The sequence below is a fragment of the Pistacia vera genome, unplaced genomic scaffold (genome assembly GCF_008641045.1).
Source record: "Pistacia vera cultivar Batoury unplaced genomic scaffold, PisVer_v2 Contig73, whole genome shotgun sequence".
In the NCBI taxonomy this organism is placed as follows: Eukaryota; Viridiplantae; Streptophyta; class Magnoliopsida; order Sapindales; family Anacardiaceae; genus Pistacia; species Pistacia vera.
In genome coordinates this window covers 1,047,569-1,163,793 of record NW_022196590.1, presented here as the reverse complement: position 1 = coordinate 1,163,793, position 116,225 = coordinate 1,047,569, and the positions used below count along the sequence as shown (strand labels likewise).

At 36.3% G+C, this 116,225-nt stretch overlaps 11 protein-coding genes across 13 annotated transcripts; 5 read left to right on the top strand and 6 right to left on the bottom strand.

The window, feature by feature from the left end:
- Positions 1-17,125: 17,125 nt before the first annotated feature.
- On the bottom strand, positions 17,126-18,794 carry LOC116115054 (CASP-like protein F16). Its single transcript, XM_031401186.1, has 3 exons — positions 18,441-18,794; positions 17,991-18,108; positions 17,126-17,404 (listed from the first exon to the last, which is right to left on the bottom strand). Exons 1-3 carry the CDS (start codon positions 18,665-18,667, stop codon positions 17,126-17,128), a joined length of 624 nt encoding a protein of 207 aa, XP_031257046.1. The 5' UTR covers positions 18,668-18,794.
- An 8,351-nt stretch (positions 18,795-27,145) lies between these two features.
- LOC116115052 (peptide methionine sulfoxide reductase B1, chloroplastic-like) lies at positions 27,146-29,317 on the bottom strand. The gene is made up of 6 exons (XM_031401185.1): positions 29,128-29,317; positions 28,978-28,988; positions 28,843-28,946; positions 27,848-27,913; positions 27,559-27,756; positions 27,146-27,473 (listed from the first exon to the last, which is right to left on the bottom strand). Exons 1-6 carry the CDS (start codon positions 29,315-29,317, stop codon positions 27,446-27,448), a joined length of 597 nt encoding a protein of 198 aa, XP_031257045.1. The 3' UTR covers positions 27,146-27,445.
- Positions 29,318-35,818: 6,501 nt separating this feature from the next.
- On the bottom strand, positions 35,819-37,781 carry LOC116115067 (GDSL lipase-like). Of its 3 annotated transcripts, none has more exons than XM_031401197.1 (5): positions 37,384-37,781; positions 37,171-37,292; positions 36,645-36,869; positions 36,260-36,515; positions 35,819-36,171 (listed from the first exon to the last, which is right to left on the bottom strand). In XM_031401197.1, the coding sequence occupies exons 1-5, from the start codon at positions 37,634-37,636 to the stop codon at positions 35,882-35,884; spliced, it is 1,146 nt and encodes a 381-aa protein (XP_031257057.1). In that variant the 5' UTR covers positions 37,637-37,781; the 3' UTR covers positions 35,819-35,881. The 3 variants fall into 3 exon arrangements, with proteins under 3 accessions (XP_031257057.1, XP_031257058.1, XP_031257059.1); XM_031401198.1 differs by having other exon boundaries at positions 36,654-36,869; XM_031401199.1 differs by lacking the exon at positions 36,645-36,869.
- Positions 37,782-38,754: 973 nt separating this feature from the next.
- Positions 38,755-41,841, bottom strand: LOC116115002 (GDSL lipase-like). The gene is made up of 5 exons (XM_031401140.1): positions 41,378-41,841; positions 41,178-41,299; positions 40,841-41,065; positions 40,314-40,569; positions 38,755-39,055 (listed from the first exon to the last, which is right to left on the bottom strand). The coding sequence occupies exons 1-5, from the start codon at positions 41,643-41,645 to the stop codon at positions 38,769-38,771; spliced, it is 1,158 nt and encodes a 385-aa protein (XP_031257000.1). The 5' UTR covers positions 41,646-41,841; the 3' UTR covers positions 38,755-38,768.
- Positions 41,842-46,838: 4,997 nt separating this feature from the next.
- On the top strand, positions 46,839-51,326 carry LOC116115017 (apoptotic chromatin condensation inducer in the nucleus-like). Its single transcript, XM_031401159.1, has 6 exons — positions 46,839-47,058; positions 47,846-49,148; positions 49,830-50,030; positions 50,123-50,274; positions 50,401-50,864; positions 50,950-51,326. Exons 2-6 carry the CDS (start codon positions 47,876-47,878, stop codon positions 51,269-51,271), a joined length of 2,412 nt encoding a protein of 803 aa, XP_031257019.1. The 5' UTR covers positions 46,839-47,058; positions 47,846-47,875; the 3' UTR covers positions 51,272-51,326.
- A 3,809-nt stretch (positions 51,327-55,135) lies between these two features.
- On the top strand, positions 55,136-56,922 carry LOC116115027 (60S ribosomal protein L30-like). The gene is made up of 5 exons (XM_031401168.1): positions 55,136-55,322; positions 55,413-55,518; positions 55,629-55,730; positions 56,322-56,390; positions 56,489-56,922. Exons 1-5 carry the CDS (start codon positions 55,302-55,304, stop codon positions 56,527-56,529), a joined length of 339 nt encoding a protein of 112 aa, XP_031257028.1. The 5' UTR covers positions 55,136-55,301; the 3' UTR covers positions 56,530-56,922.
- Positions 56,923-61,523: 4,601 nt separating this feature from the next.
- Positions 61,524-64,743, top strand: LOC116115026 (vesicle transport protein GOT1-like). Its single transcript, XM_031401167.1, has 6 exons — positions 61,524-61,603; positions 62,303-62,394; positions 62,509-62,589; positions 62,707-62,804; positions 62,886-62,967; positions 64,413-64,743. Exons 1-6 carry the CDS (start codon positions 61,573-61,575, stop codon positions 64,449-64,451), a joined length of 423 nt encoding a protein of 140 aa, XP_031257027.1. The 5' UTR covers positions 61,524-61,572; the 3' UTR covers positions 64,452-64,743.
- A 2,789-nt stretch (positions 64,744-67,532) lies between these two features.
- Positions 67,533-68,524, top strand: LOC116115004. Its single transcript, XM_031401141.1, has 2 exons — positions 67,533-67,841; positions 67,912-68,524. Exons 1-2 carry the CDS (start codon positions 67,650-67,652, stop codon positions 68,125-68,127), a joined length of 408 nt encoding a protein of 135 aa, XP_031257001.1. The 5' UTR covers positions 67,533-67,649; the 3' UTR covers positions 68,128-68,524.
- Positions 68,525-78,320: 9,796 nt separating this feature from the next.
- Positions 78,321-83,113, top strand: LOC116115065 (regulation of nuclear pre-mRNA domain-containing protein 1B). Its single transcript, XM_031401196.1, has 7 exons — positions 78,321-78,884; positions 79,742-79,989; positions 80,450-80,614; positions 81,021-81,177; positions 81,333-81,475; positions 81,593-81,628; positions 82,219-83,113. The coding sequence occupies exons 1-7, from the start codon at positions 78,809-78,811 to the stop codon at positions 82,972-82,974; spliced, it is 1,581 nt and encodes a 526-aa protein (XP_031257056.1). The 5' UTR covers positions 78,321-78,808; the 3' UTR covers positions 82,975-83,113.
- A 219-nt stretch (positions 83,114-83,332) lies between these two features.
- Positions 83,333-84,770, bottom strand: LOC116115076 (short-chain dehydrogenase RED1-like). Its single transcript, XM_031401216.1, has 3 exons — positions 84,431-84,770; positions 83,834-83,993; positions 83,333-83,707 (listed from the first exon to the last, which is right to left on the bottom strand). Exons 1-3 carry the CDS (start codon positions 84,768-84,770, stop codon positions 83,371-83,373), a joined length of 837 nt encoding a protein of 278 aa, XP_031257076.1. The 3' UTR covers positions 83,333-83,370.
- A 3,138-nt stretch (positions 84,771-87,908) lies between these two features.
- Positions 87,909-89,224, bottom strand: LOC116115073 (short-chain dehydrogenase RED1-like). Its single transcript, XM_031401208.1, has 3 exons — positions 88,871-89,224; positions 88,515-88,674; positions 87,909-88,356 (listed from the first exon to the last, which is right to left on the bottom strand). The coding sequence occupies exons 1-3, from the start codon at positions 89,208-89,210 to the stop codon at positions 88,020-88,022; spliced, it is 837 nt and encodes a 278-aa protein (XP_031257068.1). The 5' UTR covers positions 89,211-89,224; the 3' UTR covers positions 87,909-88,019.
- Positions 89,225-116,225: the final 27,001 nt, after the last annotated feature.

Sequence of the window (116,225 nt, the reverse complement as noted above, 5' to 3'; positions counted from 1 at the left end):
TATTTATATCATACAGATTCATGCTTTTGTCATATCAATAATGTTTTATTTACAACTGAGTCATACAAACAGATAAAAATTATGTAAAATTTATATAAAATAAATACTTTATCCTTTATTTTTTATCTATTTGTATGACTCAATTGTACATCTTAATTATAAACATAATATTGCTCTTTGTCATATTAATGCAAAATAATTTTCAACTTTCAAAAAAGCTAAAGGTACTTTGAAAATTATGGAGAAGATAATGTATTTTATTTAATAATTTATTTCACCATTGACGAGAGATACCTAGTGGGTAGATATAATATAATGAATGAATCAATACAGAGTCTGAATGAATAAAATAAAATCTTGTAGTTAATCAATGTTTATACAAATATAATAAGTTTTTATTGTGTCTACTTTCAAGTTTCAACTCATCCAATATTTTTTTTTCCTTAAACTATAGCCATGAGCAGCAGATTTTGACATAAAATGCACTCTTAACACGAATGACGGAAGAGATAAGGCCATAAGTTATAAAAGAATCATCCATGTCGTCTTCTAGACAAATTTTAACACATCAACATACCATTTGCACTTCTCCATCAATCCTAAACGACTTTTTCCCACCCAAGTTTTGCCTTAATGACTTTCCCACCCAAACAGTTTCGAAATACCACTTTCTTACACAAAGTTAATATTCTTTTACTATCTAAAGCCAATTCTAGCCGATTACGACAGCAAAAATTCTCTTCGTCACCACCATTTGAACATCCAGTCTCCTCTCTACAAAACCCCTCTCACTCGGACACTTGATTTCTCATCAATTGCTGGCCACTGTAAAGTTAGTGTTTTCTATTCTTAGTTGATTTCTAGCTGATTCCAACGATAAATATTCAATCGATCACTACCATTCGATTCATCGACCTCCATTCTACAAAACCCCTTACCCTAACTCTTGGTAACTCGCTGAACGCCGACTGAAAAAGTGAAGTGTATTGTAGGTATAAACTTTGGGTGAAAAAATTGTATTTTGAAACTTTTTGGTAGGAAAGTGTTATTAAGGCAAACCTAGGGTGGGAAAATAGCTTACTCTCCAATTAAATAGTTTTTTTTTTTTTTTTTTTTTTCAAACTCTAATTGGTATAACCATAAATCTAAAACACCCTAAATCCTAAATATCAAGTTTTAAATCGTAATTTAAAGTTACAAGACAATTACCTACCTTTGGGTCCATCTCATGGAACAAAGTCGAATGCAAGCACCCTCTTTACAAAATACTCAAACTTTGATTTCACTCCATCTCCCTTCTTTGGAGATTCACGGGTTTTCCGATTCAAGCCCAAATTCTGCTCCTTTTACTTATAATTAGTGCCGACAAGTATTACTTTTCAAAATGTTGCTCCAAAATGATGAAAAATGGGCAATTTAGCTTCGTTTCCGATTTCATTGTCTCATAATGGACTGAGTTTATGAACACAATGGTGATGGCGTTCAAGTAAGAATGAAGGCAAAATGTCTACAAATTACAAAGGAATTATTTCTCAATTTTAGTATCAAAATAAAGTTATATAAGTAGTTTTCTCAATTATTAATTACTTTCGCAATTTGAATAATGGATAAATAACACTTACCTCTCTAAAATTAATGGAACAAAAGGCAAAATAGATACTTCATATCATGCCTATCATTAGTAATTATAAAATAGAAATGTAATATACAATGAAAAAAATATTATATTTAAAATTTCTATGATGTATTTGATATTTGAAATACATAATATATATATATATATCCTAATGACACAAGAAAATTGTATTGATAAAAATTAAAATTACTTATTTAATGGAAAAATGTTGAAAATCTAATATTGAATTCTTGATTCCAATTATTTCATCAACAATTCACCAAGCAAAAGCCTAACATCTTATCAATTTGAAAGTGACATAATCCTGTAATTAGCTAGATATATATGTGACACCACAATTGATGGAATTTACGTGACGATTTCTTCTTGTTGTTTACGTTGTTTTTATGATTATGATTATATAATTAATCCTACAAGAAAAAATATTTTTTTATCTTTTAGAAGAAAAACCAAAGTTCAAAAAATAAAATACATAAAAGAAAAAAAGAACCCATTGCAGAAAATTGAAGCGATGGTGAATGGTGATTGTTGAAAGAAATCATCACGATGGCTAATGAAATTGCAGCTTTAAATTACTTGAGCCAAAAAAAAAAAAAAAAAAACAGAAAGGCTTTCTTAATTTGGAACCTTGGAGAGAGTCTAGTCCTTTTGATGCAAGCAATGACGAACTAATCAACCACATAGAAAATCAAGTTAAATTGTTTAATGATCAGTAACTTTGGCTAGAAATATTCTGGTACGCAATATTTGTGATTCGGAAAAGACAACATTTCCAGCTGTCAATATTGCCATCCATCTTCTTTCATACTTGAGCAAAGTTATGATATATCTTGAAATTTCAAGATTTTATTAGAAATAATTTGTATTTTCTGAAAGGATAATATTATAACGATATGATAAAGAATTTGTATACTTTTTGAAGATTACAAAGTTACCATCTTTTAATTAATTAGTACAGTATATATGAATACATCAATAACGATTTGATAAGAAGACTAGCATTAAACTTTTAAAAGTTACAGGGAAGATTAATTTATTTTATTTAATAATTTATTTCACCATAGAGGATAGAATTAATTATTATTAAGTCTTATAAAATGCATATACTTAATGCTAGTGACGGAGGAGATAAGAACCTAAATTATATAAGAATCCTTCATAATCTAATTTATTATTATTATCACAGTTTTGACCTAACCAATGAAAATGAAATCACAACTTTGTTTCTTTCTGGCTAAAAGTTTTTATTATGCCTTAAAAATAAGGGCTAATGTATGCTTACATCAGCGAGCATCAATCAGAATTCAAGAAGGTTTTCCACCATCCAAAATCTGACATATTGCCCCAAGACAGAGAGAATACGGCTATCATCAACTCAGCATGCTCAAGTTTTGTCTGTGAATGAATGAGGTCCGCATACCTGTCCAAGCCCCATATAACTTAAAGATATTTCCTAAGTTATCAGTCAATGGGACGCAAGAAAGAACTTGCACGACATCTACCCACTGGCAGACATGTAATCATTACCTTGAACTCAGCAGCTATAAATAGAGGACTCCCCATCACAAAATCATGATCTCTGATTTTCATAAAAACAAATAGCAAAGACAACTTACGGGAAAGAGACTAGCTTAATATTCTCTCTGAATACCAAGCTCTTGTAATTCTGCTCGCAGTTCGCGACCTCTGTAACTTGGCTTATAACCAAGAACACTTATATAAAAGAAAACAATGGATGTAGGAATCACTTTAAGCATCCGAACCACTATAAAATTCTCACTATCTCATTTATTATTTAGTCTTTACATGCTGCTGTGACCTTATCCAAACTCTCAAATTAATCATGTGTAACTTCTAAGACCTGCTTAGCATTTTGCACGTGTGAAGTTGTTGCTATCAAAATTAAGCATCAATAGTTTAGCGCTAAAAGGAGGGCTCATTTCACATAAGCTCTTCATCCGGTATTTTCAACTGATCAATAAGTTCTATCTGCAAATTCGTGGCTCGTGGTCTTGAAACCGAACGTGCTAGCACTAACAACGAGAACCCCCCGCGTTCAGGAGATTACTCCTCCCAAAGTAACTTTGCCTCCATAAAGTACTGCGGTGGGCAACCCCTCGACTTCTTAGCCAGATCCAACTGTGATGGATTATTTGGAAAGGTTCAACAGCACCCTCCAAACGATGGACCAAAGGCTAGATAGTTTGGACCAAGCCATGCCGCCAAACTCTGATAAGGCAGTACTACCTCTAAAAATTCTTATAGGTCACGCTAAAGTGTAGAAACGAGCAAAAGTTCATACCATGTGGACTACAACACGTAAGGACAAGGGAAAGCAAATGGCTGAGCATGGGCCGAAAGGCTCTAAAGGGCCAATGAATACTTGTCGCGAGCCAAGGAGAAAACCAGTGGCTTTGCAACTTAGCAGTATGTCGCATTATGAACCATCCCACGCCACATCGTAAGGGCACCCCCACAAGAGTGCTCAGCAGGGAGATTCCCACCATCGCTGAAATGATGGTCTCGACCATCACTGTGGGGGAAGTACCCATCGTCAGCGGGTCGGTTTTGACCACCACGGAGGTAAGGAGAACTCTCCAAGCCATTCAACGCCTTCACAAGGCTCTAGCCAACATGTGTCAAGGCCTGTTGAAGGCTTCGGCCAAGGCAGGAAAGGTTCTGATCTATGGTCCTTCCTCAATCGTAATCATAAGGAGCGTACCTACATTGAGGAAAGTGATCCCTAGAGGGCTCCACTTCCTCAAATAAAGGAGTTACATCAAACTCTGGATCAACTTAGAGCTCAACAGAATGAGCAGAGGTAGGTCGCTGAGGCGTCTCCCTTTTCTATTATAATTTTGACTGCTTCTCTCCCGTCAAGATTTAGAATGCTCGGCATGAGAGCATTCAATGAGAATTCTAATCCTATGAGTTTAACGACCTCATGGAGCTTCACCAGGTTTCCAACTTGGTGAAATATTGCTGCTTAGCAACAACTCTGATTGCCCACGCCAAACATTGGTTCATATCGCTTCCGACAGGGTCAATCAACTTGTGGCAGCAAATGAGTTCATTATTTTTGAGACACTTCCAAGCCAATTGTAAGTTCTCAATGCCGTTAAGCTACCTCAGCAACATACAGCAGGAGAAGAATGAGTCTCTAGTCCTAAATTGACAGATTTCACAAGAACTGAATAAGGTGACTAATACACCAGAGGATTCAATTCGAACTCTAATAATTACTGGAGTTTGCACGCAAATTAACCTATTAAAAAAACTGCAATATGAGGATGATATTTCCCTCACTCTCTTCTACAATCTCACAAAAAAAATATCTGAGGATAGAAAATTCAGTGGCTGTTTTAAATCACCACAACCGTGGACCTTCGACTAGCGTTCCCAATCGGAAGGAGGAAAATCGAGGAGAGAGTAGTAGAAGATCTGATAGCAAATGGGCTAATGACGATCAGAGAAAGGGAAAAAATAGTTATTTGAGTCCAAGAAATTATATGCCCAAGTTCCTCGTCGCGACGGAGATCTGTTTACTCCACTCAATGCATCAGTTTCAATTATTCTAGATAAATCAGAAGAAGTTAATCTGCTCAGAGAGCTAGAGCTTATAAAGAAACTCGCATCTAAAAGGAATGGCAAGAAATTCTGATGTTACCATGGGATAATGGGCACCATACCAATAAATGTTGAGCTCTTAAGCAAACAATTGAAGACCTCATTTAAAAGGGGCACTTCAAGGAGTATGTTGATGGTTTAACTCTTACTAGGAAGAATGATCAAGAGGGCGATGGGAAGAGGCGTCAAGGTCGCAAAGGTCTTTATCTAGTAGGGATTATGTTTGGGGGATCTCATATAGTTGGAAACTCTAGGGATGCACAAGAAAAGTATGCTCGAGAGGCTAGGCATGAGCCCATGAATGTTCTAAGTTTGGCATCGTGACCTAACAATGTGCATAGAGAAAAAGAGATTAAATTCTCTGAGAAAGACGAGGTACGACTGCATCACCCTTATGAGGATGCACTAGTCATCGCGGTTGAGATAAGAAGGTGCGAAGTTCACAGAATGTTAGTGGACAATGGCAGCGCCGTGAATATCCTATTTTAGCAACCTTTTGAGGAAATGAAACTAGAAGAGATAGACCTGAAGCCTATCTCTATTCCTCTATATGGGTTTATAAGGGACCATTTAATTCCTCGAGGAATGATTTCCCTTCTGGTCACTTTGGAAGATACCCACGAAGTGACCAAGGTGACAAACTTTATGGTGGTAGATTGTCCATTAACTTTTAATGGCATCCTTGGACAATCTCTACTAAGGAATTTCAAGGTTGTCACCTCAATCTACCATTTGAAGATAAAGTTTCCCACTCCGATAGTGTGTGGCGAAGTTAGGGGATCTTAGTGTGAATCTCACGACTGTTATAACAGGGTAGTGTAGATGGCATGGAAAGGAAAAGGGAAACCTACGGGTGTTCTCGAACAAGCAATGACGATCAATAGAATCGAACCATAGCCTGGTCTAGTGGAAGACAGTATCGACCCTCGTGTTCAAGAAGAGTATTCCCACAATGGGCCAGTTGAGACTTTATCTGAGGTTTCTGTCGATGAGAATGAGCCGACTCATGTGTTGAGAATTGGAAGCAATCTTAGCCCTCAACTCGCAACTGATTTGACGAGCTTCCTCAGACAGAACATAGATGTTTTTGCATAGACTCATGTGACATGGCCGGGATCATCTCAGATGCTATATGTCATGCACTCAACATCAATAGTGAAGTCGCACCAGTTCATCAGAAGAGAAGAGCTATGGACCTAGAACGCTATGCGACTTTTAAGGTTGAGGTGGATAAGCTCCTCTCAGTCGGGTTCATTCGGGAAGCTCATTACTCTAGTTGGGTTGTCAATCCCTGTTTTGGTGAAAAAGCCCAATGATAAGTGGCAAACTTGCGTTGATTTCACGGATCTCAACAAAACCTTCCCAAAGGACAGTTTCCCTATTTTGAGAATAGATCAGCTCGTTGATGCCACTTCCGGGCACGAGTTGTTGAGCTTTATGAATGCCTATTCGGGATATAATCAGATTCCGATGTTCATGTTTGACAAGAAGAATACCTAAAGAGTTATACCCTTTGGTCTGAAAAATGCTAGGGTGAACTACCAACGTTTGGTTAACCGTATGTCTTTCGAGTAGATTAGAAAATCAATGGAGGTCTATGTTGATGACATGCTGGTCAAGTCGCATGTCACTTTAGATCATATAGCCAACCTTGCAGAAATGTTCAATACATTCCAAAGATACATAATGAAGCTTAATCCTCTTAAGTATTCGTTCAAAGTATCCTTAGGAAAATTCCTGGGGTATATGGTTAACCATTGGAGAATTAAAGTCAACCCTGAGAAGATCCAAGCTCTCTTCTAAATATGAAAAGTCCCCCCAATCCCAAACAAGTTTAAAGCTTGAATGGAAGAATAGTAGCTCTCAGTCGCTTCATATCAAGGGCAACAAATTGTTGTTTGTCATTCTTTAATATACTCAAATCCAGAAAGAGATTTGAATGGACTCTAGAGTGTGAACAAGCCTTCTAGTGCATAAAAGAGCATCTTGGAAAACCACCTCTTCTGTCCAAGCCTCTTCCCAAGGAAATTTTGTTTCTTTACCTATCTGTCTCTTAGTATACAATCAGTGCAGCTCTCATTCAGGAAAAGAGTAGAATTCAATGGCTAGTATATTACACGAGCAAACGGTTACTAGATGCCGAATCAAGGTATCCAAAGATGGAACGATTAGCCTTTGCCTTGCTGATCGCTTCTAGGAAGCTACAATCTTACTTCCATGCCCATACCATTCATGTATTAACAAATTATCCCCTCAGGCAGGTCTTCTAAAAGCCAGAAGCCTCGGGTAAATTGCTCCAATAGGCCATGGACCTAAATAAGTTTGATATGCATTATAGACCAAAAAAAGCTATCAAAGGGCAAGTTGTAGCTAACTTTATATCAGAGTTTTCTTATCAGCCAGATTAAGAACTAGAACAACCAGCTAGTAGGGTCATCCAAGAAACTGTTTGAAACTTGTCAACATGGAGTCTCCACGTTGATGGGTTTTCTAACAGAAAAAGAGCTAGAGTTGGTCTTCTGCTCATTAGTCCTGAGGGAACTCGCATTTATGGAGCCTTTAGGTTCGGATTCAAAGCCACAAATAATATGGCTGAGTATGAAATGCTATTTGCTGATTTGCGATTAGCAAGAGAGATAAGATTAGATATGATCGACATCAATAGCGACTCCCAGCTAGTAGTAAATCAGATTTTAGGAGAATATCAAACCAAAGATGAGAATATGATTAGTTACTTGAAGAAAGCTAAGGCCACACTTGAGCCCTTCAAGCACTACACGATCAGGCAAATCCCAAGATAGCAATTCTATCGCAGATGCTTTGGTAAAAATGCTTCATCACTGGACTCCGATGTGCCGGATAATATCCTAGTCAGATATATTGAAGTTCCCATCATTAACTCACCCGACCAAATAGTGGCTATAACTGAATCTGTGTCTTAGATGACTCCAATCACCCAATATCTCAAAGAATGGGTTCTTCCTAACAGCAAGACTCCTACAGACTAGAGCTGCTCATTACACTCTAATCGGAGATCAGCTGTATAAGCGATGGTTCAGCATTCCCTTCCTTCGATGTGTGATAGATGAAGAAGCAGACTAAATTATGAGAGAGATACATGAAATGATCTATGGTAATCTCACTGTTGCACAATCACTCGCCAATAAGATTATCCGCCAATGATATTATTAGCCCTTACTTCATGAAGACACCTACAACTTTGTGAAGAAGTGTGATAAGTGCCAAAGATTCGCGAACATTCCGCGAGCTCCTTCCCACTAATTGACAACGCTGACCAGTCCTTGGCCATTCGCTATGTAGGGAATTGATCTCATCGGTCCTATGCCAACCGATAAAGGTGACATCAAATATGTTGTGGTTGCAATGGATTATTTCACTAAGTGGGTCAAAGTAGAACCTTTGGCCGCGATCACCATAAAAAAACTCAAAGACTTTGTCTTCAAGAATATAGTGTGTCGTTATGGAATTCCTCATACACTCATCTCAGATAATGGGAAACAGTTCGACAATAAGGATTTCAAGCAGTTTTGCGAAGAGCTAGGGATTCATAAAAAATCTGCTTCAGTAGCAAGACTGCAAGATAATGGTCAAGTTGAAGCTATCAACAAAACCATTAAACACACTTTAAAGGCCAAGCTTGGCATAGCAAAAGGGAATTAGGCTGACGATCTCCCGGAAGTTCTATGGGCATATAGAACAACTCCGAGGACATCTACTTCAGAAACACCTTTCTCGTTAGCATATAACTACGAGGCAATGGTCCCAATTGAAGTAGGAACTGGTTCACTTCGAAGAGAATTCTACAATGAATCAGACAATGAAGCAATATGCATGCAAGTCTGGACTTAGTTGAAGAACACTACAACAAAGCTCGGTTAAGGACAGCTTCCTACCAGTAGCAAGCAAAAAGATTCCTCGACTCCAAAGTCAGGAGAAGATAATTTCAAGTTGGCGACCTAGTTTTCAAAGAAGTCCTTCTTGGTACAAAAGAACCAAGCGTAGGGGTATTGGACCTAACTTGGAAGGTCCATATCACGTTGCTAAGGTGATACGACATGGGACGTATCAGCTCAAAAGGCTTAAGCTTCTGAAGTGTCGCGAGCTTGGAATGTTGAACATTTGCGTCCTTATTATTAGTAATTCCAAACTCTTGTATAGCTTATGCGATCTATTTTACTTGTAAATATCGTGAATAAGATTATCCATATTCTTCTTCAAGAATTACTTGTATCATAATCTCAAGTTTTAATAATCTTATTATTTACAATGTTTTACAAGTTTTACGATCATAAAGGTTGTACTTGTTTTGTGAACTACTTAAGCTATAAAAGTGCTATCACAAGTGGTTAAAAAGTCTATTTATATATTATCAATATATGTACATGGACGACGAGTGAGCTACAAAAGAAAGCGAGAAGAAACAAAAAAAAAAAAAAAAGACTTTTCGAGAACAGGCGAAAGAGAGGTTGATCATTTGTCTTGAACTTCAAGATCCCTAACTTCGGTTACTATGACCTCAGGGTTGGTCGCTTGATCCCTAGGGTTCTCTATTTCTTATTGATCTTCCTCTTGGGCGGATTCCCGATCTTCCTGTTCGTCAGCAAATTGCATTGATACAAGCGTTATATGATACTCCTTAAGGAGGTTGGAGATATCTAAGTTTGGATTGTTTGGTCACAAGTTGTGAATGACTTGTAGTGCCCAACGGCTAACTTTCCTTTCCACCTCGCTATTTAGTTGCTTCATCTACTATGTCAGCGAAGTGATCTACCCATGAGCCATCTCGAGCTCTGTGTCTTTCGCTTTTATTTCCTTTTCTGTGTTTTCCCATAGCTCAGTTCAAGCCTTCTATATCACCTTCTCGCGATCTAAGCTCTCTTGTAGCTCCTTCTCTCTTTGATGAAGCTCTTGCTCTCACAAGTTCAAATCTCTAGTGAGCTTCGCTATTGTTATCTGGAGCTCTTTGGTATGGTCATTCTTTTGTTGAAGCTCGTACTCTCGGAACTCTACTGTTCGTTGAGCAGAAACCTTTTCTGCCAGATATGTGCTCACCTGAACTTGTGCGTCGCTTACGGCTTTGTTTGAAGTCGCAAGGGCTTGCTTCAGTTTGGTAATCTCCTCCTTCATTTCATGAAGTTTTTTGTCGAAGTTTATCTTCATCTTGTTGTGAGCAATGTTCAGGGCGAGCAGAGACTATAAAAGAAAGGGATAAAAAGTTAGTTTTTTTTTATAAAAACTAAGGAACTCGACCAGCACAAAAGAGTTCACAAAGAGAAATGTTTGTTTTACCTGGCTTTGCATTTGAAGCGCAATGGGTGTCAGGTCAAAATGTTGGGAGGCTAAGTACCTCTCGAAGGTCAATGCCAGTTGTCACTCTAGTAGAGTGAAGACCACCGGCCTTGGATGGTCTAGCATCTATCCCAGAAGCTCTAGCATAGATTGATCTTGACCTTCTATGGCAGGGACCTCTTTAGTTTGTTCTTCACTAGCTTCCTCTTGAATGTTCGAACTTTCCTTCGACTGTGAAGTCTGCAGGGCACCCTTTGAGGCAACCTTCAAAGTAGGAAGTTGGGTAGGCTACAGCCCATCTGATAATATTTTGAAGTCATCTGACTCAACTCAGATACTTCAGCTGTTATTATCTTCCTCTTCCTCGAAGCCACGATTTTTTTCCTCATTCGGCGAGCAGCAGCAGCAGGCTGGGAAGCTTCTTCATGTAACTCCATAGTGTGTTGCCTTTTGGCACCAGCTTGAGTCCCTGTTACAAGGACATTGCTTGAGGTGGGTCCAGCTGGTGCGTCTGGATTCAGCCTTGGGAAAGTGATTCCCCTAGACTTCTTTGATGTCTTTGATTTCTTCGATTGCATGGCTGCTGCATGGCATACGAACATGATCAGCAAAAAGAGTAACTTTGTAAAAGACTTGGGTGTTTTCTGGTCAAGAAATACTTATGAGTTGAATGGTCTAAGTATGCTTTAGAGGGGAAGAATCTGTACTTCTAAAGATTCTCGATTGTCATGAGCAGCTTTGCGTCACGACCTCGTTCAGGAAGTCGACCAAATGCTTGGATGCGGCTGCGATCAGTCAACAGCTGCAATCTAGTCGTTTTGTTTATCTACAAAGAAAAGAATTTGTTAACTTATTATCTGATAAAGAATTAAGTTTAAAGGATGAACAACCTGGAAATTGAAGGAAAGAACCTACTCGATTCCTAAAATTTATAGATACCGTCATACTTAAAGAAAAAATATTTGGTATCATACCTCCCCCCGCCCGGTTGCTGGGGTAGCCAAATATTCCTCCCTCGATCGTTGATTTTTTGGAGAGCTAGTACAAGTTCTTATCTTTACTTTTCTTCAAGATATAGGTGCAAGCTCCAACGTCGTTGGTTCCCCGAGTTCGTGCTCGCGTAATGATATATACATAGCGACATCTATCATATATGCGTTCGGCATCAACTGGAATGGTGCGACCTTGAAGTAGTTGAGAATCGACCTAATGTAGGGGTAGAAGGGTATCCTCACTCCGCATTTGAAAATGGCTTTAGAGATCGCAGCCATTCCCTCGGAAGGCTCATAGGCAGTGTATGACCTCTTTTGGAACACTTCCACATCAATTGCATACTTCTCTAGCGCATCTTTGATTTCTTTCACTATGATAAAACCACCTTCCCAAGACCTACCGACGTGCCCAGTGGATGCAAACTCCCTTCGCCAGCTGTTCTCATCTCAGGGATCTCTGTTGCCCTTAGAGTCTGTAAAGGTACAATGTTTAAGGGAGACTCAAACCCTGAAAAATCTACCTCATATGATGACTCAGAGGAGTAAAAGAACCCTGTGTTTTTTGCCATATCCGTCAAGCTTCTAAAACCCTAAAAACTCTTAAAATGATCCTCTAAGACTCTTTACCCTAAGTTTTGAGCCTTCAAGTGTTTCTTTCGAACACTACCCAGAAATGCTCTCTTCCTAAGCCTACCAGACACCCATGACCACCATGACTGTAAAAAAGAAGTTTTTTTGCAGGAATGGAAAAAAAAGAAAAAGGAAGAAATTTCTTTACCTCCTGGTTGCTTGGAATGGGTGCTCCATCATAGCATTGGGTTCACATGAACTGGTGGAGGAAGAACAGATTTTTGGAGTTGAAATACGTTATTTTCTCTCTGAAGAATTTGAGTTTTCTGAAAACTTAAGACAAAGTTAGGGTTTTATAGGATAGAAGACGACGCTACAACTCTTTTTATAAGTGACGTTTGGGCGGGAACGTGTTCTCAACCATAGATTCCGACCACATGTCATCAATCTATGCGAAGAGTAGCCCCCACGCTTTGTAAAAATCAATCGATAGTTCTCTTTATTGAAAATGTCAATCACCGGTGTAATTATCTCCTCCACATTAAATGCACCTTCATCCACATTTAATGCACCAAAAGGGAATGTCGTTTCAGCATAGGTTGCATTTAATGCTCATGGCTGACACTTATTGCACGCAGAGGCATGTCTGTCAGATAAAGTTTACTTTATTGACTGAGCCAGCTGTCAAGTGCAACAAATAACATCTAAAGAGGTCATTCAAAAAATACATTTATTCAACATGTCGAACTCAAACACCAAACAAGATGATTTAAAATTTTCATCAGCGAAATATTCTAAGTGTTTTCAGGTCGTGAATGACAGTTAGAGTTCAAAACACATCTTAGTGACTCAAGACAAGATCAAACTCAAGTTGGTAAATCTCAATAAATGATCACATCAGGTCGCTTGTGTTACTTTCAAGACATAGCTCACGACCTGCATTCAGCTCGCAAGTCAAGTCAAGTCAAGATAGCACTCCAAACGTCAGATCAAACAAACAACTTCAGGTTGTCTACAACGATGTGATTGCACTCAACTTTTAGCTTGAGCAAGCATTTCTAAAGACAAGTCAGGTCGCGGCATAATCATAAAGTTCTTGAAATCCAATTCCTTGAATCTCAAGAACCAGGGAGCTTTTGTTATGCCTAAAAAATCAGGGCTGATGTACACTTACATCAGCGAGCACCAATCAGAGTTCAGGAAGGCTTTGTGTCATCTAGAATCTTCCACATCACCCTAAGACAAAGAGAATATGGCTGTCATCAACTCAGTAGGCTCAAGTTTTGTTTGTAAATGAATGAGGTCCACACACCTATCCAAGCCCCATATAATTTAAGGATATTTTCTAAGTTATCAACCAATGGGATGCAAGGAAGGACTTGCAAGACACCTACCCACTCACAGACATGTAATCATTACTTTAAACTCAGCGGCTATAAATAGAGGACTCCCCCTCACAAAATCGGGATCTTTGATTTTCAAAAAAACAAATAGCAAAGACAACCTACAGGAAAGACACTGGCTTGATATTCTCTCTAAATACCAAGCTCTTATAATTCTGCTCGCAGTTCACAACCTCTTGTAACTTGGCTTATAACCAAGAACACTTATATAAAAGAAAACAATAGATGTAGGAATCGCTTTAAGCATCCAAACCACTATAAAATTTTCGTTGTCTCATTTATTATTTAGTATTTGCATGCTACTATGACCTTATCCAAACTCTCAAATTAATCATGTGTAACTTCTAAGAACCGCTTAGCACTTTGCACGTACGACAAAATCAAGCATCAACGGTTTTCAACTAAAAAACTGTGAACCTTTCTCCCAAATATGTATTTTGGTTAAAAAATTTTGAAGTCCGCTCTTTGTCCAATTAGTTCTGTTAAATATTATAGAAGGTAAATAAACTGATCATAGAGATTTTTAATAACACAAAGTAACATATCCATTGTCCATATATGGTTGGATACTTTAAGTTAAATTATTGATTACCATTTATTTTTGTTTTTCCAACGGTGATAAGAGATGATAAATTGTTATTTAGTACACCTATCTTTTTTAACTTTTTTTTTTATCGCCGTTGGATCAATAAAAATGAGTGTCAAAATATTTAAGTTAAAATTTAAGTGACAATATCTTTACCCAATATATATATATCATCTTGTATTTTTTTGTTTGGGGAGGCCGCAGTGTCATCTTTGGCAAACAATGGGTTTTAGAGTGTAAAAAAATTAATTTAGAAAGTTGCACAAATGGTGGTTAAAGTGTCAGGTTCAGTGAATAGGTGGCCAAAAACCACCTCTAAGTGGTCAAGTAGTTCGATAAGGACTCTTAGGTGTATTACTTACTCAAGAGGTCATGAGTTCGAATCTCTCATCAGCACTGTTTTAAAATCGAACCGGACCGGCCGGTCCAACCGGTTGGACCGGGAACCGGTCACGTGTCTGGTTCAAGTCAACCCCAAAACCGTTATAATACATTGAGCCGCTTTAAACCGTTTGAAAACCGGATAATTTCAGTGAACTGCCAGTCCAATTGGACCTGCAGATAAACCGGTCCAAATTTTAAAAATCCCTAATACGCGACGCAACCCTTTCTCATCTTCTTCTCTTTCAGTCTTTCTCAATTTCTTACGAAAATTTCTCAGTCTTTCTTAGTCTCTTTCAGTCTACGCGCAAAAAACTTAGAAAAATTTTGAATGAAATCGCGAAAATCTGAAAAATATCACAAATCAAAACTCAATCTTGCTGAAATCGTAACCATCCCATGCTGAAATCACAACCATTCGTTGCTGAAATCGATCGCAACTCCAGTCTCTGAAATCACGATGATGCATTCCTCCCTTGCCAAAAATCGACGCTGTTTATTTGGGTGTTGCTATTTGGTGCTGTTGCTGTTTAGGTGAAGTGATGTATGGAGATTATTTTTGGCATGGAATTGTTTCCGACTTTGTTTGGTGCTGTTGCTATTTGGGTGGAAGTGATGTATGGGAAGTATATATTACAATCTTAGTACTTTCAAATTACCTTTACAATCTTAGTCAATCCTGGAGCTGTTCTTAAGGTACTTAATGCTGATAAGAAATAAGAGGTACTAGAATTATGTGCATAGTTCTTTTTAGTAATTTCAAAGATTCTGTTCTGTTTTTGAAATGAAAATAGGTGGTGGAAAATCCAATTATTGCAGTTCAGTCAACAGAGGGAGCAGCACAGTCTGCAATTCAGTACTTTGAGAACATGAGGAACTTCCTTGTGGCTGTTAAGAATATTCAACTCTTGACTTTTGAAGCATCTGATTTGGAAAAGGTTTAATTTCTTTCTTAAAAAATATATGTTGTTCAACATTCATGACGATGCCTTTGAATCATTAATTCATACAAACTTATCCACATAATTACAATTGCATCTTGACTTGTTATGAAGTGCTAGTATCCATAACATTTGTGTTAATAACAAGTTATTATAGTAAATGCCCAATGCAAAATTGTATCTTCATCAAAGCCTATGTTATTGTCCATCGAATTTACTTCCGTGTCAGGCAAGAGGGTTTCCTTCAAATAATATGTTGCAGGCTTGACTAGGAGTTCATAAGTGTCTAAATTTTGGGTTATACTAGAAAAAGTACTCAAACTTGAAGTATCCAGGTAACTTATGAATCTTGTTACAATTGATGTCCCTAAGCAACATGGAATTTATTGAAACTTCGGTCCTTATAACTTGGCATGTGAGGCAAATTAATGTTATCTGAAATAAGCATATTCTGAAATGGGGAGTTTTCTTAATTTCTGATCATTCTTTTATGCATGTTCTGGTTACTTGTGGTTCTATGTGCTCAATATGTTGTTACTGGAAAATTGAGTTTGATAGACTTGGTAATGTAGGGAGGCTCACAAAGTAAAGTTGTGGATTGCATTCAACCGATGGTTCAGAAGGCTGGTTTTAATTATTTAAGTAACTTAGTATCTATTTAAATTAAATTACAAGTTTTAACTTATGATTTCTACTTTTACTGAAATTTGAGTAGATGATGATGATGGTGATGAATTTTAATGCTAGTGTGTGAAGCTCAATCAACATGGAGACGTATCAAAGAAAAAACACTTGCATCAAATATTTTGTTGTTAATTATTATGTATTTTGTCATTTAATATGTAAATACAACATCATATTTGGATTTGGACTTTGAATTGTTGTTAAATACTTAAATTATGTTGGGATTGTTGTTGAATTTGAACTTTGAATCATGTTGGATAGTAATTAATTTGTTATTGTCTTATTAAAAAATAGAAATCTAAAAAAAAAAAACAAAATTTTTAAAAATATGCTAACATCATCATGATGTGTGATGACGTCACCGATCCAACGACCATCAGAGCGAGTTGCCCTCCGATTCGATTTTTAAAACAATGCTCATCGATTTCTAATAGGGGAAACCACTAGAGCTCTTACTTGTTCGATAGTTTCAAGATGTCAGGGGATTAGTTGAAATGCGCATAAACTAACCGAATATCCGAGGTGGCCAAAAGGTTAAAAAGTTAATATTTAAGAGTAAAAATGATATATTTTTATATAAAATTTTTAAAAAATTGTTGGACCCAGGGTGGCACATAGCCCCACAATGACGCTCTAGTTGAGAAGTTAAATTAATTTAGATTGGAAGTTAAATTTTGACAATGAAGAAAATAATTAAGGATAATTATTCGCATATTGTCAAGTTCAATATAAACAAAGAACTTGACAATTAGATAGTTTCCAATTATGTTCATAGAGTACAAATAGCTAGCAAATCGGACGCACATTTGACACCAAATATATATATAAATACATGAAAGTAGCTGGGGAAAGCATGTAAAAACACAGAGAAATTAAACACATATATGGAGAACTAGTGGGATTAAATTAAACACATTGCAGAAAGTTCACATCTGAGCTGTTATTTTATAGATAGTATTTATGGGTGCCTGAAACTGAGGGAATGGATGATGAGATCAGATATGGAAAACAGCAGGGATTTCAATCCCTTTGGTGGTTGGATAGGTGACGGGAGCATCATATTTGCTGAAGAGTTTGTAAGAGGAGACGAGTGAAAGCACTGCATAACAAGCAACTGCAACAAATGTGATGATTACTGATGCTGTGGCTTTGTGGCAGAATCCGGCGAATGTGCCGCAAGCGGCACTCCAGGTGATGGCTAAATCTCCCTTTTGTTCCAGGTACAGCACCTCGGCTGCCACCGCTCCGGCAGCCAAAATCAAGTAAGTCAGCACCTGAGCCCATATGCATAATTTGGTTAGGAGACTAAATCTTGATTGGGATAACAAATGTACCAAAAGTCGTTGTAATTGTTTGCTGATTTCTTTTTGTTTGATTTGTATTTGATTCTTTAGAATTCTTTTCTTTCTTTTTATTTTCTCTGCTTCGTGGCTCCTAGAAGACTCACTTTTTATTCGATTTTAAGGGTGTTTGATTGGGAGAATATCACGTAATTCAAGAGTTATGTCATCTTATTTTATTGATATTATCATATTTGGTTATCAAATAATATAAGATTCCGATAATCTTATGATAATCTGAATACCACTATTTCCTTAAGTATTCTAAGATTATCTGATACTCTTAATTTTGACATAAACTCCCCTAACAAATAAATTTTTTGAACATTATTAGTATTACTCTTGTTCTTAGAAAAGCTGACGGCTAGTGCACGTGACGCATACTACTGTATTGACATCAATTTGACTCAAGTTTATGATTCTTTCTTAACACCGATCTGACTCAAGTTTACAAACAAAATAACATGACAGAATAAGGACTGTAGAAACTACCGCAACACCTTGACATAACAGTAATTACCTGGTCAAGGAAGAAGAAAGTCCAGGCTTGAGACATGGTGAAGCGGCGAGGCATGGCTGCGATAATAGCTGAAAGAAGAGAATAACCAGCACAAATCCCATTGGCGTGCACTAAATACCTGCATCATCGCTAAACATTATTTGATACAATTATATATTTTCTTGATTAAAATAAAACTTTCCAAATGAATAATAAGTTTTCTGTTCAGCCTCTTCTAATAAATTTTATTTATATATGCATAAAATGCATATTCTAAGTTTTATGTTTTTAAATTACAAAATTTATAAAGTTTACGATGTATTGATACAGCTTCAATTTTCAATTTCAACCTTCTTCATCTAATATACAGAATTTTAAATTTGAAACAACAAATAAAAATATCAAAATTTAAATTAATGCATAAGCATAAATAAAAAGCAAGTAAAATTCAAAATAAATCTAAATATAAACCTGAAAGCTCCAAGGTCGGAATAGGAAAGAGAGCCGAAGTCATTAGTCTCAGAATTTTTTAGCATGACCACCAGGGCCGCAACACATAAAGCCATTGGCACCAATCTTGCCAAGGGCTCCGCCGTCCGCACCGCCGGCATATCGTCTTCATCCCTGGATCCCTGCAGCATCGGCAGTGGAGATTGGCCAATAGGGGCGCCATTGTTTCCCTTCTCTATCTTCTCCATCGTAATCTTCAAATTCAACTGAAAATATTGTATAAAATCACTCTAAACGAATAATCTTTTGGTGAAAATGCAATAAGAAGAAGTAGAGAAACTTGCTAGCTGAAGGTACTTGAAGAAGAAGAAGAGTGATGTAACATATTAATGGAGTTTAGGTGAGGTAGGTGGTGAAGCATTGAATGCCATTCATGGCGAATTACACTTTCCAAGCCACTACCCACTTCGTCACTCTATTAATTCCAACTCTTCATTATTAGCTTATTATGACATGTCATGTGTCTTATTAAAAAATTTATCTTTAATAGGAAAAAATTTATTTTCTAGGGAAAATTTTGGGATGTCCTTCGAATTCTAAAATTCGTGCTAAATACATAAATGATCGTTCACTGAATGTCCACCGTATTGAATAGGGAACTCATGTTTGGTAACAAATATAATTCATGGGCATCACTACAGTGGCAGCTGAGATCTTATCTTTACTAGTCATATCATATTAAATGTTTGTACTTTAATGGATGTGATTATTTATTTAATATAATTATTTTTTATTACATTGAAACATTTTTACAATTCTTTACGGAAGAATAACTTTTATATAATCTTAGAAAATTTTAGTTCCAAAAATTATAGTTGATAGTTATTACCAAGAATAAGTTCTACATTATAGTAAGTTATAATTTTCTAATTTCTATCTTAAAAAAATTATCTTCACATATATATATATATATTACATTAAAAGTTTAAGATGAAATAAAATTTTTACTTAAAGTTGTTTGGAACAATGATTTATATTTTAGAGTTATTACTATATCTTTTAACTTACAAATATGTAATAACTTGTTAGCATGGACACCTTCTTATTGAAACCAAAATATTTTTAGCTTCTCAAACATGTTTAGAGCTTATTGACATAAAACTTTTTGTATTCCCATACTATTATCCTCAAGATTATTTCATTTCTCTTCTTGTCTAATTGTAATAATGACTACTAAAAAAATGAACTAAAATCGTAATACATACTATTAAAACGTGAATTATTAAATAAGAAATCAAAACAATAATTTTTGTAACTATATATCCATTAAGTTATAACCTCCTTATAGTAATAAATTAGTTTGATTTCATCACTATAACTATAAAGATGTTTTACTGTATAATAAGTTGTCCTATGAGTTGAGATATAACAAGCATTGTATACTTGTATTTAGAGGTGGGCAGGGACCGGTCCGAAGCAGGCTCAAGCCTGGGCCCGTTTGGGACTGGTCCCAAATGGGACTAGTCACTCATGGGCCTGGGATCGGTCCCAGGCCCATGAGAAAAATTAGGACCCAGACCAGGCCTTAAGCCTGGTAGGGACTGGTCCCATGGGCCCAGGGCCAATCCTAGGACCAGTCCCATGGGGCTTGGATAACTTCTTTTTTCCCCCTTAATTTTTTTTATATTTTGGGGGTAAAATGAAATTTTATGGAGGATTTTTAGTATTTTTTTTTAGAGGTAAAATTTATAAATTTTATAAATTTTTTAAACCTCGAAGATTTTTTTTTTTATAAATTTTGTAAAATTTTATTTTAGCCCTCTTAATTTATATCTATTTTCAAATTAACAGAGGGTTTTATGTAATTTGGTAGGGGATTATATTGAAAAAATACAAATTTTTTTGGGCCCAGTGGAGGGCCCGGGCCCTCCTCAGTAGGCCTGGTCCCGTTTTAGGACCAGGCCTCCTAGGTCCGGTCCTCTTGAGGACCGGTCCTAGGACTGGGTTTTGGAGATGGGCTTTTGGGCCCAGTCCCAAATGCCCAGCTCTACTTGTATTCCAACTTTGTAAATATAAACACTCTATTGACCACTTAAATTGACATCTAAAATTGAGATGTAATATTGGAGAATAATAGTTACAAGAATAGATTGTAGTTACAGTATGTTACAGTTAACTTAGTTTAGTTTGTTACAATAAGCTAAAGTAGTTACATTGGCTATAATTAATTAGTTGCCTTTAATCATGGTTAGTTACTGAAGTTAGTTGTACTATTTAGTTAAAAGGACTTCGATCCTTTACCTGTAAAGTGTGACTGATAATGAAATAATACAGCTTTAACTTTCTCTTCCTTTACTCCTCTGTTCTTTGTCCTGTAACATGATATCAGAGCAATAGCTTCCAATTTTCTCTTTCTTGACCAATTAAAGCTTTCGAGCTTCATTATCAGTTCATTTGAAATCTATCTTCAAATTTCCCTTTTTCTTTTAGCTTGAAATCGTCAGTTTGTGAGTTGATCTTTAACAATGGGAAGTTCAAACAGAGAACTAGTAGTGACTGTAATTGATTCCAATTCACCTTTATATATTCATCCATCAGATACGCTAAGTTCTGTATTAGTGACAAAACAACTAATTGGTAAAGAAAATTATGGTATATGGCGCTGAGCGATGACTGCTTCTCTACGAGCTAAGAACAAGTCAAGGTTTGTTGATAGAACATCTGAAAAGCCTTTGTTTGATTCTACTTTGAATGCTCAACGAGAGAGGTGTAATTCCTTGGTATTAGCTTGGATTTTCAATACGGTATCAAAAGAGATTTTCAATGGAATCGTTTACTCTACCAATGTTTATCAAGTATGGCAAGATTTACCAGAACATTATCATAAGGTGAATGGAACAAGAGTCTATGGGATTCATCAAGAGATAGCTAATCTTACTCAAGGAACATCTACAATAGCGATTTATTACAACAAACTAAAATCACTTTGGGATGAGCTGACTTCTCTGGTTATTTTACCACCTCCAAATAGTGCATCCGTTAGGGCTTATCTTGATCATCTAAATCAATAGAAGTTACTACAATTTCTAATGGGACTAAATGATTCGTACTTCATGGTGCGTAGTCAAATTCTCTTGATGTCTCCATTACCTTTTGCAAAACAAGCCTATCTAGTGGTGAATCAAGATGAGAGTCAAAATGTATTATCTAGAATCAGCACCAATACAGAGGTTACTATAGCCCTTTATGCACAAAATTCTCAAAGAACTCAGAATCAAAGTTCAAAATATAAGGGAAAAAGACCATATTTTGAGTGTAATATTGTCACCTGCTTGGGCATAAAAGGGAGACTTGTTACAAACTACATGGTTACCTTGCTGATTTTAAAGGGAAGAACAATGTAAAGAATAAAGTCTTAGCTCACCAATTTGTCCTCAGAAACTTCAACTCCAAATGCATCTCTTGGAAAAGTCTTATCAGTAGAACAATATCTTTAGCTTCTGCAATTATTGGGGAAGGAGAATGTTACACCACTAACTAATCTTGCAGGTAACATCACTTCCTTATTTTGATGCCATGATGAAATTGATGATTGGATTATAGATTCAAGTGTTACTGATCATATGACCAGTAAATTTTCTAGTTTAGAATCTCCTGTTATTATTAATTCACCCATTAATTCATCTGTAGGACTTCCTAATGGCACCAAAACTTCCATTAAGCATACTAGTTCTATCAAATTGGATAATAATATTCATCTACAAAATGTTTTACATTTGCTGGATTTTTAATATAACCTACTTTCAATGTCAAAAAGTTCCAACAATTGCTCCATCACTTTCTATCCTGATTAAGCATGCTAGTTCTATCAAATTGGATAATAATATTCATCTACAAAATGTTTTACATTTGCTGGATTTTTAATATAACCTACTTTCAATGTCAAAAAGTTCCAACAATTGCTCCATCACTTTCTATCCTGATTAAGCATGCTAGTTCTATCAAATTGGATAATAATATTCATCTACAAAATGTTTTACATTTGCTGGATTTTTAATATAACCTACTTTCAATGTCAAAAAGTTCCAACAATTGCTCCATCACTTTCTATCCTGATTTTTGCTTAATCTAGGATCTCTGGAGTAGAAAGTTGAAGGGGATTGGTAGAAAAAGCCAGGGCTTTTATTACTTTGTACCTTTTTCGAAAATGAATTCCAATGTATCAGATCTTGATATGATAAATAGTACAGTTTGTAATAAAGATTGTTTCAATCTAGTTGTAAACTCTGTTTCAAAGTTGAATAAAAAGTCTGATTTTCTTTCTGTAGCTTCTTCATCATCTAGTAATCCTAAAATTTGGCACCAAAGGTTGGGACATGTACGTAGTTCAGTGTTGAAACTCATGGTAAAAAATCTACCTATTTTAAATCCACGTCATTGTAAAGTTTGTCCATTAGCCAAATAAACTAGAGTTCCATTTCCCTTGAGTAATTCTACCACTAGTCATATTTTTGACAATTTGCATATTGATGTTTGGGGCCCACATAAGATACCAACTCATGACAATGCTAGATTTTTTCTTACCATTGTAGATGACTTTTCCAAGATTACTTGATTATTTCTCATACAATTCAAATCGGATGCATTTCAAACAATTAAACAATTCTTGTTAATGGTCCATAATCAGTTTCATATCACTCCCAAATGCATTAGAATAGACAACGGTTTAGAGTTTTTTTTTTTTTTTTATATATATCAAAACTGTCATGATTTACTAACTAGTTAGGGCATTATTCATCAAAGCTTTTGTGCCTATTCTCCTCATCAAAATAGTATTGTTGAGAGAAAGCATAGACATATCTTAGAAGTAGCAACAGCCCTAAAGTTTCAATCTAATGACGCAATTTGTAGGGATATTATGTACAAGCTGCAATTTACCTAACCAATAGGTTTCCACCTGTAGTCCTGCAAGGTATTTCTCCCTATGAAAATTTTTTTGGCAAAGCACCTACATTAGGTCATCTTAGAGTTTTTGGCTCTTTGGCTTATTCTACTATTCTCTCTTCAAAAGACAAATTTTCTCCTAGATCTACAACTTGTTTTTTTATAGGTTATTCTTTAACAAAAAATAAAAGGTATTTGTTGTATGATTTGCAATCACATATTGTTCAGGTTACCAGGGGTGTTATCTTTTATGAACATATATTTCCATTTACCTGGCCTAAATCCTCTCAAAACATGTTTTCATCTGAATCCTTTATGGATTTAGAACCATTTTCTGATCCTACATTCTCTACATCTCCTTACACTCAAGATAGAGAAATACAAACTATTCAAATTGCAGAACCAGGTATTGCTTCACCATCACTTGATCAGTCTATTACTACATCATCATCACCTTATAATCTACTTTTTGGACCCCTCAGAAAATCTACTAGGGTCTCTAAGCCTCCAATCTAGACATCTGATTTCATATGTCCTACCATTGCACAAAAACCAATAGCCATTGTTGTTAAATATCCTATCTCTGATTTTTTATCCTATAATCATCTACCATCTAGATATCAAGCTTGCCTCTCCAAAATTTCTTCTCTTGCTGAACCTATTAGCTTTCACCAAGCCTCTAAAGATCCATATTGGGTTGAAGCCATGAATAAAAAGATTCAAGCCTTAGAAAATACTGCTACATAGTCCTTGGTTACTTTGCTTCCTAGTAAGATTCCTATAGGCTATAAATGGGTGTATAAATTTAAGTATAGAGCTGATGGTTCCTTAGAAAAATACAAGGCACGTTTAGTTGCCAAAGGGTATACTCAACAGGTTGGGATAAGACTATGAAGAAACTTTCTCACTAGTTGTCAAAATGGTTATTGTTAGGACCATTTTAACCCTAGCTTCCATGAATAATTGGCCTCTCTACCATATGGATGTAGACAATGCATTTTTACAAGGAGATTTGCATGAAGAGATTTATATGAATCTGCCACAAGGGTTTGTCAAACAGCCTGGAAAAAATTTGGTATGTAAACTCCATAAATCTCTATATGGGTTAAAACAGACTTCTAAAGCTTGGAATTCTAAACTCACCTGGTCATCACTTCTCTCTAAAGATTTTCATTAGTCCAAGTCAGATTACGCTCTTTTCATTAGAGAAATGGCTCTCAAGTGGTGATGTTACTTGTATATGTGCATGATATAGTCTTAACAAGCATTCATTTGGACTTAATTAATCACACCAAGCAATTGCTTCACTCACATTTTAAGATTAAAAACTTGGGATTATTGAGGTATTTTTTGGGCATTGAAGTGGCCAAGTCTAATAAAGGTATTAGTATCTCTCAAAGAAAATATGCTTTTGAATTGATCTCTGAAACAAGTTTATCTACTTCAAAGCCCATTGTAATTCCTTTGGTTCAACATCTCAGATCAATTATTTCCCATTGCTGATGAAACTCCCTTGCTTGACCCAACTGTTTTCCAAAAACTTTTAGGGAAGCTTATGTATCTTTGCATGACCAGACCAGATTTGAGTTATTCTATGAATCTTCTAAGTCAATTCATGCATAATCCCAAACAATTGCACTTGAATGCTGCAATATTGAAAATTGTCAAATATGTGAAATCTACTCCAAGTATGGGATTAGTTTTTCCATCTACTAACTCTATGCAGTTACAAGCATATAGTGATTTAGATTGGGCCTCTTGTCTCATGACCAAAAAAAATTGTTACTAGTTACTGTGTTTTTCCAGGAAATTCTCTTCTGTCCTGGAAATCAAAACAACAAGTTATAGTCTCCAAGTCATCTTCTAAGGCAGAATATAAGGCTATGGCCTCAACTGTTTGTGAAATAATTTGGCTTGTTCAACTGCTCTCTGGTCTTAGTTTTCATAATTTGGCTCCTGTCACTCTATATTGTGACAATCAATCAGCTAACCATATTGCTTCCAATCCAATGTCCCATGAGCGCACTAAACCTATTGATATTCATTATCATTTGGTTCGAGAGAAACTAAAGGATGATTGACGAAAGCACTTGGCAGTAGAACTCATCATCATCTGTTGTGCAAGTTGGGAGTTCTAGATCTCTATTACTCACCAATTTGAGGGAGGGTATTGGAGAATAATAGTTACAGTAACAGATTGTAGTTACAGTATGTTGCAGTTAACTTAGCTTAGTTTGTTACAGTAAGCTAAAGCAGTTACATTGACTATAGTTAATTAGCTGTCTTTAATCATGTTTAGTTACTAAAGTTAGTTATACTATTTAGTTAAAAGGACTTCGATCATTTACTTGTAAAGCATGACTGATAATGAAATAATACAGCTTTAAGTTTCTCTTCCTTTACTCGTCTGTTCTTTGTCCTCTAACATGTAATATTCAATTTTTTTTCTATGTTTAGATGGATGACAATTTTTTTTTCAAAAGAATAAATAAATTGAGGTTGCAACATATCTTAGGAAAATCATTTATTTATTTATTTGTAAGTGATTCTATGGAGTAAATTTTCTATTTTTATTGAGTTGTCCTATTTTATCATTAAACCTAGTGATGGCAATGGGTCGGGCCGGGACCGGGGTACCCCTTGGCCCAGGCCCAAGCCTGACCTCATAACAAATGCCCAAGCCCGGCCCGAGCCCATCATGAGTATCACAAGTAAAGCCCAAGCTCGACCCGACGGACTTTTTGTAACTCAGGGTCGGCCCAAGCCCGCCCATTTTTATAATATGAATTTTTAAATATTAATAAATTTCATTTTTTTTAATTCTATAAACAATTTTTAAATATTAATTTATTTTTGAATACTCACCAAATATATCAATAGCTTTCCACAAAGTGCATCTATCCATTCATGTAGGGTTTGAGAAAAATTAGTATATATCTGTAGGATAATCTTGTAATTAAATATATAGTATAAGGGTAATTTAGTATAATGAATACTAAAATTGTCGGGCTGGACTGGGCCTGAAGACATACCCAGACCCGACCCAGACCTGACCCAGACCTAAGCCCAAGCCCGCGAACATCAGGTAAAACCCGACCTTTTCGGGCCGGGCTGGGTACCCGAAAATATCGAGCCCATTGCCATCTCTAATTAAACCCCACTTTTTATTAAAAATGTACCCTAAAGACACATGTTAACAGTAGTAAGAGACAAAATATTTGGAATATTATGCATTAAAAATTGTGTTTTTACTGTTATTTTGTACATAAAAATATGTTGAAATAAATAAATATTCCTTATTAAAATAAGGGTAAATTGTAATATATAATAAATTCATAAACTTGATGAGGGAAGGTTGTTTATTCCATGGAGAAGCAGGCATATATTCATAAAAAAAGGGTTTGCGATTTTCAATTGAATGGTTTTGGCATATATTTACGAAGGCAAGTTTGTGGTTTCAATTGGATGATTTGAGGGAAGGGAGTTTGCAACTTTGTGAGTTATTTACAGAGACGTAGGCCAAGGGAGAGACAGAATGAGAAGTTGCTGATGAAGACATGAACCAAGATTTTATGGCAGTTGAGATATGGAGTCCAAGAAAAAAAGATTTTGAGCTCGCCTACTTGGGATATTATATTCCACAAGTTTTGTCGCTACCAAAGTCGTAGTATCTAAAGAACAAATATGATGTACTAGATCAATGCAATATCAGCACAAAAAAGAATGGCAAAATCCTCATTAGCTGTTTCACAGGGACATAATTCATCGGAATAGTACATAAATTTTCTGTATACACAACTTGAACGGAGTATATATTCATTTATTGCATAAACACTACGTAATTAAAATATCAGTTTTCTTTCGTATACGGCTGCATATTAACTGGATTCATAGTGATGTGATCACTTAGACCAGTTACATGAAACTTGAACCAGCACACACATTCTCTTTTGAGAATTATCAAGAAAAATAAACAAACGAGCAGTAACTATACACAGAACATGCATGTTCATCTACAAAATACCTCGGTTGACTAGGACACAAGACGAAATCTTTCTGGTATTCATGCTTGATAGTGTTTCCTACTTCGGTTTCAGTTTTAGGGCAGCACTGCAAAATTAGAGAATACAAGATAATAATTATAAAGATAAATATATGGCAGGTAAAAGGGCCTGACTTGGTAGAAAGTATTTACCTGTTGATACAATAGCGCTTTCCAGTGGGAGGTGGACCATCATCGAAGATATGGCCGAGATGAGCATCACAGACAGCACAGAGAACTTCCTGGCGAGGCATGAAAATAATTGATAGGTCTAACTTTGACTTCACATTAGTTCCTAATGGCTGGTAATAAGATGGCCAACCAGTACCACTGTCAAATTTGGTTGATGATCTAGAAGAAGCATGAAAGTTGATCAGGGTTATCAAAACCTGTCCAATACAGATTTCTCACAAAGCCGCCGAATAAAAGAAAGAATACTTACTCAAATAAAGGCGTATCACAACATATGCAATGGTAAGTTCCAGGGGTTTTGGTGTTCCAATATTCACTGAACATGAAGAAAAAGAATATCAGGTTACATACATCAATTGATGAATACAACCACTTGAGGTACTACAGAAGAAAAAACTGCAAAACCTGGTCCAACTTATTGTAATCGATTAGTTAAAATATTGGTTAATCGAATTCTGAAACATCAAAAAAAAAAAAATCATTGGCTTATCAAATTATCAATCGAGCCTTGAAAAAGATTCAACAAAAGGCAGAAAAAAATTCACTATCTGTTTAACATCAATCAATACGTGGAGTAACTCCCGATATCGCAGTAAAAGCAAGATGTGTTGGCAGATCAACTCATCAAGTTCTCATTGAAATAGGATCCGCACAAGGAAAGCACTTGCTGTTCGTTGAGTATGCTCTTGACTGGCCCTTTGCCCAAAGTTACAATTACAGGTCCTTGCTGAATGCGAAAGAATTTGGGAGCAAAAGAAAGTTTGGTAAAATTTAATTCTATAGTTTGATCCAATCCTAAGCACAGGCATTTTCCAAGGAAAAAACAATCAAGAATCGGCAACTGACCCACAGTGCTACCGAAAAACACGGGCAAATTAGCCAGCCTACAACAGTGCCATGATAAATCCGGAGCAAGGAAAAAAAGGGAATTAATAAAGAACGGCAGCACTGCCATGATAAAAGAAGATGTAAGGCAATTAAGCTCCAACTGATATACATGTCCAATTTCAAAGTTGTAATTTCATGTTTGTCAGGATTCTCCATATTTTTATCTAAATGGCGAATTCATAATCAAGACAAGCAGCGTCGACAATATATGAGGAAGCCATGAAAACTCTGAAAAGAAATGAAACAACTGAGGTCTCATAGCATCAAATGAGCAGATAATTTAGCAGAATAGAGAAAACTGACTACACAGGGAAGCTATGAAGTCTAATTTAAAACATGAATTACAAAATTTCATACCCAGTAAAAGCTCTCTCAGTCCCCTTCTGCCGCGTTATGTAAAACTGCTCCTCTGTAAGCCGCTTTTTCCATTCGCCATCACTCAAAGAAGCATAATCAACCCTCCTCGCCATCACTCAAAGAAGCATAATCAACCCTCCCAGCCTCTGCACGATAATTAAAAAAAAAAAAAAAGTCAATGTCCTTACTAAATGAAATCAAATTGACCAATTGGGTTACTACCGAAACACGAATTTAAGAGAAAATTAAACGAAAAAGAAAATTGACATATTTATAGAAAAAGACCTTGAAGGTTGTCCGGTTTCTGGGAAGAAGAACTAGAAGAAGCACCCATGGCGTGCAGTGAGAAGGAAAGTGTTCTGGGTTTTTTGGGAACAAGAAATTTAGTTTTGAAGAGGAAATGGAATTGGGTTTTGGGAGTAATGTAAGTAGTTGTTGTTCTTGTTGGTAAGCTTAAACTATGAGATAGCGCCATCGAAAATTGCTGCTTTCGAGTTTCGAACTGAAACGAAACTTCTCTTGCCTTGTCGCCACTAAAAAAATAAAATAAAAATTGACACGTGGCTGAATCTGGTGGAGAATGGAGGAAGAGGATGTGTGTTGCCCCGTACACCACATTTCTTCTCATGAATAAATTCTCCCAAAAAAAAAAAAAAAATATTTCTTTTTTTCATTTAGAATACAATGAGTTTGAATATTTATTTCATTTTTTCATTCATTTTTTGTTATTTCATTCTATATAAAAATTTTTGTAAGATTTATTCGTAAATATAATATTATTATTAAAATAAATTTACATTAATTTTAAAATTACCTTTAATCATGGATTTTATATGAATTATCAAAATTAATAGGATTAAATGTTTGTGTTGTGGAAAAAAAAAACGATTTTGACGAAATTATTTCATTTTGAAATGAAAAAAAAAAAAAATCATTATCATAATACTTTATTCTTTGAAATTGTGTTGGTATATCGTTTGAACCCTTTGTAAGTAAAAAATTGATTGACTTCAGAAAATCTAGAGTATACTACAAAACTACTTTTAGGGAAAATATATGTAGGTATTATTGTCAAATTATGTAAAATAAATAATTAATGGGGTTGAAAAGACATTTAGCGATGGAGGCTATGTCTATGTGTGGCTCATAAGATTGTTATTTGTTTAAAAAATTAAGGCCTCATCACTAAAGTGTTTATATTCACAAATAAGGGAAATTTTAATTATCTAAATAATAATATTATTTTCGTCTCAAAATTTATCATAATTCTTATATATTAGGTATTAACATGTAAATAGAGTGATGATTAGCATTACTCTTATCTAAATTGTAATTAAGTGAAGTGGAAGTATGTTGTCTAACAATAATGCTATATATCCTAGAAATTATTCCCAAATTCTTATTCCAAGTGATATTGATATATTAATGATAGAATAATTGTAAATAAGATGACATATTATTTGGGGTTTTATTCTCCATGCCCCTAAGACATCAGCAAATTTTATGGAGACCCAGCTTATTCGCAAAGTATAAAATAACCACTTACAGTTAAAATAGAGTTAAAAAAGTTAATGAAAGTCAACTAATGGGAGGGTATTTTAATCATTTACTATAATAAATGTCTAATATCCTGAATAAGGGTATTCTTGTCTTTTGATGAAATAAAAAACCCTAAGGGTGCGTTTGGTTTAGGAAATATTGCATTATTGAGAATGTTGTATTAATAGAAAGATATATTAGCTTAAAAATTACTGTGAATGTTTAAGAAAATATATTTTATTAGGTTGAAATAAATTGGTGGATATGTTATATAGATTATTAAATTGTCGTCCTCTTTAAATATTAATATGGCTCCGTTTGATATACTCTTCCAAATATTATTCTACGTTTTCCTAATAAAGTTAAATAGTAAAATTGGCTTATTCTCAAAATATTATTCAATTTCTTTTAAACCCCCCTAAATTTGTTAATTTAACTAAACACCCTCAAATTTTTTTTAGAAATTGCAAAAACACCCCAGCAACCCACATTTACCAGATTCTAGCCACCACTACCAGAAGCTAGCCAGAATCTGGTATAATGGCGCACTACCGACTGAATGTGGTCGGTAGTGCACTGATCTAGCCTTTTCCGGTCAAATCTATAGCCAAAGATTTGGCCGTCAATGGCCAAATCTTTGGTCGTAGCTAGTCATCAACGACGGCCAAGATATGATCGTTGTTGACCATCAACAACGGCCGTATCTTTCGCCATCGTTGACAACCAAATGCGACCAGATCTGGCTGTCAATGACCAAATCTAGCTGTAGATTTGGTCGAAAAAGGCCATATCGGCGCACGACCGGCAAGATCTAGTCGGTCATGAGCCGATACAGCGACTCCAGGCACCCTCATGCGGTGGTAGTCGGTTGTCCATATTTAATAGGTGGGTTGGGGGTGTTTTTGTTAACTTTTAATATTTTATTACAGGGATGTTTAGTAAATAAACAAACATAGGAGGTATTTTTGCTAATTTCCAAATCCTACATCGTAATACCCATCCAATTTAATTTTTTTAAAAATATTATTCTGAAAAGTATCAGAATAATGAACCAAACGGACCCATAATATTATTTTTTGAATAGTTTCTTTTATCCCCTACATTTGAAATTTTGCTAAAACACCCCAGCCATATAAAACTTTAATTTATAACAAAATCACCGCCACCCACCCCAAGTCATTGTCGACAGCTAGCCACCACCATTGGCAATCGCTGTAATGCTGCATAATTGACCAGATCTTTGGCCATTTCACAGCCAGATTTGTGTCTGTTTCATGGCCACATATTTGGTTGTAACGATCCATGGCCGGAAACAGCCTTATTAGTGCACGACTGGCCATATCCGGTTGATCGTGCATCGTTCTGGTGACTTCTGGCGGCGGTCAGCAGTCCTTTTGGGTGGTTGGGGTTGGCTATGGTCTTGGGTAATTTGGTTGAAGTACAAGGGTATTTTTGTCTTAAAAATCCTGAGTATGAGGTTAAAATTGTCCATAATTATTTTTGTAAATTGTTTAGATAAGAAGGGCGTTATTGTCCTAAAATTTTATTTATAAGGGGTAAATTGTAACAAAATTAAGATTACCAAGTAATCTTAAAATATATAAGAAAATAAAGGTAATCATATTACCTTCTGGTAGAGTTTGGTTCAGGGTGATATAAGATTAATCCTGTAATCTTTGTTTAATTTTCAAGATTCCCTCATTTGGTTGTCAAGTAATAAAATATTACGTAATCTTTTATTGTAAATAGTGTTTACTGTTGGTAATATTGGGGGTAATCAGATTACCCTTCCCAAGGGGTGTTATTATAAGATTATCAAGGTAATCTTAATTTTGACTTTATTTTGCCCTTAATAATTTATCATTTCAGACATATTTGCCCTCATATGTCTACCAAATAACAATTACCCAAAACCCCTACATTTGAGAATTTAGCTAAAATACCCCCGCCACAAAAAAGTTTAAAAGTTAACAAAATACCCCCAACCATCAAAGACCACCGCCGGCCGCTAGCCACCACCATTGGCCGCCAGTGAAATTCGTCATATCGGCACAAGACCGTTAGGATCTTGTCGGTCGTGTGTTAATAAGGACGTTTCCGGCCATGGATTTGTTATTCATGGCCGAAAACGACCAGATCTTTGGCCATGAAATGGCCATATTAATGGCCAGATCTAGCCGTGAAACAACCATATTCACAGCCAGATCTGGCCAGATTAGGCCTTATCGGCGTACGACTAGCAGATCCGGCTGGTCATGCGCCATTACGGCAGCTTCCGGTTAAAGGTGGAAAAGTAACCCGCCCGGCCCGGCCCGCGGCGGGTTACATGCTTTGGTGGGCTGGGCTTAACCCGCCCGCCAACAAAGGCGGGCCGGGTTAGGCCCGCCAATTTAGGGAGAGTGGCTGGCCCAGCCCGGCCCGCCAGCCCTAACCCGCCGGGTTAGGCACGGTCCGGGCCGGGTTAGCCCGATTTTCTTTTTTTTTTTGTGTTTTTTTATTTTTTTTGTTTTTTTAATTTAACTTTTCAAATAAATAATTATAAATATAATTGTTTTTAGTTAACTTTTCAAATATCAATAATTCAATTCAATTCAATTTTTTNTAGCCCGATAAAAGCCCAAAAAAGTAACTATATAAAGCAATATGACAAAGCCCAACTGCCCAAGAAAACTCTTACAAACAAGTCTGGAAATGAGCCCGACAGACGCCTGTTGGCATTCCAGCCTTCCTTCGACCTATCCGAAAGAGAACCAATACTTATTCATCGTGAATATCATAATAGGGCGAACCGCCCCATGGATATCTTTCCTTCAGAGCAAACATATTCGAATTAGGCTCGGCTACTTATTATCTCTTTTGTCGGAGATGTTCAAATCGAAAACGCTTTAATAATTATACAAACTATTAGAAACCTCCTTTTGTTTTATCCTTTTATATTACTTTTAAAAAAGTATGTTCTTTTTTCGGATTATTCTCTCTCGCGCATCTGTGAATGCCCAATTAAAAGAAATGTTCTTGAGTACAATCCCCATTTTTCGCCACTCACATCATCCATTTTTTTATAAAAACACAAGTACACATCTAACATGATGCCCTTTAAAAAAGTTCAAAAAAACAACCAACTTCTATCTCTACCTTTCCCACTTAATCACAGGAATAACATTACTTCCATGAAAATGAAAAAAGAAAAAGAAAAAGAAAAACTTTTGATTTAACATTGAAAAGTAAAATATTATGGTTTTTTGGGAGATTTTTTTGAAAGAATTTAGTGTTAAAAGGTATATGAAATGCAAAAATATATTTAGCATATAAAAAAGAAAAAAAAATTGTGTTAATTCAAATTGGGTTGAAAATTCACCTTTTTGGAAAAATGATGAACAAATTTGAGCAAAATTGAATAAACTCGAGTCGTTCAAGTCCATTTACTTGAGTCTAATCGCTCTAACATTGCACGCTTGTACAATATAAAAAGACCCACTCAAACAAGATTAATATCCTTATACTTCACTTGAACAACTAGACTCGAGCAACTGGATTTGAATGACTCGAGCTTTTGCTGATTTTCTGATTCAAGTGTTAAAAAGTGAGTTTTATTTTTCTTTTTCCCTTGTATATGCAATATTTCACTTATATTAAAAACACATACAAACATGATATCACTCTAAATACATACAAATGTAATACAAAAAACATTAAGGAGAAGAAAAAAAAAAAAAAAAAAAGAGGAGAAAGGAAGAAATAAAATGAAGTGATTTAAAGGAGAAGGGCAAAATCATTTAGAATTTGCATCATCAAAGGTCTTACAGTCTTACTTACAAAGACAATTAGAGATGAGTTATTTTTTTAATTTGATTCTTAACATAGGGTCATCTTAAATAATTATTTCTTAAATTTGCCCGAATTCATTGTATTGGTAAGGGGGTTTCTAATAGTTTCTGATAGTTGCTGGGTCATCTTGTGGTTAGCAATATATTAGGNTTTTTGGAGGCAAGTTGCAGCTCAAGTTTACTCAAGTTTATTTTGTTAAATCTGCGGTGGTTGTGGAGCAGATATCTTGCCATTTAAATGCAGATTTTGTGTCTTGTTTAGTTGAGACTAAGACTTGGTTAGGTGCTTGGTTTCTGCTAAAGTTAATTTGTAGTAAGTTTATTATATTGCAGTAGGTAATACAGTGCAAAATGTTTTGTATAAATGACTCTGTTTCATGAATGAAAATGTCAGACTGGAAAGTGCCTTTTTGCCGTCTCCTCTCATTGTGAAAACCTTTCATTCTTTATTTGAACTTCTCTTTCATAAACCAACAAAGTTTTCTGAAAAAAGTTAAAAAAAAGTTGAATTGGGCGGGTATTACGATGTAGAATTTATAAATTAATAAAATACCCCCTATATTTGTTTATTTACAAAACACCCCCTATAATAAAATCTTAAAAGTTAACAAAAACACCCCCAACCCAATGTCAAATACGGACAGCCGGCCACCACCGTCGGAGGGTGGCCGGGTTCACCGTATTGGCGCATGACCGGCTGGATCTTGCTGGTCATGCGCCGATATGGCCTTTGCCGGCCAGATCCATAGTGGATCTGGCCGTCAACGGCCAGATCTGGCCGTATTTTCTCGTCAACGACGACCAACAAATGTTGATGGTCAACGACGACGTTTGTTGGCCGTCGTTATAAACTATTACGGCCAAAGATCTAGCCGTCAACGGCCAGATCTTTGGCCTTAGATCTGGCCTTTTTCGGCCAGATCCACCGTGGATCTGACCGGAAAAGGCTAGATCGGTGCACTACCGGCCAGATTCAGCCGGTAGTGTGCCATCCTAATAGATTCCGGCCATTTTTGGCAGTGGTGGCCGGAATCTGGTAAATATGAATTATTGGGGTGTTTTTATAATTTTTAAAAATATATTTAGGGGTATTTAATTAAATTATCAAATTTAAGGGGTTTAAAAAAAGTTGAATAATATTGAGAGTAGTATTCCCAAAAATCAAAGTTTTTGGGTATTTTACTGTTTAACTTTTTTGGGAATACTAAAAGTAGTATTCTAAGAATTGAACCAAACGAAGCCTTATTCATTTGGTTGATTATTTGATTATTTTTAGAATATTATTTTGAAAAAAAAGTAAAATTGGGTTATCAAGAAAGGTAATTATATAATATTTTATGAGATGAATAAAGTAAAATAGGATTTTGAAAATATTGAAACAGATATATTTTTGAATTTTTAGTATATAATAGTAGAACAAGATAGAGATATAATATTGAAACAAACGCCCATATAAGATATACAAAACTAACGTGATAAGCATATAATCTATTTTTATTTATAATTTAAACCCAAAAACATCTTTTAATAATGAAAATGATAATACTAAGGACACAAATAAATATAAATTTTTATTATATAAATGAACATTATTTATTAGAAAACAAAAAATTTCTTCAACTAGAATGGAAAGTCTTATTATAAGATAAATTCATCTGGAAATGAAGATGAATTTATTCATCATTTGTTGCACCGCCATCATCATCTTCTTCTCTAAATTTCTTAATCTCGGAAGGCTGGAGTTCAAGTTCAAGTAGTTGCTTCATATTAACTGGTGCAGTAACATTCATTCCCCCCTCCCAAAATAATTCAGCCAACCTAGAGTTAGCCTTATCTGTAAGATGCGCACCATCAAAATACACATACTCATTAGGGTTTCTGCATAATTCATAATCTCCAATTCCGCAATCGCTTGCATGATATGTCCCACTGCCGCAACAAGCAATGTCTGCTTCTTTAAAACCTTCAAAAACGAAGTTAAATTCATCAGTTAAGTTATTCAATCTTCAGTACGAACGTCCTGAAATTGAAAATGAAGGTGAAAACTTTACCATATTTCAAGGGATTAAATTGTAGATTCATAAGTGTGGTGAAGTAGTCAAAGATTATAAAATTGAATCCAGGTAATTGGATCTCTAATTCTTTAGCGGCAGTAACCAGGGCTTGGTTGTGTTGTCTTGCCAGCGCTTGAGTATCTTTCCAACATTCAGTTTTTGTAAGGTTCTTCAATTGTTTTAAGAGTGGGGTGCAACCAAGGGGTGCAACATTTTGAAATGCAAATTTCCTTCCTCCAAGTGCATATATTTCCTTTTAAACCAAAAAAAAAAAGAAAAAAAAAAAAGAAAAAAAAAAAGAAAACCTCTCAATACAAATTGCTGAAGTATATAAATTACTTGCATTAAATAGTTATTGATCAGAAACTAATATTATAATTACTTTTATCACATTTAAAATGTTTCCGATCACCACTTGTACATAATTTTCCATCTCTGATTCAGTAGCATTAGGATATTGAACGTCAAATGCTTCGTAATCAACACCTCCAATGCTAGATAGATAGACTGCATTCATTAGTATCTGCTCGGCTTCTGAATCCCCAAGCTGTTGTTTCAACAAGCTCACCACCTCCTTGAAATTTCTCAACTGCGCTTCAAGGCTAATCTGGCCACATCCAGAGCATATCAAGCAATTTAAGGGCGAACTTTCTCAACGCATTTCTTTAAACAAAGACTACGACCCTTTCTTTCTTTTTCTTTTTTATTTTTTTCGTATGGTAAATATTTCTCAAAACATGGGGTGTGAATCAAACCCATATTTGAATTGAAATTGGGATACTGCTGCAAGTTCTTCTCTTCTCAATCAGATAGATTCATATCGGAAAGAAGTTGACAATAAGTTCTTTCAAAATTGAGAAGAGTCCATAAATTTAAACCCAGGAATAAGTATTATTTATATTACATACCGCGGTTGGATCGTTATCGGCAATAGCAGAAGCTCCCCCACTTGCAAAGTTGGCTCCATTAATGAATTCATGTTGTCCAGGTGCTAAATATGGTTTCCAATAAGGTAAGTGTGCATACTTGGCTGCAAATTTGTCACATTTATGTTATTCACAAAGTTTTGAGAAAAAGAATATTATACCGCTGAATACTGTTATGGAAATTTTTAATCTTACCAATGAAATCAGGGATCAAACGCCCGTCAGAAAATCTTCCGGTTGGAAACCTGAAGAAGGTCTCTCCATAAGGAGGGTAATTTGCCTTGTGTGTAATACTGCTATTGATGAAGTTATTGTTTCCTGGATCATACAGAGAGTCCCCGAAGACGAAGAGGGCGGCATGTCTTCTAGACTGCAGGGAAGTTGTTGTAGCAAAAATTGCAGCAAAGACTACTAATGAGACACCATAGATGAAGCTTAAACTTGTCATTGCTAAGCAACATCTACTAATTTCAGCTGGGTATCTGTTTCACCTACTTCTTATATTCTGTTCTAATGGCTCACATAATGGGTGGCCTTCAAATATCATCTTTAACAATGGCCTCTCCATCACTACTTTCTGCTATCAATTATTGTTATCAATTATTGAAAAAAGTGAAAATTGAACAAAGTTCTCACCACATTTATATTTTTTTTCAAAATTTTTATGGTTTTTTAACAATTTAATTTCTTAAATAATTGTATTTATATTTAAGTAATTATTTATATATTTAGTCCTAAGTTCACAGCAAACACCTGAGAGTGTGGAGCGTATTTGGTTTGCAGTATTGCACTGTACCAATTGATGAACAGCGGTGTTTTAAGTTTTAGTCAAGGAATTGTTGCAGATTTAGAAGAATGGGACTACATTACTACTTTACTCTGCACTATTTAATAAAAAAAAATATTCTTTTTTTTTTTAAACAAATATCAGTAAATATTAATTAATATAATATTTAAAACTTTAAATAAGTGAAGTATGGTCAGGTGGACTCATTGACTGGGAGTCAACGGCGTTGTTGCCAGGATCCATGACGTTATTGATAGCGATGAGTGCGGTAACGGTGGCGGTGCTTTCGGATAAATCGACCAACGATCTATCCAATAGTGCAAATGAGAAGTCCTCCAACGAAGTCGTTTCACTGGGAAAGGATGAACTATATTCTACCAATCTTTTCCAGCATTTTTCGGCAAAACAATTTTGTCGAAAGACTCCTCGTTAGTTCCGTTGGGTAGATCAACAGTCGATCTACCCAATGATGACGGCGATGTCACCCACATTTAGTATTTTTCATGCTTATAGTGAAGTGTCAATGGTGGGTTATATTTGTCCCACATGGGCTGGATCCACCATCAAAGTTGTATTTGTCGCTTTGGGCAATTGAACTTGAGTTCTATGCAAAACTGACTCATTCATCCTTTATTATCGTCATTATAATGTTGAAAATTCTGACAAGACGATCATGGAATTTTAAAATTAACCAGCAAATAATTACTAAATGAAATATATATTTTATAAAGGTGAATAAATCTTCAAATGAAGCTAAGATGAAACATATAAATGCGGATTCTATTCTATGGATTTATTCATCAGCTAATGCGCCATTGTCATATTCTGAAGCATTTTTAATCTGGATCTCAGCATCAAGCTCAAGTTCAAATAATTGCTTCATATTGAAAGGTGATGAAATGTTGGTTCCTCCGTTCCATAATTGCTCAACCACCTGAGAGTTAACATACTCTGTAAGATGCTCACCGTCCCAATACATATAGGTAGAAGGATCAGAGCATAGATCATAATCACTGATTCCACAGTCAGAGCCCCGATATGTCCCGGTGCCACAACATGCGGATTCCACCACCTTCAACCCTTCAAAACAAATCCCGCCAAAGATAAAAATTTAGAAATAAATTAAAATACTAAATAAGAGGATTTTCTTATTATATCATATCCTCATAATGAGATTCAAACTTTATTTTCCAATCCATATTACAGATGATTTTGACAAATTAATAAATTACGTGAATATTTTTAAAGAATCGATTATCAAAATAATAAAGTGGTTTCTATATAGATATGTTAATAAAATTGGTATAAAATTATAATGAAATATATTTATCATTATATTAAAAAATAATTTTAATATTTATGTTTTTTCTTTTTTCTTTTTTTGTGACCGGAGGTGTCCAAACCAATTACGCGCATCTCAATTAATCTCTTAAGACCTAAAACTAACAGTTGGGTAAAGCTTTAATGACTATCCCTATTATCGTACGAGAAGAGACACGAACTTATGATTTGAGTAATAATTATGTTGGATGCGTTTGTTTCATTATTTCACCACTATCTTGTCCCTATTACAAATACAAATACGCATTTGTTTCCCTATTTCCAAAATCATATCCTAAATTAAAAAGTTAATTTTAAACCCCATAGGTTTGTTAATTGACAAAAACAACCCAACAAAAAAATTTATAAATTAACAAAAACACCCCTATCCATCCATAGTTGCCAGAGTTCAGCAACCACCGTCGATAGTGGCCGGAATCTGTCACAACGGTGCACTACTGACTGAAACTGGCCAGTAATGCACCGATCTGGCCGTTTCCGACCAAATTCACCATGGATTTGGCAAGAAAAGACCAGATCTAGCCATTGTTGTTGTCCGTCAACGATGACCAAGAGTTAGTCATCGCTTACGGCCAAATCTGGCCATAGATCTAGCATTTTCCTACCACATCCGTGATGGATCTAGTCAGAAAAGGCCAAATCGGTGCACAACTGGCCAGATCTGACAGGTCGTGTGTTGTAACGCCAGATTGGGACTAGATTCTGATGGTGGTGGCCGAAATCTGGCAATTATAGATGGGGGGTGTTTTTGTCATTTTACAAAAAATTTATATATTAGGGTATTTGGTGAAATTAGCAAATCAAATGGTTTTTTTAATTAATTTTTAAACTCGTAATAATCACCCAACTCTACCTACTAATAATATTCAAAAATACTACTCAAATAACCAAACAATCGCATCCGTTTTTATCACTAGTTAGAGTTGTCCCGATTCACAAAATTTTTGGTTCAAACATTACCAATATGTAGTAAAATTCGATCGGAATTAGAACTCACCATATTTGGATGGATTATAAGTCATATCAAAAAGTAAGTTGTAGTAATCAAAAATGGAGTATTTGAATCCTGGTAATTGGGTTTCTAGTTGCCTTGTGGCATTGGCAAGGGCATTGTTGAGAAGCAAAGCCAGTTCTGAAATGTCTTGATAGCATTCATCTTCGTTGAGACCGTATGATTGCTTGGTTTCTGGTTGGCAATCCATGAACGCAATGTTTTGGAAGGCAAACTTTCTTCCTCCTGCTTTATGTATTTCCTGAAAAAGAAAAGAAAAATAGTAAACGTTTGGTGAAAACCACAATAAATGAAAAGACAACTACAATAATTATCTCTAAATTTGAATTGAATCGATAAAAATATTCTTTTAAATGTCATATCTACTATGTTGGGAGGTTTTTTACACATATTAGACGAGCTTAACTATAACTTGTTAGAAGTTTATTTGTAATTTAGAAGGTTGCTATGGCGTGCATATATGTGATTGGGTTCCATAATTCAGATTAAGGAGAGACAACTATATTAATTACCTTGAAAACCTCTGTAATGTTTCCAATCACCAAGTTTGTATATTCTTGCTTTTGTGATTGTGTAGCATTTGGTTTTGTAAATTCGAACAGCCAGCAATCGTTGCCTCCAGAACTAAACAAATATACTGCATTTTTGAGTAACTTCTTCGCCTTTGTTTCACCTAGTTGCTGCTTCAATGAACTGGAAACATTCTTGAAATATCTTAACTGCATATGAAGGTTAATCTGACCAAAAAAGGAAAAAAATCAAACCAATCAATTCTCTTGACACGAACCAAAACTGTACAGACGTCTGCAGAAAATAATTATGACTATTGGTATTAATATTAATACATACTGTATTCGGGTCACTTTCAGTAAGAACGCAAGATCCCGCACTGGCAAAATTGGCTCCATTAACGAACTCATGATGTCCAGGTGCTAAATACGGCTTCCAGTAAGGCAAGTTTGCATGCTTGGCTGCGAAAAATGCAATCGAATCAAGCTTTTTTATATAAAATGTGTTACCGTTAACAATAAATAAACAAACTTAATTACCAACAAAATCAGGGATCAAACGGCCATCCGAAAATCTTCCAGTTGGAAACTTGAAGAAGGTCTCCCCATAAGGTGGAAAATTCGCCTTGTAAACAATACTGATATTCAGGAAGTCATTGTTTCCAGGATCGTACACAGAGTCCCCAAACACAAAAAGGGCAGTGTGATTGTTGGACTCGGCGTGGCAGCAGCTTGTTGTGGCGAAAAATAACAAGAGTGAGACGACACAATTATAAAGAAACCCTAAACTTTGCATGGCTGAAACCATATTTCTTTTCAAATGTTTTGTGCACCGATTTTGCCTCTGGTTTCACCTAATTTATATATGCTGAGAGTGTGTTCATCAATGGCAGGGCCTGGCGTACTGAACTTTCAAATCGTTTTTATTATACGTTGACAGAAAGATTTTGATGCAACTATGGCGAAGCTACAATATTAATCCCTTTAATGGCGGGTCGTCAATCTTACTTCTGACCATTAATGATATACATTAAAATATTACAACAAAATAATATTAAAAGGAGGGCCGGCTCAAAACATGAATTGTGGAAATTAATAAAACTTAAAACATGTTTGAAAACCCTTGATTCATTGAGGATCATGATCTTCTTGAGTTGATGCCTGACTGGATGATCTAAGCTACCAGGCAAGTATGGCACCTGCATTGCTGGATGATCTAAGCTGCCAGGCAAGTATGGCACCTGCATTACTGGATGATAAGCTGCCAGGCAAGTAAGTAAAGCCACTCTTCTTCACAACAAAACCTAACCAGTCGGTCAACTCAGGGATGGGAGGAGTTTTAATCCCCGTCCCCAGGGATGGAGCGGGGGTGGGGATTGCACTTCCCCCACACCGTGTGTGTATATATATAAATATATATACTAATACCCCTATATATTTCATCTAATTACACAATTATCCTATCTATATACACCCATATTTTTTTAATTTCCCTCAACCTAAACAATTGAACAAAAAAGAACTCTAACCCTTAAGTCTTAGACTTATCACCATTCACATTTGCCCTTAGCCGAGTTCATATTGCCATTCGTCGACACCGATTTGATCTCTCCGATCTAGCAAAACTTCAAACAAAGGTAAAATTAACTAGGCAGTGACGGACCTCCAACATTCCCCATGGGGGGAGGATGAAGAATTCCTATCATCCCCGTAACGATATATAAGATAGATTTACCAAAACTAAGAATTTAACATATATATAATTGATTGAATGATTTGAAAAGTGATTGACTCTAACTCAAGATCTTTAAACTCAGATACCATGAAATTATTGAATTAAATTGATCCAAATAATGTATTACATTAACCACGGTGGGTTGCCTCTATAGTATGAGACGCAATGGAGATTTTTGGGATGTGCTAGACATATTGGGTTCGAGTCCCCATCTGGACACCCGCGTCCTATCTGAGGGGCTATGGTGGTGGGGTTTTGCAGTTTTCCCTGAGGATTAGGCAGGTTCAGCTTGCAAGTGGACCCAGATATCTTGGTTAACAAAAAAATAATTAATAATAATAATAACGTATAACATTATTGAATTAAATTGATCTAAATTAAATTGAGAATCATAATATGAAGGAGGCCCAATGAGAGGAAAGCTGGAAAATAAACATATTGGGTCTATAGTAAAGCCCAGTCTACAAAGTGAGAAGTGCAAACATTGAAAGACCCTTTATCTTTTTTTCGCATTTGATGGTCAAGCAGATCCTGAATGTCATTACAGCCTGAAAATGGCGACTTTATATCTCCTACTAATCATTTGAACTTCCAATAAGCTTCAATTATTCAATGATTCTAGGACCATATTATATATATATATAGCCAACTTCGAATCATTCCATACCATAAAGATAACACTAACTTTATATTTCTTATAAAATCTCAAATGATGTTTCCATTATATATATATAGGCACCCCTCAAAAGCAAGCACATACTTTGAACTAATCTATATACATATAATTGCAAAACCCATGTGCAAAGTCTGCTTTCCCAGTTGCTCCACCACCCCTGCACTCATGAATTATATCATAGAAAAAAAAAAAAAAACACCTCTGAAACCTAGAAAAAAGTTGCAGGAAGCCATGGAACATCTTCTTGCAATCATTTCTTCATTTCATTTCCAATAATTTTTACCCACTAAAAGACATACCCTTTTTAGCTCACTTGAGGCTTTACTTTTATGAAAGGCTATATATGGGCACAAATTTGGAAGCCATCCCATGGCTCTCTTTTTTTACTAGACTAGACGTGTTCTTGGAATCCACTATCTTTTTGAATCAAGACACTTGTAAAAGTAAGTCCTAGAGATTACCCAGGCTCTGTTGCCAGCAGAAATCAAGCATGTTTTTGTGTAACATATATGGATAGATTGATAGATAAATATATAGAAGTTTTGTTTGCTAAAGAAAGTATATGGGAAAAATGACATTTTCATCCCTAAGGTTAAGCGGACATCATTGGGATCCAGTAAAATTTTTTAGTAACACTATAACTGTGACGGAAAAAAGTAGCAATAATAAAATAGTATACAGAAAATTCAATAATATTGGGAAAATGTTACTATCTATAATCTCTTTTCACAAACTTCTTCTCACAACCCTGACGTGACAGCTCGTAATGAATCCCACATAAGTCCCACCTGATAAATTACGATTAACAAATTACGATCTTCCACGTCAGGATTGTGAGAGAAAATTTGTGAGATGAGGTTGTAGGTGTAATATTACTCATAATACTAATGTAAAATATAAAAAAGTAAAAAATCTGTCATTCTATGTTACCATCAACCACACAAACATAAAACCACCAAAAATTATATTAGGAATCTCATCAAACCCTATATTATATTACAAATTTTAAAATTTTAAAAATTTTATCTGTATTAAAGGACTCAAATACCCTTATACCATTTTAATATGAGGTAAGTCAGTCAATCAGGAGTAGTTAGAGATCACAATGTTATTAGAAAAATTCTATTGGATCAAGTGGGAGCAAAGCCAAACCTTAGGGATGAAATTGTTATTGTGTCAATGTAAATGAAGACCAATTCTTGAAAATTGGCCCACGCACATGGAGTTACATTATTGAGCTTGTGCATGCCTTAATGAACATGACCACTTTTATGTAATGAGATTTTTTTTTTTAATTATTAATTATTTTTAGTTTTCATTTAAAATCATTTAATTTTGTCTCATTTATTTATTTGTGGCATAATGCCTCCTCTCAGGTTTCCCCATTTATCATTTCATTCTTCACTAGCTGTACAAGATTCCCTTCCTCTTGTTTTCCCTTTGCCATGAAAAACCATTCATCCTTTTACCATAATTGAACATTCCCATCATCAATGTCACTCTTACCATAATTTATTTTCAGAGAATTGATGTTCGGAGAAGGAACGAATCTTTTATAGAAGTGACGTATAGTATAACCAAAATGTTAGATGTTGAGATTTGCATCAACGAAAAATACATAGCAGTTTGTATAAAACCCGTGATCTTGATGCCGGATCGATGAATGTATGAGAAATTGAACAATGACACAAGGAAATGATTCGGATGCTAACTGCAAATCCTACTTCTACTATTATTGTATTGTTTTCAGTGTTTTTCTCTATGCACAAGCACAACTTACAAATTGTTAATTAAAAATCAGATCCTTAATTTGAATGAAAAGTAAGTTTATATATTGTTATAATGACAAACTTATAAATAACATTAATCTAAAATAATGATATGTGACGTGAATTCATGCTTTAAGAATTGATAGCACAACATAATCGATCATGGTACGAGAGTATGTCACACGCATTGCATATCATAATTAGTTGATCGTAGGCACATCATGGCAAGGAATTTTTTTTTTTTTTTAACGTGGAGATGAAGATAAAATATTCCTTAAAGCTAAAAGTCAAGGGGAATTGGTTAATTTCTATGTGATAATTATCCTTATATATAGTTTGTTTGATTATAGTAGTGTACTATATTCATCATTACTAACTTATAAATCAAGCCATTGTTGATGTTGATATTTGCATCAATGAAAAATACATATCAGTTTGTATAAAACTCGTGATTTTGATGTTGGACCGATGAACGTATGAAAAATTGAATAATATCACAAGAAAATAATTTTTAAATTGATTCGGATACTAAATTTAAATCTTACGTCTACTATTATTGTATTGTTTTTTGTGTTTTTTCTATATACAAACATGACTCACAAAGTGTTAATTAAAAATCAGATTCTTAATCAGAATAAAAAACAAGTTTATATATTATTACAATAACAAATTTATAAAATAAATTAACCTAAAATAAAACACGTGACATGAATTCATGATTTAGGAATTTACCGCTTAATACAATTGATCATGATACGAGTACGTCATAATTATTAATCGTACAGGACTTTTTTTTTTTTTTTTTTTTTTAACGTGGAGACGAAGAAAAATTATTCCTTAGAACTAAAAGTCATGGGGAATTGGTTGATTTTAGCCTTATATATAGTTTGTTTGATTATAGTAGTGTACAATATTCATCATTACTAACTTATAAATCAAGCTGCAATGGACGGGCGTCCTCTAAATCAGGACGCCTGTCCATAGTAAATGGACCCCGTCCATATAATATGGACGGGGGACCATATGAGTGAACGGTCGTCCATATGTTATGGACGGCCGTTCATTAGATCAAATTTAATAACGCCAAAACACGTTGGATGATTTGGATGGTTGAGTCAGCACACACGTCAGCCGGTACAAAATTTCGGTGTAAAAACACCGGTGTCTGTAGCATTGCTGAACAAAATACTTGTTTGTTTAATTATTTGGGAAATACTATTCTATTTTTTTAATTACTTTTAGACCCCTTAAGTTTATTAACTTAATTAAACACCCATAGAAAAAAAAGTTTAAAAATTAATAAAAACAACCCCACCCACCCATAATTGCCAGATTCCGGCAACCACCATCAGTGGTGGCCGGAATCTGTTACAACAGCCTAAAAACGACTAGAAATGGCCGTTTATTTATCGATCTGGCCTTTTCGACCAGATCCGCAGTGGATCTGACCGTCAACGACGACCATAGAAATGGCCGTCGTTGACGGTCAACGACTGGTAGATCTGGCCTTTTGCTGCCGTCAACGACCAGATCTGGCCAAAAAAAGCCAGATCGACACACCATCGGCCAGATTCGACCAGTCTGAGTCGTAACGGCAGATTCCGACCAGATTCCGACGGTGGTGTTCGAAATCTTGCACTGTGGTGGTGGGGGTGTTTTTGTCATTTTACAAATTGGATGTTTTGTAATTATTAATAAAGCCAAAGATATTTTCGTCCACATTGTCTACTGTTTTGGGGCAAAATTGAACAGAAATTTGGATTACCGAAGTAATATTTTAATACCACCCTCCCCCTAGGTAATATTATTCTCGGNTCTTGAAGCAGAATTCTGGGGCCTCGAGTGTCGATTTAGCTAGCGAAGCTGTGAATAGTTGTTTCATTTAGGAGTGTTTTTATCTGGGTTAGAGTAGATTAAGGTTTTGTTGTTGATGTGCTGTTTTGTTTTGAGTTCTCTAATGGTTGGTTTTGTGTTGTGAAAATTAGGGTTTCACATCTCTCTTTTTTCGTCATTTCAGGCTGCGAAGTAATCTCTTATTTCTGTGAGTTTTCGTTCTCTTTCTGTTGTTTCTTTTATGGGTTTTTTCTTAATTTTTGTGGGTTTTTAATTGCATTGTGAAATTAGGGTTTTTTGGTTTGCCCAGCATTGTTAAATTTTAGGGTTTTGCTGTAGTGAGGACTCTTTTGAAGTTATGTTTGTGAACTTAGCAAGCGGAGATTGTAATTTTGTGGGTTTGTGTTTATGCATTGTAAAGTTAGGGTTTTGTTTTGTTTTTCCCAGCATTGTTGAATTTGGGGTTTTGTTGGTTTCATTAAGTCTGCTATAGTGAGGCTTATTTTGAAATTAATTTAAAGAATTAGTGTAATTTGTTGAATGTTAGTGCATTAACAAAATGTTTCCGGTAGCAACCAGATTAGGGGTTTAGTTTTAAGAGGTGAGACATTTTCGGGTAGGTTTCTAGTCCTCAAGGCCACTTACCTGGCGAAATGCCATGATTTTAGTGGTTGTAGCAGGCACTTCTTTCGAACTTGAGTTTGCTGAGTGTGATTTCAGATCATGAAATGTTTGCATATGTTTTCAGTAACAAGCTGGTTTATGGTTTTCTATATTTGCTTATTATATGTTTGGATATATTTTAGCATTCTCTGTGGGGTAGTTAAGAGCTTTTGTTGTGAGTTGCTGACTTTATCTCCATACCTTTGTTATAAGTTTCTCTGCTTCATCTTTGTATTTTCCTTTCCTTTTCTTTTGTTATGTGTTGTATATTTCTGTTTTGAAATAATATCTTTCAGTGGCTGATTGCTTGTGCAATGTAATGTGTTAATCAGAGTTGAGAAGGTGATTTTTAGTTGGAAAAGATGTCGTCTCCATATCCAATTCTTGACAATAAACCAATTGACCAGTGGAAGGTTACAGAATTGAAAGAAGAGCTAAAGAGGCGGAAGTTGAAATCAAGTGGTAAGAAGGAGGAGTTGATACGAATGTTGGATAATGCCATTCGCATTGAACGGGAAAAGGCTGCAAAGGAAGCAGAAGCCGATAATGGTGTTAATAGTGTTACCCAACCAGTTGTTGGTGTAAAAGATGCAGAGAAAGTGCCTGTTGATACTGGAATCGCTAAAGATGTTGTGATTGTTGGTAGTAAAGAAAATGAAAAGGTGGATAATGTCGTGGTTCAGCTTGACATGAACAGTAGTGCTGCTGCATTGGGTCAAGGAGAGGTTGAAAACATAGAATTAGCGGGTAATAGTAACAAAAATGATGCTGCCTTAGGTCAAGAGAAAATCCAAGAAAGTGACATAACAGGTGATACCAACCCTCCTAGAGTGGAGGAGGAGCTGGTTATCCGTAAAACTACTGTGGAGACCAGCACTACAGTTACTAAGAGTTTGGTTACTGAATTAGCTTTTAGTGGGCAAGAGTTGCATAACTCTGGAACACCGGGAGAGAGTTTGAATTCAAATGTTCAGCTGGAGATTGAGGATCCAAAGCCCCAGCTGGAGAATGAGGGTTTAAAGCCTCTGCACAAGGATGACATTCTTGACACCGCTGCTCCGGATAATCAGGTATCTGAGGTCAGCGCTAATTTAGGGTCTCAAGTAAAATCTGATTCTATTTCTACTGATTCTGTGTCAATTAATGAAAAGATTGAACTAAAGGATAATATAATTGCTGATAATGTCAAATTAGAACAAGATGTTATTAAGCAGGAGATGGTGGAACCATCATCTAGCAATATTGTTCCAGTTGGTGGTGAATCACATCCAATGGATGTTGAAGAGCCACTTGAGAGGAAGGCATCTATTGAGGAGAGAGATGACAGCAATGCTACAATTGCAGACATGGGCAAGAAAAATGATAGTGCAGATGTGGGTTATTCAGAAAAGTTAAATTTAGATCGAAGCTCTGGTGACGACTCTATGGAGGAGGATGTCCTGGAGAGTAAACAAATTGATTCAAAGGATAGTTTTGATGAAGTGAGGGACAGAAGTGAGAAAGATGAAGTGTCTGTTGTGAAAGAGGATAGTCCTGTTGATGTTGTCGGAGATGGTTTGTCTGATGACAAAAAGGATGTTCAAGTTGAGAATAAGAGTCGTCCAGTTGTGGCTGCTGAGAAAAGAAAAATTAATGGTATGCTTTGCCCTCTGGGTTTTATATTATTCTATAAAGTTGTTTGTTGCAAATATTACCTTTGTGTGGTTTTCATTTTTCCCCATTACGTGAGTTTGCAATTTTTGTTGCCAATTTAATTTGACAGAGATCTGCATCAAGCTTGTAATGAGAAAGTACAATGAATTTTTTTTTTTTTTAAAATTTTTCATTTTAGATGACTGCGTGCCCTGAAAATACACCCCCCTCCCCCCTCTCTCTCCCTCCCTCTCTTTCATTCAGAAACATCAGCGTGTTTCTAGTTTCTGGATAAGGCAGAAGCAGTAGTTGCAACCAAAGGTGATTAGATAAAATTAGCTTTCTTCAGGGAAATACCTCTAGGAAACATTTAACATATTCAAATGGAAGGTCTACTTTAATTGGCAAGATGTGGTCCTTGCCATAAATTTTTTTTTTGGAAAATGTGGTTTTTAAGCATGCAGCCGTACTCATCTTTAGAAAGTTGCCTCTGAAAATTCATTGTGTAATTTGTTTTATCGATTTTTTGGTCATTGCATATGCCTAGACAATGGCACTCTGGTGATTTGAGTTTCTCTGTCCTTTCTACTGGAAAAAAATTTGAATGTTAATTTGATTCCTTAATGTTTCTTATACATAAAAACTTAAATGTCTTCTAATTTTGTGTGACAAACTGCTTCACAGATCAAGAAACAGTGGGAAGCAATGAGCCTTTGAAGAGGCAACGCAGATGGAACTCTGAAAGCCTCAAGCTTCCAGAACAGCAGAGTTCTAATCTTACACCTACCACCACGCCGAGGGACACATTTCAATCTAGTGCTTCGAAACGGAACCTCTCTAGATCCGATTCGGCAGTCAGTGATGATACACCCAAGGAACGTGTGGGTGAGTTATTGTTCTCTTAATTTGATTATAAGATTTTTACCTTGTTCATTTAACATCTAAACAACTTCAATCTCAACTTTTTTGGTTGGCAGTTCCACCTTCACCTAAACCTCCAACTAATTCCCTCAGGATTGATCATTTTGTGCGTCCTTTTACTCTAAAAGCTGTGCATGAGCTTCTGGGCAAAACTGGAACTTTCACCAGTTTCTGGATGGACCATATCAAGACCCATTGCTATGTTACTGTAAGATTTTTAATTCTCTCGCAGTACAAGATATGAATCCTCTCTTTTATGTACATTTTTCTCTGTGGGTTCAGATGGATTTAATAAATCTTTTCAACTATTTGGAAAACTTCTTTGATGATGCAGTATACATCAGTTGATGAAGCCATGGAGACACGTAAGGCTTTGTATAACATACAATGGCCTCCAAATAATGGTGGACGCCTGCTGGTGGCTGAGTTTGTGGATCCCCAGGAAGTGAAAATGCGAGCAGAAGCTCCTCCTCAGTCGCCAGCTGCACCCACCCCTCCCGCTCCAGCTCCACCTGCCTCGCAGCCCCAGCCCTCACCCCGTCAACCAGCTCCCAGACAGCAGCTCCCACCACCGCCAACTCTTCCACCACCACCACCACCCGTATCCAACCCAGCCCCAGCTAGAGAACGCTTCACTCTTCCACCCCCTCCCCCACTCCCAGAAAAAATTGACCCACCAATCGTGACTCTGGATGACCTATTTCGCAAAACCAAAGCGACTCCTCGCATCTACTACTTGCCTCTATCAGAAGAACAAGTTGCGGCAAAAGTTCAATCGCGGAGTAAAAACACCAAGCAGTAGGGATCAAGCTATAATTTACCCCTGGCTGTTCCCGTATGTTAGATAATGGTAAGAAAGTATCACATAATATCGTCTTTGCAGGTCTGCAGGTGTTACTACTACATGTAGGAAGGAATTGTTCCAGCCAAGCTTGGGGATCTTGTTCGTTGATGGATTTCGATTTGGGTTTTCCGAAGGCTGTGCCTGCCTGAGGCTTATGTTTTATTTAGTGTTAGAAACCTCCTCCCCCTACAAAGCTGAGAGCTTCTGTGGTGTCGTGTGTCTTGTTTTTCTGTTGAACCAGAATTCCAAGTTTTATGAACTTCTTGTGATGTTGTTAGATCATATTTCTAACTTTTGGATGATATTTTCTTTCCCGTTCAAGTTTGGTCTTCATTGTAGATTCTGCAACAACTTTGATTAACCAGTGTACTGGCTTTTTGAACTGCTATTGAAAATTTGCCTAATCTTCTGCTTAATTTTTAGTTCATTGAATTTTCATTGTTTCGATTCATAACACCATTTCAAGTCAGGAATATTTGCGGCAGTTCTTCATCCAAATGCCAAAGTTTTCTTTTGATTACTGAGGCCTCTATTAACAGTTATTTAGTATCGGATCATATTCATCAGAATATCGTTTAGATTTTCTTTTAATTATTGTTTTTATGATTTAGAAATCTCGACTTTCCTTTGTAAACTTGAATTAGAACTTGTCCTTTTCGGAAGTGGAAAACAACGGACTATGATCTTAAAGGTACTCGTGAGAGAATCTCTGTTTTAAAAGCCAGACCGGATCGAACCGGCCCTCTAACTGGTTTGATTGGGACCCGGTTGTGTGTCTGGTCCGAGCTAATATAAAACTTGTTGTCATTTAAAAACCGTTTTAACTTGTTATCAAACCGGATAAACAGTGCGACCCGTCTGGTCGAACCGGACCAGTTGGTGAAATGGGTCAATGTTTAAAATGAAAAAACACTAGATCTGATTTATTTTTCACGCGACTCCACTTCTCCCCTCTCTTCAATCTCTCAACTCTCCAAAATCACAACTCCCTTCTCAAATAATTGCACTCAGTCTCAATTCAATCTCTCAACTCCACTCTCCCTTGGACCTTTGCTCAACGATGGCAGCACCTCATTCGCTGGATTTTGACGATAATGCACTCCCTTTCTCCCTTGCTCGATGACGGCAAGACCTCCCTCGCTGGATTTCGGTAACGACGCACCTCCCTTCTCCCTTGCTTGACGACGGCAACACCTCCCTCTCTGGATTTCGGCAGCGATGCACCTCCCTTCTCCCTTGCTCGACGAAGGCAGCATCTCACTCGTTGGATTTCGGCGACGATGCACCTCCCTTCTCCCTTGCACGATGACAACGGACGACGATGCCTCCCTCCTTTGCTGGAATCGACGACGACAACACTTCTCCTGCTCAAAATCGACGAAGACGACAACACTCTCTTTTGTAAAGATATTTCCACTTTTTTTTTTTTTTTTTTTTTTTTTTTAATGAATCTATTGCTTTCATGCTTTGATGGATAATTTGTTCACTAAATTCGTATGTAAAAAATACTTTGCGGTTTTGTTATTAATTATTATGTATTTTATTATTTAATTTGTAATGGATGATGTTTGGAGACTTTGGATTGTAGTTAAACTAAGATTGTTATTGAGTCTGAATTGGGTAGAAATTAATTTGGTATTCTGAAATTTTCAAAAAAAAAAAAAAAAAAGATATTTTGTTTTGGTTGTGCTAACATCACTGGTCCAACCAGCCGGTCTAACCGGTTGGACCGGTTGACCCATGACCCGGGCAGTGAAGCGGGTTGTCCTCCGATCCGGGTTTTAAAACAATGGAGAGAATTACAGGGTCGTTTTTGTTTTATTATTTCAAACCCTATTTCTTATTCTATTCCCAAAATACCTGTTTGTTTAATTATTTGAGAAATACTATTCTATTTATTTTAATTATTTTAGACCTCTTAAGTTTATTTACTTAATCAAACACCCTCAGAAAAAAAAGTTTGAAAATTAACAAAAACAACCTCACCCACCTATAGTTGCCAGATTTCGGCAGCCACCGTCGGTGGTGGCCAGAATCTGTCACAACGGCCTAAAAATGACCGGAATTGGCTGTTTATTCACCGATCTAGCCTTTTTAGCCAGATCCATGGTGGATTGGGCCGGAAAAGGCCATATCTGGCTGTTGTTGACCGTCAATGACGGCCATATCATTGGTCGTCTCTGATAGCTAGATCTGGTCTTTTGTGGCCAAATCTACCAGATCTGGCCGTCGTTGACCGTCAATGATAGCCATATCATTAGCTATCTCTGACAGCTAGATCTGGCCTTTTGCGGCCGTCGACGACCAGATCTGGCCGTAGATTTGGCCAGAAAAGACTAGATCGACACACCACTGGCTAGATCCGATTGGTTTTTTGTCGTAACGGTAGATTCTGACCAGATTCCGGTGTTGGTGGCTAGAATCTGGCACTGTGGTGGGTGGGGGTGTTTTTGTTATTTTACAAAATTTTTATATATTTGGGTGTTTAGTTAAATTAGCAAACCTAGGGGGTTTTTTTTGGTTCATTTTTAAATTTTACCTCGTAATACTCACCCTATTCAACTACCCAATATTATTCCTAAAATCCTATCCAAAATAACAAAACAAACGCACCCATAGGTATTTATGAGAACTCAAATCCTGAACAAATTGGTATAACTAATAAAACTTACTTGAAGCACAAAGTGCTCGCGAGAGATCCTGAACCCTAGAAGAACCTTGAATCCTTACCACTTAGTTTGTGGTTGGAAGGTAAGACCTTAGATTATTTAAAAGTTTTGTGTTTAAAACCTATTAAATGGTCATTTATCACAATGACTTATCTGATCCATTGAACTTGTAGGATGGCTTATCTGACCTATTCGGCTTGTAGAGTGTTTAGAGATTAGTTGAGGTGTACGAAAACTGGTTTAGACACTTTGATTTAAAAAAAAAAAATCTCTTAACCCTAGATGTAGTGGGTACATAACTCAAATCTTAAATATTGTGGGAAGGTTATTTAGAAGTCTTGTGTTCAAGACCTATCAAGTGATCATATATCACAATGATTTATCTTACCCATTGGACTTGTAGGGTGACTTATCTTATCCATTACGCTTACAAAGTGTTTAATAGACTTTGAAATTAGTTAATATACACGTAAGCTAGTCCAAAAAATAAAAAAAATATAAAAATAAAAAAACCTCTTAACCTTAGGGGGCATTTGGTTGAGGGTTATATAGGATTACTGAGGTTATGTCATCTTATATTACTTGATTACCACGTTTGACTGTCAAATAATATAAGATTCTGATGATCTTTCAATACCAATAGTAGTTATTGTTGGTAATATTGGAGGTAATCAAATAATCTATATTTTCTTAGGTATTGTAAGATTACTTGGTTATCTTATTTTTGTTACAATTTTATCCATTATTAATAAAATTTTTGGATAATAATGTCCTTGTTTTAAAATCAATTTACATGAACATAGCTTTTACAATTTTACCCCAATTAATTAACTTTTTGGACAAAATTACTCTTGAACTCAAAACAAATTGTAGCCCACCCAAGCCACCACCCCCACCCACTTGCTGCTGCCAACCGTCGTTGCCAGAACGACGCACAGAAGGTTGAAAATGGCCTCTGTGAGCCGATATGGCCATTTTTGGCTAGAGATCTAGCCAAAAATGGCCACATCGGTGATCTCTGGCCAGAAATGGCCATATCGGCGCACAGAGTCCATTTCTGGCCTTCCGTGCGCCATTAGGTTGCCAGCTACTGGTGGCAGGTGACCAACAGTGGCTGGGTTGGTGGAGGTGTATTATTGATTTTTCAAACTTTTATTATGGGGTTGTTTTGCTAAGTTTTTAAATTTAGGAGGGTTATATACATAGTTATATGTAATTAGAAAATAATTCAGTAATTTAAGTAATATACTTACCAATCTATTTCTCCCAACCAAACATAGTAATATAACATACCCACTAATTTATTCCAACTAATTAAACACATTTCTTTAAATATTTCTAGTAATCTTAAAGTTATATTTTTTTTATTAATATAACATTCCCAATAATATAATATTTATTATTAAAGGGACCTCATATATATTAGGTACGTAAGGCGAATCCTAGATAATGTGTGAGACTGGTAGCAAAAGTAATTTTTATCATAAATAATAATATTTAGTCATATAATAAATAATACAAAGAAAACGTGAATAGCACGTGCACCTGAAAAACCTATAAAATGTTCTGCCTCTTCAAGAATTAGGGTTTCTGCCTCTTCAAAAACCCTAATTTCCGTAAAGATAATTTTTTTGTCGACAAACAAATAAAGCAATCTAAACCCATCTCCATAACAACTTGCCCTCTCATTTTCCAGGAAACAATCAGAAAAAAAAAAAAAAAATGGTTTCCAGCAAGAAAACAGTAAGAGCAATACTTAGATTTCTTTCTATGTAATCCCCAAATCAACTCTTTAACCATCAATTTTTCTTCTGGTTTTCGTTGTTTTTGCAGAAGAAGACTCATGAGAGCATCAACAACAGGCTGGCTCTTGTTATGAAGAGTGGGAAGTACACGCTTGGCTACAAAACGGTTCTTAGATCTCTTAGAAGCTCAAAAGGTTTGATTTTTGTTGTGTTTTATAGTTTCTGGAAGTAAAAGTTTTGATTCTTTTGTCATGAGATTTGAATTTTTGATGTGGGATTTTTCGTTTTGTAAATTTTGGTGCAGGGAAATTGATTATTTTGTCTAATAATTGCCCTCCTCTGAGAAAATCTGAGATTGAGTACTATGCCATGCTTGCGAAAGTTGGTGTCCACCATTACAATGGAAGTGAGTATTTTTGTTGTTTTTGTTTTGTTAAATTTTGAATTGGATGTGAATTTTGAACAAACAAAAAATTTTATGAATTATTGCTCTGAACTCTGACTCAATAATAATTGGTGAAGGTTATTTTATTCTTAAGTCATATTGAGATTTCTGGTGGCATGATAGATGTGTATATGTGTACGAATGCGGTTGTTGCTACGGCGATTTCTTCTTTTTTTAGCTGTTTGTGTGTGAGGAGTAGTTTTGAGGGGAGATGTATAAGAACATGATGATCCCTTGTTGGTGTCCATCTTTGCGGTTTTAGACTTCATTTCCTATACTTAGTGTATATGAGAGTTTGTGACTTTTATATATTTAGCTTACCGACCATGGTAGGAAGGATCTGTTATTGGACTTACAGTTCAGTTGAATTTCATGGTCATGGTATGGGTCCATGATTCGATTGTGGTGGCTTTTTTGTTGGTTGTTGTGTTATCGGCATTTTTTTACCAGAAATTTGTCTGCCCCCATTTTTGACTTGAAAATGTTTGGTTGATATTAGATTTCCCACTTAACAGTTTTAATTAACCACATTCTTGCTGATGATTTCACCAGACAATGTCGACTTGGGAACAGCTTGTGGCAAGTACTTCCGAGTGTCTTGCTTGAGCATTGTCGATCCAGGTATTATCTATATAACACAAACACAATTCGTTACGTATCTTTTGTTGTAGTATGCACCCAAAGAAATTTAACGCACCTCACTTAATCTTTCTCTGCAGGTGATTCTGATATCATCAAGACTCTACCGGGTGATCACTGAGCAGATTTCTCTTCAGTGCATATGGCATTTGATACCGAACGCCGTTTATTTCCTCTTTTTCACTTCAGTGCATATGGCGTTTTATAGCGGGATGACGTTTGTTTCCTATATTTCGATTATATTTTTCCCTTTTGAATGTCGTATAGGCATTTTGGATGTTCATGCTGAATGTTATCTGCTTATATAATCTAAAATTTTGTTTAGCAAATCTGCTTCTGAAGCTCAGGTTTTGTTATGCTAAACAAAAATTATAGGCAACACATATTTCATTGTCATTACAGTAATACTCCTATGGCTTAAGGGCGATTTGGCATTGATATCAGTAACTAACGATGTTACTCTTTTTAACGTTAATCTCGGATATGAGATTTGGCGGTGGCAGTGTTAGTTTTATCAAAGTCTTTGATCGTAAATTTTTTAAATTTATGTCAAGTATCTCACGGTTTCAGAAACTAAGTAAACCCTTCTTTAACAATGTTTGATTTATCGAAGTCTTATATCATAAAACATTGTATTGATTAGCTTACGAGGGATTTATAAAGTAGCAAATTTACCCCTTAGAAATAGGGATGGGCATAATACTTGTCCCTATTGGGACTTGTCCCGACCTGCCTCGAACAAGGCAAAATTTCCCCTAATCGTTCGAGATTTGGGTGGGGCTTGAGTCGAAAACTGGTCCTTGAATTTAAGGACGGGATTGGTCTTGTCCAGACTCGTCCCCACATATATATAGTAAAACATCTTTATAATCATAGGTGCGTTTGGTTCATTATTTTGGATAGAATTTTGAGAATAATATTGAATAGTTGAATAGAGGAGTATTACGAGGTAAAATTTAAAAATTTATAAAAAAACCTTTAGGTTTACTAATTTAATTAAACACCCTAACATATAAAATGACAAAAATACCCCTACCACCTGCAATGCCAGATTTCGGCCACCATCGTCGGAATCTGGTTGGAAAATCGCGTTACGACACAGACCGGTCACGCGTCCGGTCTGTGTCGTAACGCGTCATTATAGTCTTTTCTGGCCAAATCCACCACAGATCTGGTCGGAAAAGGCCAGATCTACGGCCTACTATGGCAATCGACAGCCGGAAAAGGCCAAAACGATGGCCAAAGATATGGCTGTCGTTTTCGGTCAATGACGGCCATTTCTTTGACCGTCAGATCGGTGAATTACCGGCCAGTTCTAGTCGGTAATTCATCGTTGTGGCAGATTCTGGCTAACACCAACGGTGGTTGCCGGAATCTGCCAAGTATGGGTCACGGGGGTGTTTTTGTTATTTTTTAAACTTTTTAAGGGGGTATTTAATGAAATTAATAACTTTTGAGGTCTAAAAGTAATTACAAAAAAAATTGGGTAATATTTCTTGAATAATGTGCCAAAGATTATTTGGAGAATAAGATTGAGAATATGGGTAAGAATAATGAACCAAACACGGCCCATATGTTGGAACCAATTAAATTTATTACTATAAGGAAGTTATAATTTAATAGACGTGTAGTTACAAAGATTATTATTTTAATTTTTGATTTTATAGTTCATGTTTTAGTAGTATTAGGATTTCAATTCATTGTTTTAGTAGCATTAGGATAATACGAAAATAGATATAAAAAAGTCATTGAAAAATTGAGCGATTGGATTTGACAACTTCACTACACTAATCAAATGGATATTAATTTCTTTCTCAATAGTCCAAATGAGTAACAAATCGTGTATGTTTTAACTGAAAAAAAAAAAAATCATTACTAGAATTAGACAAGAAGAGGAAGGAGATAATATTAAGGATGATAGTACAAAAATACCAAAAATTTCATGCCAAGAAGCTTTAAACATGCTTGAAAGCTAAAAATATTTTGGCTTCAATAAGAAGGTGCTAATGCTGATGGCTTATTACGTATCCATAAGATAAAAGATATGATAGCAACTCTAAAGCATAAATCATTGTCTTAAACAACTTTAAATAAATATTTTATTTTATTTTAAGCCTTTAATGTAACATAATTTGTATCTTTTATAATATGCATATAATTATTATTATGTAGGGGCAAGTTCTTTAAGACAAGACCTAGAAAAATTACAACTTATTATAATGTGAAATTTACTCTAAAACATCATTGTTTCAAACAACTTTAAATAAATATTTTATTTCATCTTAAACTTTTAATGTAACATAACATATATTTTTTGTAATATCCATATAATTATTACTATGTAGAGGTAAGTTCCTTAAAATGGGACCTAGAAAAATTACAACTTATTATAATGTAAAATTTATTCTTATTTATAACTGGCTTAAGTTAGGACCAGAAGTTTTTATAACTACATGAAGGTTATTCATATATAGAGTATTACTATAGAAAGAATCATATATATATATATATAATTTTAACCATTTAATAGTTGAAAATCAATTAATGAAGCTATAAATTATAATTGTTTGAATATTTTATGAAACTATATATAAACAGGTAATAAATAAAACTATATTAAATATAATAAATCATTATAAATATTTGTAATACATAATAAATATGTTATATATGTATAATGTATCATTTGATATACATAATTTATATGTTATTTATGTATAATGTATCTTTTGATATTTTGATTCATTATAATAAATCAATAAATCATTATAATTTTTTTTTTTTTTTTTGTCCCTCACTGAATCCTTATTTCAATTCCATTACCTAATTGCCCTTGTTATATTGTGGAAATTATTTATTTAGAATTGATTATAATATATATGTATAATATATCATATGTAATACATTATGTATAATGTTATATATTATTTAGAATATTAATGAGACATTGTAATATAAATGGTATAATTTATTTAGAATTTATTATAATATATTATATATTATACATTATATATAATATATATAAAATAAAAATTATACATTATACATGATACGGTATTATCCATAATTATAATATTATATATTCATTGTTAATACTTATTACTTAATACAATAATACATAATATTATACCATTAATATATAATATATTTACATATATGTATAATGTATTATAATTATAATTTTGATATTTTGATTCATTATAATTTTTTTAAATCATTAAATTTTTTTAAAAATTATAATGTAAAACCCCAAACAGGGATTTCGGGGATTCCCTGAATTCCCCGTTTGGGGATCGGACCTAATTGGGGACTCTCCGTTTGGGCTACGGGCCAGGGAATAGCCTTGAGCTTTCAGGCCGAGGCCAGAGAGGGGTCCCCGACCCCGACGTGGCCTGTGCCCATCCCTACTTAGAAATGATTATTTAACTTTAATATTGGACTTTGAATACAAGGGTGACATTGTTAGTTTATCAGAATTTTGGATCACATATGATATCAACCAAATTTTGTATTGTAGACATTTGTTATCATTTATTATAATTATGCAATAATACTAAGTTATCTAATAACAAAAAAATAAAATTACAAAGAAGCCCCACTATTTATCTTTCATGATTTTGAAGCCCATTTGTTTTCACATATGCAATGTAGGAATAGAAATAAATTGAGGGACAAATATAATTATTTTTTTATGTTTAGATTATTAATTATGAAATTGGAGACAACTAAAATTATAAGCTAAACAAAGACGAACAAATGAGAGTATCCCCGAAGATGAGTAAAAATTTGAGTTCAATGATAACAAGTGAGAGTATCTTCGATATCTTTTTCTTTGAATAAAACATCAATTCCAGCAACGATTTTATTAGATATCTTATAATTAGAATTCCTCATTTTCCAAGCCAGTTCCTTCGCCATTGCGAATCCTAGTTAGATTCAGGCATGATACACTTTTTATTTATTGGGAAAACTCAAGTACTCTCTTTCGAATCCAGTTAAAAACTTTTAGAGATCTTTTTTCCTTTTAGAAGATACAAGAGTGAAATAATCATAATATTGATATTGGAATACCCAAAAGATTTTTGCATTGTATCATTTCTAGGTCAAATGGAATTCATAGGTATAGGAAGGAGCTCAGTCAAATAAAGATGTTTTCTTTCCGCCATATTTCAATTGTGAATATGATATATAAGAATCACTATTACAAATAATATCATACCCTTGATCGTGAAATATCGATTGCTTGTTGAACCTTGTGAATTGCGTGTTGAGCTCAATGAATAATAGTAAAAATCTAAGCTTAGTAATAACCAATGATAGTATTTAAGCTCAATAGATAATAGTAACGAACGAGAGTATTTAGATGGGAGTAAAACCCTGAGTTCAACGAACAATTATAAGTTTAGCTATAAATAAAATCATTTTTTTTTTTTTTTATGTTTAGATTATTAATTATGATATTGGAGGCCACTAAAAACTGTATGTTAAAATAATATATTTATGTATATTGGTTATATGATTGATTATAATCACTATACATTTTGTTGTTGTTATATATATATATATATATAAAATTTATATGTAAAAAGAAATTTTGCAGTGAAAAGGCATTTCAGCCTTTTCACTGTCAAAATCAATCTACTATTAGTCTATTACGTCTGCCAAACGGGTCAATGATGAAACGCAGCGTTTCGTATCCCGAACACGTAACTTAACCGGGTCGCAAAAACATTCTCCGCACCGATTAGTTTCACGTAGATCAACCAATAAAAATTGGCCGCGTGGGACCTCAACGGTTTTATTTATATTATCGTTTTTTTTTTTAATTTCTTTCTTAATTTTCATTTCATTCCCAGTGATATTTCTTTTTCTCTCTTCTTTCCCGAGAAACAAACAGAACTTTTAGTAATCGATTCTCGCTTGTTCGTTTCTTGATTTCTTCGTCTTCAACGCATTGGATTCAGGTCCTTGTAGATCGAATCGTGTTCGTTCACTTTTTTTTTGTCAGATTCAGCGAGGTAAATGTTTCAGATCTTTAGTTAAGTGAAAGTGAAGTTTCGAGCTCGTTTCATTTTATTTGTTTGTATTCCTAACGATTGATTGATTTGTTTTTCTTTTTAATTTGTCTGTGCAGTGAAGTCGACGAGTCTCTGAAACATCGACAATGGTTTCGTTTGAAATGAATGACCGTAAAAGTGAGTTAACAGTGATCTTCTGGTGTTATTCTTGTTTTTCATTATGTTTTTGATCGTGAATTTTTGTTGTAATTGTGAAAGCCAAGAAATTTGTATATGAATATTTGATTTGAATAAGTTAATCAGTTTAAAGATGTTAGTTAGGGTTTTTGCTATTGCTTGAGCTGGATTTTAATTAGTTGCTGGTGTTACGGAGCTTTGTTGAAGAAATGTTTATTAGAAAAATCTATCATAAATATTTGATACCAGTTGAGGTGCTGTTCATCAGTTAAATTTTTTAGTAGTTTTTATTTTATTTGTTTGCAAGATTTGCTTTCTTCTAATTGATGGTTTGCTAGTTAAGAACTTTTTGGAATTTCAAATGGTCCATAGTTATGGCAAAGTTATCATCTCATAAATTTCATTTATTACTTACTAGCTTAAGACAGAAATATTGGATGATTAAGGAGCATTTGTTATATTCTAGATATCTTTGACTTGAACGTGGAGAATTTTGCTGAAATTTAGAGCTCGAATATTTAGCTCGCGTGCACGTGTGGACTGTGAAAAAAATTCTTGCAAAATATGGAACTATATGTTTGATGTTTCTGATTAAGAGGGGCAAAAAGAAGCAATTATATGTGAATTTGGGATGGTGATTGATGTCCTTTTTGTTTGAAAGATTTTACAACTAATGATTGTTAATGTAAAATGGAACAGAGATTGGGCTTGGGTTGACAGGATTTGGAATATTTTTCACATTCTTGGGCATCATCTTTTTCTTCGATAAGGGATTGCTGGCCATGGGAAATGTAAGTCTTGTTAGATTTTTTTTTTTTTTTTTGGTTTTTTATTATTCTTATTATGTTTTGGCTTATTTACTGAATGATATTTGATTAACACTGGCATTCTGTTGTGGCCTTTAGATTCTCTTCTTCTCAGGGGTGTCTCTATCCATTGGTTTGAAGTCCACTATGCAGTTTTTCATGAAACGTCAAAACTTTAAGGTTCTGATTTTCTTACTCTCTCCCCCTTTGTTTCTCAAGTTGTGGAGTGTTTTGTTCATGTATTGTCATCCATCTTTGTCATTCTTTAAATTTCTTGTGCTTTTGTTGATCGTACAGGGAACCATCTCTTTTGGTCTGGGCTTCTTCTTTGTTGTTATTGGTTGGCCAATTTTTGGAATGATTCTTGAGACATATGGGTTCATTGTGCTTTTCAGGTATAGTAGAATCTTTCATGCTTTTATTTTTATTCATTTATTGTACATAATTCAAGTTGCTAATGGTATTTTTATATGCAGTGGTTTCTGGCCAACACTTGCTGTTTTCATTCAGAGGATACCTTTTCTTGGTTGGATATTCCAGCTACCATTTGTCAGATCGGTATGTTTATTCTTGGACTCAAATTATTCTCTGTCAACTGTGAGATTTCTTGTAAGAGATTGCAAGTAGACTTGTGAATATATGTAATTCATTTTTTCTTTGAATTGTATTACATTTGGGTTCATTGATTCTCTCTGAAATGCTAAACCTACTTTGTTTGAATATTATTTTTGTTGAACTATATATTATTTTTTATTTGGAGTTGTGAGAGAAGGAAACTTTGAAGAGTGATATGGAAAACAAAAGATTTCTTAATCTTGGCTTTCAGATATACTCATCATTTTTTTTTTCTCTTATAAATCATTCGATTTTATTGAGTTGTCAATGTTGGCTTCATGTTCGTAAATATAAGTGGTGCAAAGTGTATCGTTGCTTTTATTTATTTTTTAATTTTAGCGATTCCATGTTCTTAATAGCAGTTAAGGAAATCCTACTCATAGAAAATAAGGAAATAGATTTTTGATTATAAGTGGTGAATACTTTGTTTCTTTTTTTTTTTTTTTGGGGTATTTTGGGTTGTCTATGCCATTCACACAGCACTCAAGAGAATCAAATCGTTATGTGATATTTTTATTTCATGATAAGTTGGAGCATGTCATATGTCTTAGTTTATGCTATAGATTCAAGGATGAGAGTCATGTCTTGACACAGACATGGGATATCATATCCTAAAAAGCTGAACATTTGATATGCACGCGTATTTCTGCATTTATAGTAGTAATCATGATTATTAGACTCTGATTTTCTGTTTGTCTTCTTTTAGATAATTATTAAGCTTGTAGTGTGGGAACTCCATAACAAAGTTTGCATAGTACTCTCAAATTCTTAGCATAAGGAAAGAGTTGATGGTAATTAGTGATGCACTCTGTTTCTCTGCACATAGCCTAACTGTGGAGGTAGAACACTCAGAATTTCATATCTAGGTGGATTTCTCACTGTGGGACGTGACATGAGACAATAATACCTATGAATAGGCACATATCTGAATTTTGAGTGACACAGGATTGTATAGATGTTGGCAAACATACAGTTAACATAAGTTTTGGTCTGAATGTGTCCCCTTCATGAACCCAAGATGAGTTTGTTTGATCGATTTGTTACGTTGACTGAGCAGTGGAGAAGTGTTTGGTCACTTGTATGCATTTGAATGCCTCTACTGTTTTATGGAAAACATGTCTTTCAGAAATGGATTATTTTGCTTTAAAAATGTGGCTTAAGAATCCGTTATATTATGCCTTTTAAACTTGAGTCATCTTTATGAAACTTTGTGGAGGCTCAGAAACTTTATAGAAATGAAATTGTTTTGCTTGAATACTGAAAGTTAAAAAACAAGGCATGATTTCATTGTATGATCACTTAGACCGATATGCAGGTACATTTATGATGTCTGAATGTCTCTCTACTTGATATAATGTAATAAGCGAGCTTGTTTCTTTAATGTGCAGTTATTCGACAAGTATCGGGGGAAACGGGTGCCTGTATGACCTTGCTATGGAAAAATGAGGAAGTACAATGTAGTGACAGCTGACAGGTCCACTTGTAAAATACTTTGGATGAAAGACGAAAAATTCTTTGGTTTAATTCACATGGTGACTTTAGAAAATGAATCTCATTTGACAGTTAACCGAATCTCTTACTTGAAGAAAGAAAACGAAAACGATTTCATCATTCATCGTTTTAACGATTTCATCATTCATCGTTTTCTTTAATACTCTATCGTTGTTTTTATTTTAGCGCCATTGCTGAAATTGAATATAAGTTTTGTTTGTTGTCAAATGTTCGTCAATCCGTTCATGCCAGTACTAGTGTCACGACCCGATTGTTTCCCTTCGGACTTGTGTGGCCTTAGAATGTTGTGGTGACGCACACTAAATGTTTGATGAATGTAGACCTAGACTTGATTTTCGTTTGCAGGAGTCAACTCTTGTTAGAGAGAGAGTTTATCGGTACATATACTGGGATTAATATCTGTTGATGCTGGATTTTGCACCAACTAAACGCACGTGCAAAATGGTGCAGGGGGCCTCGAAATCACATGTAAAAATAATGGATGAGGGATAGTAAATGTAATAAAGACAATTTTTAAAGTGGTTCGGATGCTAAGGTAGTAAGTCTTACGTCCACTGATGCTTATATTGATGATATGAGTCATGTCGCTATTAGCTGACTGACTTTACAATGATATTACAAGGTATCGATTCCTGAGAAAAGAGAGAGAGAGTAATTAATTGAGTGAAAAAGGTGCCAATCCCTTTAATGAGAGATGAATTCCTAATTTATAGTCAAATGCCTTGAGACAATCATCACTAAATCTGCGAGTTTGTGGGATTATCCGTGCAAATCCTTCTTTATGTCACATTGCCCACCTTCCAGAGTGATTTGCGCGATTTAGAGCTGGGATTGGACACGTGGGAGCACCACAGCCTCTTGACTAGCCTGATGCGCGCCCACTACCCTGACAGACACAGACGGTGTCTGTTCCAATGATCCGACTTTTGCGGGCTAAAGGGTCCTGACGTCAGCCCTTATATTTTTAGGCATAACAGAAGCCCCCTAGTTTTTAAGGTTTGAGGATTGAACCTTAGAAACTACAGGTCGTGCCGTGGTTAGATGATTTCTGAAAACTTTGATCTATTCGAAAATAGGTCGGAGCGGCATTTGCACAAGTGCGACCTCGCATGCCTAAGGACGAGCGACCTGGTTTTGCCTGATGTCACCCGTTTATTTTGGTAACAAGAAGACATTTAATGAAGCCATCCCTGCGCTGACAGGTGTACCCTTTGCGTGGTGAATGCCAACCAATCACATTTAATGCCTTGCATGCTGAAACAGTGCGCTTTATCAGGGCATTAAATGCAATATGCGTTGGAACGGTGCACCTTACCAGAGCATTAAATGAATATTTGAAACGCAATTAATGCTCAGAGAGAGATATGGCTGTCGTTTAAGCTTTTCAACTGGAAGGGTGTAAGTTTGACGTCATCCAGTCGTATCGCTCACTCTTCCTCGCTGATGAGTGACACATGGCCAAGATCAATGGTAAGAAACCTTTACCGCTCGAACGTCGTTTCAATTCCGAGAAATCCAAACGCCGATCCACGCGCTATAAAACCCACAAATCGTTCTGAGGCAATGTTACCAAAGCCTTTTTCACAGAGAACAAAAGATTTTCATAGGCTAAGAACCTTTGTCTTCCAGACTTGCATTTTTCCGGCATCTGAAGCAGACACCGTCATCGTATTTCGAGAGGTAAGAGTTTTCTGGCCATCATCTCATTTTCCATGAGTTAATGGCGTCGGTCCTCCGGTAACCCATCGGAACTAGTCGTCTGTGTCGGGTTCGAGCCGCGAACGGCGACTCAAACCATGTTGCTAGGGTTTTTATTTAGGATTTAAGGGAACGTATTTCCTCCCATGTCATCGTACAATATAACGTACGGAGACTGAATAATCCTTCTGCTTGTCGCTTTTGCAGACTGACAAAATGGACCACTCAGATACCAGACCTGAGCAGGGAACCAGCTCGTCCTCGCATGGTGCTCCTAGCATCCCTCTTGAGGTTTTCTCGGTACTCACCGAGGAAGAACTTAAGAAGGTAATAATCCAATTCGGCATCGAAGTGGACGTATTCCACGACCTAACGCACTTGTCGCGATACCCCTCAAAAGGCTTGGCTGTGATCTCCGAGGAGATTATCAAGGGTGGAGGACTTATCCCCCTGCACCCTTTCATCAGGTCGTTCTTGGACCACTTTGGGGTCGTGCCGATGTAGCTGACCCCGAACGCGTACGTCATTGTTGTTGCAACGTAAATCGCGTGCCGGGAGAACGGACTGGGCGAACTGACAGCCTTGGAGCTCGCCTGCTCGTATTATTTGAAGAAGAGTAAGGACAATGATTCGTATTACTTGTCCAGGCGACCTACCATTGCCGACGGGATACACAGTTATCTCAGCAACGCGGGGGCCTACGAAACAAAGTTTTTCTTCTTTCGTTACGATGGCCATTGCCACTTCTTGGATCTGAGTAGGCTTCTTTCTCTTTGTTTGTATTTCTGTTTTGTTTTTGACGAACTTATTGCGCTCGAAGCGTGTTCGCTCTAACGACCTAATTTTTCTTTCTGGACAATTAACAAGACAACTGAGCTAGGGCTGCTCCACGACAGAAGAAGAATCTTGCAGTTCAGCTCCCTTCCTGAAGACAAGCGCGACGCGAGGACGCTTGTGACAACCGAGAATTTGCAGAAGTACGGTTTCTTTAACGCCAACGCGTCGTTAGAACCTCCACAATGTAAGTTTCCTTAACTGACTCTTTTCTTGGTCGTGGAACAGAATACCTTCACTAACCTCGCCTTGCATGCAGTAGCAACCATGCCACCAAAGGAACCAGAGCAACCTCGTCGAAGGCCCATCAACTTTCCTCGGACGAAGAAAGCTAAGGCGGCCGAAGCTGCACGAATAGCCCCCTAGGCTGAGGGCGCGACCCCGAGCCAGCCACAGCCGGTAGAGGACGCACCAACGCGAACCACGAAGGTCGCCCAACCGTTGCCTGCTCGGCTAAGGACGAAAACCGTGGCCCAGCGGAAAAAGAGGAGCAGATTTAGGCTGAGGAATCAAATACTGAATCCGAAGGCGAGCAGCCAAAGAGGTCGCAACCGGACACGAGCAAGTCGGGCAAGGCGCCTATGGATGGCACGACTGCTATTGAGACTGCGAAGAAGGGTTCATCAGTATTGGACTCGCTGGGGCATCTGCTGGAGTACCTGCAGCCGGTGGTGTATGCCCTGCTGGAATGCGGACTTTCGGAATCTTTCGAGCAGTTGGCAAGTTCCAGCGACGTGGACCTCATGTCCACATCGATCCAGCATATGAGCAAGGTGAGTGAACTGTCCTCGGCGAGGACTTAACTTCTTTTGATTACCTAACTTTTTCTTCTTTTGTTCGTAGGCTCTCCTTTCCATGAAAATGTCCATGGAAAAGGCACAACTGGGAGCTGCGAAGGGAGGTGCTACCCTGAAGGAAGAGAACGCAGTGCTTAAACGAAGCTTGGAAGCTGCCGAAGCAGAGAGAAACCTGTCTCTCGAATCAGCGAACAGCTATTTGAACGAAAAAAACGTGACTCTTCGCACGGTGGATTTCCAGAAAGCACAGCTTGAGAAGTAGAGGGAGGAGATAAAAGAGCTGCAAAGGACTGTAGCCAGTTTCTCCAGATTGGTCGGGGAGAAGGACCAGGAGTTGAAAGCGACCTCCTTGCAGGTCTCGTGAGCAGAAAAGGAGAGAGAGGCCTCTGAGAAGCTAAGGCAGGCTCTTGAAGTTGAACTTCAGGAGAGTCAAGGGAAAGTTGCTTCCTTGACAGAGGAGGTTGATGAGAAGGCTGCCGAATGGGCAATCGACTCTATTTATGCCTTGCGATCAAAAAATCCTCTTCTAGACATGTCCGACCTCCCGGCAGACTGACAGGAAACACTTATGTCCATGACACGGGAGGATGATGAAGCAGCGGCCTTCCGACCAGAAGGTTCGGGACACGCAGCGGACAAACCCTCAGCCGACCAACCCTAGGTCGAGGAGGTCGGCCCCGTAGGGGCTGGATTAAGTCTTGTAATCATGTTTTCCTTCCTGCTGTACTTTATAGCAATGAGATACATTTTTGCCTTTACAATTTTCTGTTCGCTTTATCATACATGAGTTCTTTCCAATCGTTTAGATTCATTGAGTCAAAGATGACATAACTTATTCACACGAAATGGATTATACACAAAGATCGTTTACAGACGCTCAAGATAAAAACTTTACAAAGAAATGACTTACAAAAAATCAGAAATTAATTTACAAGGAAAGCTAAGTTCGGAATTACTGATAGTATGGTCGAAGATGTTTAGCATTCCAGGCCTGAGGTACCTTGGAACCGTTTAGCCTTTTGAGATGATAAGTCCCTGGTCTGATTACTTTGTCAATGCGATACGGACCTTCCCAGTTCGGCCCTAAAACTCCCGCGCTTGGTTCTCTGGTTCCGAGGAGAACTTCTTTTAACACCAGGTCGCCGAACTGGAAGTCTCTTCGCCGGACCTTTGAATCGAAGAACTTCTTCGCTCGTTGCTGATAGGCTGCTATCCTTAGCGAAGCCTTGCTGCGATGTTCTTCAATAGGGTCCAGGCTCGCCCTTATGAGTGCTTCGTTATCTGTCTCCTTGTATAAGTCTCTCTGAAGCGAACAAGTTCCTACCTCGATGGGAATCATTGCTTCACACCCGTATGTCAGCGAAAAGGGTGTTTCCGAGGTGGAGGTTCTTGGAGTTGTTCGGTATGCCCATAGGACTTCGGGGAGGTCGTCGGCCCAATTCCCCTTAGTTGCGCCAAGCTTTGCCTTCAGAGTGTGCTTGATGGTTTTGTTGACAGCTTCAACTTGGCCATTTGCTTGCGATCTTGCCATAGAGGGGAATTTCTTATGGATGCCCAGCTCGTCACAAAACTGTTTGAATTCCTCATTATCGAACTATTTTCCATTATCTGAAATGAGGGTATGAGGGATTCCAAAACGGCACACAATATTCCTGAAAGTGAAGTCCTTCAGCTTTCTGGTCGTGATCGCGGCTAGCGGTTCGACTTCTACCCACTTGGTGAAGTAATCTACCGCGACCACGACATATTTGACTCCCCCTCTTCCAACTGGCAAGGGGCCAATGAGATCGATCCCCCACATGGAAAAAGGCCAGGGGCTAGTCATAGTTATCAGTTCGTGGGAGGGAGCTCACTGTATGCTTGCGAACCGTTGACACTTATCGCATCTCTTGACAAAGTCGTAAGCGTCGTCTTGAATTCAGGGCCAATAGTACCCTTGACGAACAACCTTGTTTGCAAGAGATCGCGCGGCTGTGTGATTACCGTAGATCCCTTCATGAATTTGCCTCATAATGTAGTTCGCTTCTTCGCTGGTTACACATCGAAGGAGAGGGGCACTAAATCCCCTCCTATACAGCTGGTCCCCGATGAGGGTATAGCGAGCGGATCTTGTTCGCAGGACCCTTGCCTCGACCTTGTCATCCGGTAAGATCCCATTCTTAAGGTACAGAAAAATGGGAGTCATCCAGGAATCAGAATGAGTCGCATTCACGGCCTGTTCGATCGGGCTGATACTTGGGGTTTCGACGAGCCGAATAGGGATGCTATCTGGTGCCTCTGAGTCCAACGACGAGGCTATCCTTGCCAGGGCGTCCGCCACAGAGTTGTTGTCTCTGGGAATCTGCGTGATTTTATAATGTTTGAACGGCTCGAGTGCGGCCTTGGCTTCTTTCAGATAACGGACCATGTTTTCTTCCTTGGCTTGATATTCCCCCAAAATTTGGTTGACGACCAGCATGGAATCGATGTACACACTGATCGCGGTTGCGCCCATTTCTCTGGCCAACCACAACCCGGTGAGCAGAGCTTCATACTCAGCCTCGTTGTTGATCGCTTTAAATCTAAACCGAAGAATGCCATGAATGCGGGCCCCTTCGGGGCTCAAGAGAAGGAGACCGGCACCGACCCTTTTTCTGTTCGATGACCCGTCAACGTAGAGGCTCCAGGTCGACAGGTTCTGAATATCTTCCTGAATGGCTTCGCCAGGCTGTTGCTCGCTCGAAAGATAGGAAAATTCTGAGATGAAGTTAGCAACTGCTTGCCCTTTTATAGTCGATCTCGGCTTATACTTGAGATCGAACTGACTTAATTCCATGGCCCATTTAAGTAATTTACTCGATGCTTCTGGCTTTTGAAGGACTTGTATGAGTGGGTAATTAGTCATCACATGGATGGTATGGGCGTGGAAGTAAGGTCGTAGCTTTCTGGAGGCGATCAGCAGGGCATAGGCTAATCGCTCCATTTCTGGATACCGCATCTCGACATCCATCAAGCACTTGCTCGCATAGTACACTGGCCACTGCACCTTTTCCTCTTCCCGAATCAAAGCTGCACTGGCCACGAACTGAGAAACGGACAGGTACAGAAGTAGGATTTCTTGCGGAAAAGGCTTGGACAGGAGAGGTGGTTTCCCGAGGTGTTCTTTTATGCTTTGGAATGCCTGTTCGCACTCAGGTGTCCACTCGAGCCTCTTGTTGGCTTTTAGGACATTGAAGAATGGCAAGCAACGATCTGTTAATCTTGATATGAAGCGACTAAGTGCCGCTATTTGCCCGTTAAGGCACATGACCTGCTCTTTACTGGTCGAGCTCTCCATGTCGAGCAGAGCTTGAATCTTCTCGGGATTTATTTATATCCTCTGTTGGTTAACCATGTACCCTAGGAACTTTCCTGATGATACTCTGAATGAACACTTGAGAGGATTCATTTTCATCCTATATAGCCGGAGAATGTTAAACATCTCAGCGAGATGCGCAATGTGCTCTGAGGCGACCTGGGATTTGACTAGCATGTTGTCCATATAAACCTCTATTGTTCTTCCAATCTGGTCAGAGAACATACGATTAACCAATCGCTGGTAGGTCACGCCAGCTAGGGGTGGAAAAAACCGGTTAACCGAACCGGTTAACCAAAAACTTGAACCGAACCGGTTTTCGGTTTAAAAAAATGATTGAACCGAAACCGGTCCGGTTTCGGTTAAAAACCGGTTATGAACCGAACCGAAAATTCGGTTCGGTTAACCGGTTAACCGGTTTTAAACCGGTTAAATATTGGGTTGCATTATTTAGCCCAATTATGAATTATGGGCTGCTTTTTTTGGCCCAATTTGGTCGTCACACTCCATTTTTTTTTCCAATTTTTTTTTTACTTGAATTAAAATTATGCTTTACCAAACGATGAAGGAGAAGGAGGCTGAAGTCCAATCATGGTGTTCTGTTCTCGCTTCTTATCCAAATCTAAACACAAAAGCTGTGAAAGAGAAGAAATGGAGAAGACGAAAAAGAAAAAAAAAACAGAAAAGTGACAGGAGAAGAAGACGAAAAAGAAAAGGAAAAGTGGAGAAGGAGAAGAAGAGAAGAAGACGAAAAAGAAAGAGAAATTGGTGAAGGAGAGGAAGAGAAGAAGACGAAAATGTGAAGAATAATTGAAAAAAGAAAGAGAAAGCAGTGAAAGGAGAAAGAAGACGAAGAAAGATAAAAAAGTTGGTGAAGGAGAGGAAGAGAAGAAGACGAAAATGTGAAGAAAAACTGAAAAAAGACAAGAGAAAGAAGTGAAAGGAGAAAGAAGAAGAAGAAAGAAAATAGTGAAAGATTGCGTGAGAACCAAACCCAAGAAAATGCGCAGAGTAGCAGACTGCAGGTCTGCGTAGCTGATACCAAGAAAAAGGGGGGGAAAAAATAAGGGATTTTTTTATGTTTTTATTTTTTTCAAAACCGGTTTTCAAAACCGGTTCGGTTAACCGGTTTAATATTATCCTTAAACCGTTAACCGATCCGAAAATTCGGTTTAATTATTTTTGAAAACCGAAACCGAACCGGTTGATTTGAAAAACCAGTTTTTCGGTTCGGTTTCGTTCCGGTTTCTCGGTTCGGTTCGGTTTTCGGTTTTTTTTTTCCAGCCCTAACGCCAGCGTTCTCGAGGCCGAAAGGCATAACTTTGTAACAATACAGCCCCTGGTCTGTAATAAAGGACGTATGCTCCTCGTCCGGCCCATACATCAGAATTTGATTGTATCCCGAGTATGCATCCATAAAACTAAGCAGCTAGTGCCCCGAGGTGGCATCCACGAGCTAGTCAATTCTTGGCAAGCGGAAGCTGTCTTTAGGGCAAGCCTTATTGAGGTCGCTGAAGTTGACGCAGGTTCGCCACTTGCCATTTGACTTCTTTACCAGGACCGGGTTGGCAACCTAGGTCGGGTAGAGTGCCTCTCGGATGGATCCATTTAGGAGGAGGTTGTCCACTTCTAATTTCAAGGCGGCATACCGCTTCGGATCCATTGCTCTTCTTTTCTGGCAGACTGGCTTGGCTTCACCGTCGATGTTTAACGCATGGCAAATGATATCCGGGCTGATCCCGACCATATCTGCATGCGACCAGGCAAACACATCGATGTTTTCGACCAGGAAGCTTATCATCTCGGACGCGACCTGGGGGTTGAGACATCTTCCAATTCTTAACACTCGGCTCGGTTCTTTCGGATCAACCGAAACCTCGGACACATCCTCAACTGGGCCGCTGGGAGGGATCTCTTGGATTCGAGGATCTATATTATCCTCTGCTGGGCCAGGCTGCGGTTCGATCCGACTGATCATCATAGCCTGGCGGGGCACACATCGTGAAATGCCATTTCCTTTACACGCCATCTGCACTGCTTTTATGTAGCAGTCGCGAGATGCGCTTTGCGATCCGCTCACTTCCCCTATCCCCGTTGGAGTTGGGAACTTTATCTTGAGATGGTATATGGAAGTGACTGCCTTGAAGCTTTTCAACAGAGGTCGCCCCAAGATTCCATTGAAGGCCAATGGGCAATCCACAACCAAGAATTCAGTAACCCTCGTCACCTCGTCGTAGTCACCGAGCGTGACTGGGAGCTAGATTGTTCTTTTAGGGATCACGTGGTCCCCTGCAAAGCCGTAAAGAGGGATCGAAGCGGGCTTCAGGTCGGCCTCGTCCAAGTTCATTCTTTTGAAAGCGGTCTGGAACAGGATGTTCACAGCGCTTCCGTTGTCCGCGAGCATTCTGCGGACATTATGGCATCCTATTAGGGGCGTGATCACGAGGAAATCGTCGTGACGATGATGCAAACGAGATGCCTCCTTCTCATAGAAGGCAATCAGCTCTTCCTTTCGAGCCTTTTGTGGTCGCTGCGATGTGCTCATCACCCTGATCGGGTCGTGATGGGCTTCGCGAGCGTACCTTTCCTGCGTGCATCGCGTGTTTCCCGCGAGGTGCAGTCCTCCAAAGATCATGTTAACGCTGCTATACCCACGGCGATTACGACGTTTTCTTCCTTGTTCCTCTTGGTTCTTCTCTTTTGCAGGAGTGGAGTCATCAATATATTCCTTGAAGTGCCATTTCTTGATGAGTTCTTCGATCGCTTGCTTTAGAGCTCGGCATTCATTTGTGTGATGCCCGTTGTCCCGATGAAAGCGACAATATTTTTTATTATTTCTGGCTGTCACGGGAGTTTTCATGGGCTTTGGCTCACCGAGCACACTGGCCTCCTCGGATTTATCCAGAATGGCCGATATAGACACATTCAACGGAGTATAATGAGCCTTGTCCTGTCGCGATGAGGAACATGATCATGAAGGGACCATCAACACATGGATGCTTTCATATTTATATCAATAAAATAGCTGTAGTAGACTGTCTTTAGCTTTTATGTGTTAAACGTATTAAAATTAAAATGTTGTTGACTTTATATATTTTAATAAATTTTTCCTTGATATAATTTCATTTTAAGTTAAAAGTGATATATGAATTCATAGTTTTGATAATGATAATAGTTGTACGTTCCATTGTGGGGGAAAAAAAAAGGTTATTATTTATAATTTTATTTATTAAATGTGAAATGTATATATAAAATTGTCAGATCAAATTGATATAAAATAACTTTTGTTACTCTTTTAAATTGTTGACAAGATATTTTTGTCACTTTTAATATTAACAAAAAAATTATATAAGGTCTCAAAATTTAATGACTTAAATTTTTGTCACTACACTTTTCATGTTTTTGACAAAAATATTTCTGTCGCTATTAACAAAATTTGATAAATATAATTTATCACGATTTTAATTTCCCCATAATTTTTTTTTTTCACTTGAATATTCTTTTCACAAAAAAGATTCGTCACATTTTAGAAGCACAGACATGAATATTTTTATCATTATTGAGATGTCAAAAAATATTTGTCACGCTTATATTATTTTGACAATAAAAAATCTGTCATGTAAAAATATTTGTATCAAAAATTATTTGTCATGCTATTAAATTATTTACAAAATTATTTTTGTCACTATATAATTTTTAACAAATAATATTGTCATATAAACAAACATGTGACGAAATAAATGTTGTCACAATAAAGTCAATGACAAATAAATTTCTGTCACTATTAAAATTATGACCAAATAATTTAGTCACCATTCACAATTTTGACAAAATCAATTTTGTCATAATATATGATTTTTTCACTATAAAGCTTATCATTTGGTCTTTAAATGTAAATCAATTGTGACAAAATATTACTTGTAGTGATAAAAATTGTTTTCTATTGTTACAAATAATTTATCACAATAAACTAGTTTAAAGTGACAAATTATTATTGTCACAATAAATAATTAGGTTATGGTAACTAAACGCTTTTTCGTTACCTTACACTTAAGAGTACGAGCTTAATGTGACCAACCTAGTGACCAATATAATTCCTCACATTAAAGAAATAGTCACAATTTTGATACTTATAGTGACAAATTATTTTGTTGTGAGAAGCCTAAATTCTTGTAGTGTGAGCATAGGATTTCTTGTGCTCGTAGCGGGGTTTCTTCCCTTTTCGTTGATCGTCAGCGTCCCCTCTGCGATCAACTCTTCTACTTTCCTCCCGACCAGACATACTGCTTGATGCGCCGGGGTCACGACGGCGTAGTGCCGCCAATGAATTTTCTATTCGGAGGTACTTCTCTACAAGGTTGTAGAATCCCGTGAGGGAGACATCGTCCTCAGCTTGTAATTCCTTTCACAGGTCGGTTTGAGGGCGAACCCCGGCTATAATGAGAGTCCGAACAGACTCTTCGAGGGTATGAGCCACCTTGTTGAGTTTCCTGTGGAAACGGTCAATGTAAGACTGGAGTGATTCATCCATTTCTTGCCTTATGTTGCTAAGGTAGCTCAAAGGCATTGAAAACTTTCGATTCGCTTGAAAATGCCTGAGGAACGTCGTGCTCATCTGAGGCCACGAACTGACTGACCCTACTGGGAGCGACCTGAACCATCGTTTGGCATGGGATGTCAATGTTACTGCTAGACAGCGGCATTTTGCCAAGTCTGAGACCTGGTGAAGCTCCATCAGGTCGTTAAATTCATACAGATGATCTTGCGGATTAGAGTTTCCATCAAACGCCCGCATTTCGGGCATCCTGAATCCTGACGGGAGTGGAGCAGCTAACACCTCGGGAGAGAAGGGGGACGCAGACGCGACCTGTCCCTGCTCATTTTGCTGGGCCCTTAGCTTGTCTAGAGCTCGCTGCAACTCTTCAATTTGCGGCAGCGGAGCTGCTTGGGGCTCTTCTTCGCCTTGGTTGGCGGTTCTAGCCACTCTCGACACACGCTGACTAGAGGCATGCGATGGCGATGAGAGGTGCGGGGTATTCTCACGACCTTCGTGGTGGTAAGAACCGCCCGGCGAAGTGTGGGACCCTCTCGCACGGTGGTGACCAGGATTGGCTTGCTGACGGTGATAAAAATCGACCCGTCCAGCACTTTTATGGGTATGTACCTGCGACATGGCGTGGGACAGCTCAAGCTGTGTCTTTTCACCAAGTCTCAGCGAGACTGGTATTTTGCTTGGAACGCGGTCAGTGTTTGCTGGCCCTTTGGAGCCCGTGGGCTTGCTTTTTGCCACTTGCTTACCCTTTCGCCTTTGCGCTGCAGCGCTCGTGGCACGGGCTATTTCCCTTTGCCGCACTTTCGCGTGACCTGCAGGCATTTTTGGCTGTTGTACCGCCGCAGCTGACTTGGATGGCGCGCCTTGGTCCAAACGGTCAAACCTTTGGTTGACCGTCTAGAGAGTATTGTCAAACCTCTCCAGGTAGCTTCTTATAGCGAGGTCAAGCTGTGAGCTTGATGGGATATCTCCCGCAGCATTCTGCAGAGTTGAAGGTTTTTTGGAAGAGGTATCCCCTTGAACGTGGGGGGACCCTTGAGTACCCTGGTTGGTTTGTTCATGTTCTGGTTGGCGGGCCATTTGTTATTGTAGAACCGGTAGGTTGGAGACTCTCCTGATGAAGGATGAACACTAAATCAGGCCTTCCTTCTAGCGCCAAACTGTTGATGCTGGATTTTGCACCAACGAAATGCACGTGCAAAATGGTGCAAGGGGCCCCGAAATCACACGTGAAAATAATGGATGAGGGATAGTAAATGCAATAAAGACAAATTTTAAAGTGGTTCTGATGCTAAGGTAGCAAGTCCTACATCCACTGATGCTTATATTGATGATATGAGTCAGGTCGCTATTAGCTGACTGACTTTACAATGATATTACAAGGTATCGATTGCTGAGAAAAGAGAGAGAGTAATTAATTGAGTGAAAAAGGTGCCAATCCCTTTAATGAGAGATGAATTCCTAATTTATAGTCAAATGCCTTGAGGCAATCATCACTAAATCTGCGAGTTGGTGGGATTATCCGTGCAAATCCTTCTTTATGTCACATTACCAACCTTCCAGAGTGATTTGCGCGATTTAGAGCTGGGATTGGACACGTGGGAGCACCACAACCTCCTGACTAGCCTGACGCGCGCCCACTACCCTGACAGACGCAGACAGTGTCTGTTCCAATGATCTGACTTTTGCTGGCTAAAGGGTCCTGACGTCAGCCCTTATATTTTTAGGCATAACAATATCATTTAAGAAAATAATTATACCTATCATAAGTTGTACATATAGAATAGTTGTATGGATTATGAAATTTTATTAAACTTGACCATTTCTAAAGACGTTTATGAAACTGTGACTTTGATTTCTTCACTTGCCTGCCTAGTGTCACGGGGTGGGAGTTTCACACTCAAAAGGCTAACCTATTAGGTGGAGGGACTCCCCCCATTTATAAGCCTAAGACCTCCCCAATACGCTTTCAATGTGGGATTTGTTACATTCTCCCCCACCCAATCCTGTGACGTCCTCGTCACAGGTGGGGCCCCCTGCCTACCCATCCACCTCACTCTCGTGTGGACCCACAATCACACGTGGACGCCCCTGCGTGGGCGCTTGACGGGACATCGAAAGACGGATTGGGTCTGCTCTGATACCACTTGTCACGGGGTGGGAGTTTCACACCCAAAAGGCTAACCTATTAGGTGGAAGGACTCCCCCCATTTATAAGCCTAAGACTTCCCCAATACGCTTTCAATGTGGGATTTGTTACACTAGCTTTGCCAAGCCAACCAATTTTCTCATGTTTGTATTAAGGCTTTTTTTTTTTTTTTTATGCAAATTTATTTTGATCCATAAAAGCCCTACATAGCATATAGTTTAAAAATCTTGATTCCAATGTTAAATAGGTAAGCAAAGAATCTCTCTAAAAAAAAATAATAGAGAAATTTTTTAATATATTCCAAACAAGTAAAAATCCATACTAATTTAGTCCAAATATTGAAATTAATAATATTCCCCTTCCCCTCTCTCCCCCCCGGGGAAAAAAAACAACAACAAAAAAGAAAAGAAAAAAAATCCTTATTTGAACAGTTTTCACTCTAAAATTCCTTTATTTTCATGGTGCACACTGTTCTCCTGGCGCCCTTTAGACAAATGTCCTCTTTCTTTCATAATTTGCGCCAAATGCCCAAAACTGAAAACTCTCTCACTCTCTGAACTGAACTTAACTTCGAAGCTCGGAGCTTAAACTCTATCTCCCAATTCAAGAAAACGCTGTCGTTTTATACTTATTATTTCGCTGTTTTGGACCTGTTAGGGTTTTCTGTCTCACATGTAGTCGAGTGATTCTCTTTACATTTGCTCAATTTGGGACCTACCCAATGCTCGCTCTGTCATCAAAATTTGTTCTCTATCAATTTGAGGGTTTAAAGATCGAACTTTGATCAGTTTGGTTAGGGTTATTGGAATTTCAGCTTCTGGGTTGGTTCAATTGGGTGTTTGATTTTTGAAATTTGCAAGCTGTTTTGGGGTTTAAATTAGGGTTTCAAGTGGGTTTCGATTTGTGGGATGAATAGTGTGTTCAGTGAACAGATACTTGCAGAGAAGCTCTCCAAGCTCAACAGCACCCAACAGTGTATTGAAAGTATCCTTTTTGTTCGTTATTTTTATTTGTTTTCGTGAGAATAATTAGTTTGTTTTTGTTGGAGTTAAAAGCAATAAAAATCAATTGTTCGGGCTTCTAACTCTTTCAAGAAACCTTTAATCTTCATCCTCCTAACAAAAAAGGTTCAATCTTCAACAGTTTTATAGCTTATTGTTTTATTAATGAACATTTTTTTAGTCCTTTGTTATGCTCATGATGTTTGGTATATGCAGTTAAGAGTAGAACATGATTTTGTGTTGTGTTGTATGAGTTATTGCAACAAAGTTTTTGAAATTTGGATGCTTTTTATGCCTGTGCTCGAGGACGTATCGTAATTGCATTGTTCACGATTTTTGCTGTATGTGATGGTCAATACTAATTGCAGCAAATTCTTAATTCCTTGGCTGATTGAGGTCAAATTTGCAGTCAAAAGGACAGGCAATTGATTTAGAATGTAATTGTGGAGCAAACATGAGAATTTATTGGATATTTAAGGTTGAGCTTTTGATGTTTGATACTGTGTGTACATGCGTATAATCCTTGGAGGTCTTCACCTTCCTGTCGAGAAATTTGGGAGGTGTATTTTCTTTTTTTGAATTGAGTGAAAAATGAAATTAGGAATGAATGAGAATGGCTTTTTTTTTTGTTCAAGTTTAATGTTTGGATTATGTGGTCTTGAATGGAGATTGTACAGATACTGCTCTTTTTATGGTGTTGATGAGTAATAAAGTAAGTAATTTAAATGTTGTTAGGGATTTGCATATGCGCAAGAATAGTGAGAAGATAATAAAATTGCAGTTGCGTGTTAATATTGGTCTTCTATCCATGTCATCTGTTACCTTAACTTATTTGCATAGCATTGTCACACTGGTGTATATTTCACCAGAGCAAAGCAGAACTGGTGGTTGCAACATGGGATAAACAATTTCACAACTCTTCGATGGTTCAGAAAGTTCCCCTTTTGTATCTTGCAAATGACATCCTACAGAACAGTAAGCGTAAGGGAAATGAATTTGTCACCGAGTTTTGGAAAGTCCTTCCCTCGGCTCTCAAAGATGTTGTTGAGAAAGGGGATGATCCTGGAAAGAAAGTTGTCTCCAGATTGGTAAGATTCTTAGTACTGAGCACTGATGACATAGTTCCTTTATAAACCAATGAATCCATCAATTACCTTAATTTTGGATTTAAATTATTGCACTCTGTTATCAATTTAATTAAAAATATCTGTGTATGTTTAGTAATATCAATCCGTTATAATCTACTACCCGATATTTATTAACTGTTAATGAATGATTAATCAAGAGTTTCAACCCCAAGAATTAAGTTGATGGTTAAGGTCTTTGTTATAAACTAAGAGGTCAGGGATTTGACTTCCTTTCTAGCCAATTTTTTGAGATATTTTATACTCAAAGTTTCTTGATTAGCAGGGTTCTAGAGTCTAGTAGTAATTTATAGTTTAGGCATTGGTGAACATGTAAGAAAGTTTAAGGAATATCTGGTGTAAAGAAGGGTGAACATGTTACTTTTCTTGGAAATCTGTTAATTACTTTTTACTAAATTGGCAGGTTAATATATGGGAAGAAAGGAGAGTCTTTGGGTCCCGTGCACGAAGTCTCAAAGATGTCATGCTTGCTGCTGGAGATGTGCCTCCACCACCCTTGGAGTTCAATGGCAAAAAACGTTCACGCTCAGTCAGAATTGTGAAACGAGATTCGCGATCCATTAGAACGGTCAGAAAGTGCCATTTTATTCCTCTCTTTCTCTCTGTGTGTTTGTTTCTATATTTTTCTTGATGTGATCACATTATTAGCTTACTTTTCTTCTTATTTTTCTGGACATCAGAAATTGTCTATTGGGGGTGTAGCTGAAAAAATAGTGTCAGCATATCACATTTTATTCATCTCTTTCTCTCTGTGTGTCTGTTTCTATTTTTTTCTTGATGTGATCACATTATTAGCTTACTTTTCTTCTTATTTTTCTGGACATCAGAAATTGTCTATTGGGGGTGTAGCTGAAAAAATAGTGTCAGCATATCACATTTTATTCATCTCTTTCTCTCTGTGTGTCTGTTTCTATTTTTTTCTTGATGTGATCACATTATTAGCTTACTTTTCTTCTTATTTTTCTGGACATCAGAAATTGTCTATTGGGGGTGCAGCTGAAAAAATAGTGTCAGCATATCACTTGGTGCTCAGTGAACGACCCAGTGAAGAGGAAGAGATGGCTAAATGCAAGTCAGGGGTTCATCGTGTGAGGAAGATGGAGAAAGATGTTGGTATTGCCTGTACTATCGGTAAGCCAATAATGATACAGGGTCAATATATATGTTGTAGTTTTGAAAAAATATTTAACATATTCATTTTTACTTCTTTTCATTTGTAGACATTTAAAACTCATGCTATGATTGTCAGAAATTGGTTGTCTGAAATGTATTTTCTTTGTCCTCAGCTAAAGATCCAAAGCGGAAAACCTTGGCTACTGAACTCGAGGAGGAAGAAAATCTTTTGAAACAATGTATTGAGAAACTTAAATCCGTTGAAGCCAGTAGAGTAGCACTTGTGTCTCAGTTAAAAGAAGCTCTCCATGAAGAGGTACCTGATCATCCCATCATATAAAAAGAAATTTTTTTTAAGAAGTTTGTGCATGTAATAACTTGTGACAATAGGAGTTTTGCTATTCCATGTTCTTACTTTCTGAATCTCTTTCAGGAATCTGAACTGGAGAATGTTCGCACTCAGATGCAGGTACATTTTATGCTACTTAATGCCTTTAAATGTTTTTTCGTTTCACTTATCTTCTAATAAGAGCATGTGATAAGTGTACCTTTAGCTCCGGTAACCACTCTATGTAGTTTCAACTGTTGGATGCTAGGCAGCTTGTCACGGAGTACCCCCATTGTTACTTACTAGTGAAATGGTTCCTTTTTTAAATCTGTAATTTGTCATGAATTCTGTCTCTCCTGAGGTTGATTAAGTCATGGAAGTTTGTGGAAATATATAGAAGTTTGAGGTAGAAAACTTATCATATCTACACAGCCTTCTAAACCGTGGGGTTCAGGTTGAACACTCATCATGCATCAACTTAAGTAATCAGTTTCAGTAATCTATTGGCTGAAACCTGGAGTTCGATAATCTGTATCTTTCTGTGGTCAAATTTGGTTCCAGTCACAATAGTCAATTTGTTTTGAAGTTTTCTGGAACGTATGATTGCCAACAAAATATTGCTATATTATTGTTGAAACCTGTATCTTCTGAGTTGAATACTAGGCTGACTGTAGATCTATATGCTACGGTCCAAAAAAGGATTATCAGTTTGTTTTAATGTATTAATCTAGGTAGCTCAGGCTCAGGCAGAGGAGGCCTGCAACATGCGGAAGCGACTCAATGATGAAGATTATGTATCAAAACCATCTACTACGACTACCCCGTCAGTTGATATGAATTCAAAAGCAGGACAAACACCAAAGAGGACGGCTGCAGCTATTGCAGCTGAAGTTGCAGACAAGCTTACAGCCTCTAGCTCCTCTCAAATGATCATGCACTCTGTTCTCTCTACATTTGCAGCTGAAGAAGCAAAGAATGCTGGTTTAGTAAAGGCTTCTACACCATCAAGTTCGTTCACACCGACACCTGTCAATGCAGTGACCGACGCGATTTCAAAATCTGAGAAGCCTATGCCTGTTTCGGATCCCAACATGTTTTTGCCAGCTCAGTCAATTGCTGCTCCTAACCATTCATATCAAACAGTTTTGGTACCCCAAGCAACTCTGCCAAACCAAGCCTCAACCTCACAAGCTCAATATCACATGCTCTCTAACCCGCCTCCCCAACAATATCTGCAGCCATCAGGAGGGATCATGACCCCATACGGATACAGCAACATCCCACCCATGCCAGCAGGACCGCCTCCACCAGCCCATATGGTGAGTCCAATGGTTCCTTTGACTCAGCAACCAATTCCATTGGCGCAGCAACCAGCACATATGAATCAGCAGATACCTGTATTAAATCAGCAACCCCCGACAGCTCCTAGTTTCAGGCCACTGCAGCCGCCGGGAATGGTGTATTATGGTCATCCTCCCCATTCCTAATGATAGTTATTTTTGGCCAAAGTTAGATCAGTGGAATCTTTTTGAATTTGTTTACTGGTAGAATCTATTTCCGGTGAGTTGAAAATTTTGTTTGTGCAAATTGGCTTTGCAGAGGTGAAAATACATAGATGTTGGATAATAAGCCTACAAAAATCAATTCAAAGAGCAGCTGAAAATCATAAGCAGGGGATAACAATTAACAAAGAACTAGTGTAATATTATTAATTTTTAGATTTTTTTTGATTCGTGAAAACAAATGTATTCCACAGATGATTTTAGATTTTAGAAGAGAAAAAAAATAAAACCATATCGTTCAAACTTAGTACATTTGAAAGTAAAGAAACATAAACAAATTGACGCAACATTGTCTAGCCCCACGCCCAATGTAGAACTCTTTTAACCTTTCATTACCCTCCTTGCAACGAAATCTTTAAACCAATTGGGCATATGGTACATGATTGCCATCACGGTGGAGAATTGTCCAGTGGTGAACCAAGCTGGGGGGTTGTCCTTTAACAAAACAGCTACAGTGTCCCTTGCAAACACGTCTGCAGGGGTTGATTTTGGTGTTTGTGAAAGATATGCTCTCTCCTTGATTATGTCTTCAAATGGCTTGTATAGTTTCCATTCAGGCATCTTGCTGTAGTAGGCAACGGCGGAGTTTGCTATGTTAGACTTAATCGCCCCGGGAACAACGAGGGTAACATGAATCCCAAAATGACGGAGTTCCAATCTGCATTAGACATCAATAATTTTATCAATAGGATTCAATCTTGAAACCTCTTGTACAAGAGATATCCGACCAGCTGAAATGGCTTTGCGCAGTTAACAGCAGTAATTTCGGGGGAGACATGCATACCTCAAGGTATCAGTGAAGGCATGAATGGTAGATTTAGTTGCAGCGTAAACAGAAGCCCATGGTGTAGGTATTGCAACACTAATACTTCCTGTATTTACAATCTTTCCCTTTTTCCTGGCAGCCATGTGGGGAACAACAGCTTGAATCATTCTCAGGGCACCTATTTGTCAATCAGTAGACATTAAATATCAGATGGGAAACACCAAATACAGTAAAGCAGTTTATTGCAGGATTAGAAAGGTGGCTAAATTTTCTGCTCAAAACTATCCAAAGGATGGAAGGATAGAGGCCTTTGGTGTCCCCTCCAGTCAAGAATTGGGCCCTCACCCAGACAACAAAAGAATCACAGGATGAATATAGATGTGAGTGTATTTAGAAGCAATTTACGTATAAAAACTACAAAGAGATGATAATTATATAAATCAATCTCACTATTGGTCGAAATCTCATCGAATTAATATATTAGATCTTAAATTCTAATCCACGTTTTGGAACTAGACAGACTTAAATATTAATATTGGATCCTTACCTAATAACTTAACGAACACTGAATGTAAATGTAAAGAAATAAAAGAATAATAATATTACTAAACTTACCATAAACATTGGTGTTGAAAGTTTCCTCCACAGCTGACAAAGGAAGCTCAGCAAGAGGGCCAACACACTGGACTCCAGCATTGTTAACCAAAATATCAATTCTCCCAAACTTTTCAATAACATTTTCCACACAGTTCTTCACACTTTCATCTGAAACAACATCAAGTTCATGCAGAAAGAACCTGGAATCATTCTCCAGATCTTTCATGGTTTTTTTTGACCTGCTTGTGGCCACAACATGACACCTTCTTGAAGCAAACTCAAGTGCCAATGCATGGCCTATTCCTCCCTTAGAGCAGCCTGTGATCAACACAACTGGCTTATTATCTTGAAACTCCATTGAAATGGGTATTTTTAGAGAGAAGTGTTTTTGAATTTTGTGTTGCAAGAGAGAGAGAGAGGTGAAGGTTTGGATTTAAAGGAAAGTGGATGAAGTGTTGCTTCAAGAGTCAACTTTGAACCCTCAAATTATGTATACAGAAATGTAAAATACAGCTTGAAAGATTCTGAGAAATCACCTGTTTATATCATTAACGTGGGTTGGAATGTTAAAATTATATTGATTCATCTTTCACATTTCAAATATACAAATCCCCCACATTTACGTTGAGTTGAATTATAAATTATTTATTAGTCATTTCGGATCTGGTATAAGAACAGTACAAACTGAATGTAAGAATGTACATAAAAAATTATATATAACGTATATTGACAGGAGTGTTCATGTCACGTAAATAACTTCAAAAAAAGGTCTCGTAGATAATATTTATTTATTTAACGATAATATTATATACATCAAAAGTTATCTCACGTTATACATAAATATTTTTGTGTATAGTTATCTGTACTAATTTTAATTTCTAAAATGTTAACGGTTTGTTTAAAGGACTTAGTTTAACCACAAAATCATATGATTTAACCGAATGATTTTTACTGAAAAATTTCAAGGACAAAAATAGTTAGAATGCGTTAGATTACTAAGTTTAGTATGATCTGGTATGCTTTAATTAAACTATCAAATTATACTGTTAAATGCTAGACTACCGATTCTAGTATAATCTAACGTTATATATTAGTAATATATCATTTGTTATTTTATTAAAGGTACAAGTGATAAGTTATTAAATTTTATGATTGGATTTATACTTTAAATAAAATCTGCATATTTTGAGAAATTGTGATTATTGAGTTGATTATATATGTCTATATATAATCCTATATGGTGTTGAAATGTTAATGAAGTGATGATATTTAGTGGTGATTTAATAAATGATATCACAATACCAAATAAGATAACACATCACTTCAGGTTGAGTTGGATCTAATTTTCTGACAAATTATTTTTTGATTATTTTAGAATCCAACTATGATATAAAAACCGATAGTAGAAACTAAATGAAAGAATGTATATAAAAAGTTAAATAATGTATAACATTACTCTTTCAAATTTTTTCACGATTGTGGCTCTTCCTTGGAATGTTAAAAATATTATGTTCATGTTAAGTAAGAGGTACTCATGATCATTAATGTTAAATACAAATTTAAGATTTGCTTTAAATTATAATCGGGTTATCATGTTACACATTTGACATTTAAAAAATACGAAAATGGAACATGCACAGGTGTTGAGATTATTAATTTGAGTTTTGTATTATTCTCATGTATATGGCAGATTCGATAATTTTTTTTTTTTTTAAAATAATGGCTAACAAAATCATTTTGATTCAACCAAAAGACACAACTAATTTGACTTAAAAAATAATAGAAGAATAATTTTACTTGATTCTAATAGTTCGATAGAAGAATATTACTAAACATACGAACTTTCTGTATATAGAAAAAAAAGGAAAAGTGGAGTTCTAATAGCTCGATAGTGTTATCAGATTGACTTAGTTATTCAAGTTTTTTGATGAATTTATTTATGTTTATTTTCATGGAATAGGTTAGAAAAAATTAGAAAAACTCAAGAGGAAATCCATTGCATAGCATAATATTGATTCGTTAATGTTATTAAGTTAATTGAATATATATAGATCGATTATCATAATAATAATAATAATAATAAATATAATACCTTGATGCATGGTTCGCAATTGTATTTGTTTATTAGGTAGCTTAAAAAAAAAAAAATATTGGATTAGATTTTTAGGGTTATAGAATCTCTTGACAGATGGTTGGCAAGATCAAATATTGATTTAAATTTGGTTTTATTAATAAACTAATGGCACTCATATATTATATATAACTTGTAAATTTATAATATCTTTGGCGTGAGTTATTTTTAATGTACATTAATTTTGAGTATTAGATATAATCTTATGGATAGTAGTATAGAAATATAAGGACATTACCTTATTATATAAATTTTTTTAATGCCCTCTACTTCTAAAGTGATAAATTAACTTGATAAATATTTTTAATTTTGGAAACATAGAATATAATGTAATATAACAAGTTAATTTTGCTTTTTGCATATAATTAATTAATTAATTTTTTTTTTTTTTTTGTAGATTTTTTTTTTCTTATTATTTTTGTTAATTCTAATAAACAGTACTTCACTAGGTAGTCCTTTGTCGCATTTTTTTTTTTTTCTAATTGTTTCGTCTGTTGTGGTGGAACCAGGAAATTATATTGGGGCAAAATGTAAAGTTTGGCAAATAAGCGAAGCCAAAAAATAAATAATTTTCAAGGAATGGAATTGTGCAAAATCAGATGTAAAATTTTATATTTTTTTGTGGGAGTAGGAAGCCATTGCCACCTAGATCAGAGAATAGTTTCATTCTTACGGTCAGATTGATAATTATAAAAACTAATACCTCAGTGAATGGACACAAAGATGATGTGGTTTAGGGGTGTGCAAAAGACTTGGTCGGAATCAGAATCGGCATGTCTAAAAAATAGGAATTGGTACTGTGCGGTTCCAATTTTGGTTCCATTACTACAGGAATTGGAATCCGAATTCGGAACCAGAATCAGAACTGAGACTACGGTAGGAATCAAGACTAGATTGTAAATTTTGTAAACTTTTGAGGGTGTATTTGTAATTTTTGTCAGTGTATTTGTTATTTTTGTAAGTAGTAGGGGGTAATGCAATTTTTTCAGGTACCAGATTTTAGGAACCCAAACCAAAATCGGCCAGTTCCGGTTCTAGTTCCATGGGATTTAGGGGGTACCTAGATCCGCCCACACCTAATGTGTTTGCTCGTAACACAAAATTTAAAGAAATCAAGGACATTGATGTTGAATTAATGTTTGCTTAATAGTTGATAATGGAACCTCAGCAAAACGATAATATATGATAGTTGTCTCACCACCTCATTTACTGATGTGTGAGACTGTCCAATAAAATAATGACATATGTGATTAGTTTTCAATGCTACCCATCATGGTAGTGTTTATTGATGAATCGTAATGACAATTTGATGAAAAAACAAAGTTTAACACATGTAACAATGTAGAACATTATTTTATTGGACGTACAGTTTTATCATATTAGCAAAATAAGGTGGTATGGTGATAAGACTGTATCAACCGAGTGTCATCTTGTATGCTTTCAAGAACAAACACATGGACCTAAGCAACAATGAACTCAACATTTCACTAGTTTCTTTATAATAAAATCTTTAACAAAGACGGGCATATGGTATAAGATTGCCATGATGGTGGAGTAAGTACCAGTGGAGAACCAAGCTGGGGGGTTCTTCTTCATCACCGCCACCACCGTATCCTTCGCAAACACTTCTGCAGAGATCGGTTTTAGTGTTTGATAAAAATATGCCATCTCTCTGATAATTTCTTCAAATGGCTTGTATAGCTTCCATTCAGACCTTTGGTTGTAGCTGGAAAGGGAAGACTTTCCTATATTGGACCTTATAGTCCCAGGGACAACGTTGATGACGTTGATGCCAAAATGATGTAGTTCCAATCTGCATTAAACATTAATATTTTAAAAAAAAATTCATGAAATAAGTGATCACCTACTTTTGAAAATCCTTTATCACTTAGTTCTTAAGCTACAACAAACCTAAAACGGGTTTGGGGAGGTTATGTTACAATCTTATAGATGACTTTATGATAAACAAACCTCAAGGTATCAGTGAGTGAATGAAGAGCACATTTACTTGCAGCGTAAACACCAGCCCACGGTGCAGGGATGTATGCGGTAACACTTCCCACATTTACAATCTTTCCCTTCTTCCTAGATGCCATGTGGGGAACAACAGCTTGAACCATCCTTATGGGACCTAATTGTGAGTAAATTAACAGTAAATTGTAATATTAGGAACCAAAAGTATTAATTATTGTATGGAAAAATTGTCTTGGTTTGAACGTCCTGATATTTTAAAATTCTTGCAAGTCCAGATTTTAGCTCTCACATGACAAGAAAACTTTTCGTGTAAACCAAAAAATAAAAACTAAAAAGAGCAAAATTGTACTTACCATAAATATTGGTGTTGAAACTTTGCTCCATTGCTGATAATGGAAGCTCAGCCAGAGGGCCAATACATGGAACTCCAGCATTGTTAACCAAAACATCAATTCTTCCAAATTTTTCAACAACATTTTCCACACAATTCTTCACACTTTCATCTGAAACAACATCAAGTTCTTGCACAAAGAACCTGGGATCTTGTTCAAGATCTTGCATGGTTCTTTTTGACCTACTTGTGGCCACAACATGGCAACCTTTTGAAGCAAACTCACGAGCCAATGCATGGCCTATTCCTCCCTGAGAACACCCTGTGATTAGCACAACTGGCTTCTCATCTTGAAGCTCCATTGAAATGGGTTGCCAGTTTGAGTCGTTTTAGAGTGGAGGGACTTGAGATTTGTGTTGAATGAATTATAGAAAGTGTATGAAGAGTTGCTTCAACTGTCAACTGTAATTTGATCTGTCAAATCATATATTAACAAGACAAGAAATCAGTAACGTATACTTTGAAATTTGAATAGTATTTTGTTGACATTTTAATATTTGTATTGAATCTTGATATGTCTAAACTTTGATTTTATATTATGCTCGTGTAAGTGGCTGATACTTCTGCACATTTTTTAATAACAGTTAAAATAAGTTAAAAATAGACAAGAACTAATAAGGAAAACTATTTTTCTAATAGTGTAATAACCACAAAAATTATCGAACTAGAAATAGCTTTTGAAGGAAATTGTAAATTTTGGAAAAATAAGAAGGGCAAAGAAAAACACCATATACATTTTAAGAGATGAAATTATATATACTTACATATGAAATTTTAAGTTTTTGTTGAACTTGAAGTGCCATCTAGGTTTGTAACTAGTTTTCATGCCCTGACCATTATGATTGATAATTATAAAAATTAACACCTTAAAACGAATGTATAAATAATGCGATGTCCTTACTGGAAATATTACGACTAATATAGACATTGGTATTTGTTTGCTCAATAATCGTACTGCATTATTTTTATTGACATTTTGAAAGCTTACAAGAACAAACACATGAATCTAAAACAATTAATAGATAAGTCTTTACAAACTCTTGCATATTTTGGGATTCGGTTATTCTTTTTTTGTATATATTGAAGAATAATACTAGATGTATAAATTCTTTATCTAAACTTTTCCATATAAACTAATGTATCACAAAATGAATGTATGAATTTGTATAAAAAATAAACTCGATCCAATAGAAATACATTGTATATGCTTTTTGCAGTTTGTTTCTTTCATAAAAAACCGTCATTGTCTTTGAATCAGAAAATTGTATTTTGGGGACAAAAATATAAAGTTTGGCAAATGAGAAGGGAAGGAAAACAGCCCATACATTTCAAGCGATGAAATTATATATGCTCTCTAGATAAAATTTTAAAATTTTGTAGGACTTGAAGTGTTACCTAGGCTTGCAAATAATTTTAGGTGCCCTTGACCATCATGATTGATGACTATAAAAACTAACATCGTGATGAATGAACGTATAAATGATGTGATATGCTTGTTGTAGTACCAAATTTAAGAAAAAAAGTAATTACATTACAACTATTATAAACATTTGTGTTTAATTAATGTTTGCTCAATAATATTGTAATGTATTATTTTGAACCACGTTTTGAAAGTTTACAAGAACAAACACATGAATTTTAAAGCAGTTAGGCAGATTCACATAGATAAGAGAAAATGGATGAAATAGACAAGCCCATACATTGCAAAACTCAACCTTTCATTGTTTTCCTTACAATAAAATCTTTAACAAAAAGGGGCATATGGTACAAGATCGCCGCGGTGATGAATACGAACCGGAGGAGAACCAAGCGAGGGGTTGGTTCATCACCGTCGCCACGGTGTCCTTGCAAATACTTCAGTAGGGTGGATTGATGTTTGATTAAACTTTGTCTCTGATAGCTTTGCAAATGGCTTGAAGAGATTCCATTCAGGCATTATGTTGTAGTTGGAAATGGTAGACTTTCCTATATTGGATGTTATGACCCGGCGGCAATGTTGTACAATCGATTCTGAAATGGCTTGGTTCCAATCTGCATTAGTCATCAAATTTGAAAATAATTTGATGAGAAAACTGATCAACTCGTGCACAAAGACCAAGATTACCGTTTCATCAATTGGGCTATGTATATTCATTCGACAAGGGATAAACTATGAAAGTAACATTTTTCATACAAACCTCAAGGTATCAGTGAGTGAATGAAGAGCACATCAGTTGCAGCATAAACACTGGACATGTGCAGGGTGGGCTGTGATAACACTTCCAACATTAGCAGTCTTCCTTTTCTCTAGATGCCATGCTGGGAACAACAACTTGAACCATCCTCATGGGACCCAATCAATTAAAACAAAGAACCAAAACGAAAAAGCTATTGTTGGAAAGTGGATTTAATTCAACCAAACAATTCTCAATTGATTATATATCAATTATGACCTTCAACAAATAAATATCTGTCTACCATGGATTCTTATTTTCACCATAAACTATATGTATGTATATATATAATTGGCATGCTGATAGTTTTTTTTTTTATTTTTTTTTAAGTCAAACCTCATTTATAGCGATTATCGCCATCTATATTAAAAAACCAAAAACTCAGTTAAAATTTTTGCTTAAGGTATATTAGTTGTTACAGTTGGATGTCCATAGATTTTTTCAAGCCACTACCATTTGGACGGTTCTTGCGCTTGCTACCATGTATGGTTGGCCCTTCATTCAACTTAATGTCAAGAATACTTTTTTTTTGAGGTTTTTTTGACAGAGAGAGTGTTTATGGGCAACCTCAGGGTTCAAGATCTATCGACCATACATGCATGTTACCTACTAAGGCCACTCTGGTCTTAAGCAGGCTCTTTGGGCGTGGTACCATGTCTCCACTCTTTTTCTGGATCATGGTTTTGTTAATATTCGGTCATAATCTTCCTTTTCCATCCATCGCTCCTCTTCCTTCGTGGTTATTCTGTGGTTTATGTGGATGATTTGTTCTCACTGGGGCGTCATCCTGGATATTGCTACTACTTTTTTCACTGACTTATGTTCCACCTTTGTCGGTCTTGATTTGGGTTCTCTTGGTTTTTTTTTTTGGGGTTTGGGGTTACTCGAGAACTATGCATGTTGTATCTCTCGTAATGTTGGTATATGGTTGATCCTATGCGTTTTCAGCTCGAGTCTTGTGCCCTGTGCTAATTATCCGTCAGAATCCATGCTTCTTACTGATGAGGAGCTTTTTCTAACGTACCTGTATAGGAGTATGGTTGGTGGTCTATATCTTTCTCACTTGGGTGATATTGTTTTGTTGTGAATAAGGTTGCTCAATGGTTGTCTACACCCACTCACCTGATTGCGTGCCTTAAAGGATTTAGGTACATCAAAGGTACAATCACGGTTGGTCTCACTTTCCATCATGCCTCGACCTTCATCTCTGGCATACTCATTTTGACTAGGCCACTAACATGTTACTTGGTGCTCTGTTACCGTTGGTTGTGTGTTTCTTGGTCGAAACCTCATCTATTGGACTACCAAGAAGCAATCTACTATGTCCCACTCTAGTGTTGAAATTGAGTATCATGCCTTTGCTCATGTTACCACTAATGTGCAGTGATTTTGCTTTCTTCTTCGGGAGCTTAGTCTACCTTAGACTTCTTCTCTGTTACTACTTTGTGACAATCAGTCTGCTCTCATATGGCCACAAATCTGGTCTTTCATGCTCGTACTCGACATATTGACATTAACCTCCACTTTATTCATGAGCTTATTGCCCATGGTGCTCTTTGTCTTCAACATGTTCCCACAGTTTCTCAGCTTGTTGATCATTTCACTAAGGGCCTTTCTGTGAGACTTTCAATCACTCTATTTCCAATTGTAGCTTCGTGATCTCCTGCTTCCATTGCGGGAGAGTATGGATAAATAATATTGTCTATAGGGTATTTTTGACTTTCTCTTAGTGATTAGCTTGTGTATGTGGTGATTAGTTTTGTGTATAGGCTGACATTTATCTGTTATCTTGTGACCTATTTAATCATCTCTTCATTGTAATTGATCATTGAAAATATGCAACATTGTACTACTTCTTGTCGACCACTCACCTTCCTCCAATATCAACGGTTCCCTTCTATGGACATGCACAACAAGCGAATGAGAAAGACAAAAAAGGTTGTATTCAACACCCAAGGTTTTAGTGCGGCGATGTTATGGTGGTTTGTAGGTTCTTTCTCTGTGGTTTACGAGCGAATGAGAGAGACGAGAGATGACTGGGATGATTGGGTTTTTAGGGGTGTTGTGGTATGGTATAACTAGGGTTTCAATGTCGGGTTGTTTGTAAGTTCTTTCTTGTTAGTTTATGAGTGAATAAAAGAGATGAGAGGATGGTGTGACTAATGTTTTACAACGGCGGTGGTATGGGGTTTGTGGTTTCTCTTCTCTATTGTTTTAACGAACGAGAGAGAGACCAAAGGCTGTTTTTGGGCTTCAATGCAACTACCAAACGTTCTTAAATCAAGTGGCAATAAGGTTCCTTTGGCACAAAGTTTCGCTCAAAAAGGGTCCATGACCCAAAGTCTCGTCAAGAGCATTGGATTGAAATTTTGAATCAAATTCTAGATGGTGCACTTGTGAACCTGACCCAACTACAATCCTCCTTTGGCAAAACTTGTAGTCTCTGACAAAGAATGCTCTAACCTAATGATGATTATGAAAACAATTCATAAAAGTTTAGTGATGAGGGGTTAATCATTCTACATCTGTTACAATTTTGGCCACCAATTGTAAATAGAAATGTTGAGAAGTGGAATAGCTTTGTATTTTCTTGTAGCTTGCATTTTTGTCGGTCTCTTCTTATTCCATGTTATTTTTAGATTCATGGGTACGAGAGATGAATGGGTTATGAGGGTACTACCACTGTTGCGACGCGATTCACATTGTGTGCCACTAGGCTCTACCTGCCAAACGAAGTGGTTGTTTGGGTCACTGTCGGGGTTTTAGTTCTAAGTGCACCAATAATTTTTGGGTATTTTATTAGAATTGTTTGTATGAATTAAAGACACATTATGTAAGAAGCAATTTTTTATATGCAACTAGAATTGTTCATACAGATTAAAGACATACATTCTGCAGAAAATTGAGAAATGTTTATTTAGATGTTTGATTTCCATGTATGATTTTTTGATGAAATTACTAAAGTTAATTTAAATGTTATCTTAAAAAAAAAAATTGTCACAGGTTGGGAGTTTCACACCTAAAAGGTAACCTATTAAGTGGAAGGACTCCCCCATTTATAGCCCAAGACCCTCTCAAAGTGCTTTCAATGTGATTGTGGGTATACCCACTACAACAAAAAGGGTTTTTAGCTACGAATTTTTTTGTCGCAAAAACCTAGAAATTGTTGCGGTATACGTTTAGCGACAAAAAAAACGTGCTATGATCGTCGCGGTAGGCATGTCGCGCTGATTTAGGTGACAATTTGTTAAAATTCGTCGCCTAAATTGGCGACAAACAAAAAATTGTCGCCTATACTATTTCGTCTGCAAACTAATTACCGGTGAAATATTAAATGTCGTCGCCTAAAGTTAATAGCGACGTACTTTATTGTGTCGCCTACACTATACAGCGACGAGATGTGTGTTTGTGCCATCTAAGTATACCACAACAAAGTTAAATTTTGCCGCCTATGATATACCGCGAGAAATGTGTATTTTTGTCGCATAAAGTTAGTAGCAACGTCATAATTGTGGTATCGCTTAAAGAATATAGCAACAAAATATAACATTTTGTCGCCAACATGTAGTGCAATAAAAAATAGAGTTGTCACCTAAAGTTAATAGCTACGTAATCTTATTGTGTCATTAAAGTATAGCACGACAGTACTTTATTTCGTCAGTTAAAAACTATAGCTATGAAACATAAAATGGTAAAAGTCATCAACAAAACTTTTCAACGATAAAGTTTTTTTATAGCTAAAAGTCTACAACATCGAAAAATATTCGTCGTCCACCTATTTTATAATATATGATTAAATAATATTTAATTTATTTGAGACATTTTAAAATTTAATTCTAAAACATAAACATTAATTTGTGAATGTATTAATTGAAATCTACAAATATATCAAACCAAATATATTATAGAACTATATAAGTTTGTTTTCAAATAAAAAGTTGACTAAATTGTATATTCAACAAAAAGTAAAAACTGAAAACTAAATTGTTGCAGGTGGTGGAGGACCTGGTGGAAATTGGCCTGGAAATGTCTGTGAACCATCAGAACAAAAACCCATATAACTGAGATGAACTGCTGCATTTTCTCCATTTGCCTATATTGGCAAAATTTCCCCTATGCCTCCTAGTTCTTGCACCTCCTCACACAAGTGTGTGAATTCCTCTAAAACTTCTTGATTGGCTCGCCTGAGTTTAGAAGATGTAGGTGGTTTTGGACCATAACCCAATCCACGATTGTTCCTACAAAAATAATATATATGTACATACACACAAATATATATATTAAAATATATAATTTTATAAATTAAAAAATTAAAAGGTATTAGGTTATAATATAAAAATATAATCAACTTTTATACAGAAAAAAAAATGAAATACACTACATAATACTTAATATCGAACCTTGGCTTGTCATTTATCCAAGTAAATCTTCTTGCTCCAAACAAATCTAAAAGTCAGTTTCTTTCACTAACACTAATCTAACAAAGAATCAATCACAACAAATCTGAAAGATTAAAAACAAAAATTAATTCAAAAACCAAAATTGCTCAGCCATCTCAACATTTCTAGCGGTTTCAAACAAGCCAGCAAACTGGGCACCGTCATTTGATGTCCCTTCTTCATGCCATATAAGCACTTCACAATTTAGTATTCAAACTCATTCTATTACCTGAAACTGCTCACGGTATAGCTAACAGCTGGCATGTGACAGTAACATGTTGTGCATAACATTGAGGGGCTCTACATCAGAGTTGCCAGCAGAACAATTTCCAAATGGTGCTGAACAGTGAGCTGGAGGGTACCATCCCCTAACATATCCCATTACACTTAACAGGCTCGGTCGTTGATGGTTGCCCAACTCTTAACTCCATCACCAAAATTCTCAAAGATATTTTGGCAAAATGTACGAAATCTTCAGAACACTGAAATCACATACTGTACCACAAAAATGATTCATCATAACTAAATGAACGAAAGGGATAAGGGATCTGAGCAACCAGGTATTGCAATCTTAAGCAAAAGTAATGAAGAAACCCTTTAGAGAATGGTAGAACTTAGTACTAGGCATAATTCAGAACCTATTGAAAATAGAGTCAAGCTTTTTTTTCAGGGAAACAGAAAAGCTTATAGAGTGTGAACAGAAGTTAAATGAATTAGAGGGCTGAGCCAAGACCCATATCTATCTTCTAGTTCTTGTGCTAAGCCAAATGGAAATGGTCACAAACGGCTCAATTCTGCATTAACCAAAATTCATATTCGCATCTTCAAGAATATTGTAAAAAAAAAAACACTAGTGCTTAAGTTATAGATTCATTGAAAAGGATATTACCTCTGAGCAAGAGATGGTCTAATATTATTATAAGACATGATTCCACTTGGATAACTTCACCAAGTCTGCCTTCTGTTACAGCTCAGGAACATTATCATCAAGTAGTTGAATATTAATCTCACTACATTAACATTCAATTAATGCTAATAAGAACATACTTGGTAAAATTCTAACCCATGAAATGAGAACCGGTTGCTTTACACCAAGTGAATGCATAATCTAATATCTTCCTGTGAAAATAAATAAGAATTCATATATGTTGAATAGAAGTTGCAGGTAAGTAAAAAATTAGTAAATTTAACCATTCATTTACCAAGAATCGGTGGTAATGATCATCAGCAACATCTCCATTATCATTAATTTCTTTAATTGACGAATTGTTCAGCGATTCTTGAGTTCAATGGCTCCTTCTTCGAATACGACGCGATATAGAAGGTGATGTAATTGCCCAAAAGGAGAAGTGACGGATTCAGGGCAGAAATTGGAGAAGAAGTGGCGGCCGGAGTGGAGAAGTGGATCCGCAACGGCGTCGTCGGTGGTAGGGTTTTGTGGTTTGGCGATTTTCGATGCCAAAGGGACGAGGACTGTAGATTTTAGGAGTTAATATTTTTTTTAACTTTTTTTTTACTTGTAAGGGTTCAAACATTTTTCCATTTGGGGCAAATTCTTTTTTCTTTTTTTTTTTTTTTAAACCGGGTTTGGGCTTTTGAGATTCTCTTCAATTTTAGATTTATAATCTTTTAAATTTAAATTTTTTCTTTTTTAATTTTAACAAAAAATTGTTTACTTTTTTTTTTTTTAATAAAATCAGAAATTTGGTTTTCTCTATTTCTATCGACCAAAACCAAACCAGTTTTTCGGATAATTAGAAAATCACTTCGGCTTCGTTTGTTTCAGTTTTAAGAATACTATTATTAGTATTCCCAAAAAAGTTAAACAGTAAAATGTCATTATCCCTAAAATATTATTCTATATTTTTCAATTTCTTTTAAACCTCGTAAATTTATTAATTTAACTAAATACCCCTAACTATTTTTTTTTAGAAATTGCAAAGACACTCCAGCTACCCTCCGACGGTGGTGGTCGACTGTCCATATTTGAGGGTGGGTTAGGGGTGTTTTTGTTAACTTTTAATATTTTATTATAGGGGTGTTTTGTAAATAAACATATATATGAGGTATTTTATTAATTTGTAAATCCCACATCATAATACCCGCTCAATTCAACTTTTTTTTAACTTTTTTAAAAAAAAAATTCCCAAAAACGCAAAGATGTGAACCAAACGGAGCCTTCAATTTCCAGTTTGGATTGGTTTCTACATTTTTCTAAGCATCCCTACATTTGGGTGTTGGGGATACGCCTCAACAATGACTCACTGAAGTTAACAAACTCCATTGGAATAGGCACAGAGTCACTGAGCCAATCGTCGTCTACTAAACGGGAGTCGTAGAAATGAGAACTTTTTTGTTCAATGTCGGAAATAGGTCGACTATAAGGGTTTGCAAAAATGAGTGAAATAGGGGATAAGAATAAGTTTTAAGGAAAAAACTGTGAGAAATGTGAATGAAAAATTGGTGGCAAAAAATGGCGGGAAAAGTTTTAGGCAAATTTTTTTTGGTTTTTTTTTTTTTTTTTTTTTGTTTTTTATATACACCAAATAATCCTAAAGTAATTGCTAGTTTCATTTTAATTAGTAGCATGTCCTCAAGTAATCCTAAATTACCCAAGAAATCCTAAAGTAATAATTTTACTCAATGTAAAATAAATAGTGGGTAATTTTTCCTACCCTAGTGTATATATAGACAATTAAAATACTGTAACCACAAATAGATAATGTTATCTTGTGATAGACCATGTTCTCGAGTTTTATATGTATCACATTCTTATGATGTGAATACCTGCATCCACTGTTTAAAGAACCGAACCGTACCTATCGGTCGGACCAATCGAATTGGAACCCGGTACCTTTAATAGTCTGGTTCTCTCTGAAAACCAGAATACACGTCAGCCTGGTTTTCATATTGATGCTGAAGTTAATGAACAAGAAGAACTTCGTAGGGTGGATGTGGAACCAGAGGTTGTTCAATTTGTGAAGCCAAGTGGTAGAGTTAGTGATGATGATACCAGTTTCATAAATGATGATAGTGAAAATGAGATGAGTAATGAAAGTGAAGATGTATAAGTTGAAGATGATATTGAGAATTAATAATATTTATTATTGTCATCCAAATTTAATTTGCATAATTGTGATGTGATTTTTCTTTGTGCATTAATTTTGATTTGTTTGCTTTATATTATTAATTTAATGTACTAAATTTAATATTTAAATATAAACATTAAATAATATTATAAATTTATTATAATAATATTATAACAAAATAAAAAAATAATATTAACAATAAACTAATAATAATAACAATAATAAATAATAATGATTCTAAACAGCAACAAACAAGTATCAAACTTAAGCTGCCAATAGTGGAAACTTGAAAAACAATTTAGCCATTGTGCTTTTCGTATTTACAAACTAAATAATAATAATAATAATTTTGATTTCTTTTATTAATTACTGATTAGTTTTACGTTTTCAGTTACTGTCATATAAATATAAAATTATATTAAAAATTAAATTCTAACAAACTAATGGCAATGATTTTAAGAAAATTGACACCAAATTTTTTTCATGACAAAACATAGATTGCGTTGCAAAATGTTTTTAGCATTGTTTTTTATATTTGCTTTGCCAAAAACGTTTCTCGACGAACCATTTGTTGCGTAGCCAGATGAATTTTGCGTTGTTTTTAATATTTTCGTCGCCAAAAACGTTTCCCAACGAACAATTTGTTGCGTAGCCAGATAAATTCTACGTCATATTTTATATTTTCGTTGCTAAAAACCATTCTTGACGCATAATTTTTTGCGTAGCTAAATGGATTTTACATTGTTGTTTATATTTTCGTCGCCAAACATGTTTCCCGACGCACAATTTGTTGCATAGCCTGATGGATTTTGCGTTATTTTTTATATTTTCGTAGCAAAAAACGTTTCCCGATGCACAATTTCTTGCAAAGCCAGATGGATTATGCTTTGTTTTTTATATTTTCGTCGCCAAAAAGGTATTACGACTGGCCTTTTGTTGCGTAGCTAAACTTCGTTGGCGTCGCTTTATATATGTTCGTCGCCAAAAACATTTTATGACGCCATGCATTTGCGTTGTTAAATACTTTTGGCTACGTTTTGTATTATTTTCGTCTCTTAAAAGTATCCACGACGACATATAGTTACATTGCGAAAAAACTAGGGCGTCGCTTTTTTTATTTTCGTCGGCAAAAACATTGTATGACGAATTATGTCGTCGCTAAGTCCGTCGCCAATTTGCTTCCCGCCATATCATGGGAGGATTAGAAAGTCCGCGAAACTATTGGCAACCAATTTCATATTTCGTCGCTAATAGTTACCTTTGGCGACAATTTTTGAAACCGTCGCTAACAAAATCGTAGCTAAAAGCCTTTTTTGTTGTAGTGACCTCACCTTCAAGTGGACCCACAATCACATGTGGATGCTCCTCTGCATGGGCGCTTGGTGGTACACCGAAAGACGGATTGATACCACTTGTCACAAGTTGGGAGTTTCAACCAAAAGGCTAATTGTTACTTGTTAACCTACTTCCAATCGTTTTGACTAGAAGCATTTTCTACTGTTGTGTTTTTTTATCAATAGGTTGCCTACGCCTCTCCTAAAGAATTGATGTCATTTTGAGGTTCTTAGGTGTTCCCCTAACTACAGTTTGTAGTGGACTTTTAGGTGTGCCTATTTTCCTTTATTCACTTTGACTGCTACTCATAAGTTGGCTTCTTGATATTTCCCATGTATTTTCCTTGGGTATGATGCTTCCCATTATGGCCATCGTTGTCTACATGATCCTACTAGTCAGGTGTATATTTTGTGCCACATGGTGTTTCATGAAGATACATTTCTTAGTGCCACTGTTGCTACCTCCTCACTACTGTCCTCGGCTTCCTTTCAGTAGTTGTCCTAGTCCTCTACAACTACTCAATTATCTAGCATTTTTGGCTCTAGTCCAGACTTCCCTCCTACTGAGGCTAGTTCGCCAAATATGTCTATTCCCTTTCCTAGTTCACTAGGGTCACTGTCCTTACCGATCTTTCTTGACTCGCCTTGATTGCTCCTTGTTCAATCAATGTTCTCTCTAGTTTCTACCACGCCGACCCTAACCTCTCCAGGTTTGCTCCATCAGCTATTCCATTGCGTCGCCAACAGTTTCAACTTCTCTCTGAGCTCCTAGCCTGCTCACCTCATCAGATTCCATGGCCGGTAGTGTTGACATCTTTGATCTTGTGTTGCATGAGTCAACTATTTTTAGAAAGTACACAATCTATTCCTCACTGGCATCGAGCTGTGATTGAGGAGTATAATGCCTTGATTTGTAACCAGAGGTGGGTTCTTATTCCATTGTCTTCTACACAGAATATTGTTGGGTGTATTAGGTCAAATGCCATGCTAATGGTTCTTTTGATCATTACAAAGCCCGTCTTATGGCTAAAGGGTTTCATTAGTAACGTGGGGTCGATTTTGGAGACACTTTCAATCTTGTAGTCAAGCCCACTACCATTTGGATGATCCTTGTGCTTGCTACAATGCATGATTGGTCCTTGCATCAACTTGATGTCAAGAATTCTTTCCTTAATAGTTTCTTAATTGAGGAAATGTTTATGGAGCAACCTTTGGGGTTCACATATCATTGTCGACCATCACATGTCTACTACATTATTAAAGCCATCTATGGTTTTAAGTAGGCTCCCTCAGGAGTGGTACCATCATCTCCACTCTTTTCTCTTGGATCGTAGTTTTGTTAATAGTCTATTGGACTCTTCCCTTTTCATATGCTGTTCTTCTTCCTCTTCTGTATTTATTTTGTTCATTTATGTGGATTATTTAGTTTTCATTGGGTTATCATTCTCAAATCTTGATGCTTTTGTCACTGACTTATGTTCCAACTTTGCCTGTCATGATTTGGGTTCTCTTGGTTTCTTTTTGGGTCTAAAGGTTACTCGGGAACCATACATGTTGTATCTCTTGTAACACTGATATATGGTTGATCTCCTTCATCGTTTTCAACTCAAGCCTTTTGCCTTGTGTGCTACACTTATTAGTCCGTCTAAATCCGTACTTCCTAGTGATGAGGATCTCTTCTCTGATGTTATCTCGTACAAGAGTATTGGTAGTTTACAGTATCTTACTCTCACTCGACTTGATATTGCTTTTGCTATGAATCAGGTTGCTCAACTGTTGTCTGTATCCACTCACCATGATATGTGTGTCCTTAAATGAATTTTTAAGTATATCAAAGGTGCTCTCATGCATGATGTCACTTTCCATCGGCCTTTGACCTCTATCTCTCAAAATCTTTGATTATGATTAGGCCATTAACTGTCTACCTAGTGTTTTGTTACGGTGGCTATGTGTTTTTTGTCGAAACATTGTCTCTTAGGTTACCAAGAAGCAAGCTACTATGTCTCGCTCTAGTGGCACATCTGAGTATCATGTCCTTGCTCATGTTACCGCCAATGTAAGGGGATTTTGCTTCCTTCTCCAAGTGCTTGATCTACCTGACTTATTTTCCATAATTGCTTTGTGACAATTAGTTCGCTCTTCACATGCCCATGAATCCAGTCTTTCTACTTGTACTCGACATATTGACATCAACCTCCACTTTCTTTTGAGCTTGTTGCCTGTGGTACTCTTTGTCTTTAACATGTTCCCATGTTTTATCATCTTGCTGATCTCTCTATAAGGGCCTTCTCGTGACCCTTTTTAGTCACTCTGTTTCTAATTGTAGCTTTGGATCTCTCGCTTTAATTGCAGGGGAGTATTGGATAATATTGTATATAAGGTATTTTGTACTTTCCCCTAGTGATTCGCTTTGTGTATTTTGTGATTAGTTTTGTGTATAGGTTGACGTTTATATGTCACCTTCCGACAACTCCATGTATAGTCTCCTTCTGCCAACTCCAACGCAATCCCTTTTGCTCAAACTGTAGTTTTCCCTCTGGCAAAGAGGGTTCCACCTATCAATAGGGCTCCACCTAATGATGATATGGAGACAGATTGGAAAAAATCTTAATGATGGAGTTACATTATTTCTACATCAGTTGTAGTTTTTGGCCACCAATTGTAAATCTGAGATATCAAGAGAAGCATAATACCTTTTGTATTTTCTTGTAGTTGGGATTTTTTTCGGCCTCTTCTCTCATTTCTATGTTTTATTTCTTGATCTCGTTGGTACAGGAGAGTTGAATGAGTTGAGAGCAACTACCATTGTTGTGACATGGTTCAACATTGTGATTGCCATAGGGCTCACATGCCAACGAGGTGGTTGTTTGGATCATTGTTGGGGTTTTAGTTTTAAGTGCTCCATCATTTTTAGGTATACAATTAGAATTGTTTGTATAAATTAAAGACATACATTTTGTAAAAAGTGAGAAAATTTTATTTAAATGTTTGTTTTCCATGATAATTTTTTTTTGTGAATTGACTAAAGTTAATTAGATGTTTATCTTAAAAAAAAAAAAAAAAAAGCCTTGTTATGGGTTGAGAGTTACACACCCAAAAGGCTATGTGTTTCTTGGTCGAAACCTCGCCTCTTGGACTACCAAGAAGTAAGCTACTATGTCTCTTCAGTGTGGAATTTGAGTTTTTGCCCTTGCTCATGACATGTTATTGTTGATGTGTGGTGATTTTGCTTTGTTTTTCGGAGCTTGGTCTACCTTTGACTTCTTCTTTGTTACTACTTTGTGAAAATCTCTGCTCTTCACATGGCCATGATATGGTCTTTCATGCTCGACTTGGCCTATTAACACGACCTCTACTTTATTCGTGAGCTTTTTACTTGTAGTACTCTTCGTCTTTGACATGTTTCCTGGTTTCTTAGCTATTTTCTCTTCACTAAGAGCCTTTCTCGTGAGCTTCTAATCCTTTGCTTCCATTTAGCTTCCTAACCTCTTGCTTCAATGCAGGGGAGTAGTGGTAATATGTATACAAGGATTTTTGTACTTTCCCTTAGTGATTAGTTTTTGTATAGGTTGACGTTTATAAGTTTTATCTGTATTTATTTGATCATCAACTTTATTGTAATTTATCATTGAAAACAAATACATATAACCATGCACATCAACACTACTTCTTGTCAACCACTCGCCTTCTTCTTTAGTCATGTGATTCTCTTCTCTTGCACACATCACCTACAATTTCAGTGGCATCGTGGTATGGTGGTCTACTGAGTTCTCTTTTTTGTTGGTTTATGAGCGATTGAGAGAGACGAAAAGACTTTATTCGACACCTAGGGTTTCAGTTTCAGTAGTGGTATTGTGGTTTATAGGTTCTTTCCTTATTGGTTTATGAGTGAATGAGGGAGACAATGACCTGGTGATTAGGGTTTTTGGTGGCGTTGTGGTATGGTGTGAGACTAGGGTTTCAGTGTTGGGAGGGTTTGTAGGTTTTTTCTCTTTTGGTTTAAAAGCAAATGAAAGAGATGAGATGATTGGTGTGACTAAGGTTTCTAGTGACAACGATGGTATGAGGTCTGTTGGTTCATTTTTTATGTTGTTTTAGCGGACAAGAGAGGAACCAAAAGGTTGTATTCAGGTTTCAATATAGTCGCTAAACATTTTTAAATCAAATAGCAAATCAAGTAACAATAAGGTCCTTGGTACAAAAGTTTTGCTTAAAAGGGGTCCACAACTTGGAGTCTCATCAAGAGCATTAGATTGAAATTATAAATCAAATTCTAGATGGTGCACCTGTGAACCCAACCCTAAATGCAATCCCTTCTTTGGCAACTACACCTGTAATCTCCCTTTTGATAACTCCATCTTTAGTCTTTCCTCTGACAACTCCACTTATAGTCTTCCCCCCGCCAACTTCAACTGTAATCTCCCCTTTTGCAACTCAAATTGTAGTCTTCCCTCTGGCCTCCACCTATCAATGAGCTCTACCTAATGATGACTATGAAGACAAATTCAAAGTCTTAGTGAAAGGAGGTTATATCATTTTTACATCAATTGCAATTTTGACTACCAATTTTAAATATGAAATATCAAAAGTAGTGTAATACCTTTTGTATTTTCTAGTAGCTTGTATTTTTGTCGGCCTCCTCACTCATTTTTATGCTTTATTTCTCGATCTCGTTGAGTAAGAGAGAGCTGAAAGGGTTATGAAGGCAACTACCATTATTGTGATGGGGTTCAACATTGTGACTACCGTAGGGTTCCACATGCCAAACGAGGTGGTTGTTTGGGTCACTGTCCAAGTTTCAGTTCTAAGTGTACCATCATCTTTTGGGTATGCAATTAGAATTGTTCATATCAAGTAAAAAAGAATTTTTTTGGATATGCAATAAAATTTTTTGTACAAATTAAAGACATTCATTCTGTAGAAAATTGAGAAAAGTTTATTTAGATGTTTGTTTTCCATGTATAATTTTTTTGGTGAAATAACTAAAGTTAATATAGATGTTTATCTTAAAAAAAAAAAAAAATACATTGTCATGGCTGAGAGTTTCACACCCAAAAGGTTACGTGTTTCTTGGTCGAAACCTCATCTCTTGGACTACCAAGAAGCAAGTTATCGTGTCTCGCTCTCGTGCCGAATCTGAGTATTGGGGGAGTTTTTGGTAATATTGTATATAATGGTATTATTGTACTTTCCCTTAGTGATTGGTTTTGTGTATAGGCTAACATTTATATGTTATCCTCTTGTACCTATTTAATCATCATTTTCATTGTAATTGATTATTGAAAACAAATACATATAAACATTGCACATCAACACTACTTTTCATTGACCACTTGCCTTCTTCCAGTCATCAACGATTCTCTTCTTGTGGACATGTCGCTTACAATTTCAGTGGCATCGTGGTATGGTGGTCTGCTAGGTTATCTTCTCTGTTGGTTTATGAGTGAATGAGAGAGATGGAAAGGTTGTATTCGACACTTAGGGTTTCAATGACAATGGTAGTATTGTGGTCTGTAGGTTCTTTCTCTGTTTGTTTACAAGCAAATGAGAGAGACAAGATGATTGTGGTGATTAGGGTTTTCAGTATTATGGTGTGACTGGGGTTTCAATTTTGGGATGGTTTGTAGGTTATTTCTCTGTTGGTTTAAAGCGAATGAAAAGGAATGTGACTAAGGTTTTTAGTGGCAACACTGGTATGATCTTTGTCGGTTCCTTTTCTCTATTGTTTTAGCAAACAAGAAAGAGATTAAAAGGTTGTATTCAGGTTTCAATGCAGCTGCCAAACATTCTTAAATCAAGAAGCAAATCAAGTGGTAGTAAGGTTTCTTTGGTACAAAAGTTTCGCTTAAAGGAACTCCACAACCCAAAGTCTCGTCAAAAGCATTGAATTAAAATTTTGAATCAAATTCTAGATGGTGCACCTGTGAACCCAACTCCAACTGTAGTCCACCCTTTGGCAACTTCACTTGCAGTCTCCCTTTCGACAACATTTAGTCTCCCTTCCAAAAACTCCACCTGTAGCCTTCCCTCTGCCAACTCTACTTGTAGTCTTCCTTCCGCCAAAACTAACTACAGTTACCCCTTTAGCAACTCAAATTGTAATCTTCCTTCTAGACTCCACCTATCCATGGGGCTCCATCTAATGATGACTATGGAGACAAATTTGGAAAGTCTTAATGATGAGAGATTACATCATTTCTACATTAGTTGCAGTTTTGGCCACCAATTGCAAATTTGAAATGTCAAGAAAAGCGTAATACCTTTTGTATTTTCTTGTAACTTGCATTTTTGTCAGCCTCCTCTCTTATTTCTATGCTTTATTTATCGTTTTTGTTGGGTATAGGAGAGCTGAACGGGTTATGAAGGCCACTACCATTGTTGTGATGAGGTTCGACATTGTGACTACCACATGGCTCCACATGCCAAATGAGGTGGTTGTTTGGGTCACTGTCAAGGTTTTAGTTTTAAATCCACCATTATTTTTTTGGTATGCAATTAGAATTATTAGTACAAATTAAAGGCATACATTCTGTGGAAAATTAAGAAAAGTTTATATAGATGTTTGTTTTTTGTGTATGATTTTTTTTGGTGAAATTACTAAAGTTAATATAGACGTTTATTTAAAAAAAAAAAAAAAAACCTTGTTAAGGGCTAAGAGTTTCACACCCAAAAGGTTACATGTTTCTTGGTTGAAACCTCGTCTCTTGGACTACCAAGAAGTCAACTACTATGTCTCACTCTAGTGCCGAAGCTAGGTATCGTGTCCTTGCTCATGTTATCGTCGATGTGCGATGATTTTGCTTTCTTCTCTAAGAGCTTGGTCTACCTTTGACTTCCTCTTCGTAATTACTTTATGACAATCAATCCACTCTTCACATGGCCATGAATTCGGTCTTTCATGCTTATACTCGACATATTGACATCGACCTCAACTTTATTTGTGAGCTTTTTGCTTGTGGTATTCTTTGTCTTCGACATGTTCCCATGGTTTCTCAACTTGCTGATATCTTCACTAAGAGCCTTTCTCGTGAGCGTTTTTAGTCACTTTGTTTCTAATTATAGCTTCGTGATCTCTTGCTTCAATTGCGGGGGAGTATTTAATAATATTGTATATAGGGTATTATTGTACTTTCCCGTACTGATTAGTTTTGTGTATAGGTTGATGTTTATATGTTATCCTCTTGTACTTATTTAATCATCCTCTTCATTGTAACTGATCATTGAAAACAAATACATATAAACACTGTACATCAACATTGCTTCTCGTCGACCACTTGCCTTCCTCCAGTCATTGACGGTTCTTTTCTCGTGGACACGTCGCCTACAATTTTAGTGGTATTGTGGTATGGTGGTCTGTCGGGTTCTCTTCTCTGTTGGTTTATAAGCGAATGAGAGAGGTGACATGACTGGGGTGATTAAGGTTTTCAATGGTGTTGTGGTATGGTTTGAATTGGGTTTGAGTGTCGGGATGGTTTGTATATTCTTTCTTTGTTGGTTTAAAAGTGAATGAAAGAGACAAGATGACTGGTGTGACTAAGGTTTTTAGTGGCAACAGTGGTATAGCGTCTGTCTGTTCCTTTTCTCTGTTGTTTTAGCAAACAAGAAAGAGATCAAAAGGTTGTATTCAAGTTTCAATGTAGTCGCCAAACATTCTTAAATCAAATAGCAAATCAACTGGTAGTAGGGTTCCTTTGGTGCAAAAGTTTCATACAGATTCGAAAAAGTCTTCGTGATGAGAGGTTACATCATTTTTACATCGGCTGTAGTTTTTGCCATCAATTATAAATCTGAAATATTAAGAGAAGCGTAATACCTTTTGTATTTTCTTGTAGCTTGGATTTTTGTCGGCTCCTCTCTCATTTCTATGCTTTATTTCCCAATCTCATTGGGTACAGGAAAGCTGAATGGGTTATGAGGGTAACTACCATTGTTGCGATGATGTTCAACATTGTGATTGCCACAAGGCTCCACATGCCAAATAAGGTGGTTGTTTAGGTCACTATTGGGGTTTTAGTTCTAAGTGCACCATCATTTTTTGGGTATGCAATTAGAATTGTTCGTATAAATTAAAAACATACATTTTGTAGAAAGCAATTTTTGGGTATGCAATTAGAATTGTTCATACAAATTAAAAACATACATTCTATAGAAAATTGAGAAAAGTTTATTTAGATGTTCGTTTTTCAAGTATGATTTTTTTGGTGAAATGACTAAAGTTAATATAGATGTTTATCTTAAAAAAAAAAAAAAAAAGTTGTTATGGGCTAAGAGTTTCACACCCAAAAGGTCTTTTCCCCCTTCTTTATAAGCCTAAGACCTCTCTAATAAGCTTTCGATATGATTGTCTGTCCACCTCACCCTCAAGTGGATCCTACAATCACACGTGGACGCCCTTCTGTGTGGTTACTCGGTGGGACACCAAAAGACGGATCAGAGTTTGCTTAGATACCACTTGTCACGGGCTAGGAGTTTGACATCCAAAAGGCTAATTGTTACATGCCAACTTGTCTCCATCCTTTTGGTTGGAAGCATTTTCTATTGTTGTATTTTTTTATCAACAGTTTACGTACGCCTCTCCTGAAGAACCGATGTCCCTTTGAGGTTCTTCTCTGGCATTCCCCTGACTATAGTTTTTTGCGAACTTTAGGGTGTGCCTATTTTCCTTTATTCACTCCAACTATTGCTCAAAGTTGGCTCCCCGGTCTCTCCCATGCATTTTCCTTGGGTATGACACTTCCTATTGTGGTTATTGTTGTCTACATGTTCCTACTAGTAGGTGTATATTTTGCGTGATATGGTATTTCATGATGATACATTTCCCGGTGCCACTGTTGCCACCTCCTTGCCACTGTCCTCGACTGCCTTCCAATAGTTGTCACCGTCCTTTACAACAGCTCAACTATCAATCATTTTTGTTCTATTCTTGACTTCCTTCCTATCGAGGCTAGTTCGTCGATTGTGTCTCCACCCTCTCCTAATCCGTCGGGGTCAATGTCCCTACCGATCTCTCTTTACTCGCCTTGGCCACTCCCTGTTTAGTTAGTGTCCTTTCTAGTTTCTACCACGTTGACCCTGACCTCTCTAGGGTCTGCTCTGTCTACGACTCTGCCATGCCATCAGTGGTTTTGACTTCTCTTTGAGCTCTTGGTATCCTCACCTTATTAGATTTGATAGGCCCTTACTACTGACATCTTTGATCCTGTGTTGCATGAGCCGACTACTTTCAAACAAGTACAGTCTATTCCCCACTAGCACCAGGCTATGATTGAGGACTACAATGCCTTGATTCGTAATCGGACTTGGGTTCTTGTTCCACTATCTTCTACACAAAATATTGTTAGGTGTCGCTAGGTGTATAAGGTCAAACATCATGTTGATGGTTCAATTGGTTGTTACAAGGCCTTTCTTGTGGCCAAGGTAGTGGTGGATTTACTTAATGACGAGTGGGGACCACGGTCCTCACTCAAATTTTAAAAAATTTCAGATTCTATAAATATTTTTATTTATTTGCATTTTACCCCTTATAAAACTTTGACATTTCGCCCCCACAAGACTTTGACATTTTGCCCACTATATAACTTTGACATTTTGGGAAAAGAAAAGCTTTTTTAGTTTTTGAACTCTTACAGTTCCAGAACAAAACACACGCTAAAACCTCTCTTTCCTCTTTCTCTCTTCCCTTTTTCTCTCATGGTGCAGGTGCTCCAACTCTCAGTCTCTCTTAGACTTTGACTCTCACCAAACTCTCCTTCCAAGTCTGAACAACTGAACCAACACTCCAACAGTACTTTTCATCCATTTATCAAAAGGTAATGTCCCTAATCCTAAAGGCTAAATCCCTAATTTTCTCTATTCATTCCATGTTTTACAGTTTTAGAGCTTTTTTTATTGTAGTTTCCAATAAAATTGAGTATTATATATTTAGAATTTGTGATTTACTAAACTTGAATCTTGCTCCTAATGGCCAACCAGAGTCTTTGAAATGAGGAGGGTCCCCTACCATTTAGCCAATGCATCAATGCCCATTGCCCAGACGTCCCCACGCACAATGAAAAAGGACAAAAAATAAATTATTCATTCATCAAGAATTATGCCTTATTTACTGCTTTGGTTGGATTTGAACTTGGATCATGTTACATGTATCATTTCAGTTTGTTTTTTTAATTTATTATTGTTGAGAAATAAGTTTGGCTTGGTTACTTTGGTAGGTGTATTTTAATTTTAATCCATTCAATTGGGAAAGGCAAAAAAAAAAAAAAAATAAAAAAAAAAAAATAATGAAAGAGTTCTCAAAACTCTCTGCATGGCCTTTATTGAATCAACCCCAGGTCCCCACTTGAATTCGAATCTCCTTTTGCCATGTTTATCAAAATGTAACTTTGTTCTCCAAAGATATCAGTATAGGTTATAAATTTCAATTGGAAACTACTCATGACCCCCACGGCCCCACTTATTTATTTATTGATTCAAAGTGTAAATGAAATGAAGATTGATGATTGTAACTAATATATAGCTCTATCCACTGCTTAGCTGGACCCTCCAGAATTTTCAGTTTCAGCACAGAACCCATTCATCCCTTCTTCTTCATTTAGTTCTTAGTATGGTTCAATTTTTCTGTATTTATTTCAGTGTTGCTTTTTAAGAACAGGAGACTTGGTTAATTTTTAGATTTCCATACGAAAAGTTAGTTTTTATTTCATTTAAACAAAGCAATACTATTATGTATTAGAAAATGAGAAAAGATAATGAAAAAATAAGGCGGGTTAGAATTTTGAGGGCTTAAAAGTTTCTTTTAAAAGGGAGAGGGGTGGTCCATGGCCACTTTACAGTCCCAGTACGGATGATTCAAGAGGATTTTTCTTCAATAAATGTCAAAGTTACACTATATAATAGTTCTTTGTTGACAATATCAAAAACTTTTAAACTTTAATAAACATACAACTAATTATTTATTTTTGTAAAGATTAGCTTGAAAATCATTGTAATGTATCTTTTCTTTCATACTCATTAAATTACTTGACTAAGTCAAATTTTATAAAAGGAGTTGACTTCTTTTTTCAATAAATATGCATGATTCATGTTAATGAGTCTAAAGGAATTCAAACCCAAATATCACATTCTTATGTCTTTCCATTACTATATATGTAAATCACTATGGGTTACTATGTAGTCTTATTGCTTTCATTACTATGTATGTAAACATATAGGTTATTAATCTTGTACAATTCCTTATTGTTTTATTGTTTAAAACTTCTTATTAGGTATGCAATATGGATAAATTTTCTCAAAAGAAAATCAGCAATAGATCAATCATCCTCATCAGTCCAAGAAAGTAAAGCCAATGATAAAGAAAATGATCCATTAAAAGAAAGTCATGTAGAACTTGAAGCCATCTTGAAAGATCTTCCATCTATCCAGCTCTACAACCTAAAATCAATCATTCATCTACTTATAGGATGCAATTCGAAGATTTTACTTGCAAAAGAGTTGTTGCCAGCCTCGAAATCATACATTTCCACTGACAAAATTGGAAAAGGATATCATCGATTAATCCTGCTTTGTGATGTGTATGGTGATTGGCTTGAGTATAGTGTGACCAAAGATGCTGCATTTTGTTGTATTGTTATCTTTTAGACCTTCATTATAAGCCAGCTGGTATACGCTTTCGTTAGTGAGGGATTTTGTAATTGGAAGAAACCAGAACGCTTCAAATTCATGTTGGCCAACCAAATAGTGCTTATACCAAGCACGACAGAGTTGTGTGAATTTAATGAATCAAAGCAACATATCGAAGTGGCTCTATCTAAGCAATCAGATCAAGTTAGGACTGAATCCGAACTCGCTTGACTGCATCCATTATTTGCATTAGATTTCTTTTGCGTCAAGGTTGGCATTTCGGTCATGCATGAAACTGAAGACTCAAGAACCAAGGTAACTTTCTCGGACTTCTTCATTTCTAGCTCAGCATAGTGAACATTTTAAGAGTGTTTTTTGAAGAATGCACCTGGAATCTTAAATTGATAGCACCAGTGATTCAGAAGATATTGTGATGCTGCAGCAAATAAAACCACAAAGCTATCATTAGTGATCTTGGAGATGACTATTTTCAGTTTTGATTGATAGTCTCGTGATGTGTCAATTAAGAAAAAATGGCTATTGCTATACATTAGCATAAAAAAGGGTCATGTACTTGAGCGATTTCTTGGCATTATACATGTTGTGACACAACTGTAGTATCACTTAAGATGGCTCTTAGTCATTATTCTGTCAACATGGTGAGTTTGTCAAGATTACGTGGACAAGGTTGTGATGGGGCAAGTATATGCAAGGGAATTTAATGGTCTGAAAAGTTTGATTTGAGGGAGAATGAATATGCTTATTATGTTCACTGTTTTGCTCACCAACTCAGTTGACACTAGTAGCCATTGCAAAAAATCACATTTTCGTTGCTTATTTTTTAGCTTGGTTACTAATCTATAATGTTGTTTAGGCTCATGCAAGCGTCGAGACATGCTTTGGAGAGCCAAATTAATAAACTTGTTCAAGCACTAGAATTGGTGAGTTAGCAAGGGCAGTTTGAACAAGAGACAAGTCTAACGAGCTATGGTACATGGTGGGCCTCGTATTATTACACATTGATCAACTTAATCCTTTTGTTATCTTCTGTGGGCGATGTGCTTGAGGTTATTGAAGAATGGTTTAAATCCTGAACAAAGGGGTAAAACATGTAATCTATTCCTTTGATTTTGCATTTAACTTACATATGATGAAAAGTATATTGTGATTACTAATGAGTTTGTACAAAGCATTGCAGAGAAAAGATCAAGACATTGTAATGCTATGGCTTTAGTCAAAGTTTCCAAAACACGGTTCGATTGTTGAGAGATGAAGGATGGGAATCTGTTGAGTGAAGTTTCTTCATTTTGCCAAATCATGATATTGCCATTTTGAATATGATGAAGTTTTGCAATTCGAGGCGGCCACGACGGAGAGTTGAGCACTGACAATTTGCATCACTATCGGATTGAATTGTTATTTGTGATAGATATGCAACTTCAGAACTTAACACTCTTTCACTGAGGTTAGTACTGAGCTTCTTCTTGTATGGCACGTTTAGATCAATAATTCATTCTCTGCTTTTGACAAACATAAGTTGATTCGTTTTGCCATTTTTATCCATCTGATTTTCTCGCATTTGAGTTGATGATACTTGAGAACCAGGTTGAACTTATGTTATTGACATGCGTTCTTGTAGGAATTCTCTAAGTTACAAGGAATTGGTGATTTGGCTAAGAATTTAGTTAGTTTAAAACATTTGTATCCATTGTTTATGGCTTGTAAAACTTGCATTGGTTTTACCGTTGCGACTGCGACCGTTGAAAGGGTTTTTTCTGCAATGATATTGTGAAAACGGTTACGCAATCGAATGGGATCAATGGATGAATGATTGTTTGGTCCCTATATTGAGAAAGATGTATTGATACAACTGACGATGATGATTATCCAACGTTTTCAAATATGAAAACTCGTCGAGGACAATTGTAAAAAATTGTGTTTTTTGAATATATGTATTTGTATTTGTAACTTTTTGTTGAAGTTCATCCTATGAAAAAAAAAGTATAGTTATAATTGGTTCAATTTTTTTTGTTTACTTTTTGCCCCCTCGAGGGAAATTCCTGGATCCGCCACTGGGCCAAGGGTTCATCAGCAACCTGAGTCAATTTTAGAGACATTTTCTGTTAGTCACCATTACCATTCGGACTATCCTTGGCGCTTGCTACAAAATATGATTGGCCCTTGCTCAACTTGATGTCAAAATGCTTTCCTTCAGGTTTTTTTGACCAAGAAAGTGTTTATGGAGCAGCCTTTGGGGTTTACAGATCCTTTCGACCATCACATGTCTGTCACCTTCTAAGGCCATCGCTGGTCTTAAGTAGGCTCCTTGGACGTGGTACCATTGTCTCCACTCTTTCTCTTGGATCGTGGTTTTGTTATAGTCGATCAGACCTTCCCTTTGCATCTCCGCCCATTTTCCTCCATGGTTATTTTGCTGGTTTATGTGGATTTTTTTGTTCTCTTGGATCGTTGTCCTCGGATCTTGCTACTTTTTTTCACTGACTTATGTTCCACCTTTCTTTTTCGATCTGGAGGTTACTCGAAAACCACACATGTTTGTATCTTCCTCACGCTAGTATATGGTTGATCTCCTTCGCTGTTTTCAGCTTGAGTCTTGTGCCCTATGTGCTACACCTATTAGTTCGTCCAAATTCATGCTTCCTATTGATGAAGAGTTCTTCTCTGACTTTACGTTGTATAGGAGTATGGTTGGTAGTCTACAGTATCTTACTCTCACTCAGCTTGATATTGCTTTTACTATGAATCAAGTTGTTCAACAATTGACTACCTACTCACCATGATATGGGTGCCCTTAAACGAAGTATCAGGTACATCAAAGGTACTCTCACTCACGGTCTCACTTTCCATTGTGCCTCCGACCTTCATCTCTTGGCATACTTTGATTTTGACTAGGCCATTAACGTGTCTATCCAGCGCTCTGTTACTGATGGTTGTGTGTTTCTTGGTCAAAACCTCGTCTCTTGGACTTCCAAGAAGCAAGCTACTGTGTCTCGCTCTAGTGCCGAATTTAAGTATCGTGCCCTATGTGTGGTGGTTTTGCTTTCTTCTTTGGGAGCTTGGTCACCTTTCACTTCTTCTCTGTTACTACTTTGTGACAATCAATCCGCTCTTCACATGGCCACGACCCTGGTCTTTCATGCTCGTACTCGGCATATTGACATCGACCTCCACTTTATTCGTGAGCTTGTTGCCCGTGCTCTTCGTTTTCGACATGTTCCCATAGTTTCTCAGCTTGCTGATCTCTTCACTAAGGGCCTTTCTCGTTAGCGCTTTCAGTCATTTTGTACCTATTTAATCATCTTCTTCATTCTAATTGATCATTAAAATAAACACATATAAACATTTCACATATGCAGCATTTTCACGCCACACAATGTTTCACGCTTTCATCTGAAACGACATCAAATTCATGTAGAAAGAACCTGAATCATTTTCCAGTTCTCTCATGGTTCTTTTTTACCTACTTGTGGCCACAACATGGCACCCTTTTGAAGCAAACTCACGTGCCAATGCATTCCCTATTCCTCCCTGAGAACACCCTGTGATTAACACAACTGGCTTCTGATCTTGAACCTCCATTACAATGGGTTATGAGTTTTGTGTTGAAATTTGAAAGTTTAAGTTTGGATTTAAAGAAAGTGCATGGACTAGTAGCTTTGAAGCTTTGAACTGTCAAATTATATATATAAATGTAAGTACAACTTGAAAAAATCTGAGAAATTATCAGTTTTCGATATATAAATCCCTCACATTTAGGTTTTGATTCAATCTTGTTTTCAGATCATTGATTCAATCTTGTTTTCAGATCATTTCTAAATAAATTATACTGGATATCTAAATTGTGTAAAATCGATGTATCCTTGAATCAATAAATAAATGCATATAGAAGTTCAATAAGTAAAAATAAATGAACTTTGACGATTAAGATGCGTAGATGAAATTCTTCTAAACTTAAAGATGATGGAAACACTATGATATTATTGGTATGTATATATATATATCAAAATTTATTTTTTCGTTCATCAATCGATGGATTAATAACTCCCTTGTATAATTTATCAATAACCATCACTTTAATAAATGGTTATGAAAACTTAGTACGTCATTATATAATTGGACATTACATTTAATACGGCTAATCTACTTATGACATGACTTGTTTATTAAAAAAGGTGAAATGACATGATCTGTCTAAGGAGTTTAGGAAACGGGTTTAATTATTTCCAATGACTTATAATACAACCCATTTAAGATGTTTATTGTTTAATCATTCTGTTTAGTAGATGAGTTGTACAACATATATAATATGTTTATTAAGTGAACTACATGTTAACATTTGGTGCAATTTGATCCATTTCTGATCTCTCGATCCATTTATCGTTTGAATGAATTAATTCTAATTAGATTAAATTCAATTAATAATAATAATAATAATAATAAAATCAGGTTATCTCTTTCAAGATATTATGGCTCATCCTTGCATGATACAATATATTACATTCATTGGTATCAATAAATATTACTTAATAATTCTATAAAAATATAATTATCAAGTTACACGTTAGACAATTTTTTTTTTTTTTATATATATATTAGATTATGGAA

What these genes read in the sequence shown, in the direction of transcription:
- LOC116115067 (XM_031401197.1), bottom strand. Translation starts at nt 37,636, where the DNA reads ATGACAAGTTTAAGCTTCATCTATGGTGTCTCATTAGTAGTCTTTGCT. An exon ending in CCGATAACGATCCAACCGCG is followed by an intron (nt 36,870 to 37,170) that starts GTATGTAATATA and finishes GGATGTGGCCAG; the next exon opens with ATTAGCCTTGAAGCGCAGTT. An exon ending in ATTTAATCCCTTGAAATATG is followed by an intron (nt 36,172 to 36,259) that starts GTAAAGTTTTCA and finishes TCGTTTTTGAAG; the next exon opens with GTTTTAAAGAAGCAGACATT.
- LOC116115002 (XM_031401140.1), bottom strand. Translation starts at nt 41,645, where the DNA reads ATGGTTTCAGCCATGCAAAGTTTAGGGTTTCTTTATAATTGTGTCGTC. An exon ending in ACATTACAGAGGTTTTCAAG is followed by an intron (nt 40,570 to 40,840) that starts GTAATTAATATA and finishes TTTCTTTTTCAG; the next exon opens with GAAATACATAAAGCAGGAGG. An exon ending in TTATAATCCATCCAAATATG is followed by an intron (nt 39,056 to 40,313) that starts GTGAGTTCTAAT and finishes TTTGTTTTGAAG; the next exon opens with GGTTGAAGGTGGTGGAATCC.
- LOC116115054 (XM_031401186.1), bottom strand. Translation starts at nt 18,667, where the DNA reads ATGGAGAAGATAGAGAAGGGAAACAATGGCGCCCCTATTGGCCAATCT. An exon ending in TCCGACCTTGGAGCTTTCAG is followed by an intron (nt 18,109 to 18,440) that starts GTTTATATTTAG and finishes GCGATGATGCAG; the next exon opens with GTATTTAGTGCACGCCAATG. An exon ending in CTTTCTTCTTCCTTGACCAG is followed by an intron (nt 17,405 to 17,990) that starts GTAATTACTGTT and finishes ATATGGGCTCAG; the next exon opens with GTGCTGACTTACTTGATTTT.
- LOC116115004 (XM_031401141.1), top strand. Translation starts at nt 67,650, where the DNA reads ATGGATGGCACGACTGCTATTGAGACTGCGAAGAAGGGTTCATCAGTA. An exon ending in CGATCCAGCATATGAGCAAG is followed by an intron (nt 67,842 to 67,911) that starts GTGAGTGAACTG and finishes TTTTGTTCGTAG; the next exon opens with GCTCTCCTTTCCATGAAAAT.
- LOC116115052 (XM_031401185.1), bottom strand. Translation starts at nt 29,317, where the DNA reads ATGGCGCTATCTCATAGTTTAAGCTTACCAACAAGAACAACAACTACT. An exon ending in ACTGAGAGAGCTTTTACTGG is followed by an intron (nt 27,914 to 28,842) that starts GTATGAAATTTT and finishes CTTCATGTTCAG; the next exon opens with TGAATATTGGAACACCAAAA. An exon ending in TGTGATACGCCTTTATTTGA is followed by an intron (nt 27,757 to 27,847) that starts GTAAGTATTCTT and finishes TGCTTCTTCTAG; the next exon opens with ATCATCAACCAAATTTGACA.
- LOC116115017 (XM_031401159.1), top strand. Translation starts at nt 47,876, where the DNA reads ATGTCGTCTCCATATCCAATTCTTGACAATAAACCAATTGACCAGTGG. An exon ending in TGAGAAAAGAAAAATTAATG is followed by an intron (nt 49,149 to 49,829) that starts GTATGCTTTGCC and finishes ACTGCTTCACAG; the next exon opens with ATCAAGAAACAGTGGGAAGC. An exon ending in CGGAGTAAAAACACCAAGCA is followed by an intron (nt 50,865 to 50,949) that starts GTAGGGATCAAG and finishes TCGTCTTTGCAG; the next exon opens with GTCTGCAGGTGTTACTACTA.
- LOC116115027 (XM_031401168.1), top strand. Translation starts at nt 55,302, where the DNA reads ATGGTTTCCAGCAAGAAAACA. An exon ending in ATCTCTTAGAAGCTCAAAAG is followed by an intron (nt 55,519 to 55,628) that starts GTTTGATTTTTG and finishes ATTTTGGTGCAG; the next exon opens with GGAAATTGATTATTTTGTCT. An exon ending in CTTGAGCATTGTCGATCCAG is followed by an intron (nt 56,391 to 56,488) that starts GTATTATCTATA and finishes CTTTCTCTGCAG; the next exon opens with GTGATTCTGATATCATCAAG.
- LOC116115026 (XM_031401167.1), top strand. Translation starts at nt 61,573, where the DNA reads ATGGTTTCGTTTGAAATGAATGACCGTAAAA. An exon ending in TGAAATGAATGACCGTAAAA is followed by an intron (nt 61,604 to 62,302) that starts GTGAGTTAACAG and finishes AAAATGGAACAG; the next exon opens with AGATTGGGCTTGGGTTGACA. An exon ending in TGAAACGTCAAAACTTTAAG is followed by an intron (nt 62,590 to 62,706) that starts GTTCTGATTTTC and finishes TTGATCGTACAG; the next exon opens with GGAACCATCTCTTTTGGTCT.
- LOC116115073 (XM_031401208.1), bottom strand. Translation starts at nt 89,210, where the DNA reads ATGGAGCTTCAAGATGAGAAGCCAGTTGTGCTAATCACAGGGTGTTCT. An exon ending in TTTCAACACCAATATTTATG is followed by an intron (nt 88,675 to 88,870) that starts GTAAGTACAATT and finishes ACTCACAATTAG; the next exon opens with GTCCCATAAGGATGGTTCAA. An exon ending in TCACTCACTGATACCTTGAG is followed by an intron (nt 88,357 to 88,514) that starts GTTTGTTTATCA and finishes TGTTTAATGCAG; the next exon opens with ATTGGAACTACATCATTTTG.
- LOC116115065 (XM_031401196.1), top strand. Translation starts at nt 78,809, where the DNA reads ATGAATAGTGTGTTCAGTGAACAGATACTTGCAGAGAAGCTCTCCAAG. An exon ending in AAGAAGCTCTCCATGAAGAG is followed by an intron (nt 81,476 to 81,592) that starts GTACCTGATCAT and finishes AATCTCTTTCAG; the next exon opens with GAATCTGAACTGGAGAATGT. An exon ending in ATGTTCGCACTCAGATGCAG is followed by an intron (nt 81,629 to 82,218) that starts GTACATTTTATG and finishes GTATTAATCTAG; the next exon opens with GTAGCTCAGGCTCAGGCAGA.
- LOC116115076 (XM_031401216.1), bottom strand. Translation starts at nt 84,770, where the DNA reads ATGGAGTTTCAAGATAATAAGCCAGTTGTGTTGATCACAGGCTGCTCT. An exon ending in TTTCAACACCAATGTTTATG is followed by an intron (nt 83,994 to 84,430) that starts GTAAGTTTAGTA and finishes ATTGACAAATAG; the next exon opens with GTGCCCTGAGAATGATTCAA. An exon ending in GCCTTCACTGATACCTTGAG is followed by an intron (nt 83,708 to 83,833) that starts GTATGCATGTCT and finishes TGTCTAATGCAG; the next exon opens with ATTGGAACTCCGTCATTTTG.